Here is a 144,179-nt window from a genome sequence, read left to right as displayed (position 1 = left end):
GTACGCACAGTACAAAGTACGCACATTATGCACAAAGTACGCACAGTACACAAAGTACACACATTATGCACAAAGTACACAAAGTAGGCACATTATACACAAAGTATGCATAGTACACAAAGTACACACGAGTATGCACATTATACACTAAGTAGGCACATTATACACGAGTATGCACATTATACACAAAGTACACCTTGTAAACACATGAATATGGACATTAAACATACATGAATATGGACATTAAACATACATGAATATGGACATTAAACACACATGAATATGGATATTAAACATACATGAATATGGACATTAAACATACATTAATATGGACATTAAACATACATGAATATGGACATTAAACACACATGAATATGGATATTAAACATACATGAATATGGATATTAAACATACATGAATATGGATATTAAACATACATGAATATGGATATTAAACATACATGAATATGGACATTAAACATACATTAATATGGACATTAAACACACATGAATATGGATATTAAACATACATTAATATGGACATTAAACATACATGAATATGGATATTAAACATACATGAATATGGACATTAAACATACATTAATATGGACATTAAACACACATGAATATGGATATTAAACACACATGCACTTACCTTTTATGTCTTCACTGCAGCTCTTCTCCTGCTCACAGCACAGAGCCCGCCGACAGTCTCCCCTCCCCCATGTCCCGACAGCTAGCAGCAGAGGAGAGATGTTTAGAGCAGGGAAGGGGGGCTGGAGGGGGAGCTTCTAAAGCAGCACAGACCACGGCTGCTAAGTAGAAGCAAAGCTCCCCTCGCCTGACAGGTGCGGTCCTGGCACCGGGGCTCCCTCCGGTGCTAGCGACGCCACTGGGCATGAGGGGGTTCGGGCGGTCATAGGCTCCCTGGGAGCCTTGGGCCCCCTGGCAGTCTTGGGCCCCGGGCGACCGCCCGAAACGCCCTAATGATAATCCGCCACTGTATGTGGATGGAATTTATTTAGCATTCCAGGGAAGGCAGGGAGGGGGCTCATATACCTAAGGAGGCAATAGAACCCGGGTCCCCACCAACCCTGGAAAGCATAATATATAATTCCCCACATATCCAAACTTCTCCAAAAATTCAGGAGACAGAGTATTAATCGACTTTCACAAGGTATTTTAATCCCTATATAAATAATGGATAATCAATGGTGTGCCTTCATACGCAAATGTATATGTGAGTCTCGGGTATAAAGGGAAGTTATTTCCTACCTCAATATAGTATTCTAACGTTGCACCGATTGCACACTTTATATTACATGTTTTTACCAAGAGACATATATGAGAAGAGCCAATAAGTATCTCATATTAAATATCAAAATATTCATGTCAGTTTTTTCAATTCATCCACGAATATAATTCTGCCACATGAGTAATTCTCAATTTTATGGCAGAAACATATGTGGATGGAATTCATTTAGTGTCCCAGGGAGGGCAGGGAAGGGGATCCTATGCCTAAGGAAGCAATAGAACCGGGGTCCCCACCAACCCTGGGAAACATGATGTATAATTCCCCACATATTCAAATTATTTATTTTTTAAAAAAATATCAGGGAACAGGATAGATAATCCATGGTATGTCTCAATAGATACTTAAGGAAAATAATATCAACTAGAAGTATTGAGATCTTTTCTCCCTCAATATTCCATATGCAATATACAGGGACTTATTTACATGAGAGGAACAAATAAAAAATCATTTACCTAACCAATTGTATGTTCTATATTTGGAAACACAGTCCACCAGTCAATTTTACCCTTTTGGTCTCAAATTAATTATTCCAAGAGATTTCTGCATTCTTATGCTACGATTGGAATTACCGGGTTTAAAACCAATTCATCATATATTCCGTAAGTTCAAGATCATCTAAATGTCCTGATCATGTGATGGGATATGGCATAAATAGAATATGGGGGGGCCCAGGTGGAGACTACTGAAGACGCTGGTAATCAGCCATCCCAGAGGAAGTCCACCTGCTCCCTCCCCGATGGGAAATCAAAGGAACATATTAAATATTATTTCATTGTTTAATCCTCTAGGATTTAGGGTACCCAATGTATAAATCCACATAGTCTCCTTCTGTAGAAGTATACGATTGCGATCACCTCCTCTTCTATCCCCGAACAGTTGGTAGATCCCCATGAATTTCAGACCCGCAGGTGATTGCTCGTGATGCGTTTTAAAAGACATAGGAACTCCTTCCCTGCCCTCCCTGGGACACTAAATGAATTCCATCCACATATGTTTCTGCCATAAAATTGAGAATTACTCATGTGGCAGAATTATATTCGTGGATGAATTGAAAAAACTGACATTAATATTTTGATATTTAATATGAGATACTTATTGGCTCTTCTCATATATGTCTCTTAGTAAAAACATGTAATATAAAGTGTGCAATCGGTGCAACGTTATAATACTATATTGAGGTAGGAAATAACTTCCCTTTATACCCGAGACTCACATATACATTTGCGTATGAAGGCACACCATTGATTATCCATTATTTATATAGGGATTAAAATACCTTGTGAAAGTCGATTAATACTCTGTCTCCTGAATTTTTGGAGAAGTTTGGATATGTGGGGAATTATATATTATGCTTTCCAGGGTTGGTGGGGACCCGGGTTCTATTGCCTCCTTAGGTATATGAGCCCCCTCCCTGCCTTCCCTGGAACGCTAAATAAATTCCATCCACATATATTTCTGCCATAAAATTGATAATTTACTCATGTGGCAGAACTATTCTATGGAGGAATTGTAAAAAATTGGCATGAATATTTTGATGTTTGGTATGTAATACTTATTAGCTCTTCCCATATATGTTTCTTTGTAAAAATACGCAATATAAAATGTACAATTAGTGCAATATTACAAAATCATATCGAGGCATGAAATAAATTCCTTTCATGCCTGAGATGCACATATCTATTTGCGTGTGAAGGCACACCACTGACTATCCAATAAATACACAGGGATTAATAATACCTTGTGAATGTGAATTTATATTGAATGATTTAATTGTCATTTCTTTCTTAAATATTCATTTGGATGTAGAAATGAAATTATAGTTATTAAATCTTGGAAGGAACATGTTGGTAATCTTGCAATAGCATAGATTTTTTGTGTGGAATACTTTATTCTTAATTGTAGAACCAATAAATGCATGTTGGATACTATAAATACAATGAATTTGGCTGAACTTGCGAAGACAGCTCTGAGGAAATCCCGACAAGGGATGAAACGCGTCAGCTGACCTAATGAAGCGAGGCAGGTAGTGACGTCGAGACTCTGCCTTGTGAATCCCTGACCGTGCTGGGAACATCACATGAAAAAGGTTACGATGTGGTTCGGAAACGTACCCTCTTGAAAGTGTGGGCCCCTCTTTCTCTTGGATCAAATACCTCTTGACGCTTATGGTGGAGTAACCTTGTACATCGGAGAAACAAAAAGCCTTTATTGAAAACGTTATCTCAAAGGCTGGAAAGAATATACGAGCACATGGGCTGAAAATCACCTGGTGAGAGCCATTGGAGCCTAAGCTGTGCCTGCTGCTTTTCCACGTGTTTCCCCGGATGACTAAAGGTAAAAACCATGTGGACAATGGAAGTAAGATGTACCGTATAAAATCATAAGGAACGATGCTCTCTGAGATAACGATAACGTTAGGGATCAGGAGGAATATATATTGACCGTAATGGTCTAAGAACAGACTGCTGGTTACCCTTGATTCCCTAGGAAAGATCTGTTTTTGAAAGGGAGGAACGAGAGTTACACACATTGAAAATATAACCTCATTATTACAGAATGGCCTTATCCCTATAAAGGAACGATCATATATAGGAAAGTCTTCCTTATCCTATTATTAAATCTCTTTAATAGGAACTGTTTCCATCTTTCGAGGAATACATAGAGAAATGTACATAGAGAAAAACCGCAGGTGTGAATGTAACCTAGCGTTTTTTTTCGGTCTATGCTATTGACCCCAATTTTTTGGAGGAAACAAGGTGTACATGAATGTTACATTAATTAGCTATACAATCTGTGTATGGGAGGTATCTGTATCCATATGTAACCTTTTCCTGGCCAGGAGAAAAAAATGTTTTAAATTTGTGTGAATATATCTATATTTTCAAAATATTTGGAGTTTAAAGAATAAAATAAATTTTCATAATTTTTCAATGACCCAAGAGTGCCTTGTTATATTCTGATATAATCTTTCTTTTTTGTTTTGCATCTCTATGACATGTCATAAAAGGTAGACTTTAAGGCCACGTGTACAGATTCTGTACTAAAAATCTGCACTTTCCTGCACTTAAAAAGGAAAGTATAATGCAGTTTTATAACTCAAACATAACATTGGGAGAGATTGATCAGTAGTTTTGTAGGATGCATTCATTTATCAAAATGACGTATGTGGCATGATACATTTCAAGCTACTCACTAGACATCTTAGCCACTTTTCTCTTCTTCATGCCACATCATTACACTAATATTTTGCACAAAATATGGAGCACCTAATTTGTAAATTTGGTGCATCTTGTGACTTTACGTAGCCACACCCTTTTTCTAGACACTCTTCAAAACTGTCCACCCCTTTGTATATGGACTTTTTAATATATTTGGAATAAAGTTGGAATATTACTTCCTTTTAAACTCAGCGCTGGATCAATTTTTTCTTTTTCTGCCTTCATCTTCATCGTGTGCCGCCACGAAAAACCGTGCGCTGTCCGGGCTCAGACATTCCTCCACCATTTACTTCTACTATTTAAAATACCCAATAAATTTTGCTAATGTCTTGTACTCCATTGTTTTGGCACAATTTTCTAAGGTTCAGGGGCGTAACTATAATTAATTAAACTCCATAAAAAAGTTTGATATTTTTATTATTGTTATCGCATTGAGTTTTTTCTGTAACCTCTAGGCACCATAGATGCTATGGCTGCAACGACTATAGTTATGCCCATGTGTTACGTCTATGGCTGGGTGTCGTCGTTCAGACTTACCCCTTGACAATCCCGGCCATGGACGTCTCTCTTCTCGGCATCCGCTCCCTCCAGGGAGACGCCGACACTCCCTTCCGTGTCCTCAGACTGTTTCCCGAAGGGCGCGCGCGCCCGCGCGTGCACAGCCTTAAAGGGCCAGTACGCGTCCAGCTGTCTAACATCAATTATCAGTCCAAATGGCTGCTGGACTATAATAAAGGGCCCTGCCCACTGGTTCCTTGCCTGAGCGTTGTTGTATACCCTAGTTTGTCTTGCAAAAGGTCTCCCAGTGTTTTCCAGTTCGCAGTGTTACCCTTTCCTGCTGCCTGTACCCTGTATCCCGTGCTATTGCATCTACAAGTGAAAGTCAAGTCGTGCCTTCCTGCTGCATCCGCGGCGTCACCTGCTGTGAAAGTCAAGTTGTGCCTTCCCGCTGCATCCGCGGCGTCACCTGCTTTGAAAGTCAAGTCGTGCTCCCGCTACTGTCTACATTGCCTCAGATACCCGTTCTGAACTATAGACTGTAAAGGATCGGCCAGGCACAGCTTCTGTGTCAACACCCATAGGTAATCAGTCTGCACCTGCTTCTATGTCTGTGAGACTGACTCCATCTTCCACCACTCAGGATGGCAGGCTTAGGAGTGGGAGAGCCTATCACAGCCTGGCCAGACGGAGCTAGCTCCCGCCCTCTGTCTATTTATACCTGCCTTTCCTGTTCCTCCTTGCTTGTGATTCTTCTCGTTTGGTTTCCTGGCCCTGCTGCAGCTTCTGAACTATTTGACCCTGCTTCATACTGACCCTGGCTTGTTGACTACTCTCCTGCTCTGCGTTTGGTACCTCGTACACTCCTGGTTTGACTCGGCTTGTTCACTACTCTCCTGCTCTGCGTTTGGTACCTCGTACACTCCTGGTTTGACTCGGCTCGTTCACCACTCTTGTTGCTCACGGTGTTGCCGTGGGCAACTGCCCCATTTCCCTTAGCTTTGTGTACCCTTGTCTGTTTGTCTGTCGTGCACTTACTGAGCGTAGGGACCGTCGCCCAGTTGTACCCCGTCGCCTAGGGCGGGTCGTTGCAAGTAGGCAGGGACTGAGTGGCGCGTAGATTAGGGCTCACTTGTCTGTTTCCCTACCCCCATCATTACATAGACATTGTTTTGTACCTTGTTGGCCAGCTGCTACCCCGCTACGCGGTATGGCCCAGTGGGTCCACACCCCACGCCGTGACACCATGCTTAGGTGGAATGCAAAATAAGTTTTTAGAGATGGGTAAAATATTTATTTGTCTGTGGCAATTGGGTATATGGCCTAAAATATATCGGGTTTACGGCCCCAAATGTAATTTTTCTATTCTGTCTACACAGCTTTCATAACTTTCATCTTTGATTTGTGCAGAGCACATAATAAATCATTGGTGTCAGTCCAATGCGCTATACCCATGCAATTAAAGTATTTGGCCACAATAAAAAAATAGACGCAAGGTTTTAACCCCTTCTCTCTTTGGCCACTTTTGACCTTCCTGACCGAGCCTCATTTTTCAAATCTGACATGTTTCACTTTATGTGGTAATAACTCCGGAATGCTTTCACCTATACAAGCGATTCTGAGAGTGTTTTCTCGTGACATATTGGACTTTAAGTTACTGGCAAAATTTGCTCGATATGTTCAGTATTTAATTGTGAAAAACACCAAAATTTAGTGAAAAATTGCAAAAATTTGCATTTTTCTCAATTTAAATGTATCTGCTTGTAAGACAGGCAGTTATAACACACAAAATTGATCCTAATTAATATCCCCCCTATGTCTACTTTAGATTGGCATACTTTTTTGAACATCCTTTTATTTTTCTAGAACGTTACAAGGCTCTGAACTTTAGCAGCAATTTCTCACATTTTCAAGAAAATTTCAAAAGGCTATTTTTACAGGGGCCAGTTCACGTGTGAAGTGGCTTTGAGGGCCTTATATATTAGAAACGTCCAAAAAGTCACCCCATTTTAAAAACTTCACCCCTCAAAGTATTCAAAACAGCATTTAGAAAATGTCTTAACCCTTTAGACATTTTACAGGATTTAAAGCAAAGTAGAGGTGAAATTTACAAATTTCATATTTTTTTGCAGAAATAAATTTTGAATAAATTTTTTTTTATAACACAGAAGGTTTTACCAGAGAAATGCAACTCAATATTTATTGCCCAGGTTCTGCAGTTTTAGGAAATATCCCACATGTGGCCGTAGCATGCTACTGGAATGAAGCACCGGCCTCAGAAGCAAAGGAGCACCTAGAGGATTTTGGGGCCTTATTTTTATTAAAATATATTTTAGGCACCATGTCAGGTTTGAAGGGCTCTTGCGGTGCCAAAACAGTTAAAATCCCCCAAAAGTGACCCCATTTGGGAAACTACACACCTCAAGGAAATTATCTAGCGGTATAGTGAACATTTTGACAGCACAGGTTTTTTACAGAAATTATTGTAAGTAGGCCGTGAAAATTAAAATCTACATTTTTTCAAAGAAAATGTAGGTTTAGCGATTTTTTTTCTCATTTCCACAAGGACTAAAGGAGAAAACGCACCGCAACATTTGCAAAGCAATTTCTCCTGAGTAAAACAATACCCCACATGTGGTAATAAACGGCTGTTTGGACACACGGCAGGGCTTAGAGGTGAAAGAGCGCCATTTGGCTTTTGGAGATCACATTTAGCAGGAATGGTTTGCGGAGGCCAGGTCGCATTTGCAAAGCCCCTGAGGGGACAAAACAAAGAAAATGCCCAAAAATTTATTCCATTTAGGAAACTACACCTCTTGAGGAATTCATCTAGGGGTGTAGTAAGCATTTTGACCCCACAGATGTTTCATAGAATTTATTAGAATTGGGCAGTGAAAATCAAAACAATCCTTTTTCTTCAATAAGACGTAGCTTTAGCGCAAAATTTTTCATTTTCTCAACAAATAAAGGAAAAAAAGAACCCAACATTTGTAAAGCAATTTCTCCCGAGTACGGCAATACCCCATATGTGGTCATAAACTGCTGTTTGGGCACAGGGCAGGGCTCAGAATGGAAGGAGCGCCATTTGGAGTGCAGATGTTGCTGTATTGGTTTCTGAGCGCCTGTGGGCCCAAAACAGTGGAAATCCCCCAGAAGTGACCCTATTTTGGAAACTACACCCCTCAATCATTTACCTAGGGGTGTAGGAAGCATGTTAACCATGCAGATGTTTTGTAGAAATTAGTGTGCACTCAATGTTGCAGAGTGAAAATGGGATTTTTTTCCATAGATATGCCAATATGTGGTGCCCAGCTTGTGCCACTATAACAAGACAGCTCTCTAATTATTATGCATATTTCCCGGTTTTAGAAACACCCTACATGGGGCACTAATCTTTTGCCTGGACATTCGACCAGGCTCAGGGGTGAAAGCGTACCATGTAAAATTGAGGCCTTGGCGATTTACAAAGTATTGGTTCACAACTGCAGAGGCTCAGATGTGAAATAATAAAAAGAAACCCCTGAGAAGTGACCCCATTTGGAAACTACACCCCTCAAGGCATTTATTAAGGGGTGTAGTGAGCATTTTCACCCCACAGGTCTTTTCCATAAATGATTGCACTGCGGATGGTGCAAATTAAAAAAATATATTTTTCGCTAGATGTGCCATTTCAGTGACAAATATGTTATGCCCAGCTTATGCCATTGGAGACACACACCCCAAAAATTGTTAAAAGGGTTCTCCCGGGTATGACGATGCCATGTATGTGGAAGGAAACTGCTGTTTGGGCACATTGTAGGGTTCAGAGCGGAGGGAGCGCCATTTGGCTTTTGGATAGCGGATTTTGCTTGGTAGTAGATGTTTTTGATTATTGCTGGTGTTTCCATTTATAATGTGGGGGTACATGTAAGCTGGGCAGAGTACATCAGGGGCATAGTCAGGTGGCATAATAATGGGGTAAAAAACCAATAAAATAATCCATAGATGTGTGTTACGCTGTGAAGCAATCCTTTCTGCACAGGCCGGTGTTGCACTGATAAATGTCCTTTCTTATCCCCCTTTTGGTCCACACTCCGCACCTTTGCAGTTTGGGGAATTTTGCTGGGAAAGTGTTGTCCTGGTATAATACGGGCACCCTCGCTTCCAGCGGATATGTTTGGGCCCTCCCCTTCCTGTTTCCCTAATTTTAGGTCCTTGATAAATCGCCTCTTGAAACAGAAGAAATGTTTCCCTCGGGCCGGCACAACTGCATATTTTTTATATCCTGACTTATTGGAGCCTTAACTCATTTTATTTTTTCATAGACGTAGTGGTATGAGGGTTTTTTTTTGCAGGACGAGCTGTAGTTATTATTGGTACCATTTTGGGGTACATGCGACTTTTTGATCACCTTTTTTCACCTATTTTTTGGGAGGCCAGGTAAACAAAAAACCGCAATTCTGCCATAGTTTTTTTAGTTTTTTTTATACAGTGTTCACCATGCGTTATAAACTACATGTTCACGTTATTCTGCGGGTCAGTACGATTCCGGCGATACCTAATTTATAGCACTTTTTTATGTTTTACAACTTTTTGCACACTAAAATAACTTTTGTTAAAAGTCGCCAAGTTGTGAGAACCATAACTTTTCAATTTTTTTGTCGACGGAGCTGTATGAGGGCTTGTTTTTTGCGAGACAAGCTATAGGTTTTATAGGTACCATTTTTGGATACGTGCGACTTTTTGATCACTTTTTATTCCAATATTTGTAGGGCAAAGTGACCAAAAAACAGAAATTCTGGAATAGTTTTTTACATTTTTTTTTACGCTGTTTACCGCGTGCAATAAATAATATAATATTTTGATACCTCAGGTCGTTACGGTCGCGGCAATACCAAATATGTATGGTTTATTATTTTTTTCAATAATAAAGGACTTGATAAGGGAAAAAGGACGATTGTGTTTTATTTTATTACTTGAAACTTTTATTGTTTTCAAACTTTTATTTTTTTCACTTTTTTTTACACTTATTTTTCAAGTCCCACTAGGGGACTTGAAGTTCCAACTGTCTGATGTTTTTTTTCTAATACATTGCACTACCTACGTAGTGCAATGTATTAGATCTGTCAGTTATTCACTGACAGCAAGCCGATTAGGCTTCGCCTCCCGGCGGGGCCTAATCGGCTTCCGTAATGGCAGAGCAGGAGGCCATTGTGTCTCCTGTTGCCATAGCAGCAGTCTCCAGTCCTGATTGCCTGTCAGGGCTGGCGATCTACTAGTAACCGCTACGATGCAGCAATCGCTTTCGATTGCTGCATCGAAGGGGTTAATGGCAGGGATCGGAGCTAGCTCCGGTTCCTGCCATTACAGGTGTATGTCAGCTGTAACATACAGCTGACTTCCACCGCTGATGACGCCGGATCAGCTCCTGAGCCGGCACCATCTTGCCGGCAGCTACGGGAGCCGATCAGGCTCTGCTGCCGGGCGGATCTTGACCGGCTTCCATGCTAGGCAGACCGGGAGGCCAGTATTAGGCCTCCGGTTGCCATTGCAGCCACCGGAACCCCGGCAATTTCATTGCTGGGGTTCCGATGAGCTGCAAACAGCTTAAATGTAGCGATCACGTTTGAACGCTGCATTGAAGAGGTTAATGGCGGGGATCCAAGCTAATTTCGGACCCCGCCATTACAGCCGGATGTCAACTGTAAGATACAGCTGAGATCCGGCGATGATGGTACCGGCACAGCTTCTGAGCCGGTGCCAAACATTTGGCGTAAGTATACGACATTTTGCGGGAAGCACTGGCTTTCCATGTCGTATACTTACGACAAATGTCGGGAATGGGTTAAAGGATACCAAACTTTTTTTTTATTGCATAAATGCATTAATTGAAATCTACAAATGATAAAAAATAGGCATCTTCAGAATGTACTGTATACACGTCTTATTAATTTTAGGTGATTCAACAAGCAGGACTGTCCTACAAAACTCAGGATTGTTAAAAGGCACGCTTAAATGCACGCTTAAATGTGGTCTGACTAATGCTGTGCATTGTTATGAAATTACTAAATGTTTAAAGCCGTGTCATTAGCATTGTGTGCCAGGGAGATCATGGGTTGAGCTAAAATTCCTAGATAATAAATACCACACATTAAAATAAAATAAAAAAATCTGTCCAGTGAATATAAATTTGTCTTGAAGATGTCTAACACTGAGAAAAAGCCAGCAACTATTATTAGGAAGAAGAAAGGAAAGACCGCACTGAGTTTGTGACAAGTTCAACTTTTAAGCTGCATCCATTCCAAGTAAACTGTGTGCCAGAGATGAAACAGTGACTATAGTGTTTTCTTAATTTGACATGCGTGGGAATCTTCATTACCCATTCATAAGGCCTAGAGTGACAGACACTGCCGAGATAATGTTAGTGAAAGCTGCTATTCATTATAAATCTAAGTGAAGCCCTTCGGGACAAATTAGGAAAACATTCATATCAAACAAAAGAATCTGTCTGCTTCCTTAGGACAAGAGGAACAACTTTCTTTATATGGACAGGATACTCTAAGGGTATGTGCACACGAGAACTGTCTTTTACATCTGAAAAGACAGACTGTTTTCAGGAGAAAACAGCTGCGTCGTTTCTGATGTAAAAGCTCCTCCTCGCATTATGCGAGGCGTCTTTGACGCTCGTAAATCTTGAGCTGTTCTTCATTGACTTCAATGAAGAACGGCTCAAATTACGTTGCAAAGAAGTGCCCTGCACTTCTTTGCCGAGGCAGTCATTTTACGCGTCGTCGTTTGACAGCTGTCAAACGACGACGCGTAAATGACAGGTCGTCTGCACAGTACGTCGGCAAACCCATTCAAATGAATGGGCAGATGTTTGCCAACGTATTTTAGCCCTATTTTCAGACGTAAAATGAGGCATAATACGCCTCGTTTACGTCTGAAAATAGGTCGTGTGAACCCAGCCTAAGGGAATATACTCTGTCTCATATGTAAAAATTTCTTAATATAGCAACTTATTTTGATTTTGGAAGATGAGCTTTTATGCATTCTTCATTGTTGATCATTGATGTACTATTTATTTATTTTATTAATTAATTAATACTAACCCCTTCCACATTGGTGGTTACAATAATAATTCCACGCAATGTAATACATTATCATATATAATATTGTACGGAATGAAATTTAAAGTGTTCGTCCTATCTGGAGCAGCTCTGGTGATAAATTGATCGCCATGTGTCTAGGCTTCATGTACATGACCGTGCTCGTAATTACGACTCGTAATTACGAGCACGGCCGGGCACGGGCGGCCACGGGCAGCCGGCCGCTTTTGCGAGCCGTGCTGCCATTATAAAGTATAGCAGCACGGCCCGTAAAATGAAAAAATAGAACATGTTCTATTTTTATAACGCCACGGGCACCTTCCCGTGAGAAAACGGGAAGGTGCCCGTGACTAACAGAAGTCTATGGGCCCGTTATTGCGGGTCGTAATTACGACCCGCAATAACGGGTGTTTTTACGGTCGTGTGCATGAGGCCTTAACTCTATTAAATCTGGACAGGGGCTGTCTGGCAAATATTAGCCTGGGTGGCAAGCAACCAGCACTGGCCCAAGAGTAGCAGTCCATTCTTAACCGGAAGACTTCCACCTACCGTAAAAAGGTGGTAAAGGTAACTGGGCTTTAAACTGAAAAAGTGTCCCTCCAGTTACACTCTCTCGCTCGAAGTAACATCGGGGGTGGAGAGATCCTCCTGCATGCTGAATGGTACCGTTGCCATGGAAACCGTATGACGCTAGGAGATTATCGTGCACAGGTCCAGTTCTAATTAATTGAACCCATGCACGATACACTTTGGGCATCGTACGGTTGCCACGCAACAGTACCGCCCGGTGTGCAGGAACATCTCTTCACACTCGATGTTACTTTGGGCAAGAGAGTATAACTGGAGGAACACTTTAAAAGACGGCAGCTGGTTGTGTTTTCATGTTGGGATCACACACGCAAATTAGTACCGCTTAGGGCCTGTTCACACGTACGTCGGTGTTTACATTTTCCTGCTCCATTAGAGGTGCAGGCCAACGAAATACCGTAAGCAATGGTTCCATTGCATGACGGACACCATCCACGCCCGATGAAACCAATTGACTTTATTGGGTTCCATCTAGTTTCCGTCATGGTGTCCGTGGCCATACCAAAAACAATACCGATATTGTTTCTGGTATTTTCGCCCAGATCTGTGACGGAGACCCCTAAAGGAGCTTCCAGCGCAGATGTGAACAGGTCCATACTTGCATACTGTCACTGAACAAAACTCACTATATAAAGACCAATACTTGGAGGCTCCCTGCAGTCTTTCATTTGAGCTTTTCTACTTCAGTTTAGTAGTATCTTGCCCCTGTGTACGAATCCAGGTAGGCTCAGGGAAATGAACTAGAGAGTAACATATACAAGACTGGTTGACATGAAGAAAGGAAGATGGAAGATGGAATATCGATTGAAGAACAGTGAAATTGTATGCATCTTCTGTGACTGGTTGACAAAATAGCTTCCAGAATGAATGCAAATGGTTGCAATTTCCTGTTCCCAGTTATAGAAGGAAGAGCAACTCTGGAGGACAAAGTGACATACTATGCAGACTTGAGGGACATACAAATACATATATATTTTTACTTTTTAAATCAAATAGTTTTTATTAACTTTTTCCCCCAAAAAAAGGACCCAGAGACAAAACAAAACACAAAAAGAAGGTATAGAAGCACATACATAAAAGTACATCATACATGCATGGCACTACAATATACTGTAACAGAGTTATATAGTTATAAATGACAAAATCATCACATACTACTCCCCCCCTTTTTAACCCTCCCTCCCTAACCCTCAACATCCCAATATACCTAAGAGCACCATGCAAACTAATCCTGCGAATAATCAATTAGTGGAGATGGTTATGTCTACACTTGTATGCATGCAAAATAAGACTAGTAAGACTAGTAAGCTTATATTCAAACAGACCCCTGCATCAAAGGAGAGAAGTCTCGAAGAAGATCTGCAGCAGGCAAATTAGGCGTTTCCAACCACACCGCACATTGGCTTTCATATTCTTTTCTCGCCCACTTCTTTAGATAGATATGCTTTTCTATTCAAATAATTCCATTAATCCCATTAAGAAGTTCCCTATAACTTGGTGCTCCAGCATCCAACCAGTGTACAGCCAAAAACTTGCTTGTTTGATACAATATCTTTTGGACAGTCAATTTCAGTGGTGCAGGTAAGGGTAGCTCATCAACATAACCCAGCACTCCTACTAAAGGGGTCCGGGGTATCGTGACAGATAGTAATGTAGCAGAAAAAGAGAAACTTGATCCAGCGCTGGGTTGGCAACACGCCTTGAGTAAGGACAAGTGATTTGTCTGCAATGCGTAGGCCCGCTATCTGATGCATCCACCCCTTTGTATATGGACTTTCTAATATATTTGTAATAAAGTTGGAATATTACTTCCTTTTAAACCCAGCGCTGGATCAAGATTTTATTTTTCTGCTTTGATCTTCATTGTGTGCCGCCACGAGGATCCGTGCGCTGTCTGGTCTCGGACATAGGATCTGTAAGCTGGAGGATTCCTCCCCAATTTACCTCAATATAGTAATGTAGTTAGGAGACTAAACACCTGTTCCCAGTATGGTTGAATAACCGAGCAACTCCATAACATGTGCATCAATTCTGCACAACCATTTGAGCACCTTGGACAGAACGGTATACCCTATGAATAACAAACAGCTGTGAGAGAAGATGAGCTAGATTAAGTGAAATTGTAGGAGTCACTGCCAAAATGGTACACCACATTTCAACTGTAATGTCCCCTACATCTTGTGACCACCTTTCCCTCAAATGATCCAATGAAGGGGAAATCAAATATCCTAATAGTTGACCATATAAAAAGGAAATTAGTCCCCTCGTGGAACCTGCATCCTCCAGTATATTTAGGATAACCGAAGATTGAATCTCCAAGGAGGATTCCTGAGCCTGAGCTCCTAAAGCATCTCTGGTAAATACTGGTAAAAACACAAATTTGGTAGGGTAAATTCATCTTGTATTTGCTGGAAAGTTTTAAGGATCGAATTGTGGTAAAGGTGAGTCACAAGTATAATACCACTACGTTCCCAGAGCTCAAACCCCTGTAATTGATGAATCTCCCATAAACGGGTGTGTCACGGTGTGGACCCACTGGGCCGTACCGCGTAGCGGATAGGAAGCTGGCCAACCAGGTACAATACAATGTCTATAGTCCAGAAAGGGTACCTGTGGCAATGTAGACAGTAGCGGTGATTCAGACTTAAGATAAGGCTACGGAAGCAGACATACACCCGGTGGGTGTAACACAGCAGATGCAGCGGAAGACACAGCTCGATTTCAACTCTAGACGGCACAGGATACAGGGTACAGGCAGCAGGAATGGGTAACACTGGGAACTGGAAAACACTGGGAGACCATTTGCAAGACAAACTTTAGGTATACAACAATGCTCAGGCAATGATCAAGAGGGCAGAGCCCTTTTTATAGTCCATCAGCATTCTGGACTGATTGCAGATTACCTGCAATTGTGCGCGCACTGGCCCTTTAAGGTCGTGCACGCGTGGGCGCGCGCGCCCTGCGGGAAACAGTCTCTGAGGGTGTCAGAACGATGGGCCGCGGCCATAGACGTTACAGGGTGTTATGCCACAGTGGCTTCAACTTAGTGACACCAGTAATACCTTGCAAGCCTCGAAATTTCCACCATATCTTAAGTAGGATCATGGGTACAGAATTAGGTGAAAATCTAAATTGATGTGATTCCAACAGGGAGAACAAAGGTCCCTCATCAAGTAAATGTATCAGTAATTTACCATTTGAATCTCCTGGTTGTCTTGTCCCCCATCCTTTGAAATGCTGTAGCTGTGAGGCCAGGAAGTATGCTCTAGGATTGGGAACTGCCAGGCCACCCTCATCCGTTGGAAGTTGTAAGGTTTCCAATTTGATTCTGGGCACACTCCCCCCCCCCCAATGAACCCCCGAAATATTTGATCCAGTCTTTGGAATAACAAATTTGCTATTCACACTGGTGAGTTATGCAAGATATACAGTAATTGGGGCATTTTAATTAAACTGACCTTCCATACTACCCCTAAGGCCAGTCTGCGCCATGCCTCAATCTTCATTTTAAATTTGCCAAGTAGTGCCAATAAATTCAAGGGGATAAAGTCCATAACCCAATGAGTAATCTGTATAACCAGATAACGGAATTGCGTAGTGACCTGCACCACTTCTGCTCCCATCGGTAGGGGCGACACTAGGGGTCTATAGGAAGAAGCACTGATTTATCCCAGTTAATGGAAAAACCGGAGTATTCCCCAAATTCTGAAATAGTACGGATAGCACTCAATAACGACGGTCCCGTATCTCCCAAGAATAATAAAATATCATCGGCGTATAACGCCACCTTCTCCTCCGATACGCCATACCACAAGCCCACTATTCCAGGATCAGTTCTTAACTTTGTTGCCAATGGTTCCACAGCTATAGCAAAGAGAAGGGTAGACAGGGGACAACCCTGCCGTGTGCCCCTTCCCAATACTATATGGTCGGATAACATATTATTAACTCCTAAGCGAGCAGTTTGAGCCCTATACATAAGCTTGATCCATCCAATAAACCGTGGTCCAAATCCCATTTTTTTCCAGGACGGCCCACAAATAAATCCATTCTACGCTGTCAAATGCTTTGGCCGCGTCTAATGAAAAGACAGCCCGAGTGCCCGGTTTATCTGGGACCGCCTGGAGATTGAGAAATAAGCGACGTATGTTAACAGCCATCGATTTGGAGGGCATAAAGCCAACCTTGTCAGGGTGAATCACTGTGTCAATGACGGAACCCAAACGGATCGCTAATTTTTTTGCCAATATTTTTACGTCTGTGGGGAGCAAAAATATAGGATGATACGCATCTGGAGATTCCGAATTATTATCAGTTTTCCACAGAACTATTATTAAAGCCTCCATCATAGAAGGTAGAAGTCTCCCCTCCTCCTTAGCCGCCTGTAATGTACACAATAGTTTAGACAATAAAATCTTTCCATATAACTTAAACATTTCCCACGGGAGTCCATCCGTACCCGGCCCTTTCTCATTTTCCAGCTGTTGCACCGCTAATTGCATTTTCTCTAATGTGATGGGGGACTCCAAACTAGAGCATTGATCAAGTGTCAATCGCGGAAGAGTATTACCTGCCAGGTAAGTTCCCAAAGCCTCTTCAGAGGCCAGAAAACGAGAGGAGTACAGTGAACAATAATAAAATTTAAAAATTCTCAAAATATCATAAGAATCAGCTACAAGGCTGCCTCTATCATCACTCAATCCCGCCAAGAATTGTGAGAGAATCCTGTGCCTCCTGCCAATACTTTAAATGTAAAGGTGAAGGGTGAGCTATATATCTACATTCAGTGTCCTGTACTCTCGATCGATCTTTTCTATGCCCAATTCCGCACTTTTCTTCTTTATTCTACAGACTTCTTGTAAAAGAATTCTTCTCAAAAACACCTTCATTGCATCCCATTCGACAACAACAGACATAGAGCCACTGTTGAGGCGAAAAAATTCCTCCAGACGGCTTTGAATAGAACCACCAATTAACTTCAGCCAAAAAGGGTTTAGTTTCCAAGTGGCACGTCTGCTTATGTCTATGGGTTGCAGCAAGAAAGTTAATAAAACTGGAGAATGATCCGACAACGCGTGCGTCAAATAACTAACCCTGGACAAATATGGTACTATATTAGTGGAGCCTAGGCAGAGATCTATCTGCGATAAAGTCCGATGAGAGGCAGAGGAACAGGAGTAGTGACGCAAATTAGGAGCACGTATCCTCCACAGATCCACTAATGCAAATAACTCCCAAATCTAGCATGTCTCGTATCGGAAGAACTATCAGAGGAAGGAAATTTGTCCATCAAAGGATCAATATAGTTGTTGAAATCCCCCATAATAACCACGGGGACCCCTGGCACGTAATCTAAAAATTCCATAGCTTTTTTAAGTACTGCACATGAGAAGGGAGGCAGCATATACAATGCGATAATTATACTTGTCACACCGTAGAGCTTACAATGAATGCATATATATTGACCCTCCACATCTAAAGTCGACCTGATGCACTCAAATGGTAAACTTCGGTGCACTAAAACACTCCACGAGAGTAGGAGGAAAAAGTAGAATGGTACACCCAACCTATCCAAGCTCTGTTAAGGTGATGAACAGAGTCCACCATAAGGTGCATCTCTTGAAGGCAAATGATAGCCGGTTAATGCTCCCGGATAGACAAGAACACTGCGCAACGTTTCGTGGCGTCGTTCAGTACATTCCATGTCAGGAAGTTAACCTTTGAGAGTAAATGAGTAATATGTAAGTTGTTGGGACTATTAACACTGCTGAATATACTATACAGGTTTCATGATATTTTAAACCTCATGTTATGTGATCTGATCTGGCTGGGATAAAACTTTATTACCCTCTTCCTCCTTTTTGGGGGAAGGAAATTTTATTTTTCTGTTCTATGTATATGTTTTATTTTATTTGTGGGAAGGGGTGCTCCCCACCCCTTCCTACAAATAAGATGTATTTCTTATTTCTACGAGTCATACAGAAGTACCAACTTGGTAATGCGGGCTACTCCTCAGACAGGGCAAATGTGAGTTTCGGGTTCTAGGGCCCTGGGACAGTCTAGGCAGCATGCATTTACCTCACCCCATCGGGGTGAGTAGTGAAGTTCCGGGTATACAGGAGCACCAGATTCAAAGCCAAGCAGGTAAGTGTGAATAACAAACAGTCTCAGACAAGGACGCAGCCTAGTCCTTCCTCACTGATGTGAATAGAGGTTTTGAATCAAGTGCAGCAATGTCCAGCAGCAGATCTCAGTGCAGAGTGGTAGGCAAGATTGCGCCCGGGAGTACACAGCGTGTCTCAGGCAGAGCCAAAATCTGGCACCTGGAGCAAAAAAAACAGCTTGTGATCGCCACAGAACACCTCCCGTTCCCTTTCCGGACCGAAGGCAACAGTCCAGAGGTTTGCAAGGTAAGTATATTAAAAGATATTCCAGGATGAAGCAGGATCTATGGCGGGAGCTCAGCACTACACGTCCTCTTACATCTCTGGCTAGGCCACCTACATGAGCATATTTAAGTACAGAATAAAACTAATGTGGGCCAAGGTGGTGCTGGTGACAGACAGAGAGTAACCGAGCGAGGACAAAGTCTTGGTCCTCTATACAAGCAATGGCTAGTCATTTAAACAAAATGAATGCATGACATTCTATTGTAAATTAATACACTATTTTAATAAATGGTTGGACTAGATGGTGAAGGTCCCCCGGCAACTGTTCCATTTGCCCTCCTAATAATCAGGCAATGAGGCAAGGTAAAAATCTTGTCTGTCACATACTGTTTATCAGGTACCCACCTGAAATCATTTATAAGTGTCATTTACAGCAACATAATTTTGGCCTCTATCAGGGTATGTTCACACGGCCAAATTTCAGACGTATACGAGGCGTATTATGCCTCGTTTTACGTCTGAAAATATGGCTCCAATACGTCGGCAAACATCTGCCCATTCATTTGAATGGGTTTGCCGACGTACTGTGCAGACGACCTGTTATTTACGCGTCGTCGTTTGACAGCTGTCAAACGACGACGCGTAAAAATACAGCCTCGTCAAAAGAAGTGCAGGACACTTCTTTGGACGTTTTAGGAGCTGTTTTCTCATAGACTCCAATGAAAACAGCTCCAAAAACGGACGTAAAAAACGCCGCGAAAAATGCGAGTTGGTAAAAAAACGTCTGAAAAGCAGGGTCTGTTTTCCCTTGAAAACAGCTCTGGATTTTCAGACGTTTTTGTTGACTACGTGTGAACATACCCTCAGGGTATGTTCACACGAGGGCGTCCGTTACGGCTGAAATTACGGGGATGTTTCAGCCTGAAAACATCCACGTAATTTCTGCCGTACCGGCATGTGCAGGCGCTTGAACGCCGCGTCAATTACGGCCGTAATTAGCGCTGCTATTCATTGGAGTCAATGAATAACGGCTCCAATTATGGCCAAAGAAGTGACAGGTCACTTCTTTGACGCGGGCGTCTATTTACGCGCCGTCATTTGACAGCGGCGCGTAAATATACGCCTCGTGTGAACAGACAAACGTCTGCCCATTGCTTTCAATGGGCAGATGTTTGTCAGCGCTATTGAGGCGCTATTTTCAGACGTAATTCGGGGCAAAAACGCCCGAATTACGTCCGTAAATAGGCCGTGTGAACATACCCTCACTCTTATTTCTCCAGAGCAATCATGTTATGGGCCATTATGCCACTTTGGGTGGCCCCTCACAGTTCATGGTTATCTCTAAAATCTCACTAACTAATACACAATTTCTATGGGTGTTCTTATCAGTAGTATGACCGATGCATTATGTTGTTGGTTACGTTAGTCCATGTGCAGTGGACGGATTCACCTCTGTACTTCTTTTTACACAGGATCTGATTCTGAATCTGCAATCTTCTATAACACATTTATCGCAGTTCCTGACTCTTGTTATGCTCATCTTGGAAGAATAGAATTCATTATCTAGGCAAGAGCATAGTATGATTGAAGGTGAACTGCTGTGCTTAGGTCGATAACTTAGGTTATCCAGATTCCAGAAATAGGAAGAGTGCATACATTATCATTGGGTTCTATTACTCTATTTCACTCTAGTAATGTCTGTGGGATGTATGACTAAGGGTATGTTCACACGGCTTATTTTCAGCCCTTTTTCGGGCTGTAAATTCCTCGCAAAAACAGAAGCTGAACGCCTCCAAACATTGATTTCAATGGAAAAAAAACTGCGTTTTGTTTTTGAGTAAAAAAAACGCCCCCGCAAAAAGACGTGCATGTCACTTCTTTCATTTTTGGAGCCGTTTTTCATTGGGTCAATAGAAAAACAGCTCCAAAAACGGGTGCAAAAAAATGCATCAAAAAACGCTTGATGCTTCAAAAGTGTCTGAAAATCAAAGGCTGTTTTCCCTTTGAAATCAGCTCTGCATTTTACAGCCGTTTTTAATTTTGCGTGTGAACATACCCCCTAAGGCTTGGTTCACACGAGCATGTTACGTCCGTAATGGATGGAACGTATTTCGGCCGCAAGTCCCGGACCGAACAGACTGCAGGGAGCCGGGCTCCTAGCATCATAGTTATGTACGATGCTAGGAGTCCCTGCCTCTCCGTGGAACTTCTGTCCTGTACTGAAAACATGATTACAGTACGGGACAGTTGTCCTGCAGCGAGGCAGGGACTCCTAGCATCGTACATAACTATGATGCTAGGAGCCCGGCTCCCTGCAGTGTGTTCAGTCCGGGACTTGCGGCCGAAATACGTTCCGTCCATTACGGACGTAACATGCTCGTGTGAACCCAGACTAATAGTAAATCTGTTTCTTTTACTGCATTCCATGAAGGTTTCCAGATGTGAAAATGTATTATGTATTCAGCCATCATCTATCAAAATACAAGTCATATGATTTGTCATATTGTCAAGCGAGTCATTATTTCAATATTTGTGCTTATTTTTATGGACGTAGATTATTTACAGAACATTGTGTGCCTAAGGGGTATATTAAACATGTGATACATATGTGACTTGTATATTGCTACATCTAAGTATATCCTCTGGTGACAGCTCTTTAGTAAATCCACAAGGCAGATGTAAATAGATTTTTGTGTTTATTGAAATTCATGCAATACATTAATGGTCTTTAAAGAGAACCTTTTACCCTCCTCCATTATTTAGATATCAGTGTCGTTATATTTGGCGCCCGATATTTAAATAACCCCCTGAGCTGTCAATGGGGCGTGTAATGGCAAGGGGACGTGTTACTATCGCTGTGACACTGTCCAATAAGCTACGGACAGTGACACAGCAAGAGCTGGACAGAGGAGAGCGTGTGAGTGAGAGCCACTCACTCTTCAGCTCTCGGCAGACATGTACAAGACCGTCTTGTACTTGTCTGCCGAGAGCTGAAGCGTGAGAGCGCGTGCATGCGCGCACACCTCCGAGCTCTTTAAAGAGACTCTGTCACCACATTATAAGTGCCCTATCACCTACATAAGGAGATGGGTGCTATAATGTAGGTGACATCAGTGCTTTTTATTTAGAAAAACGATCTATTTTCACCACGTTAGGAGCGATTTTAGCTTTATGCTAATGACTTTCTTAATGCCCAACTGGGCGTGTTTTTACTTTAGACCAAGTGGGTGTTGTGGAGAGAAGTGTATGAAGCTGACCAATCAGTGACCAATCAGCGTCATGCACTTCTCCCCATTCATTTAGTCAGCGCATAGTGACACTGCGTTATTCACTATGTGCTGTCTTATACTGACACATTAACGTTACTGAAGTGTTTAGACAGTGAATAGACATTCCTTCCAGTCAGGACGGGATGGTTATTCACAATCCCGGCACTTCACTAACGTTTCTGTGGTACGTACAGCAGAGCAAGCATAATCTCGAGAGATCATGCTGTAAATGACAGGTTACAGCGAGATTACGCTTTGCTCTGCTGTAAGTACCAAACAAACATTAGTGAAGTGTCAGGATTGTGAATAGACATCCCGTTCCGACTGGAAGGAATGTCTAGTCACTGTCTAAACACTTCAGTAACATTAATGTGTCAGTATAAAACAGCACATAGTGAACAAGGCAGTGTCACTATGCCCTGACTAAATGAATGGGGAGAAGTGTATGGCGCTAATTGGTCCGCGTCATACACTTCTCTCCACAACGCCCACTTGGTCTAAAGTAAAAACACGCCCAGTTGGGCATTAAGAAAGTCATTAGCATAAAGCTAAAATCGCTCCTAACGTGGTAAAAATAGATCGTTTTTCTAAATAAAAAGCACTGCTGTCACCTATATTACAGCGCCCATCTCCTTATGTAGGAGATAGGACACTTATAATGTGGTGACAGAGCCTCTTTAAAGCAACCTTGTCTCTTCCCCGTATATAAGCCTATACAATTATGGTGTCAGTTTTCCCCCCTTATTATTCCATTCTATACCTATATCTTGAAACCAATCTATCCCATTATACCTATTATTATTATACTGTATGGGGGCACTAAAGGGGCATTATACTGTGTGGGGGCACTATATAGTGCATTATACTATGGGGACGCCTTATACTTTTTTATGGGGCATTTTTTATGGTGGGTGGGGCGCCGAAAGTTAATTTCGCACGGGGTGCTATCTATCCTAAGGCCGGCCCTGTCCGCAATTACGGACCCATTCACTTCTATTGTCAACGGACACCTTCCCGTTTATTTACAGGAAGGTGTCTGGGCTGTAGAAAGCTGCCGCAAAAGATAGGACATCTCCTATCTTTTTTCTTTTCACGGACCGTGCTCCCATAATTTATATGGGAGCACGACCCACAAATCTGGGTGGCTGTCCACGGGCGGCTGTGCCCGCAATTGCAGGCCGTGATTTCGGGCACGGCTGTGTGCATGGGGCCTAAAAGCTTTACTTTTAGGGTATGTTCACACAGCTGAAGGATCGAAAACAGAACGCCTAGAAACATCTGCCTATTTCAATGGGAAATACGGCGTTCTGTTCCGACGGGACGTTCTTTTACGCCTCATTTTCCAAAAACGACACGTAAAAAAATCGCCCGCAAAAAAGAAGTGCATGTCACTTCTTGGGACGTTTTTGGAGCCGTTTTTCATTGACTCTATAGAAAAACAGCTCCAAAAATGGTCGTAAAAAACACAGCAAAAAACGCGAGTTGCTAAAAATGGCTGAAAATCAGGAGCTGTTTTCCCTTGAAAACAGCTCCGTATTTTCAGACGTTTTTTAGCAAATGTGGGAACATACCCTAACGTTTCTCTGTTTTAATTTGTAGAAGATGCAACAATGTTTTAGGTATTTTGTAGTTTATATTATATATACAGTAAATATTTTATTTCTAGTTTACCCCTTCCCGCCCAATCACGTCGTCAGCGCTAATGTGTTAGCGTCGTCTCACGTAACTGTACGTGATGGTGATGGAGCGGGCTCAGAGACTGAGCCCGCGCCATCACCAGCGGGTGTCAGCTGTATATTACAGCTGACATCCTGCTGTAACTGCCAGGACCGGAGTTAGGCTCTGATCCTGCCGATTAACCCCTTAGATGCAGCGATCGCTGCATCTAGGTGGTTTCTAGCCTGTCGGTATACCTGCGCCGCTGTTGCTGGGATGGCGGTGCTTGCAATGGCAACCGGAGGCCTAACAATGGCCTATGGTATGCCAAGCCCAAGCACGGAAGTCTTTTAGGCCCCACCCAGAGGCGTGGCCTAAAAGCCTTACTATCAGGGCCAAGAAAATGTTGCACGCTCAGAAGCTGAGCCTGCGCCATCATCCACAGATGTCAACTTTTTGTTATAGCTGACATCCTAATGTAATGGCCAGGGCCGGAGCTAGCCTCCGATCCGGCTAATTAACCCCTTAGATGCAGCGAACAAAAGCGATCGCTGCATCTAGGTGATTAGATCGCAGCCGATGGTTCCTATGGCAACCGGAGGACTAACAATGGCCTCCTGGTCTGCCTAGTACGGAAGCCTATTAGGACCCGCCCGCAGGTGAAGCCTAATAGGCTTGCTGTCAGTGAATAACTGCCATTTCTAATACACTGCACTATGTAGGTTTGTGCAGTGTATTAGAATAGCGATCAGGGCTTCATGCCTTCAAGTCTCATAGTGGGACAAAAAAAAAAGTTAAAAGAAAGTTAAAAAATGTAAAAGAGAAAAAAAAATTCAAGTTAAAAAAACAAACATTGCCTTTTTCCCATAATAAATCTTTTATTATAGGAAAAAAAAAACTGAAAACATTAAAAAAGTACACATATTTGGTATCACCGCATCCGTAACGACCCAAACTATAATAATATCATGTTATCTCCCCGCCCCACACACGGTGAACACTGAAAAAAAAAAAAATAAGAATCAATTTCAGAATCGTTTTTTTGGTCAACACCCCTCCCAAAACAGAATAAAAAAATGATCAAAATGTTGCATGTACCCCAAAATTGTACCAATAAAATCTACAACCCGTCCCGCAAAAAGCAAGCCCTCCCACAGCTTTTTGACAGAAAAAAAACAAAAACGTATGGCTCTCAGAATATGGTGATACAAAAAATATATGATTTTTTTAAAAAATTTGATTTTATTGTGCAGACGCTGTAAAATATAAAAAAAACTATATACATATGGTATCGTTGTAATCGTATCGAACCACAGAATAAAGTGAATATGTCATTTATGGTGCACGGTGAACGGCGTAAAAAAAAAGAATAAAAAACATTGTCAGAATTGGTTGTTTTTGGTCATCTCACTTGTCAAAAAAATGGAATAAAAAGTGATAAAAAAAAATTGCATGTACCCCAAAATGGTACCAATGAAAACTACAGATCGTGCCGCAACAAATAAGCCCTCACACAGCTCCGGTGGAGAAACAATAAAAAAGTTCTAGCTCTCAGAATATGGCGATGCAAAATGTGCAGAGCGTTCCAAAAGCGGATAAGATTGGGCACACATCAGTGTGACGCCGGGCACACATCTGCGGATTATTATTTATTTATGGAATTATTATACCCTCTTATTATACCCTGATGTACTCCGCACAGATTACATATGCCCCCACAATATAAACTGAAATACCAGCGAAAACCAAAACAGAACAACTATCAAGCAAAATCTGCGCTCCAAATGCCAAATGGCGCTCCCTTCCTTCTGAACCCTACAGTGTGCCTAAACAGCAGTTTACCTCCACATATATGGCATTGCAATACCCGGGAGAACCCGCTTAACAGTTTATGAGATATTTGTCTGCAGTGGCACAAACTGGACACCACATATAGGGCACTAAAATGGCCTATCAGTGGAAAATTGCAATTTTCACTTTGCACCATCCGCTGAGCGTTCATTTCCAATAAATAAAATAAAACCCTGTGGGGTCAAAATTCTCACTACACCCCTTAAAAATGCCTTAAAGAGGCTCTGTCACCACATTATAAGTGTCCTATCTCCTACATAAGGAGATCGGCGCTGTAATGTAGGTGACAGTAATGCTTTTTATTTAAAAAAACGATCTTTTTTCACAACGTTAGGAGCGATTTTGGTTTATGCTAATGAGCTTTCTTAATGCCCAAGTGGGCGTACTTTTACTTTCGACCAAGTGGGCGTTGTACAGAGGAGTGCATGACGCTGACCAATCGGCATCATGCACTCCTCTCCATTCATTTACACTGCACTAGCGATATAGTTATATCACTATGTGCAGCTACATACACAAACCCTAACATTACTACAGTGTCCTGATAATGAATACACATGACCATCCAGCCTGGACGTCATGTGTACTCAGAATCCTGACACTTCTGAATCTTTTTTTGTGAGATTCCGGCAAGTGAAACCAAATCTCGCGAGATCACGGAGCTAAACGAGATTTGGTTTCACTTGCCGGAATCTCACAAAAAAGATTCAGAAGTGTCAGGATTCTGAGTACACATGACGTCCAGGCTGGATGGTCATGTCGTGTATTCATTATCAGGACACTGCAGTAATGTTAGGGTTTGTGTATGTAGCTGCACATAGTGATATAACTATATCGCTAGTGCAGTGTAAATGAATGGAGAGGAGTGCATGATGCCGATTGGTCAGCGTCATGCACTCCTCTGTACAACGCCCACTTGGTCGAAAGTAAAAGTACGCCCACTTGGGCATTAAGAAAGCTCATTAGCATAAACCAAAATTGCTCCTAACGCTGTGAAAAAAGATCGTCTTTTTAAATAAAAAGCATTACTGTCACCTACATTACAGCGCCGATCTCCTTATGTAGGAGATAGGACACTTATAATGTGGTGACAGAGCCTCTTTAAGAGGTGCAGTATCCAAAATAGAGGTCACTACTTGGGGTTATGTTTTACTATTTTACCTCAGAGCCCTGCCATTGGGGGCCAATTCTGCGAAAATCACCAAAATAGGCCTCAAATGCGCATTGTGCTCTTTCACTCCTGTGCCCTGTCAGAAGTCCAGGCAAATGATAAATGCCTTAAGGGGTATTTTTTCCAAAATGCGGTCACTTCTCTGGGGTTTCTACTGTACTCTCGTACCTCAGGGGCTCTGCAAATGCGACATGGCACAAATCCAGCAAAATCTGCGCTCTAAAAGTCAAATAGTGCTCCTTCTATTTTGAGCTCTGCCATGTGCAAAACAGCAGTTCATGGCCACACATTGAGTATCGTCGTACTCGGGAGAAATGGACTAACAACTTGTGTGGTGTTTTTTTCTCCTATTAGCCCTCGTGAAAATAAAAATTTGGGAGCTAAATCGACATATTTTTGGAATTTTTTTTTTAATTTTCACTGCCTAAATCTAATAAAAATTATGAAACACCTGTTGGGTCAAAATGCTCACTACACTAAATTAATGCCCTGCGAGGTGTAGTTTCCGAAATGGAGTCACTTCTCAGGGGTTTCTACTGTAATGGTACCTCAGGAGCCCTGCAAAAGCGACATGGCGCCTAAAAACCAATCAAGCTAAGTCTACATGCCAAGTTGCCAAGTAGCGCTCCTGCCATTCTAAGCCCTGCCGTGTGTCCAAACAGAAGTTTATGACCACATATGAGGTATTACTGTACTAAGGAGAAATTGCTTTACAAATGTTGGGTTGTTTTTTCTCCTTTATTCCTTGTAAAATTTAGAAAAGTCTATGTTTTTTAAGAGAAAAAGTAGATTTTCATCCTCACAGACTAATTCCAATAAATTCAGCAAAAAACCTGTGGGTTAAAAATGATAACTATACCCCTAGAAAAATTCCTTGAGGGGTGTAGTTTCCAAAATTAGTTCACTTTTGGGGGATTTCCACTGTTTTGGTCCCTCCAGTGCGTTGCAAAAGCAACATGGCACCGAAAACCATTCCAGCAAAATATGCGCTTCAAAATCCAAATGGTTCCCCTACCCTTCTGAGCCCTGCCGTGGGTCTAAACGGCAGTTTATGTCCATATATGGAGTATTGCTGTAATCAGGAGAAATTGCTTTATAAATGTTGTTGTTTTTTTCCCTTATTCCTTGTAAAAACTAGAAAATTCTATGTTTTTTCCAAATTATTGTTTTTCATTTTTACAGACTAATTCAAATAAATTTAACAAAGAAACTGTGGGGTAAAAATGCTAACTATGGCCCTAGATACATTCCTTGAGGGGTGTCGTTTCCAAAATGGGGTCACTTTTTGGGGGATTCCACTGTTTTGGCACCACAAGACTTCTTCAAACCTGACATGGTGCCTAAGATATATTCTAAAAAAAGGAGGCCCCAAAATCCACTAGGAGCTCCATTGCTTCTGAGGCCGGTGCTTAAGTCCAGTAGCACACTAGAGCCACACGTGGGATATTTCGAAAAACTGCAGATTCTGGGCAATACATATGGAGTTGCATTTCTTTGATAAAACCTTCTGTGTTACAGAAAAAAATATATTACAAATGAATATCAGCAAAAAAAAAATAATTTGTACATTTCCCCTCTACTTTGCTTTAATTCCTGTTAAACACCTAAATGGTTAAAACACATTCTGAATGCTGTTTTCAATACTTTGAGGGGTGCAGTTTTTAAAATGGGGTGGTTAAGGTTTTCAAGTATATGGGCCCCTCAAAGCTACTTCAGAACTGAACTGGTCCCTACAAAAAAGCCTTTTGAATTTTTTTTGAAAATGTGAGAAATTGCTGCTATAGTTCTAAGCTAAAGTTCTTGTAACGTCCTATAAAAAATAAAAGGACGTTCAAAAAAACTATGAAAACATAAAGTAGACATATGGGAAATGTTAATAATCTCTATATCCATTCCTTATAGAAATCAACTATAACTACAAGAGAAAGTAGGGCAGAAAAACGATTCGCACATCCAAAGATATATCAATACAGTATGAAAAGTTTTATTGACAAAAAAAAAAATAGACAAGTGTTGTATACAAAAGTACAAAGAATGATCCACAATAAGATAAAGCAGTAAAGTGTGCATGAACCCAAGACTAGATCAGACATGCCGGGCTATATGAGAAACCCCAATAAGGATCCCACTTCAATGCATATAACAATTCCTAAAATAGGATAGAACCATCAAGAAATGTAACATACAATGAAACAATGCACATACCTAAAACATCATAAGTATCAAGCAATATGTTTAGGCACTTGTAAATCATAAACTAAATAACAGCATGCAGTGTCAATCAGCTGCTTCAAAGGCCAGCAAAATATTGTCGTGTATCAAAAGAGGCATGGACTCGCGAGACAGGGATGTAATATTACCACTTTACAAAGCATTAGTGAGGCTTCATCTAGAATATGCAGTCCAGTTCTGGGCTCCAGTTCATAGAAAGGATGCCCTGGAGTTGGAAAAAATACAAAGAAGAGCAACGAAGCTAATAAGGGGCATGGAGAATCTAAGTTATGAGGAAAGATTAAAATAACTAAACCTATTTAGCCTTGAGAAAAGACGACTAAGGGGGGACATGATTAACTTATATAAATATATGAATGGCACATTCAAAAAATATGGTGAAATCCTGTTCCATGTAAAACCCCCTAAAAAAACAAGGGGGCACTCCCTCCGTCTGGAAAAAGAAAGGTTAAACCTGCAGAGGCGACAAGCCTTCTTTAGGCTTTATTCAGACGAACGGGAAATACGCGCGTGCAACGCGCGTGATTTTCACGCGCGTTGCACGGATTTATATTAGTCTATGGGGCCGTGCAGACATTTGCGTGAGTTTTGCGCTGCGTTGGTCCGTTGCAAAAAACTCACGACATGTCCGTTGATTCAACGTTTTCAACGCATCACGCACCCATTGAAGTCAATGGGTGCGTGAAAACCACGCATGCCGCACGGAAGCACTTCCGTGCGAACTGCGTGATTCGCGCAACAGCTGTCAAAAGGATGAATGTAAACAGAAAAGCACCACGTGCTTTTCTGTTTACAAACATCCAAACGGAGTGTCTTTGAGAAGAGCGAACGCGGACAACCGAACCGAACTTCACCGGGTTCGGCCGAACTCGTTTTGGCCGAACCCGGCAAAAAAATATCCGGTACGCGACGTCAGGAGATAGTCACTGTCCAGGGTGCTGAAAGAGTTAAACTGTTTCAGCACCCTGGACAGTGACTTCCGATCACAATATACATGAACGTGTTAAAAAAAAAAAGTTCTAACTTACCGATAACTCCCGACTTCTTCCTCCAGTCTGACCTCCCGGGATGACAATTCAGTCCAAGTGACAGCTGCAGCCAATCACAGGCCAAGCACAGGCTGCAGCGGTCACATGGACTGCCGCGTCATCCAGGGAGGTGGGGCCAGATGTCAAGAGAGGCGCGTCACCAAGGACGCGTCACCAAGGCAACGGCCGGGAAGTTCTCGGTAAGTACGAACCTCTTTTTTTTAACAGGTTGCTAAATATGGTGATCGGAATTCACTGTCGAGGGTGCTGAAAGAGTTACTGCCGATCAGTTAGCTCTTTCAGCACCGTGGACAGTGAAGGGCGTTGGCTAGCCTCATCTCTATGATGGCGGCTGCGCGAAAATCACGCAGCCGCGCATCATACACGGATGACACACGGAGCTGGCAAGTGATTTTTGTGCGCGCAAAACGCCGCGTTTTTGCGTCCGCAAAAATGCCACGTTCGTGTGAATCCAGCCTTACTGTGAGAACGGTGAATTTATGGAATATAGCAGAAAGGAAAACGAAAAAACTAATGTACCAACCAGCACACTTTGGGTAAAATAAATACAAGATAAGACTGTATTAAACAATTTATACAAAATGTATTTATTATTAAGATTTTTTTATATATAAAAAACTTGGATATAAATTACATTATCCATGCACAATTGTCAGATTGGTGGAAATTCATTGTGCATAGAAATGGATTACTAACATTCATAGAAATGAATTACTAACAAAGTTGCAAGAGCTATTGCGATATACCGACAAATTATTGCATGCATATAAACATTGTTTTACAAAATGATACAATAACATTGTGTGGTTTAAGGAGAAATGACATACAAGAGAATATAAGCAGGTTATTCCCTCCCAAAGCCGGCTATATGCTGTTCACATTGTGCGTTTAAACAGGAGATAAGGCAGACACTCCCAAGATCTGTGCTGTGCTGTTCACATTGTGCGTTAAAACAGGAGATAAGGCAGACACTCCCAAGATCTGTGCTGTGCTGTTCACATTGTGCGTTTAAACAGGAGATAAGGCAGACACTCCCAAGATCTGTTTGGAGAAATTTTGTCTAGCTACTGTCACAGCAGGGACAGTAGATGGCTTTAAAAAAGGCTTAGATAATTTCCTATTACAAAAAAATATTAGCTCCTATGTGTAGACATTTTTTTACTTCCCCTTTCCCATCCCACTTCCCTTTTCCCATCCCTTGGTTGAACTTGATGGACATGTGTCTTTTTTCAACCGTACAAACTATGTAACTATCTATGTAATTATGTAGCCCCGCATGTATCGCCAAGGAAAACCTAGCTTCCTTAGGGGTATGAAATGGACTGGTATGGTGTCCTCTTTATATATATATATATATGCATATATTCAGGTGTGTTTAATACAATTATTACCCTTCAAACTTGGTAGCACAACAAATTTTATATTTTGGGTGGATTCCTGAAGGGTATATAAAGGCAACCATAAGCCTATACTATATTTCTATTGAAGTATTCTAAAATACATTTGCATTAGGACAAATGCATTTATAATATGTTCATCCTAAGACCAGGGCTCTACAATGTATACAGTGAAGGAAATAAGTATTTGATCCCTTGCTGATTTTGTAAGTTTGCCCACTGTCAAAGACATGAACAGTCTAGAATTTTTAGGCTATGTTAATTTTACCAGTGAGAGATAGATTATATATAAAAAAAAAAAAAAAGAAAATCACATTGTCAAAATTATATATATTTATTTGCATTGTGCACAGAGAAATAAGTATTTGATCCCCTACCAACCATTAAGAGTTCAGCCTCCTCCAGACCAGTTACACGCTCCAAATCAACTTGGTGCCTGCATTAAAGACAGCTGTCTTACATGGTTACCTGTATAAAAGACTCCTGTCCACAGACTCAATTAATCAGTCTGACTCTAAGGGGAGATTCACACGAGCGTTGCGTTTTTGCGCGCGCAAACAACGCGGCGTTTTGCGAGCGCAAAAACCATTTGACAGCTGCGTGTGTCATGCGTGTCTGATGCGCGGCTGCGTGATTTTCGCGCAGCCGGCATCATAGAGATGAGGCTTGTCGACGCCCGTCACTGTCCAAGGTGCTGAAAGAGCTAACTCTTTCAGCACCCTCGACAGTGAATGCCGAACACAACAGCGAAAAACCTGTAAAAAAAAAAGATAAAGTTCCTACTTACCGAGAACTTCCCGGCCGTTGCCTTGGTGACGCGTCCTTGGTGACGCGTCCTTGGTGACGCGCCTCTCTTGACATCGGGCCCCACCTCCCTGGATGACGCGGCAGTCCAAGTGACCGCTGCAGCCTGTGATTGGCTGCAGCCTGTGCTTGGCCTGTGATTGGCTGGAGCTGTCACTTGAACTGAAGTGTCATCCCGGGAGGTCGGACTGCAGGAAGGAGACAGGAGTAATCGGTAAGTTAGAACTTCGTTTTTTTACAGGTTCATGTATTTTGGGATCGCAAGTCACTGTCCATGGTGCTGAAACAGTTTAACTCTTTCAGCACCATGCACAGTGAATCTCTCCCGACGTCGCGGACCGGAAATTTTTTTGCCGGGTTCGGCCAAAACGAGTTTGGCCGAACCCGGTGAAGTTTGCCTCGGTTGTCGGGGTTCGCTCCTCGCAAAGACACTCCATTTGGATGCTTGGAAACAGAAAAGCACGTGGTGCTTTTCTGTTTTCATTCATCCTTTTCACTGCTGTTGCGCGAATCACGCTCGTCCCACGGAAGTGCTTCCGTGTGGTGCGCGTGATTTTCACGCACCCATTGACTTCAATGGGTGCGTGATGCGCGAAATACGCAGAGTTATTGAACCTGTCGCGCTTTTTGCGCAGCAGACAAACGCTGCGCAAAAAGCACGGACTGTCTGTACTGCCCCATAGACTTGTATTGGTCCATGCGTGCCGCGTGAAAACCACGCAGCCCGCACGGACCGAATACACGCTCGTGTGAATCCCCCCTAACCTCTACAACATGGGCAAGACCAAAGAGCTTTCTAAGGATGTCAGGGACAAGATCATAGACCTGCACAAGGCTGGAATGGGCTACAAAACCATAAGTAAGACGCTGGGTGAGAAGGAGACGACTGTTGGTGCAATAGTAAGAAAATGGAAGACATACAAAATGACTGTCAATCGACATCGATCTGGGGCTCCATGCAAAATCTCACCTCGTGGGGTATTCTTGATCCTGAGGAAGGTGAGAGCTCAGCCGAACACTACACGGGGGGAACTTGTTAATGATCTCAAGGCAGCTGGGACCACAGTCACCAAGAAAACCATTGGTAACACATTACGCCGTAATGGATTAAAATCCTGCAGTGCCCGCAAGGTCCCCCTGCTCAAGAAGGCACATGTACAGGCCCATCTGAAGTTTGCAAGTGAACATCTGGATGATTCTGAGAGTGATTGGGAGCAGGTGCTGTGGTCAGATGAGACTAAAATTGAGCTCTTTGGTATTAACTCAACTCGCCGTGTTTGGAGGAAGAGAAATGCTGCCTATGACCCAAAGAACACCGTCCCCACTGTCAAGCATGGAGGTGGAAATATTATGTTTTGGGGGTGTTTCTCTGCTAAGGGCACAGGACTACTTCACCGCATCAATGGGAGAATGGATGGAGCCATGTACCGTCAAATCCTGAGTGACAACCTCCTTCCCTCCACCAGGACATTAAAAATGGCTCGTGGCTGGGTCTTCCAGCACGACAATGACCCGAAACATACAGCCAAGGCAACAAAGGAGTGGCTCAAAAAGAAGCACATTAGGGTCATGGAGTGGCCTAGCCAGTCTCCAGACCTTAATCCCATCGAAAACTTATGGAGGGAGCTGAAGATCCGAGTTGCCAAGCGACAGCCTCGAAATCTTAACGATTTACAGATGATCTGCAAAGAGGAGTGGGCCAAAATTCCATCTAACATGTGTGCAAACCTCATCATCAGCTACAAAAAACGTCTGACTGCTGTGCTTGCCACCAAGTATTAAGTCTTGTTTGCCAAAGGGATCAAATATTTATTTCTCTGTGCACAATGCAAATAAATATATATAATTTTGACAATGTGATTTTCTGTTTTTTTTTTAAAATATAATCTATCTCTCACTGGTAAAATTAACCTAGCCTAAAAATTCTAGACTGTTCATGTCTTTGACAGTGGGCAAACTTACAAAATCAGCAAGGTATCAAATACTTATTTCCTTCACTGTATAGGCACGTGATCATCGCTCAGACATGCTAAATTGTATTCGATATGTCACGCAATGTAAGGCCTTGTAACAAGGGTTTTATGAATGTCTATAGGAGACCGCCCCACTTTTCGTACAGGGCAGAATTCTCCGCATTCAGAATTGCAAGCCGCCTTGCTGAAAAAAAACCAACAAGTGACATGTCACTTCTTAACGCGGTTTCCATTGTGTATTCCGCTGTGAAAAGAGCGTCGTAATCCACAAACAGATTATCCCCATAGGATGGGCATAATTTGCATGCAAAAAAAAATGCGACTATATAGTTCCAAACCATGGCAGCTTTAGATTTCTGCCGCTGAATACACTTTAGATTTTTTCACCACACCCTAAGGTTGGGTTCCCACATTGTAGATTTGCTGCAGATTTTGCATGGGTTTTTTTTTTTTATAGCCAAAACCAGGAACGGAACCTAAACAGAAGAAATATATAACAGAAGAAATATATAAATACATTTTATTTTTTCTTTATGATGACCTGTATACGTTCTTCACAACATTTATTTTATTTACCTTTCTTTTATTATCCATATTATTTTGAATCCCATTTTCTCAAAATGTTAAAACTTATAGGTTAATTATTATTTGAGACTAACTATTTACTTCTACCTGCGAGTAGAACTGTTATACACATATATTTTCTGATGTCTCAACTGTTTAACCCCTTCCCGCCGGATCACGTATATAAACGTCATTAAAATCGGTGGCTTACCGCCTTTTCACGTAAATGTACGTCATGGAGATGAAGCTGGCTCAGGAGCTGAGCCAGCGACATCACCACCGGGTGACAGCTGTATGTTACAGCTGGCACCCTAAGGTATCGGCCAGGACCGGAGCTAGCCTCCGATCCGACCGATTAACCCCTCACATGCTGCGTTCAATAGAGATCGCAGCATGTGAGGAGTTTATAGCCACCGGCACCCCAGCAACGTGATCGCTGGGTTGCCGGTGGCTGCAAAGGCGATCGGAGGGCTAATGCTTACCTCCCGATCAGCCTGTAACGGAATCCTCCTATGCCCCGTCGTCGCCGGGGCCCAGGAGGCTTCCAGTAACATCGGCAAGATGGCGCCGGCTCAGCTTCCGGCTCAGAAGCTGAGCCGGCGTCATCAGCAGTGGGTGTCCGCTGTATGTTACAGCGGACACCCCGATCTATCGCCAGGAACCGGAGCTAGCTCCGATTCCTGGCATTAACCCCTTCGATGCAGCGATCCATTGTGATCGCTGCATCCTAGAGGTTTGTAGAAAATCGGCAGCCTTGCCATGCGATGGCAAGGCTGGCGACTGCTACCATGGCAACAGGAGCCCTAACAATGGACTCCTGTCTGCCATTACGTAAGCTGATTAGGCCCCGCCCAGAGGCGGAGCCTGATCGGCTTGCTGTCAGTGAACAACTGACAGTTCCAATACATTGCACTACATAGGTAGTGCAATGTATTAGAACATCAAACAAAAAGTTGGACATTCAAGTCCCCTAGTGGGACTAAAGAAAAGTGTAAAAAAAAGTGTAAAAAAAGTAAAAATCAAAGCTGGAAAACATACAATAAAAGTTTCAAATAATAACACAAAACACAATCGCCCTTTTTCTCTTATCAAGTCATTTATTATTGAAAAAAATAATAAAGCCATACATATTTGGTATCGCAGCGACCGTAACGACCTGAACTATAAAAATATTATGTTATTTATCCAGCGCAGTGAACGCCGTAAAAAAAAAACCTCAAAAACACTGCCATAATTACTGTTTTTTTGGTCACTGTCTTCCAAAAATTGAAATAAAAAGTGATCAAAAAGTCGCATGTATCCAAAAATGGTACCGATAAAATCTATACCTCGTCTCGCAAAAAAACAAGCCCTCACACAGCTCCATCGATGAAAAAATGTAAAAGTTATGGCTCTCACAACTTGGCGACAGAAAAAATACATTCTCTTTCCAAAAGTAATTTTATTGTGCAAAAAGTTATAAAAAAGTTCTATAAATTCGGAATCGTACTGACCCGCAGAATAAAGGTAACATGTAGTTTATAACGTACGGTGAACGGTGTATATAAAAAAAAAAAGTGGCACAAGCTGGTCATGACATATTTGACACTGAATTGGCATATCTAGGGAAATATTTTAATTTGTACCTTCCGCAGCGCAATCATTTATGGAAAAGACACGTGGGGTGAAAATGCTCACTACACCTCTTAATAAATGCCTTGAGGGGTGCAGTTTCCAAAATGAGGTCACTTCTCAGGGGTTTCTTTTATTATTTCACATCAAAGCCGCTGCAATTGTGAACCAATACTTTATAAGTCGCCAAATTAGGCCTCAATTTTACATGGTACTCTTTCACTCCTGAGCCCTGTCGAATGTCCAAGCAAAAGATTAGGGCCACATGTAGGGTGATTCTAAAACAGGGAAACACAGCATAATAATTGAGAGTTGTCTTGTTAAGGTGGCACAAGCCAGGCACCACATATTGGCGTATCTAAGGAAAAATTCCCATTTTCATTCTCCCACATCGTGTGCACACGAATTTCTGCAAAACACCTGTGGGGTTAACATGCTCACTACACCCCTAGGTGAATACCTTGAGGGTGTTGTTTCCAAAATGGGGTCACTTCTGGGGGGGATACACTGTTTTGGTCCCACAGGGACTTTGCAAATGCAACATAGCGACCAGAAACCAAATGCAGCAAAATCTGTACACCAAAAGCAAATGGCGCTCCTTCCCTTCTGAGCCCTGCCGTGTGCCCAAACAGCATTTTCCGACCACGTGTGGGGTATTGCTGTACTCCAGAGAAGTTGCTTTACAAGCGTTGGGGTTCTTTTTTTCCTTTATTTGTTGAGAAAATTAAAAATTTGGAGCTAAAGCTACGTCTTATTGAAGAAAAAGGATTTTTTTTATTTTCACTGCCCAATTCTAATAAAATCTATGAAACACCTGTGGGGGCAAAATGCTCACTACACCCCTAGATGGATTCCTCAAGGGGTGTAGTTTTCTCAATGGAGTCACTTTTTTGGCGTTTTCACTGTTTTGGTACCTCAGGGGCTTTGCAAATGCGACATGGCCTGCGCAAACCATTCCTGCTAAATTTGAGCTCCAAAAGCCAAATGGCGCTCTTTCCCTTCTAAGCTCCGCCGTGTGTCCAAACATCCGTTTATAACCACATGTGGGGTATTGTTTTACTCGGGAGAAATTGCTTTACAAATGTTGTGGTGCTTTTTCTCCTTTAGTCCTCGTGGAAATTAGAAAAAATTAGCTAAACCTACATAATCTTTGAAAGAATGATGATTTTTATTTTCACGGCCTACTTCCAATAATTTCTGCAAAAAACCTGCAGGGTCAAAATGCTCACTATACCCCTAGATAATTTCCTCAAGGGGTGTAGTTTCCAAAATGGGGTCACTTTTGGTGGATTTCCACTGTTTTGGCACCGAAAGAGCCCTTGAAACCTGACATGGTGCCTAAAATATTTTCTAATAAAAAGGAGGCCCAAAATCCACTGGGTGCTCCTTTGCTTCTGAGGCCGGTGCTTCAGTCCATTACCACACTAGGGCCACATGTGGGATATTTCTAAAAACTGCAGAATCTGGGCAATAAATATTGAGTTGCTTTTCTCTGGTAAAAACTTCTGTGTTACAAAAAAAATAGAATAAAAATGAATTTCTGCAAAAAAAAAATGAAATTTGAAAATTTCACCTCTACGTTGCTTTAATTCCTGTGAAACGTTTAAAGGGTTAAGAAACGTTCTAAATGCTGTTTTGAATACTTTGAGGGGTGAATATTTTAAAATGGGGTGACTTTTTGGCGGTTTCTAATATATAAGGCCCTAAAAGCCGCTTCACAACTGAACTGGCCCCTGTAAAAATAGCCTTTTGAAATTTTCTTGAAAATGTGAGAAATTGCTGCTAAAGTTCTAAGCCTTGTAACGTCCTAGAAAAATAAAAGGATGTTCAAAAAACGATGCCAATCTAAAGTAGACATATGGGGGATATTAATTAGCAACAATTTTGTGTGGTATAACTGCCTGTCTTACAAGCAGATACATTTACATTTAGAAAAATGATAATTTTTGCAATTTTTCACCAAATTTTGGTGTTTTTCACTGGTAAATATTGAATTTATCGACCACATTTTTCCACTATCATAAAGTCCAATGTGTCACGAGAAAACAATCTCAGAATCGCTTTGATAGGTAAAAGTGTTCCGGAGTTATTACCACATAAAGTGAAATATGTCAGATTTGAAAAAATGGGTCTGGTCCTGAAGGCCAAAATGAGCTTGGTCCTGAAGGGGTTAATAAAGACATATTGAAACAGAAATATATAAAGAAAGGCCTTATGGAGTCTACTCTCCTGGATCCAATTCTGGTTTCAGTCATGGTGAAGAAAAAGCCCTTCACAACCAAGTGAAGAACAGTTTCCTGGAAGTAGGTGTATCAGTATCTAAGTCTACCATAAAGATAAGACTTCATGAGCGCAAATACAGAGGCTTCACCACAAGCTGCAAACCATCAATCAGCCTCAAAAATAGAAAGGCCAGATTAGAATTAGCCAAACAACATGTAAAGAAGCCAGCCCAGTTCTGGAACAGCATTCTTTGGACAGATGAAACTAAGGGTATGTGCACACACACTAATTACGTCCGTAATTGACGGACGTATTTCGGCCGCAAGTCCCGGACCGAACACAGTGCAGGGATATACTGTCTGCTCAGATTCAACCAAATGCAGCAAGGTTGATGGGACGTCGCTTCACAGTACAGATGGACAATGACCCAAATCATACTGCGAAAGCAACCCAGGAGTTTAAGGAAAAGAAGTGGAATATTCTGCAATGGCCAAGTCAATCACCAGATCTCAACCCGATTTGAGCATTTCACTTGCTTAACCTCTTAACGCCGAAGGACTGATATATCCGTCCTCTGCAGCTGCTAGTTCGCGCTGGAGAACGGATATATCCGTTCTCTGATCGCGTGGGTACTGCCAGTGTACCCAAGCGATCAGCAGCAGGAGCACGGCTGTTATACACAACCTGGCTCCTGCCGCAACTGCCGGAATCGAAGCTCGCTCCGATTCCGGCAGTTTAACCCATTAAATGCCGCTGTCAATAGCGACAGCGACATCTAATGTGTTTGACAGAGGGAGGGAACTCCCTCTGTCACCACATCGGCGCTCCCTCAAAGAAATCGCGAGGCGCCGTCGGGTTTCCATGGCAGCCGGGGGCCTAACAAAGGCCCCCAGGTCTGTCTTCAGCAAACGCCTGTTAGGCCATGTTTACACTGACAGGCAATAATGCTTTGGTATACTTAGTATACCAAAGCATTATATATGCGATCAGCAGATCGCATAGTGAAGTCCCCTGGTGATACAAAAAAATAAAAAATATAAGGCAGTTAAATAAAGTTTGTGATTTTTAAAAAAAAATATTTACAGTCAAAATAAAATAAAACTTTTGCCAAAAAAGTGGTTTTATTTTGTAAAAGTGTCAAAACAAATAACACATATATATGGTATCCCCGCGATCGTAACGACTTGAACAATAAAATGAACACATTAACTAAACTGCCAGATGAACGGCGTCCAAAAAAACTACAAAAAACAACAGCAAAATTCTCTTTTTTCTCCCATTCCCCCCATAAAAAATTTAATAAAAGTTAATCTTTAAGTCCTATGTACCCCAAAATAGTACTAATGAAAACTATACATTGTCCCGCATACGGCCACATTGACGGAAAAATAAAAAAGTTACGGCTCTTGGAACGCGGCGATGGAAAAACAAGTAATTTTTTTCTAAAGGCTTTTTATTGTGCAAACGTAGGAAAACATATAAAACCTTTACATATTTGGTATCCCCGTAATCGTGCCGACCCATAGAATAAAGTTAACATGTTATGTACGCTGCATAGTAAACGGCGTATATTTATAACGTGAAAATCAATGCTGCAATAGCTGCTTATTTTCAATTCTCTACTAAAATAAAGTTAATAAAAGTTAATCGATATATTATAAGCGCCTAAAAATGGTACAATTACAAAATACAACTCGTGCCGCAAAAAACAAGCCCTTATACGGCTATGTCGTCGCAATAAAAAAAAAGTTACGACTCTTGGAATTCGACCGTGAAAAAACAAAAAATAATCCTTGGTCATTAACGCGCAAAATGGCCTGGTCATTAAGGGGTTAAGACAAAACTTACAGCAGAAAGACCCACAAACAAGCAACAATTGAAGACCGCTGCAGTAAAGGCCTGGCAAAACATCACAAAGGAGGAAACCCAGCGTTTGGTGATGTCCATGGGTTCCAGACTTTAAGCAGAAGATTGTACAAAACATGTAAAAAACATCATAATATCTTGTGGATATGTCATAAACGTCCCTGATGGGAAGACCCCTTTAATAGCTGTATGAGTGGATTCACACGCAGCAGATTTTGTTGCAGAAATATCTGGACTCAAAATCAGTTACATTCATGTGAATGAAACTTGCAGAAATCTATCTGCTTGCTGCAGAAACAATCCCATTCAGATGAATGGAACTATAAATGAAACGTTCTACAACTCTCAAATATTCTTTATGTTTCAATTACTCACCATTTTCAAGATATTTGTTTGTTGTCAGTGAATGAGGACATTCTTGATTTCATTGAGGGGCAGCAAACCTTGTAAATACCTAGTCCTGCTCCCAGCTGAGAAGTAAATACAATTGTGTCCAGTCTAGGCATTGCTCTGTATGCTAAATACATCAGGACTACTGCACAAATCTCTCTGGTAGTTTGCTACAATGTGTCAGTCCAGACTGTTTAGCTCAGAGAGCATTGCCTAGACCAGATATAATCGTATCCACTTCTCAGGTGAGAGCAGGATTAAGTATGTACAGGATTTGCAGCCTCAATCGCTGACCGCAAACAAATCTCTTGAAAATGATAAGGAATTAAGGCACAAAGTATATTAGTAAGTGGTGGAACTTTTTATCAATACAGTGATTAAGATATATTTATATAAAACTGGAAAACCCTTTTAATTTTTCTTCTGCCATGTTTTACTCTCAGTATGCACTAGGTGGCACTGTTGCACTCCAGAACATCTGCAATCCTACAAGATCGTCATGAATTACATTGTTAATGTTCGAAAAATTCCATTTGTACTTTAGATGTAGAAGAGATTTATGTTTAATCCAGGATCTGAGCTATCTCAGCAGGATATGATAGTCAATGAACTGTAAGTAAAATTAATATATATTGAGATGCTAGCCTGGACAATTATTTAATGTTAATGGAGTCAGGAAGGGGCCAGAAATATTCATACTACTGTTCACATGGCAAATAACCTCAAGCAATAGCACAGTAAGAAGTATAACACAAGAGGTTATTCTAAGTGTGCTATAGAAAATGTATATACATGTAAATGCAAACAAAATAATATATTCTACAGAGGAAAGAGCCCGCAGCAAGTAAACATAATACTTTCTTTTGAATTGCTGCTTTATTTCTCCCCATTGGTCTGGCTGGCAGGTGTATGGCTTGGGTCTTCAAAGTGAAGCAATCTGGAAATACTGCCCTTGCTTCATGAGACGTTCAGGTTCGGTCTCCTGTTCCCTTTGTCTATAGACTCCTTAGTTGAGTGTATGGCAGGCTTCAGTCTCTGATGTTTGCAAAAGTGACAATAGGAAGTGCAACCACATTAGTTGTCACCTTGGTTTAGTATCTGCGTAACTAATGGTGAACAGTTATTTTTTGTCAGCACGTTCTATTCATAACATATTGACCGTTTTACCAATTGTTTCTCAGAATCGAATTCAAAGTGAAATCCAATATGGCTGCACTTCCTGTTGTCTCCTCTGCAAAAATGGATGGCATACCAATACAGCAAAATGTCAATACCTCTGTAGATATATACTGTACTATATGTACACTCCTCAACAATGAAATTGCAACACCAAGAAGGACAAGCCGTCAGTTTATGCAAATCGATGAAGTAGCAGATGTTGCTAAGATCTGCAAATGATCACAAGCACCGAGCTCCAATCTGTGGCATGTGGGAGGGGTATAAAACCAGATTGAAAGCAAAGTTGTTTAGCCACATGAAACCTCAAAAATCAGATCATGTGGTGTTGTATGATTGCGCGATGCCTCCAGTTCGTCGACGGGCCAGTTATCGCCACTTGTCACAAGCCGAGAGGGGCAGAATCCTTGAACTGAGAGACCTTGGTGTATCACTCCGGCAGATCGCTATGCACCTAGGCCGAGATGTCAGCACTGTTCAATGTTGCGTGTTCCAGAAGTTGGTAGAAAATGGGAATGGCAGCAAGAGGTGTGCGGAGGTGAACCTCTGAGCGGACGGATCGTCTGATTGGAAGAATGGCGCGTAGTGATCCATTCTGTATTGCAAGTGAAAAAGGACATCCCCCTTTGCAGTTAAAACAGCTTCCACTACTCTGGGAAGGCTTTCTTCAACATGTTGAACTGTCTGTGGGAATTTTTTCCCATTCATTCAGAAGAGCATTGGTGAAGTCAGACACTGATGTTGAGCAGGAGGGCCAAGTTCGCAGTCTCCGTTCTAGTTACTCCCAAATTTGTTAAATGGGAATAAGGTCAGGGCTCTGTGCGGGCCAGTCAAGTTCTTTCACACCAAACTCATCCAACCATGTCTTTATGTACCTAATTTTTGTGGGCTGCGGCACAGTTATGCTGGTACATAGAGTTAGAGAAGCGTGATTCTTCACTCCACAAAACACATTTCCACTGCTCCAGAGTCCAGTGGCGCGTGCTTTACACCTCTCCATCCGACTCTAGGCATTGTTCTTGGTGATGTAAGGCATGAACAGTGGCATAGCCTCATATGGGCTGTTCGGGCGGCAGACCGGGGCCCAAGGCTCCCAGGGGGCCCATGGCCACCGAAACCGGAAATAAGTAAAAAAAAAAACTATCCAGGGCTGCTGGCTGCCGCATTCTTGCGGTCATCGGTTCCACCTGCGGATGAAGAGGAGGTGGGGGGGGGCATGTGCAGGGGGAGTCAATTGCGGCCAGGGGGCAGGCGGCACATCACATCAACTGTAGAGAGCAGACTGTCAGAGATTGTGATGGGCAGGTGCTGGAGTCACTCTCCATGACAGTCTGCTCCTCTGTGCTGCTGTGCACTGTCCCGTCTGTCTAAACCTCCAGCAGCTGCTTGATAACGGCAAGACTGCAACTACAGTAGGAGGGGAAGGACCTGTAGTGACATCACAGTCACATGATTAAGGTCCTGTAGGCTGTACCCAAGCACAAGCACCGCAGAGGAACAGGCTCTGGTAAGTGTGGTGTGTGTATATAGGGAACATAGTGTAAGTCTATATACTGTGTGCTGTGTGTATAATGTAAGCCTATATAGTGTGTGGTGTGTTTATGGTGTGTATAATGTAAGTCTATATAGTGTGTGCTGTGTCTATAGAGTTTATCGTGTGTTAAATGTGTCTATTTAGTGTATATAGTCTAAGTGTGTGTGTGTGTGTGTGTGTGTGTGTGTGTGTATATATTGTATAGTGTGTAAATAGTGTGTGCTGTGTGTATAATGTAAGTCTATATAGTGTGTGTGTATAGTGTAAGTCTATATAGTGTGTGCTGTGTATATAGAGTTTATAGTTTGTATAATGTAAGTCTATATAGTGTAAGTGTGTGTGTGTAGTGTGTGTATATAGTGTGTGTGGTTTGAATATATAGTGTGTGGTGTTAGTGAGAATTGTATATAGGGTGTTTCGTTTCTAAATTTTTGGGTGTGAAATTATTTTCCACCCATGGAGCCCTCTGCAGTAAGTCAGATGCTCAGAACCCCCCCTCGCAGTATAATCTCCCCATAGAGCCCTCAGTAGTTATTATACTGCAAGGGGGGGTCAGAGCATCTGACTGACTGCTGAGGGTTCTATGGGGGGGATAACTCCTTTCCCCCCAGAGCCATAAGAGTCAGATGCTCAGACCCTCCCATAGTGCACTCAGCAGTCAGTCAGACGCACTGGGGAGGGGTGTCTGAATGCTTAAAGGGTAACTAAACTTTTAAAAAAACAATTGATATGTCATAGTGACATATCAAAAGTTCTGATCGGTGGGGGTCCGTGCACTAAGACCTCACCACTCGCTAAAACAATGTGGCAGAAGCGCTTAGGTGAGTTATGAGCCACTTTGTTTCTGATCGTCTTTCCTCTAATAGCCGATCAAGTCTATGAGTCCGTACACCGCTCCGAGGAAAGACTATCAGAAATGAAGTGGAACAGCGCTCACACGGGCACTTCTGCAACTTTGTTTTAGTGATCGGTGGGGGTCTCAGTGCTCGGACCCCCATCGATCAAAACTTCTGACATCACTTTTGTGTTTATGTGATTCATATATGTGAGGTTAGTGACTGCCTCCATTTTTTGTTCTTGCACTCCTCCCATTCTGCCGTGGGTGATTTTAATTGGTTTAATGCTGGTTCCTACCATCCCCAAGTATATGTGGGCTTAGTTCTGGGTGTATGTGCAGCGTAGGTTCCCACCTCATAGGACTAGGACTAAACCTACATACTCTTGAGGATGGTAGGAACCAGCATTAAACTAATTAAAATCACCCTGGGAAGAATGGGAGGAGTGCAAGATCAAAAAATAGAGGCAGTCACTAACCCCACATATATTAATCACATAAACACAAAAGTTTGACCAGCACATTCCAACAAAATGTGTATGCAGGTGCAAGAACGCCGGTGACTGCAAATGCACAGCATCCAACAAAATGCGACACCAATACCACCTAAACCACAAAATATAAATAAATATCCATTACTGCTAATACTAATATGCATCTACTTGCAATAGATAGATAGATAGATAGATAGATAGATAGATAGATAGATAGATAGATAGATAGATAGATAGATAGATAGATAGATAGATAGATAGAGAATAGATGATCTGAAGAAAGCTGCTGAATGCTCCCTGCCCATGCCGATTTCCAAACACTGTGACATGAAACATTTTGCTCCTATCTTTCACATGTTGCTACCCAATAGGATGCTGCAACATATTAGCTGGTAGAACTCATAAAAATGAACAGCCCCATACAGTAGGTCAGATATGTAAGGGAGCTCAGCAACCAAGATCCCCCTCTCCTTTAGGGCCATTGTGCGGCTACAAATGCTGCACAAGCGGTATGTCCGCCCCTGAAATAAGTAGGTGAGTTTAGAAGCTGCATGGTCGTGCAGCTTAAAGTGAACAATGCCTGCAGGAAACCCCCTTTAAGTGTTTTCCTGCTAGAGATGCTGTCATCAATGAAGACTAACTGGGCACTTCTGCTAGTGGTAGTGGAGCTCACACCCTGTGATCTGCTTATCATCGGAGAACATTCATATGATGACCTCTTTAAAATAATAGTAAAATGAACAATGAATATACATGAATATTAAATATTTGAAGATGTAAGTTTGTGTAATTTTGCTGATAACCCTGTAGAGAGGTGGCCCACCCACTGTTCTTTCCCAGTGACCCTCAAACGCCTCTTTCTTCCCACGTCTGGGGCAGAGAAGGGGTGCAATTGCCTGATCATGGAGAGAGTTGTGTGGCTGTTCAATGCCAGCTACACAGTCTCTCTGTCCCTGAATGTATTGATTTGTATGACCAGTGCAGAGAGAGACCAGATACACAAGACAGAGGCATAGCTAGGTTCTCCAGCACCCGGGGCAAAGATTCAGTTTGGCGCCCCCCCCCAACCTCTTTCCCGACATCTCCTTCCCCATCGCCATGTTTGTTTTCTCTACCAATCAATGATGTGTCATTTCTTTTCCACATTTGTTTTAAGTTCATTGCATAGATACAGCATCAGAACAAAGCTCAGTACATAAATACAGCTCCAGAACCAAGCTCAGTACATAAATAAAGCCCCAGAAGCAAGCTCAGTAAATAAATACAGCCACAGAACGAAGCTCAGTACATATATACAACACCAGCACAAATACAGCTCAATTTAGTGCGACCCCTGCCGTATAGGTTTGCACTAAATTGTTTCCAGATCCCAGCATGGCCCGAACAATGGTAAGGATATGCTGGGAGTTGCTGTTTCACAAAAAAAAAATCATATCATAATCATACCACCCATCATCTCGCTGCAGATCATACAGTGACTACAGTACTGATTAGAGGCAGAATAAACATTTACATTAAGTGACTCACCGGTGACGTCTCAGATTCTAGTTATTTTTCTCCTTCTGGTCCAGACCCCTATGATGACTTCTCCCGGTCACAGCCCATTTCTACAGTTTGCCCCTCATTTCTACACCTATAAACAAAGATAAAGTTCTCATTATACCACATACTATGCCCCTCAAAATAAGAGCGCCATACACTGCACCTCTAATTATAATAGCACCATACACTGTGTCCCACACACACCGTGCCCCCTGTAGATAGTGCCTGCCATAGAGCCCCCTGTAGATAGTGCCCCCATAGAGCCCCCTGCAGATAGTGCCCCCCATATAGCCCACCCCTGTATATAGTGCTCCACATATAGCCCACCCCTGTATATAGCACACCTGTAGATATAGCCCACCACTGTATATAGTGCTCCAAATATAGCCCACCCCTGTATATAGTGCTCCACATATAGCCCACCCCAGTATATAGCCCCCCTGTAGATAGAGCCCCCTGTAGATAAAGCCCCCCTCCCCGTAGATAAAGCCCCCCTGTAGATAAAGCCACCCCCTGTAGATAAAACCACCCCCCGTAGATAATGCCACACACTTTTTTATTAGGATAAAAAAACAAACTATACAAACTCACTTTAATCACGTTCCCCTGCCGTCCGGCGGCAATGGAGACCGGTTCTCTTCTGCGCTGGTCTCCTGGGGTTGAACGACGCAAGCAGCGCGATGACGTGATCGCGCCGCTTGCGTCTATGAAAGGTGCTGATTGGCAGAATGATTTTCCCTGTCAATCAGCGCCTTTCAACGACGCAAGCTGCGCAAAGTATCGCACCGCTTCACTCGTAGAAAGGCGCTGAATGGCCGGGCACGGAACGTACCCGGCCATTCATTGCTTCTAATTGTACCTGTGTCCTATAGACGCAGGTGCAATTATAGTGCAGGAGGGGGTGGCGGCGGCTGGTTTTAGTGGCGCCGCTGACCCCTCAGATAGGCAGCAGGCTGCCGTCAATGACGGTGCGGCCTTGGCGCCCTCTCTAAGTTGCGCCCGGGGCCCCGCCTGCCCCCCCTAGCTATGCCCATGCACGAGACTCCGCTGGAGCCTAGTGAGGTGATGAAACCATTGGTCACCAGGTATTTACCCATTTACTTCCCTAGACCACCAAGTATGCAGGCATAACCCCTCAATGATCCTAGACCACTAGGGATGCTGACATTAACCCCCTCATTACCTTAGAGTCCAGACCACCAGGGAAACTGACATTAAACCCTTTACTGCCCTTGACCACCAGGGATGTTGATTTTAACCACTTTACTACTTTAGGCCACCAGGAATTTTGGCATTAACCCATTCACTTCCTTACACTAGTAGGGAATCGGATATTGGCATTAACCCCTGCACTATCCTAGACCACTAGGGACGTTGGTATTTACTAACCTAGATCACCAGAGTTGATACCAATAACCACTTAACTTTATGGTAGTTTTATTTTGACACTTAGGGATCGTTTCCATTCACCCTTATGCTAGGTCTGTCCCTACTGTTGTATGAGAGAGTGGATCTCCTTTTATCATGGAATGAAAGAAGCCTCATTTAGTCACTATAGCGTGGTAATATTCATGACTCATATGTATGAGTATGATGGCATTGTTGGTAAATGAAGATAAGAATAATTAACTAGTTAAGAAAAATTATTTATGAGCATGGAGGAGGGGATTTGGAATGCCCACTCTGTTAGCTAAATTCATTAGATACAGCCCTGCGTCTGCCCCCAATATATCTGTCTGTGTGCATGTGCATAGATCTTTATGGGAACCCATTCCCTTGACACAAATCCTGCTAATACTAGAGTTCCCCTTTAAACAGGAGCTACATTTTAATTGAAGTGGGTATCATATGTAAACTTCATTGAAAATAAAATGAAATACTTTTGAAATATCTACTGTAGTAAACCAGGTGATGGCCAGTATCAGAAGTAGCAGTATAAAGTTTTACTGATCTTAGTGAGTAATGCATCAGAACACATTAGCATTTAGTGTCATCTGCACCATCATAAGACATGCTGTGTCCAAAATCTGTAGGTCATTCACTCTTAACTCTTGTGTATATTGACAAAGCATTGCTCATAGGGGTTAGTGACATTTCAGAGTCACCACTTCCTTTGAACTATATGCTGAAACCACAAGCTACTATTGTAATAGTATGAGCAACTGCAAAGAAACATACTACAAGAGATTTGTACTGTAATTCCACATTTTTATTAATATTTTGTACTGTGTAGGCACGCAATGTGAGAACCACTTGCATTCTTTTTTAGAAAGAGCATAACTCCTAATAAAAAAAAAGCCTATAAAAAGTTTTTACCTTCTGGCAGTAATTAAAACAATAAGGGTATGTGCACACACACTAATTACGTCCGTAATTGACGGACGTATTTCGGCCGCAAGTCCCGGACCGAACACAGTGCAGGGAGCCGGACTCCTAGCATCATACTTATGTACGACGCTAGGAGTCCCTGCCTTGCTGCAGGACAACTGTCCCGTAGTATAATCATGTTTACAGTACGGGACAGTTGTCCTGCAGCGAGGCAGGGACTTCTAGCGTCGTACATAACTATGATGCTAGGAGCCCGGCCCCCTGCAGTGTGTTCGGTCCGGGACTTGCGGCCGAAATACGTCCGTCAATTACGGACGTAATTAGTGTGTGTGCACATACCCTTAGTCTGTCTATATAGGTTTCTGTGCAAGGCAATTTTCTGTCCAAGCTTTATCAAGTTGCATGGGGCCTGGAAGTGAACAGTTATTTTTGAGTCAACCACTAAATGTTCAATTGGGCCTTGACTTTGAATTGGCTCCTCAAGGATATGAACATGATGACTATAGATGAACTGGTCTGTGTGACAACGCGTCGAATAGTGAAGTAACCCCTTGCTTCTGTGAGTGAACTTTTGATCTTGTCCTTTAAACCAACCTTGTTCAGGGAATAAGCTGGGCAAAACCATCTTATAGTAGAAAAGAGGTCTAAGTGTTAAGATGACCTTATGGTTCATAACTACACCTACTAGGCGTTTTCTTGGCACTTATTTTGGCACTGATTTTGACACGGAATCAGCTATACGAAACACCTCAAATCGCCCAAAATTGATTTGAATGCAAGGCAGAGGAGTCTTTTTTTCTTGGGCGGCTCGTGGAAAAAAAGCAGCATGCTCTTTCTTTGAGCAGTTTCTGCCTCTGACCTCCCATTGAAATCAATAGGAGGCAAAAAAAAATCCTGCAGTGATCGTTTGGAGTGTTTTTTGTGGTGTTTTTTGCCTGCGTTTTTTGCATTAGCTTCAATTACTTCAAAAAATTTGGGTAAAAAAACACTGCAAAGAACGTGAAGAAAAAAAAAAGGGTCCAACAACGTTGGCAATTCAATATCTGCTTCAGAATTCTTGATGAAATTTTGTGGCAGATTTTTTCTGCCTGTCAAAAAACTCTGTGTAAAGTAGGCCTAACATCACATTGCTACCACCTGGCTTATGCCAAACTTAGCATTGCTATTGATGGTCAAAAAATTTAAAGGCTATAGCCACCTTTGCAACAATATTTATTATAGTTCCAATGAATCTAAAATAATAAATCGAGCAACTATGCAAATAGTCTTGATAAAAAAACATCCGATCATTTTGTGTCTACAGCTCCTATACAGCCCTTTGCATCTCCATAAGTAGTCTTATCTTTTTTTTTATTTTTCCCTTTTCTATTTTTTTTTTGTAGGTTCTCTAAAATGATTTTTCCAAACTGTATGAAGTTATATATGTTTTTTTTTTTAGCAGTGGTTTTCTTTTTACCATAAAGCTGTAACTTGTGACGCAAGAAAGTTTGTTTATGCTTTCAGAGGTCTCTTGGTGTCATTCTTGTATGCTCACATAGTTATTCAGGAAACCTGTACTCTGAGGAATAATCAGTGCCTTGGAAATATTCTGGTATCTATCACCTGACTGGTATTTTTCGATAAGCTTGTTAATAATATGCTTGTAAGGAATGGTTAACACCTGCATTGGGGGATTCCGTTCGGCTCCGTCAGAGGAGCAGAACAACGGAAAACTGGAAATGACGGTTCTGTTGTCGACGGAACCTATTGACTTTAGAGGGTTCCAGCGGATTTCGTGGGTGTCCCTGGTTTTACTGGAAAAGATAGTGCAACATGCTGCGCTATTGTTTCTGGTAATCTCGGCCAGGTCTGAGAAGGAGGCCCCTAACAGACCCTCCAACGCAGATGTGAACGAGGCCTAATGTTCATATGTCTTTATGGTGATATTTTTTGCCAAGAAACAGATTTATCAGTAGTTAGACATTGCAAGACCTTCGGTGTTCATGAACTTAGATGTGATCATAGCTGGATCCTGCATGTCAGAGACATGCAGGACCAGATTTCCGTCGAGCTGTCAGTCCAGCTGACCTGACGGAATCGGCTTTGACAACAAGATACAGCTTCTTTGTATACAAAATACATAGAAGCTATATCTAAAAAACTATGAAACTATTTTTTAATAAAATTAATTCAAAAGTTGCTTGCAATCAAATAAAACATTGACGTATTTAAAAAAAAAAAAAAATTGGCTACAAAAATGTACATAGCCTTTAAATGATTGACAATAGGTGCTCATAATGTGCAAAATTGAAACATAATTGAAAAAGAAAATGCTCAAATACTAGAGAATAATGGATAACAAGTGTTAAAAATAAAATAGAGCACAGTACAAATAATAACAATAATAATAATAAACTATGTTAGGGCTTGTGCACTCTTTTCCAACAGGCTGATGTTGCTGTTTTATGGTCAGAATAACCTAGCATACTGCACTATTACATCCAGTAAAATGAGAAAAATAAAAAACCTGACCATCCATCATGGGTCCAGTGAAAATAGAAGCCTTTCCACCAGTGCGAAAGGAGATTTAAAAAAAAAAAAAAAAAGTATATTAGTTAGACATAGGTGAAACAAGGTTTTGAAGGAAAAAAACATCCCAATCAATTAAACTTAAACAGTTATAGGAGAAGGAAAAATGACAAGCTCTAAATTGTAAAATCTTACTGTCGCGATCTGTGGGTATGTGGACCCACTGGGCCGTACCGCCGTAGCAGGATATCAGCTGCAGAAACAGTGTACCAAGTAAAGTCTATAGTCCGAGCAAGGGTTCCTGTGGTAGTACAGACAGTAGCGGTGGCTATGCTCAAATGGGACCTTGGCAGCAGACACCAGGCGTGGTGTAACACATCACAACTCCGACTCTTTTAAGGCACAGGAACAAGGTAGCACGGGATACAGGTAGCAGGAACGAGAACACTGGAACAGGAAAACACTAAGGGACCATTTGCTAGACTGACACGGGAAAACACAACAATGCTCAGGCAATAAGTGAAGGGGCAGGGCCCTTCTTATAGTCCAGGGTGATTAGACAATTCTAAACATGTTTGCACGCTGGCCCTTTAAGGCCAGGACTGAGCTCGTGCGCGCACCCTAGTGGTCGCTGCAGGCCAGGACGGCCACATGTACTGGCATCTCCGGGAACGCGCCGGCAGGATGAGAGGAGTCAGTAGTGTGCGGCCACGGACGTTACAGTTACTAGTAGCTATGGGCTTAAAAGAGTTAGTAAGAATATAAGGTAAATTTATGGGCCAAGATACATAAAGAGCATGACAAGAAAATAAAAGATGAAGACAAGGAAGTAATATGGAACATTCTCTATATACAGATGGATCTAAGACAAAATTAGTTTACTAGATTCTCTCTAAATTGGAAGAAAGAATAATGAAAGAAAGAAAGAGAGAAAGCTAAGGGAAGCAAAATATAATTAGGGTCAAACTGGAAATAAGCAGTCCTTCATTGCTAAAGACATGATATAATGTAAAGTAATTCTAGGCTGCTCTCTATTATATAGTGTGCTCTCAAGGGCAAATATGTTAGACACTCTAAGACTATATTGTCTGTAAAAAAATCTACTTATACCTCTATACTTCAGTTAGATATATATATATATATATTTATATATATACACAGTGTGTATATATATATATATATATATATATATATATATATACAGGGGTGGGATCCGGCTGGTTTTCCCCGGTTCTCCCGAACCAGTTGTTAAAATTACAACCGGTTCGCAGAACCTGGGTGAATCGGGAAACAGGAATCAGTCCCCTGCACTCAATTGTATTTGCATCCTTAGGACGCGAATACAATTAAGTTGACTAGCGTTGCCCTCGGCACTTTAGTGATGAAGCAGTCGGCGCGATGACGTAATCGCACCGCTGCATTGTTCCGCTGGAGGAGGACTAGCGTTGCTAGAGGATGGCGCGGCAACGGGACAGGTAAGCATATGTTCGTTTTTTTCCTTTTACTGTGGGCAGTGTTGAGGCCTTAACTATAGGGGACAATAACTACAGGGGAGAACTATATAGGGGACAATAACTACAGGGGAGGACTGTATAGGGGATAATAACTACAAGGGAGGACTATATAGGGGGCACTAACTAAAGGGAAGGACTATATAGGGGGCACTAACTACAGTGGAGGACTATATAGGGAACAATAACTACAGGGGAGGACTATATAGGGGACAATAACTACAGGGGAGGACTATATAGGGGACAATAACTACAAGGGAGAACTATATAGGGGAAATAACTACAGGGATGACTATATAGGGGCACTAACTACAGGGGAGGACTATATAGGTGGGCACTAACTACAGGGGAGGACTATATAGAGGCACTAACTACAGGGGAAGATTATATAGGGGGCACTAACTACAGTGGAGGACTATAGGTGGCACTAACTACAGGGGAGGACTATATAGGGGGCACTTACTACAGGGGAGGACTATATAGGGGGCAATAACTACAGGGGATTACTATATAGGGGCACTAACTACAGGGGAGGACTATATAGGGGGCACTAACTACAGGGAGGACCATATAGGGGGCACTAACTAAAGGGGAGGACTATATAGGGGGCACTAACTACAAGGGAGGACTATATAGGGGCACTAACTACAATGGATGGCTATATAGGGGGGGCTAACTACAAGGGAGAACTATAAGGGGGGCACTAACTACAGGGGAGTACTATATAGGGGCACTAACTACAGGGGAGGATTATAGGGGCACTAACTACAAGGGAGGACTATATAGGGGGCACTAACTATAGGGGAAGACTATATAGGGGGCACTAATTACAGGGGAGAACTATATAGGCGCCTTAGCTACAGGTGAGGACTATATAGGGGGCACTAACTACAGGGGAGGACTATATAGGGGCCCCTATCTACAGGGAACGCCTCAGGGGGCACTATCTACAGGGAATGCCACATATAGGGGGCACTAACTACATGGGAGGACTTTATAGTGGCACTATATAGGGGGTACTAACTACAGGGGAGGACTATATAGGGGCACTAACTACAGGGGAGGATTATAGGGGCACTAACTACAGTGGAGGACTATATAGGGGGCACTAACTACAAGGGAGCACTATATAAGGGGCATTAACTACAGGGAGGACTATATAGGGGCACTAACTACAAGGGAGGACTATATAGGGGGCACTAACTACAGGGGAGGACTATATAGGGGCACTAACGACAGGGGAGGATTATAGGGGCACTAACTACAGGGGAGGATTATAGGGGCACTAACTACAGGGGAGGACTATATAGGGGGCACTAACTTCAATGGAGGACTATATAGGGGCACTAACTACAGGGGATGACTATATAGGGGGCACTAACTACAAGGAAGGACTATATAGGGGGCACTAACTACAGGGGATGACTATATAGAGGGCACTAACTACAGGGGAGGACTAAATAGGGGGCACTAACTACAGGGGAGGACTATGTAGGGGCACTAACTACAGGGGAGGATTATGTAGGGGCACTAACTACAGGGGAGGATTATAGGGGCCCTATCTACAGGGGAGGACTATATAGGGGGCACTAACTACGAGGGAGGACTATATAGGGGGCACTAACTACAGGGGGAGACTATATAGGGGACACTAATTACAGGGGAGGACTATATAGGGGCACTAACTACAAGTGAGGACTATATAGGGGGCACTAACTACAGGGGAGGACTATATAGGGGCCCCTATATACAGGGAACACCTCAGGGGGCACTATCTACAGGGAGCGCCACAGGGGGCACTATCTACAGGGGATGCCACAGGCGGCACTATCTATGGGGAACAATAATAATAACACCACAGGGGTCCCTATCTACAGGGAACGCAACTATCTACAGAGGGCACTACGGGGAGCACTATCTACAAAGGGCTCTATGGGGAGCACAATCTACAGAGGACACTATGGGGAGCACTATCTACAGAGGGCTCAATAAGAGGCACTATAGGGGGTTTTACACTGGGTGACTATCGTGCAGACCAGCATTCATAGAACGCTTGTTGCCGATAATTGCGATCATCGATCATCTGCTGGTCGTATTGTTTTAAAAAAGTAAAAGATTATAGTTGTCGGTTGCACATCTCCCTGTGTAAACAAGGAAACGTGCTGCCGACATGATAATAATGTATGGGGACGAGCAATTGGCGTAACGACCGCTCATCCCCATCGATAGCTTCGTGTGACAGGAGCAAACGAGCGCCGATCAACGATATCGTTGATCGGCGCTCGCTGCACCGGCCGAATATTGGCAGTTGTAAAAGGCCCTTATCTACAGGGGGCTCTATGAGGGGCACTATCTACAAGGTCACTGTGTATGGTGCATTACTTTACAGTGGTTGACACAATTTTATTCATGGACACAGTGTATGGTACTATTATATTCAAGAGCGCAGTGTATAGTACTATTATATTCAGGAGCACAGTTTATAGTACTATTATAGTCGACACAGTGTGTAGCACTATTATGTTCGGGGGCACAATTTTATTCATGGATACAGTGCATGGTACTATTATATTCAGGAGCGCAGTGTATAGTACTATTATATTCAGGAGCGCAGTGTATAGTACTATTATATTCAGGAGCACAGTGTATAGTATTATTATATTCGACACAGTGTGTAGCACTATTATGTTCGGGGGCACAGTGTATAGTCCTATTATATTCAGCACAGAGTGTAGCGCTATTATGTTCAGGGGCACAGAGTATGGTACTATTATATTCTGGGGCACAGTGTACGATACTATTATATTTGGGGGCACAGTGTATGATAGTATTATATTTAGGAACATAGTGTGTGTGGCACCTTGAGAATTTTATCTTCGTTTATAGGTGTGGAAATGTTGGAAAAATTATGAGCTGAAGACATCTGGGTGGCAAACTCTGCAGAAATGGGTCATGGCCGGGAGAAGTCATCAAAGAGAACCAAAGAAAAGAGATAAAGAATGACTCCAATCTGAGAAGTCATCACCAGTAAATCACTAAATGTAAATGTTTATTCTCCCTGTGACTGATCATTACTGTAGTCACTGTATGATGTGCAGATTATGGGTGTATCATTATTTTTTTGTAAAGCAACAACTTCCAGCATATCCTTACCATCGTTCTGGCTATACAGGGAGCTGTAGATTTATGCTGTACAAACTTATATGGCAGGGGTGAAACTGAATTAGCAAATGATCTCTGTACTGAGATGCATTTGTGCTGGTGCTGTATATATGTACTGAGCTTGGTTCTGGAGTTGTACACATCCTAACAACCAAGCTCAGTACATATATACAGCACCAGAACAAAGCTCAGTACATATATATACAGCACCAGAACAAAGCTCAGTACATATATATATAGAGCACCAGAGCAAAGCTCAGTACATATATATACAGCACCAGAACAATGCTCAGTACATATATATACAACACCAGAACAATGCTCAGCACATATATATATATATATATATATATATATATATATACACACACACACACACACACACACACACACACACACACACACACACACAGCACCAGAACATTGCTCAGCACATATATATACAGCACCAGAACAATGCTCAGTACACACACACACACATATATATATATATATATATCCCAAAAGTAAATCCAGCAGCACTCCGATGTTCAAAGTGAAGAAAAGTGGTTTATTATTATTATGTATGTACTGGGCTTCGTTCTGGTGCTGTATGTATGTACTGAGCTTTTGTTCTGGTGCTGTATGTATGCACTGGGCTTTGTTCTGGTGCTGTACGTATGTACTGGGCTTGCTTGAAAAAGGTCCCAAGGTGGGACGGAAACGTTGCATTGTACCCGCTATGTTGGCATAATAAACCACTTTTCTTCACTTTGAACATCGGAGTGCTGCTGGATTTACTTTTGGGATATCTATATGGTCTTTGATCAGGACTATCAGCTGGCATCCGTCTATTACTGGATAACTTCTGTTTGGAACCTGAGTGCTGCTGTTCCTTTCTGCTGGTATATATATATATATAATGTGTATATATACATACAGCACCAGAACAAAGCTCAGTACATACATACAGCACCAGAACAAAGTTCAGTACATATATACAGCACCTGAACAAAGTTCAGCACATATATACAGCACCAGAGCAAAGCTCAGTACATACATACAGCACTAGAACATAGCTCAGTACATACATACAGCACCAAAGCCAAGCACATACATACAGCACCAGAACAAAGACTAGTACAAACAAGCAGCACCAGAACAAATCCCAGTACATACGTACAGCACCAGAACAAAGCCCAGTACATACATACAGCACCAAACAAAGCTCAGTACATACAAACAGCACCAGAACAAAGCTCAGTACATACATACAGCACCAGCACAAAGCTCAGTACATACATACAGCACCGGAACAAAGCTCAATACATACAGCACTAGAACAAAGCTCAGTACATACATACATACAGCACCAGAACAAAGCTCAGTACATAGATACAGCACCAGAACAAAGCTCAGTACATACATACAGCACCAGAACAAAGCTCAGTACATACATACAGCACCAGAACAAAGCTCAGTACATACATACAGCACCAAAGCACAGTACATACATACAGCACTAGAACCAAGCCCAGTACATACATACAGCACCAGAACAAAGCCCAGTACATATATACAGCACCAGAACAAAACCCAGTACATAAACACAGCACCAGAACAAAGCCCAGTACATATATACAGCACCAGAACCAAGCTCAGTACATATATACAGCATCAGAACCAAGCTCAGTACATATATACAGCATCAGAACCAAGCTCACTACATATATACAGCACCAGAACCAAACTCAATACATGTATACATATATATGTACTGAGCTTGGTTCTGATGCTGTATATATGGATGAGCTTTGTTCTGGTGTTGTATATATGTATTGAGCTTAATTCTGGTGTTGTATATAGATGTACTGAACTTGGTTTTGGTGTTGTATATATGTACTGAGCTTTGTTGTGGTGCTGTATTTATGTACTGAGCTTAGTTCTGGTGCTGAGTTTATATGTGGAGCTTGGTTCTGGTGCACTATATATGTACTGAGCTTTGTTCTGGTGTTGTATATATGTACTGAGCTTGGTTATGGAGATTATATATGTACTGAGCTTGGTTCTGGTGCTGTATTTATATATTGAGCTATGTTCTGGTGTTGTATATATGTATGAGGTTGGTTCTAGTGTTGTATTTATGTACTGAGCTTGTTTCTGGGGCTGTTACATGTGCTGAGCTTGGTTTTGGGGCTGTATAGATGTACTGAGCTTGGTTCTGATGCTGTATTTATGTACTGAGCTTTGTTCTAGTGCTGTATTTATGTTCTGAGCTTTGTTCTGGTGCTGTATTTATGTACTGAGCTTGGTTCTGGTGCTGTATTTACGTACTGAGCTTGGTTCTGGTGCTGTATATATGTACTGAGCTTTGTTCTGGTGCTGTATGTATATATACACAGTATATATATATATATATATATATATATATATATATATATATATATATATATACCAGCAGAAAGGAGCAGCAGCACTCAGGTTCCAAACAGAAGTTATTCAGTAATAGACGGATGCCAGCTGATAGTCCTGATCAAAGACCATATAGATATCCCAAAAGTAAATCCAGCAGCACTCCGATGTTCAAAGTGAAGAAAAGTGGTTTATTATGCCAACATAGCAGGTACAATGCAACGTTTCCGTCCCACCTTGGGACCTTTTTCAAGCAAGCCCAGTACATACGTACAGCACCAGAACAAAGCCCAGTGCATACATACAGCACCAGAACTAAAGCTCAGTACATACATACAGCACCAGAACAAAGCCCAGTACATACATAATAATAATAAACCACTTTTCTTCACTTTGAACATCGGAGTGCTGCTGGATTTACTTTTGGGATATATATATATATATATATATATATATATATATATGTGTGTGTGTGTACTGAGCATTGTTCTGGTGCTGTATATATATGTGATGAGCAATGTTCTGGTGCTGTGTGTGTGTGTGTGTGTGTATATATATATATATATATATATATATATATATATATGCTGAGCATTGTTCTGGTGTTGTATATATATGTACTGAGCATTGTTCTGGTGCTGTATATATATGTACTGAGCTTTGCTCTGGTGCTCTATATATATATGTACTGAGCTTTGTTCTGGTGCTGTATATATATGTACTGAGCTTTGTTCTGGTGCTGTATATATGTACTGAACTTGGTTGTTAGGATGTGTACAACTCCAGAACCAAGCTCAGTACATATATACAGCACCAGAACAAAACCCAGTACATAAACACAGCACCAGAACAAAGCCCAGCACATATATACAGCACCAGAACCAAGCTCAGTACATATATACAGCATCAGAACCAAGCTCAGTACATATATACAGCATCAGAACCAAGCTCACTACATATATACAGCACCAGAACCAAACTCAATACATGTATACATATATATGTACTGAGCTTGGTTCTGATGCTGTATATATGGATGAGCTTTGTTCTGGTGTTGTATATATGTATTGAGCTTAATTCTGGTGTTGTATATAGATGTACTGAACTTGGTTTTGGTGTTGTATATATGTACTGAGCTTTGTTGTGGTGCTGTATTTATGTACTGAGCTTAGTTCTGGTGCTGTATTTATATGTGAAGCTTGGTTCTGGTGCACTATATATGTACTGAGCTTTGTTCTGGTGTTGTATATATGTACTGAGCTTGGTTATGGAGAGTATATATGTACTGAGCTTGGTTCTGGTGCTGTATTTATATATTGAGCTATGTTCTGGTGTTGTATATATGTATGAGTTTGGTTCTAGTGTTGTATTTATGTACTGAGCTTGTTTCTGGGGCTGTTACATGTGCTGAGCTTGGTTTTGGGGCTGTATAGATGTACTGAGCTTGGTTCTGATGCTGTATTTATGTACGGAGCTTTGTTCTAGTGCTGTATTTATGTACTGAGCTTTGTTCTGGTGCTGTATTTATGTACTGAGCTTGGTTCTGGTGCTGTATTTACGTACTGAGCTTGGTTCTGGTGCTGTATATATGTACTGAGCTTGATTCTGGTGATGTATTTATGTACTGAGCTTGGTTCTGGTCAGTATACAGTTTGTGGTCACCCAGACAATTTTGTGTTTTCCATGAAAACTCACACTTATATTTATCAAATGAGTTGCAAAATGACTAGAAAATATAGTCAAGACATTGACAAGGTTAGAAATAATGATTTTTATATGAAATAATAATTTTCTCCTTCAAACTTTGCTTTCGTCAAAGAATGCTCCAATTGCAGCAATTACAGCATTGCAGACCTTTGGCATTCTAGCTGTTAATTTGCTGAGGTAATCGGGAGAAATTTCACCCCATGCTTCCTGAAGCCCCTCCCACAAGTTGGATTGGCTTGATGGGCACTTCTTGCGTACCATACGGTCAAGCTGCTCCCACAACAGCTCTATGGGGTTGACATCTGGTGACTGCGCTGGCCACTCCATTACAGATGGAATACCAGCTGCCTGCTTCTTCCCTAAATAGTTCTTGCATAATTTGGAGGTGTGCTTTGGGTCATTGTCCTGTTGTAGGATGAAATTTGCTCCAATCAAGCGCTGTCCACAGGGTATTGCATGGCGTTGCAAAATGGAGTGATAGCCTTCCTTATTCAAAATCCCTTTTACCTTGTACAAATCTCCCACTTTACCAGTACCAAAGCAACCCCAGACCATCACATTACCTCCACCATGCTTGACAGATGGTGTCAGGCACTCTTTCAGCATCTTTTCAATTGTTCTGCGTCTCACAAATGTTCTTCTGTGTGATCCAAACACCTCAAACTTCGATTCGTCTGTCCATAACACTTTTTTCCAATCTTCCTCTGTCCAATGTCTGTGTGCTTTTGCCCATATTAATCTTTTCCTTTTATTAGCCAGTCTCAGATATGGCTTTTTCTTTGCCACTCTGCCCTGAAGGCCAGCATCCCGGAGTCGCCTCTCCACTGTAGACGTTGACACTGGCGTTTTGCGGGTACTATTTAATGAAGCTGCCAGTTGAGGACCTGTGAGGCGTCTATTTCTCAAACTAGAGACTCTAATGTACTTGTCTTGTTGCTCAGTTGTGCAGCGGGGCCTCCCACTTCTCTTTCTACTCTGGTTAGAGCCTGTTTGTGCTATCCTCTGAAGGGAGTAGTACACACCATTGTAGGAAATCTCCAGTTTCTTGGCAATTTCTCGCATGGAATAGCCTTCATTTCTAAGAACAAGAATAGACTGTCGAGTTTCACATGAAAGCTCTCTTTTTCTAGCCATTTGGAGAGTTTAATGGAACCCACAAATGTAATGCTCCAGATTCTCAAATAGCTCAAAGGAAGGTCAGTTTTATAGCTCCTCTAAACAGCAAAAGTGTTTACAGCGGTGCTAACATAATTGCACAAGGGTTTTCAAGTGTTTTCTAATCATCCATTAGCCTTCTAACACAGTTAGCAAACACAATGTACCATTAGAACACTGGAGTGATGGTTGCTGGAAATGGGCCTCTATACACCTATGTAGATATTGCATTAAAAACCAGACGTTTGCAGCTAGAATAGTCATTTAGCACATTAACAATGTATAGAGTGTATTTCTGATTAATTTAATGTTATCTTCATTGAAAAAAACTGTGCTTTTCTTTCAAAAATAAGGAAATTTCGAAGTGACCCTAAACTTTTGAACGGTAGTGTATATGTACTGAGGTTGGTTCTGGTGCTGTATATATGTACTGAGCTTTGTTCTGGTGCTGTATATATGTACTGAGCTTTTTTGTGGTGCTGTATATATGTATGAGCTTGGTTCTGGCACCGTATCTGTGTATTAGCCGGGAGAGTTGTCGTGGCTTACTGCGCACGCCGCACTGTCTTCCCCCCTTCTCACAGTCCACAGCCTAACAAAATGGGCTGAGCATGCTTAGGATATTGAATGTGCGCATATAGGTCTATACGCAATGGGTGATTTTAATATAATGAGCGTTGGTAGGTATGTACGCTTATGTAATTATATACATAGTGTGGAAATCCACACTAAAACATTCTGGACAGGTAATTACTTTATTTAGAGTCCACTTTAATACAGGGCGTATTTGGAATATTGTAATTGTTTTATTTTAGTATTATAATAATTTTCCATGGCGCGATACACCATCAAACACTGTGACCCCCCCATGCCTATGTCTTTATCCGCAAAACAGGGAACCTGTTAAAAATTTTAGGCCCACCCCATATATATATATATATATATATATATATATATATATATATATATATATATATATATATATATATATATATAATATACATACAAGTAGAAATGATTGCCTGAACATGGACTGAAATATTATTAAAGTTTCCATTATACCTATAACAATTCTTCTGTAAGTGATTGGGAAAGATATACTGCTGTAGTATGCAAAACTTTAGGTACCCTTTGTTTAATGAAATACTACACCTATTAACACAGCCTTTATGTTTATATTTTTCCTTAACATCTTAATAGGGTTTTCTGGGAGTAAAAGATTGCGGGCATATCCTTAGGATATTTGGTGCATTTTCACATAGCAATGAGGAAATGAAATCTTCACCTTCTATGAGCTCTGGTGCTAGAAGCAGGCATAAATTTGCATAAAAATTTGTGCCATTCCCACTTATTCTAGTTAATAAATCTGGCCTAAGCTACATCTCCTTTGGAACCCATGTGCACTTCTCTTGTCACTTTCCAAGTTTGACAAGCAAAGTGAAAAGTCGCAGTGTGCCAATATCTTTCCCCTGTGCAGTGTGTAATAGATTGGAGTGCATTCCCTGTTGATGAATCTGACAGGCTAAAAACGCCAGGTCTGACCTTTTTTGACTCTTTTCTAAGAAGAAAAGTGAAGGAACTTTTTAATAAACAATTGGTGCTTCACAAAACTCTGACACCTCGTCAAGTTTATTCGAAGATAAAACAGGTACTTTATAAATATTGTGCTCAGTCAGAACACCATTTTTTTTTAAATGTATTTACACTAGACAACGGCATAAATACATTGATAAATCTTCCCCATACAGTTCTAAATCCACTGCTTTTCTTCACACAGTACATGCTAAAGGTGGCTTTCTGCAGCCACCATTAGGGGAGCTAAGTACATATTGAACTGTAAAAACCTCAATGCATTGAGCTACTCCTAGTGGTGGCTGAAGGAAAATGCTATGGTACGGATCTATGTCAGAAGCAGGTGGAGTTCAGAGCCCGCTTCTCACAATGGGCTCCATAGCAGTGGCGTGGTCTGCTTCTGTGGTGAGTATGCCACTGTCAATGTTTCTATCCTTGCGTTATTAATTTTATAAATAATGTTTTCTTGTCTAAATTCTCTTGTGAAATATTCTTCATGCACAGTTATATCAGAGATTGACCTTTAACTTCTAAATGTTACCTTGACTTTAAGATTTATCCCAAAAAGATATCTGTCCCCAGAAAGGCCCTAAGATGCCATACCTAAAATTATCTTCTGCTTTACACGTTTTTTTGCCTACCTATGGATAAACATTGCAGGAGACTAGGTTGAACTGGATGGATTACAGCCTCCATATCCTCTCATGGGAGTCCAATCTATTTTAACTAATTAGAAGTGCCAAGAAGGCACACTGAGGGTATGTTCACACGGCCAAATTTCAGACGTATACGAGGCGTATTATGCCTCGTTTTACGTCTGAAAATACGGCTACAATACGTCGGCAAACATCTGCCCATTCATTTGAATGGGTTTGCCGACGTACTGTGCAGACGACCTGTTATTTACGCGTCGTCGTTTGACAGCTGTCAAACGACGACGCGTAAAAATACAGCCTCGTCAAAAGAAGTGCAGGACACTTCTTTGGACGTTTTTGGAGCTGTTTTCTCATAGACTCCAATGAAAACAGCTCCAAAAACGGACGTAAAAAACGCAGCGAAAACGGCGCGAAAACGGCGCGAAAAATGCAATTTGGTAAAAAAACGTCTGAAAAGCAGGGTCTGTTTTCCCTTGAAAACAGCTCTGGATTTTCAGACGTTTTTGTTGACTACGTGTGAACATACCCTGATTGGCCATTCCTGTTGCATATATCCAATTTGAGGACTAATTAGTGTATCAGATGTACTTGCTACCATTTCGTTGTTAGGAGATCTTAAAGGGTTAATCAATCAGCTTTCCACACTCAGTCTTAGGCCAGATTCAGACGAACGTGTGCAAACGCGGACATGAAAAACTGCAGTTTTTCACATCTGAGTTGCACCTGTGCGGGTCCCGTTCACACGGATCCCCATAGACTTGAGTCTATTGAGGGATTCGTGAAAACGGACAAAAGTAGGACATGTTCTACCTCTCATCTGACTCTTCACACGATCCGTTAAAACAACGGCCCCATTGAAATACATGCATCCGTGTGACGGCTGTTTTAACGGCCATCACACGGACGAGATGTACGCTCGTCTGAATTCGGCCTTACACTCAACTATTGTACTAGACTAAAAACGATTAAAGCGCACCTCAAAACAAGTCTACACATCCACACAAATTCTCCACTTGTCGTATTAGGGTATGTTCACACGGCAGCGTCCGTAACGGCCGAAATTACGGGGCTGTATCCTGGAGAAAACAGCCCCGTCATTTCAGCCGTAACGGTATGTGCAGGCGCTTGAACGCCGTGTCCATTACGGACGTAACTGGAGCTGGTTTTCCATGGAGTCCATGGAAAACGGCTCCATTTACGTCTGAAGAAGTGACATGACACTTCTTTGACGCGGGCGTCTATTTACGCGCCGTCTTTTGACAGCGACGCGCAAAATTTACGCCTCGTGTGAACAGACAAATGTCAGCCAATTGCTTTCAATGGGCAGATGTTTGTCAACGCTTTCAAGCCGTATTTTCGGACGTAATTCGAGGCGTAAAACGCCCGAATTACATCCGTAAATAAGCCGTGTGAACATACCCTAAGACTGACAAGATGCCTTAATCTTGGTAACGCACAAGTACACACAGAAACACACACTGCTCTCTCTAGCATCAATCAGGTTATCGTCTAGCACACAAGCATTAATAGGGTTAATATAACATCTACGTTATACTTTTCCTCTTCAAGATTGTGAGTAGATTTAGAGCAGCAAGGAACAAACTTATTCATTTTAAGATTTAAAAACTATGTAAATCTTTGAAAGGCAAATATTTTTTTTTAATAAAAAAAAGGTGTATCAGTGTGTTTTGTATAACTTTATTAATACTTTTTATAAAAAATTATTTCTTTTTTTTAGATACAGCTGCTCTGTATTCTCTATACAGCACAGCTGTATCTAGCGCTATTCACTAAATCCGTCAGTCCCTCTGTATACAATATGCAAAGCAGCTATATCTCAAAAACTAATTTTTAAAAAACATAAAAATGAATTATGAGGTTGCACAAAATACACTGGTTGACCTTTTCATAAAAAAACCCCAAAAAAACATCACTTTCGAAGGTGTACATAGCCTGTAATATACAAGAATACAGTGCCTACAAAGGTTACAAAACGTGGTGTACCAAACGGACCTCCAAATAAAGGCAAAACAGTTCTAAGTACTAAGTGCTGACTTTTTATCTGGCTAAGGGTATGTTCACACGGCGGGGGTCCGTAACGGCTGAAATTACGGGGATGTTTCAGCCTGAAAACATCCCCGTAATTTCAGCCGTACCGGCATGTGCAGGCGCTTGAACGCCGCGTCAATTACGGCCGTAATTAGCGCTGCTATTCATTGGAGTCAATGAATAGCGGCTCCAATTACGGCCAAAGAAGTGACAGGTCACTTCTTCTACGCGGGCGTCTATTTACGCGCCGTCTTTTGAAAGCGGCGCGTAAATATACGCCTCGTGTGAACAGACAAACGTCTGCCCATTGCTTTCAATGGGCAGATGTTTGTCAGCGCTATTGAGGCGCTATTTTCGGGCGTAATTCGGGGCAAAAACGCCCGATTTACGTCCGTAAATAGGCCGTGTGAACATACCCTAATTGTATAAAACTACTACACTATTAAGAGCAGGTCTTTCCCCCTTTTTTTATATTTCTTTTTATACCCAGGACTGTAACAATAAGGTGATAAGGCGACATCTTAGGCCTGATTCACACGAACGTGTTAAACGGCCGTGGGACGGCCGTTGAAATAGTGGCCGTCCCACGGACCTATGTAATTCAATGTGGCCGTTCACACAGCCGTTGTTTCACCGGACCATGTGAAGGGTCCAAGGGAAAAAAGGACATGTCCTATCTTTTCACGCATCAGCATCCTTCCATAGACTCTCATCTATGGTGGATGCGTGACATCGCGTCCCGCAACGCTGAGCACGGATGCACCTCGGACGTGAAAAACTGCAGTTTTTCACGTCCGAGATGCGCAGCGTTCGTGTGAATCAGGCATTACTATGTCGAGAGGAAAAAAAGCTTTCTACACCAACATAGAAGGGGATTGCTTAGGCTGGGTTCACACGACCTATTTTCAGACGTAAACGAGGCGTACTATGCCTCGTTTTACGTCTGAAAATAGGGCTACAATACGTCGGCAAACATCTGCCCATTCATTTGAATGGGTTTGCCGACGTACTGTGCAGACGACCTGTTATTTACGCATCGTCGTTTGACAGCTGTCAAACGACGACGCGTAAAAATACAGCCTCGGCAAAAGAAGTGCAGGACACTTCTTTGGACGTTTTTGGAGCTGTTTTCTCATAGACTCCAATGAAAACAGCTCCAAAAACGGACGTAAAAAGCGCCGCGAAAAATGCGAGTTGGTAAAAAAACGTCTGAAAAGCAGGGTCTGTTTTCCCTTGAAAACAGCTCTGGATTTTCAGACGTTTTTAGTCTCTACGTGTGCACATACCCTAACTGTTAGGGTATGTGCACACACACTAATTACGTCCGTAATTTACGGACGTATTTCGGCCGCAAGTACCGGACCGAACACAGTGCAGGGAGCCGGGCTCCTAGCATCATAGTTACATACGATGCTAGGAGTCCCTGCCTCTCTGCAGGACAACTGTCCCGTACTGTAATCATGTTTTCAGTACGGGACAGTAGTTCCACGGAGAGGCAGGGACTCCTAGCATCGTACATATGTATGATGCTAGGAGCCCGGCTCCCTGCACTGAGTTCGGTCCACTACTTGCGGCCGAAATACGTCCGTCAATTACGGACGTAATTAGTGTGTGTGCACATACCCTAAGGGGAGATTCACACGAACGTTGCGTTTTTGCGCGCGCAAACAACGCAGCGTTTTGCGAGCGCAAAAACCATTTGACAGCTGCGTGTGTCATGCGTGTCTGATGCGCGGCTGCGTGATTTTCGCGCAGCCGGCATCATAGAGATGAGGCTTGTCAACGCCCGTCACTGTCCAAGGTGCTGAAAGAGCTAAATCTTTCAGCACCCTCGACAGTGAATGCCGAACACAACAGCGAAAAACCTGTAAAAAAAAAAGATAAAGTTCCTACTTACCGAGAACTTCCCGGCCGTTGCCTTGGTGACGCGTCCTTGGTGACGCGTCCTTGGTGACGCGCCTCTCTTGACATCGGGCCCCACCTCCCTGGATGACGCAGCAGTCCAAGTGACCGCTGCAGCCTGTGATTGGCTGCAGCCTGTGCTTGGCCTGTGATTGGCTGGAGCTGTCACTTGAACTGAAGTGTCATCCCGGGAGGTCGGACTGCAGGAAGGAGACAGGAGTAATCGGTAAGTTAGAACTTCGGTTTTTTTTACAGGTTAATGTATTTTGGGATCGCAAGTCACTGTCCATGGTGCTGAAACAGTTTAACTCTTTCAGCACCATGGACAGTGACTATCTCCTGACGTCGCGTACCGATAATTTTTTTGCCGGGATCGGCCAAAACGAGTTTGGCCGAACCCGGTGAAATTCGGTACGCTTGTCCCGCTTCGCTCATCGCAAAGACACTCCGTTTGGATGTTCGGAAACAGAAAAGCACGTGGTGCTTTTCGGTTTTCATTCATCCTTTTCACTGCTGTTGCGCGAATCACGCTCGTCCCACGGAAGTGCTTCCGTGTGGTGCGCGTGATTTTCACGCACCCATTGACTTCAATGGGTGCGTGATGCGCGAAATACGCAGAGTTTTTGAACCTGTCGCGCTTTTTGCGCAGCAGACAAACGCTGCGCAAAAAGCACGGACTGTCTGTACTGCCCCATAGACTTGTATTGTCCATGCGTGCCGCGTGAAAACCACGCGGCCCGCACGGACCGAATACACGCTCGTGTGAATCCCCCCTAAGAGCAATGAGACTATGGAACTCTCTGCCAAAGGAAGTTGTTCTGGTAGGCTCAACTGAAAGAGTTCAAAAGGGGCCTGGATGCCTTTCTTGAGTGTAATATTATTACTTAATTTATGGTTATTAGATTACTTGAGATGGTTCGTTAATCCAGGGATTTATTCTGATTGCCATATTTAGAGTCAAGAAGGAATTTCCCCTGTAATTAGGAAAATTGGCTTTTGCCTATTGTTTTTTTTTCTTCCTATGAATCAACGTTTGCAGGAGAATAGGCTGAACTGGATAGACATAGGTCTCTTTTCAGCCTTAGAAACTTTATTACTACACTCCCCAACATTGAAATTCCAACACCAAGAAGGGCAAGCCATAAGGTTATGCAAATCGAGGTAGTAGCTCGATCTGCAAATGATCACATTTTCATTCACCTAGCACAAATTTTTTTTTAGCCACATGAAAGCTCAAAAATCGGATGTGTGTGGGATGATTGTACGATGCCTCCTGTTCGTCGATGTGCCAGTTATCGCCACGTGTTGCAAACTGAGAGGGACAGAAGCCTTAAAACACTAGGGGTGCACCTATTGGAACCTCTGCACGGACAGATCATCTGATTGGAAGAATGGCGCGTAGTGATCCACTGTGTCCTGCAAGTGAAATTGGACATCACATCCCAAGCCAAGGGTGGCAACCAGTGTCGACACAAACAATTAGTGTATGTTCACATGCTAGACTAAAAACGGCTGTAAAACACGGAGCTGTTTTCAAGGGAAAACAGCCTCTGATTTTCAGCCGTTAAAGCATCAAGCGTTTTGTGATGCGTTTTTTACGGACGTTTTTGGAGCTGTTTTTCTATTGAAACAATGAAAAACGGCTCCAAAAACAGCTCAAGAATTGACATGCACTTCTTTTTTATGGGACGTTTTTTAAGCACAATTTTTACAAACAGCGGGAACGAAACGCCGTTTTTCTCTTTGAAGTCAATGGGCATATGTTTGGAGGCGCTCAGCCTCCGTATTTTGAGACGTTTTTCAGGGTGGTGTTTACCCTTAGAATGCGTTTACACGACATTGGGCTACGTGCCAAATGTTCAGCTACAGGTGTTCCATTGACCACACTCCACTGCTCTTAAAGGCTATCCTGGTGCACAACAAGATGGCAATGGAGGCTGGAATGGAGGTCTTCAGCGATGAGTCCCGCTTTTGTCTCAGATGCAACGATAGCTGGAGATTGGTCAATGAAGAGGCCTTCACAAGGGAACGGCAGACTGGTCCTACTCCCGGGATTATGGTGTGTGGTGGCATAATGTATGGTAGCTGGACTCTAGTCTTCATTTCAGGTACACTAACAGCTCAGCGTTACATCAATATAGTCCCTGAATCAGTGGTACGGCCATTTCTCCAAAGTGTTCCAGAAGCCGTTTTTCAACAGGACAACGCCAGGCCGCATATTGCTCATGCTCTCAGTCGCTCCCAGACGGCTTTGCAGATCAGACGTATTATTTAAAAAATGGTGGATCACCACAGCAAAAACTCAAAATGTTGCCAGGAATCTGTTAAAAAAAAGTAAAACATTAAATTAGCGCTAGCGGTACGATGGTGACATGGCAGCAATGGGCACAGGGGACAACTAACGTTTTACTATCAGTAGCAGGGTGACATGGCGGCAATGGGCAGAGGGGACAACTACGGTTTTACTACCTGTAGCGGGTTGACATGGCAGCAATGGGCACAGGGGACAACTACGGTTATACTACCTGTAGCAGGGTGACATGGCGGCAATGGGCATAGGGGACAACTACGGTTATACTACCTGTAGCAGGGTGACATGGTGGGAATGGGCACAGGGGACAGATGTTCTTACCTGAGTGTGAACATAAGCTGTTCATCGGGAGAGATGCACCGTCACATCGTGGTGTCCGACAGAAGACGTAGGTCGAACAGCAGATGGTCAAAACTTACAAGTAGTGAACTTCTCCAGGTGCTGCCGCAGGTGTGGAAATGGCCCTTCGGGAGACAATGGGGTGAACCCAGTACCTCATCCTCTTCCTCAACGGTTCTTCATCCAACATAGCTTGCTGTCCGAATCGCCGATAGATGAGCCAGTCTGGAACAGCATGATCCTCACGTCTGAGGGGCATCCTTGCAGTGGAAGAAATGCCAGAAATCAAAGCTATATTGTAAAGGATCTGCCAGGCACAGCTTCGGAGTTAAGTCCCATAATTAATCAGTCAGCACCTGAATCTACATCCCTGAGACTGACTCCAGCTTCCACCACTCAGGCTGGCAGGCTTAGGAGTGGGAGAGCCTATCGCAACCTGGCCAGACTCAGCTAGCTCCCGCCCTCGGTCTATTTAAGCCTGCCCTTCCTGTCCCTCGGTGCTTGTGATTCTTTTCGTGTGGTTTCCTGGCCCAGCTACAGCTCCTTCTATTTTGATCCTGCTCCATACAGACCCTGGCTTACTGACTACTCTTCTGCTCTTCGTTTGGTACCTCGCACACTCCTGGCTTGACTCGGCTCGTTCACCACTCTGGTTGCTCACGGTGTTGCCGTGGGCAACTGCCCCTTTCCCTTGCTTGTATTCCCTTGTATGTTTGTCGTGTTTGTCGTGCACTTACTGAGCGCAGGGACCGCCGCCCAGTTGTACACGACAAACACAACAAACATACAAGGGAATACAAGCAAGGGAAAGGGGCAGTTGCCCACGGCAACACCGTGAGCAACCAGAGTGGTGAACGAGCCGAGGCAAGCCAGGAGTGTGCGAGGTACCAAACGAAGAGCAGAAGAGTAGTCAGTAAGCCAGGGTCTGTATGGAGCAGGATCAAAATAGAAGGAGCTGTAGCTGGGCCAGGAAACCACACGAAAAGAATCACAAGCACCGAGGGACAGGAAGGGCAGGCTTAAATAGACCGAGGGCGGGAGCTAGCTGAGTCTGGCCAGGTTGCGATAGGCTCTCCCACTCCTAAGCCTGCAAGCCTGAGTGGTGGAAGCTGGAGTCAGTCTCAGGGATGTAGATTCAGGTGCTGACTGATTAATTATGGGAGTTAACCCCGAAGCTGTGCCTGGCAGATCCTTTACATATATCAGTCGAGAAATCCAACAGAGCTCTCACAAAGCACAAATGCCAGAGCGATCATGTGACCTTTTTAAGGGGTTGGGACATGTTTGTGACATCATTTTCAGCCTCTCTCTTTTTTGCAGGTCCCTACATAGATGCATTACGGATGCACTATGAACCGTATTTGCGGACAATGTACCATATATGCGGATAATTTGCTGATGACTAGGGATGACTACGGATCCATATCAGTAAAAACCATTACGATCGTGTGCATGAGACCTAAGGCCCCATGCACACGACAGTAGAATTTGTCCATTCATTACGGACCCATTCATTTCTATTGACCACGGACACCTTAATTTATGGGAATAAGCAAAGTATAGGAGCTGCACCGTAGCATGCAAGCTTGAAAATTCCTTCAATGGGAATGTGAAACGTTGCCTCTATGTTGGGTGAATAAAAATTTTGGATCTTTATAATATTGGAGTGCTGCCTTTTTTCCTCTGGATTGCGATTGTGTTAATTTATGGGAAGGTGTCCGGGCTGTAGAAATCCTTCGCAAAAGATAGGACGTGACCTATCTTTTGTTTTTTATGGACAGTGCTCCCATACTTTATATGGGAGCATGGGCCAAAAATGTGGGTGGCTGTCCGTGCCTGTAATCGCGGATCGTGATTACGGGCACGGCCGTGTCCTTGAGGCCAAAGGAAAATCCCTTTAAATTATATAATAATATTAAAGCACCACTCCCCTCAAGACTAGTGGCTATTATTATTTAAAGCACCTGCTCACTCTCCTTCATCAGCGTTTCTGACCTGGCTGTGTCCATTTGTAAGTATGGCCTTTTTCGGTGTTTTTGTATATATGTCCCCTTGTTTTTATCTGTTTTGTCTGTGCATCAGGAACATTCAGTTCCAGTTAAGGAGTTAGGGACTCGCAAGTCTGGGGATCCTTTTCGTGGATTGCGAGCCTGCGTCCTTTTGGGCAAAATGCTCACTAATACCCCAGGTATTTTTCATTATTACTTATATTTGCTTCTTTTGGACACAGCCGGGTCTTTGATGCCGGGAGAGCATGGTGTGTTGTTGTTTGGCTTAGCAAGCAGGGTAGTCCGCTCTATGAACTATCAAGGCGTCACAAATAGACTTCTACTTGGCTATACACGTTGTGCCTCATGACGTACACACTATCCATCCATGTTTCACACACTTGCACCCCATTATCCATTTATTTCTATTGAGGCACTTCACTCATTACTGCCCCCTATATTTCACTTATAGTATTACACGTGCACACACACTATTCATTTATTATTTCTTACTACACATCCCATACACCACACACACCACTCCCCTCAAGACTAGTGGGAGTGGCTATTATTATTTAAAGCTCCTGCTCACTCTCATTCTTCAGCGTTTCTGACCTGGCTGTGTCCATTTGTAAGTATGGCCTTTTTCGGTGTTTTTGTATATGTCCCCTTGTTTTTATCTGTTTTATAGATACATTACGGATGCACTATGAACCGTATTTGCGGACAATGTACCATATATGCGGATAATTTGCTGATGACTAGGGATGACTACGGATCCATTTCAGTAAAAACCATTACGATCGTGTGCATGAGGCCTAAGGCCCCATGCACACGACAGTAGAATTTGTCCATAAATACGGTCCGCAATTACGGACCCATTCATTTCTATTGACCACGGACACCTTAATTTACGGGAAGGTGTCCGGGCTGTAGAAATCCTCCGCAAAAGATAGGACGTGTCCTATCTTTTGCTTTTTACGGACAGTGCTCCCATACTTTATATGGGAGCACGGGCCAAAAATGCGGGAGGCTGTCCGTGCCTGTAATCGCGGATCGTGATTACGGGCACGGCCGTGTGCATGAGGCCAAAGGAAAATCCCTTTAAATTATATAATAATATTAAAGCACTATTAGCTCTTTAAGCAACTCAAGTTTTATTTGGGCCCCTTCAAGTAGCCCATAATGACAATACGACCCTTCATAACAAAAAATTTTGTGCACACTTGAGATAAAGCAGATAAAATGGATTCTTATATTGTATTAATTTTTATCTCAGTAAGTATGAACAAGCTGCTGTGCCATATGATGTCCATCAAAGCCCGTACATAGCACATGAAAAGATACAAAAGATCAAGGCACTGTAGATACATAGAACATGAAATACAAGGGCGTCCTGGGCTAATATATTTAACTTTTCCTGTACTAATGTAACATCCTCACAGTTATCAATTTCCTAAAGTATAAAGGACAAAACAGACATAAATGTGCAACATATATGGAGAGAATAAAAAAAATATATGTACACGCGCTCTAATCAAGAAGACGTAATTAAATATACTGTAAATACTGTATATTGGTGAATAGTAATCAGATGGTAATCTTAAGTAAATTCACATGGTAAGAGGGGGAGATGGTTAGCACAACACACTCACCCCCTTCATCCAGAACATCTCGTAACTCATTCCTGCATTCGGATAGATATCGATTTATTATTATAAGCCACTTAGGAGACAAGGTCTGGAGAGATTTCTGCTAGCAAGACCTGAAGAATCTACCTAAGCTACCCATTAGCAATCAAATGTACGATGTGGAATACCCCTTTTTTTCAATCGTATCAAGTGATTGACTTTTTACTTTAGTTCAGTAAAATGACTTTAGCGTATGACTGTATAAAAAAAAGTCTCAGCTTTGAAAGTCATTGTACGGATGGAGGAAATTTACATAAGCATTCTGTTCTAGGAGAGAAACAAATAAATTAGCGAGTTGGTGCATTTCACTTTACATGCCTTGCATAATTTTCAATGGGGTGTAATAAAAATTTACTTATTTAATTTTATGCTGAATATTTGTACTGGCCGTTGTAAATAATAACACTACAGGAATAGAGGCCAAGAAAAAAAAAGGGTTAGTGGAAGAATAAATTATAATGTTAATTCCTTAAAAAAGTGAGAATTTTGAAATCTGAGTAAATCATTTTTGCATAATATGTATTACAATTGCAATTTAGTATGATGGCTATGACATCATCCTTGTTATACTAGGCCCCATGCACATGACCGCAGTTTTCATCCGTAATTACCTGATCCGTAATCCCAAATTAAATTGCGGACCCATTCATTTCTATAGGCCACGGACACCATTCTGTATATTTATGGATGTGCATCCGGGCCATAGAAACAATCCACAAAATATAAAATGTGTCCTATTCTTGTCCGCAATTGTGGCACAGACTCGCCCATTGAAGTTTATGGGCGCTTCCACAATTGCGGATGGCTACGGGTGTGTATCTGTATTTGCGGATCTGCATTTGCGGACAGTGAAAACCCTTAGGGCATGCCCCCACGTGGCGGATTTCCTCCGCAACTGTTCGCATCAATGCCGCACAGAATCTGCGTTGCAGATTCTGCGGCGGATCTGCCCAAAATGTGCAGTAAATTGATGCGGACTAGCTGCTGCGGACTGCGGGAAAAGTGCTTCCCTTCTCTCTATCAGTGCAGGATAGAGAGAAGGGACAGCACTTTCCCTAGTGAAAGTAAACGAATTTCATACTTACCGGCCGTTGTCTTGGTGACGCGTCCCTCTTTCGGCATCCAGCCCGACCTCCCTGGATGACGAGGCAGTCCATGTGACCGCTGCAGCCTGTGATTGGCTGCAGCCGTCACTTAGACTGAAACGTCATCTTGGGAAGCCGGACTGGAGACAGAAGCAGGGAGTTCTCGGTAAGTATGAACTTCTATTTTTTTTTACAGGTTGCTGTATATTGGGATCGGTAGTCACTGTCCAGGGGGCAGAAACAGTTACTGCCGATCGCTTAACTCTTTCAGCACCCTGGACAGTGACTATTTACTGACGTCTCCTAGCAACGCTCCCGTAATTACGGGAGCCCCATTGACTTCCTCAGTCTGGCTGTAGACCTAGAAATACATAGGTCCAGCCAGAATGAAGAAATGTCATGTCAAAAAAGCAAGACGCATCCGCACCACACATAACATGTGCATGACAGCTGCGGACTTCATTGCGGAATTTAGAATCTCCATTGAAGTCAATGGAGAAATTCCGCCATGAGTCTGCAACCAGTCCGCCACTGGTCCGCAACAGACAGAGCATGCTGCGGACACCAAATTCTGCTCCGCAGCCTATGCTCCGCAGCGGAATTTTACGCATCGTCTAAACGAACACTGCTAAATAGAAGTGGAAGTCAATGGAGAAACGGCTCCGCTGCGGGTTAACGCTGCGGAGTGTCCGCAGCGGAATTCAAGTGCAATTCCGCTACGTGGGGCTTTAGCCTTACGGTCGTGTGCATGAGGCCTTAGCGTCAGTAACACGCGGCAGATTATGTTGCAGAAATTTCTGCAACTGAAAATCTATTTCATTCATCTGAATGGAATTTGCAGAAATCCATACACCTGCTGCAGAAACAACCCTAATCTGAAAATCAGTTCCATTCTTCTGTCACAGAAATTTCTGCAACAAAATCTGACGCGTTTGACTGCAATCTTAGGCTTTGTTCACATAGTGCAGATTCTGCATGCATTTTTTAAGCCAACACCAGAATGTATATATTTCTTCTGTTTAGGTTCTGTAACTGTTCCTGGTTTTGACTTAAAAAATACATGCAAAATCTGCACCAAATCTGCACCATGTGAACAAGGCCTTGCAGTCCTGTGACGTTTGTATCCTCTACATGTGTTTTCGTAGGCTTCCTATGTTATTGGCCCTAGTATGTATGAGATAGGTCAGTAAGGCCTAATTCACACGAGCGTGTCCATTTTGCAACTGTTGACTTCAATGGGTGATTGATGCACAAAAACACACAAGTATAAGATATGCAGTGAGTTTCACGCAGCGGACACACACTGCATGGAAAACACTGAATGTCTGAATGGCCCCATTGAATTGCATAGGTTAGTGTGACGCCCGTTGTTTTAACGCACGTAACACGGACGTAAAATACGCTTGTGTGAATAAGCCCTAAGATTGTGATCTTGTGTGGTGTCAGGCACCATTGAGAATAAATCCTATTCAAATACAGGACTTCAGAATATGTTGACGCTATATAAATAACAAGCAATAAATAAATCTATGAATACAGCACGGTATCCAGAATAGGAAAGCCTATAAACATTTGGAATCTGGAGAAAGGTTGTAATGTTTAATTAGTAATATAATAAAAAGAAGAAATATTTTTGCACCGTGTTGGCCAGTAGATAGAAAAGATGAAAATTGAGAGTCTGTAGAGTCACAAAGGGACATAGAATTAGTGTGGTAAATGAGACACGTGATATAAAGCAGAACCATCACTACGAGGAGGAGAGTAAACAGTTGTAAATAGTTGGCGCAGTTCATAGATAAGGAGTATGAAAGTTTTATTGTCCTCTGATTGAGATCTTGTCCATGGTTGTGATGCTTCCACGAAGTCTGAGGAGCACATTCCTTGGAAATACATAAATCCACGCCACATATTCATTCCTGTTCTGAGGGTGTCGGCAGTTTTTACGAGTTTGTACTTGCAGACTCTCCTGTCTCTCTGAGATTTAAAGTTTCCTTTTAATACTAATATTTTCATATCAAAGTTGCAGTGGTCAGGGCTGCAAAAATATTTTGCCACAAGTAGATCTTTTCTTTTTCTTCAGTCAGTGGTGTAACGATCACGGTTGAAGGGTTTGCAACCACGACCAGGCCCGGAGGGAAAGGTCGTGGCCCCAGATCCCCGGAGAAGCACCCTATCAACAGAATTTACATCTTCAACTCTCCACACACCTCTGTGCGCCTCTTGCTTTGCTCACAGGCCTCCCTGCTACATCAGGCCTAAGCACACAAGGTCTGTGCCGCGGTGCAAGCAAGTTCCTGACACCAGTGTGGCATGGGTCCCAGCAGATTTTAGTTAAACCCCTGATGAGCATTCATTCTTGTCACAACCATGGACCATATCATTTAGAGGACAACAAAACGTTTACTGTTTACTGTTTTAAGCTCCTCATCCTCGAACTGCGCCAACTATTTACTGCGACAATTGTTTATTCCCCTCCTCATATTAATGGTTCTGCTTTATATAATGTGTTTTATTTACTACACTAGTTTTTTCTCCGTTTTTCGTGACCTTCAGAGATTGTGTTAAGCCTTGCCTGATGAAGAGACTCAAGTATTCTCTAAAGCTTGCTAGTTGTCACCTTGTTAATTAGTCATTGAAAGGTATTAACTACTGAACTAGATGCAGAGGTTGTTCTTTTTTTAAACTGAGAAGTGAATAACTAATGCCGGCCATAACAATTTTTCTCACAATAAAATCTATACAATTGAACAATACATTACTGGCAAAAAATATGAACAGCTGGTCATTTCCAACTAACTTGATCCATTATTAATAATGATTACTCTAATAACAAATTACTGTTCCCGTTTTGTGGCGGCAAAATGAATAGAAAACAGCTATTCTGGTAATGTTTTTTTTTATTTTTTATGGTGTTTACCATTTATAGGGTCATTACGTATGTGGCAATACCAGTTATGTCTATTTTTTTATTGTTTTTCTTTTCCTAATGAAAAGGAAAAAAGGAAAAAAAAGGTTAATTTTATTTTTTCTGTAAAACCCACTTACTGTAGGTGCCGCAGTCAGCATGATCTATGGGTTAAATGGCCAGATATAATGAATAAAAACCCATGTTACCACTTCCCCTGGGGTAATCTGAATCAATACAAAAGGAGGATCACAGATTGTCCATGTTACCACTATCTGCATGCTGTCAGTACGTTCTCAGCTCTGGGACCCGCACCTATCTCCAGATCGGGGGTCACCTGCCTCAACCAGGTGGAGAATGAATGGAGAGGTGGCCGTGCATGTGCACATCTTTCTCCATGCTGTTCTATGGGAGTTACAGAAACAGCCGAGAATATGTGCTCTCTATTCATTCTTGGCCTGGATGCGTCGGCCACCTCGCTAGGAAGGATAGGGGTTGGATGACTCCCGTTTTGGATAACTGGGACTCGCAATATTAGGCATTTATGGCATATCCCACATCTAAGGTGGGAATAACCTTTTAAAATGTAGAACTGTTGTAATTGCTCCTTATCCTTTTTTCTTTTTGCACAAATTAGTAAAACGTAAGGAAAAATTTAAGTAACTGCAAAGCGGTTGATTTAGGACATGGCCCCACGTGGCGGATTTCTTCCGCAATTGTCCGCATCAATGCCGCACAAAATCGGCGTTGCAGATTCTGTGGCGGATCTGCCCAAAATGTGCAGTAAATTGATGCGGACTAGCCGCTGCGTATTGAGGTGAAAGTACTTCCCTTCTCTCTATCAGTGCAGGATAGAGAGAAGGGACAGCACTTTCCCTAGTGAAAGTCAAAGAATTTCATTCTTACCGGCCGTTGTCTTGGTGACGCGTCCCTCTTTCGGCATCCAGCCCGACCTCCCTGGATGACGCGGCAGTCCATGTGACTGCTGCAGCCTGTGATTGGCTGCAGCCGTCACTTAGACTGAAATGTCATCCTGGGAAACCGGACTGGAGGAAGAAGCAGGGAGTTCTCTGTAAGTATGAACTTCTATTTTTTTTACAGGTTGCTGTATATTGGGATCGGTAGTCACTGTCCAGGGTGCAGAAACAGTTACTGCCGATCGCTTAACTCTTTCAGCACCCTGGACAGTGACTATTTACTGACGTCGCCTAGCAACGCTCCCGTAATTACGGGTGCACACACGTAGTAACCCGTAATTATGGGTGCACACACGTAGTCACCCGTAATTACGGGAGCCCCATTGACCTCCTCAGTCTGGCTGTAGACCTAGAAATACATAGGTCAAGCCAGAATGAAGAAATGTGAAGTTAAAAAACCAATATGCTCCGCAGCACACATAACATCTACATTAAATCTGCGGACTTCATTGCGGAACTTAGAATCTCCATTGAAGTCAATGGAGAACTTCCGCAATGAGTCCGCAACCAGTCCGCCACAGGTCCACAACATCCATTGTATGCTGCGGACACCAAATTTCGCACCGGAGCCTATGCTCCGCAGCGGAATTTTCTGCATCGTCTAAACGAACACTACTAAAAAGCAGTGGAAGGCAATGGAGAAACGGGTCCGCTGCGGATTAACGCTGCGGAGTGTCAGCAGCGGAATTCCATAGCAATTCCGCTACGTGGGGCTTTTGCCCTTACATTGTCCAATTGATTATATGTTTAAGGGCTTATTTAGACGAACGTGTAATACGTCTGTGCAACGCGCGTGATTTTCACACGCCTCGTACGGACCTATGTTAGTCTATGGGACTGTGCAGACTGTCCGTGAGTTTCACGCAGCGCGTGTCCGCTGCGTAAAACTATCTATCTATCTATCTATCTATCCATAATTAAAAATAATTAATTTAATAATTTATAAAACTATTAAAAAACAACTTTTGCTCACTGAAACCTTCCTGCCAAATAGACAAGGTTTTTGATTAGGCGCTGAACATGCCCTAAGGGTGCAGATACAAATACGCCACAAAAACCGCAACAGTAATTCTGCAACTAATTCTGCAGCCGAATTACAGTTAGGCCGAATTACCAAAGGTCGGATACGCTGCGTAAAAACCACGCAGCGTATCCGACCTGGAGTCCGCAGCACACTCGGTCTGAAAAAAACGTTTTTTTGGCCGGAATTTCCGCTGCAGTAAGCAGCGTAAAAATTAAAAAACCCTACTTACCTAAGCCGTTGTCATGGTGACGTGTCCCTCCTTTGCCGTCCGGTCCAGCCTCCCTGGATGACGCTACAGCTAATCACAGGCTGCAGCAGTCACATGGGATAAAACGTCATCCCAGGAGGCCGGACTGGATGAAGAAGCAGGGAGTTCTGGGTAAGTATGATTTTTTTTTTCTGAGTTGCGCAACACTTCTATTTATTGCGGGCGGGTTTTACATTCCCAACAGAAAAGCATAGAAAACGCAGCATAAATTGACATGCTGCAGTTTTAAATACACTTCAGGTCAATTTATTAACTTTTTCACAGCGGTTTTTATCCGCAGTGTTTTAAAATCTCATCCACTTTGCTGGTACTGTAAATGCTGCGGAATATCTGCAACGAATTTAGTTGCAGAAATTCTGCAGCGTTTACGCTACGTGGGAACCTGGCCTTAAAGATGTGCCGTATGTGTTCTGTATTGTGTAGCGTAACTCGGTGCAAAAATTCTGCATGCAAAATCTGCAACAGATACAGAAAACACTGAAGAAAGTATTCCAGCAGCGGAAAATGCCACATAGAAATTTAAACCATGCATGTGCTGCTGATTTAGTCTCCCGCTATAGGAATACATGGTGTAAATTTCTGCAGCGTACTTTTCCACTACTAAAATTACACCACATGTAACTGTAACCTAAAAGTGATACTCCTGACAAAAAATTCAGCTTTCAAACAATCGTATGGAGCTCTACATCTTCCTATTTTAGAGATTTCACATGGTTTTCTAATAGGTTGCAGCTGAAGTCTGCGCTATCCGAGCAACACTGATATGAGCAACCTGACAGGCAGCATAGAAAATACTACAACTCAATTGCAATGATTGCCAGTTGTAATATTTCTTATGCTGGCTGCCAGGTTGCTCATGCCAGGGCTGCTTGGTTATTCATTTTGTAATGGTTAGCAGAAGGACTTGTCCACACGTAACGGAATTGCTGCGTATTTTCCATCCGGAATTGTGTCCGGAAAATATGCAGCAGAATACAGTAGCAGCTGTCACGATCTAGGGTTTTTTGGACCCACTAGGCAGCTCCGCCATAGCGGATAGGCAGCTGGTCACACCACAGTCATTGCACAAATCGATACAATGATTTCGTAGCACGAAAGTACCCAAGATAGTCGAAACAATGTCAGAGGCTTTAGCACGGATGGGACTGGATGTGGCAGGTTGCGCCAGACGTGGTGGATGACAGTAAGTTGCGCCAGACAGCAGGTGCAGCAGGTTGCCCCAGACGACAGTAGGTGCAGCAGGACACGACTCCAACACTTGATAGGCCTCGGGAACCAACACAGGATACAGGAACAGGTAACAGGACACCAGAACAGGATAACACTGCGGGACCATTTGCAAAGACTAACATGGAAATTACAAACAACACTCAGGCAAGGAGTGAATAGGCAGGGCCGTTTTTATAGTCCAGGGTGATCTGGGAGTAATTAGTAAATTCTTTACATGTGTGCATGCTGGCCCTTTAAGGCCGGGAATGAGCTTGTGCGCGTACCCTAGTGGTCACTGCAGGACAGGAGGGGTGCTTGTGCTGGCATCCTCAGGGAGGAAGATGTCAGCAGGATTAAAGGGGTCTGCAAACATGGCCGTTACAGCAGCAAAGTGGGTGAGATTTAACAAATCTCATCCACACTCTGCGTAAAATTTCCGAGCAGAAATTCACCTGTGTTTCATATTTTTCATACCATAGCATGTAAATTCCTGCTGCGGACTGAATTGTTGCGTTTTTCAGAGGATCTAGAGAGGAGAATAAAAAACACGGTGCCACATGGTGCAGGTCACACGGTGTATAGAGAAAGCAGAATAGGTGGAATGAACTCACCTATGACAGTTGTGCTATAGCAGACACAACACTGGTACAGGCAATGGTTATGTGATGCAGCTGCAGCTAGGTTCAAAAGCTAATCCGCTGGAAAGGGGATCGCTTAAAGTAACAGATAAGGGAATAGAAAAAATTGGAACCACAATAAAGCACTGCGAACATCAGGATAGAGTAGTGGAGAATTTATGTTTAAAAATCCATTTATTGATAAGGACTACGCGTTTCAACGCCGCACCGGCGTCTTCATCAGGTCAGAAACAGTAACGAAACAGACACTGGTTTAAATAATGATTGAAACCAGTGTTACGACATGAAAAAACGCCAAAATGGGGTCAGACAGCCTCCATGACATCATCACAGGTCAGATAAAAAAAACGAAAAAAAAAACACACATAGCAAAAACAGTAAAAGACATTTGGTTTTTAAGATGTATGTATATATATATATATATATATATATATATATATATATATATATACACGTGCATCTATCTTTCAAAATTACTACTAAAAATATTTTGAAAAAAATACATCAGTGGGAGGAATAATCTGATTGTTAAAATTGAATGAAAAGAAATAAACTGCGGAACGGTAATCCAAACAAGCAACGAAAAAACATCATGGGAATAAAGAGTACTAATTAAACACTAATATATGGCATATATATTAAACCAAAAGCAAAACCAAAAGAAGTGGTTAATACTAACCGCTAGTGTCAGGCAACAGTTCGCAGGCAGCTACGGAGATACACAGGCAGACGCTCAATTGTCAGCCGAACTACGGTGGCTCATGAGGAAGGAGATGCAGAAACAGAAGGAGTGAATCCCTATCAGCATCGGAAACAAAGCAACATCAGGTAAGTAAACACACTAAGATGTAGCAGAGGGCAGAGTAGTCGTAAGGAGTGGGTAATACAACCACAATAGTAAAACATGACCGATGCATTAATTGATTATTACTAATTATTACAACTGGAATCAAAAGACATTTGGATTCACACATAGCAAATGCAATTTACGGATCAAAAATTAAAAAGATGATAAGAAGTATTAAAAGTAATCAAACCATAGTTAAAAGAGTGTCAGCCAAGGGCAGTTTCAGCAAGATCATTAAGTCCCCCTGGGATTAAAGTGGCCATTTTAAAGATCCAATAATTTTCTCTTTGTTTTAGTCTTACGAATTTATCCGGTATATCAATACTAATCTGTTCGATCGGAGTGATAGAGATGAAATTAGAATTGCAATTATGTGCTCCCGTAAGGTGTCTTGAGACACTTTGTTTAAGAAAACCAATGCGTGTATTAAAATAATGCTTATTAATTCTGCATCGTAGAGTCTGTACCGTCCTCCCTATATATTGTAATTTGCAGGGGCATTCCAGTAGATATATAATAAAATCACTGCCACAATTTAAGAAGGTTTTAATAGGAAAACTCTCACCAGTCACCTTCGTGGTGTATGTTTTGGTTTGGTGGCTAATATTAGCACAGCATAAACCAGAGGCGTAGCTAGGTTCTCCTGCACCCGGGGCAAAGATTCAGATTGGCGCCCCCCACCCAACTTAGTTCCCGACATCTCTTTTCCCCTCGCCATGTTTTCTTTCCCTACCAATCAATGAGATGTCATTTTTTTTTCACAATTTTTTTAATGTAACTCGAGTATAAAAGCATTTCTACATTTTACAAGCGATATAGTTCTATAATGTAATTAACATAAAAATAAATTAAAAGAAAATAAATGAAAGAGGCCACACACAGCCCCCCTTGTAGATAGCGCCACACTCCTCCCCTTGTAGATAGTGCCACACTCCCCCCCTTGTAGATAGTGCCACACACAGCCCGCTGCTCCTTTGTAAATAGCGCCACACTCCCCCCCCTTGTAAATAGTGCCACATTCCCCATTTTAAATAACGCCATACTCTCCCCTTGTACTTAGCGCCACACTGTGAACAGACCAGTGCCTACCACTACCACTCTCCGCTCTGCCTAGTGTGACTTAGGGCATGACCACACATGGCGGAATTCCTCCGCAACTGTCCGCATCGATGCCGCACAGAATCTGCGTTGCAGATTCTGCAGCGGATCTGCACAAAATGTGCAGTACATTGATGCGGACTAGCTGCTGCAGACTGCGGGAAAAGTGCTTCCCTTCTCCCTATCAGTGCAGGATAGAGAGAAGGGACAGCACTTTCCCTAGTGAAAGGAAACGATTTTCATACTTACCGGCCGTTGTCTTGGTGACGCGTCCCTCTTTCGGCATCCAGCCCGACCTCCCTGGATGACGCGCCAGTCCATGTGACCGCTGCAGCCTGTGCTTTGCCTGTGATTGGCTGCAGCCGTCACTTACACTGAAACGTCATCCTGGGAGGCCGGACTGGAGACAGACGCAGGGAGTTCTCGGTAAGTATGAACTTATATGTTTTTTTACAGATACATGTATATTGGGATCGGTAGTCACTGTCCCGGGTGCAGAAACAGTTACTGCCGATCGCTTAACTCTTTCAGCACCCTGGACAGTGACTATTTACAGACGTCTCCTAGCAACGCTCCCGTCATTACGGGAGCCCCATTGACTTCCTCAGTCTGGCTGTAGACCTAGAAATACATAGGTCCAGCCAGAATGAAGAAATGTCAAGTTAAAAAAGCAAGACGTATCCGCAGCACACATGACATGTGCATGACAGCTGCGGACTTCATTGCGGAACTTTGAATCTCCATTGAAGTCAATGGAGAAATTCCGCCATGAGTCCGCCACTGCTCCGCAACAGACAGAGCATGCTGCGGACACCAAATTCCGCTCCGCAGCCTATGCTCCGCAGCGGAATTGTACGCATCGTGTAAACGAACACTGCTAATTTAAAGTGAAAGTCAATGGAGAAACGGCTCCGCTGCGGATTAACGCTGCGGAGTGTCCGCAGCGGAATTTAAGTGAAATTCCGCTATGTGTGAACCCGCCCTTACCGGAGAAGCCGAGGAGGTAATGCGGAGCAGGCAGCGGCGGAGTTCCTTCTGACTAGGCCGGCCTTAGCTTGGATGGCGCCCTGTGCGGGACTCTCTATTGCCACCCCTACACAAATTAACCACATATATGGACACGCTGGAACATATATACTGTACATATATAAAGACAGATATTTAGACATACAGGTAAATATACATACACACATTCTGGAATACATACAAACAGGTAAATATATAGACGTACAGACACATATACACACACCGGCAGATAAATACACAGACAGGAACATATACAAATACATAAAAGGCACAAATATACAAGCACAAAGACACATTCACAAACAGACCCATATATACGCACACAGGCACATATGTACACAGCACAGATAATGTAGTAGATGTTACCTGCAGTCCTGTGTAACACCACAGATAATACAGTGATAACTCTCTGAGTACAGATAATGCAGTAACTGCTGCCTGCAGTCCTATGTAGCACCACAGATAACACATTGTTCTAAATTACAATCTCAGCTCTGCTACACAGTACAGATAATGTAGTAGATGTTGCCTGTAGTCCTATGTAACACTACAGATAGCACACTGATAACGCTCTGAGTACAGATAATGTAGTAGATGTTGCCTGCAGTCCTATGTAACACTACAGATAGCACACTGATAACGCTCTGAGTACAGATAATGTAGTAGATATAAGAGACAAACACATGCAGAGACACAGACAGACAGAGAGAGACACACACACACACACACACACACAGAGACACACACTGTATTCACACTACACAAACATATACACACAGACACTCACCATGTCTCCTTGCTGACAGGTCAGGACTGGCTGTGGGCGGAGCTTCCTCTCTGCTTCTCGGTGTGTGTAACTTCAGATGCTGGAAGGCTGCAGCACGGGAGTGGACCTGTCCCCTGACCTGAGTCATCTGACCTCATGTCACTGACGTGAGGTCAGGTGACAAGTCAGGTGACTGGACTGGTCCACTCCCTGGCCTCACAGACCCCAGTCAGAACGCCCTAATTTCCTGGCTCTTCCTAAGCTGCTGCAGGTGTCCGACATACAGGGCGCCTGTCAGCAGCGATCAGCTGCTCTTCGGCGCCCCCCCTTCCCTTGCACCCGGGGCACATGCCCCGCCTGCCCCCCTAGCTACGCCCCTGCCATAAACATCTACTATTATTACAACGGTAGGATCCTTCAAGTAATGGAAACATACTCGTACTTTTAGTATTTATTGAGCGCAATCTGCTGGGAGCTATTACGTTTCTTTTTTTTTTTTTTCTGGATTTCTTTTTTTTTTTTAATTCAATACAATATAAAATTCCATACAAGTAAGGAATAAAGAAAATACAATTATGCACATTTTTACATTTTCCCCCTACTCCCACCCCCCACCCTCTCAAGACCGATCTTGGTAAAAGAAAAAAGAAAAAACAAAGAGAACAAAAATTCTTACCACTCCCCCCAATAGGTTTTACGGTGTTTGCCTTGATTATAGATTTTCTCATATTTCATTATAATTTTTACATTATTTACCCAAGCATTAAACTCCGGTGGGGAGCTAGATATCCACTTTCTAACTATTAGTAATTTTGCAATAAATAATAGTTTTATTAATCCACATTTTTTTTCCTTAGAAATTTTTAATTTGGAATCATCACCCAGCAATACCAGTTGAGGTTGAAACACTATATCTGGATCTATTTTTTCCAAAATGTTTTTAAAAATTCTATCCCAGTAATCAGCAATCTTAATACAATTCCATAACATGTGCAAATAGTTTGCTTCCGCTGCACCACATCTGGGGCAGTTAGAAGCTTTATTAATCGAGAACTTACTCAAAAGGACTGGCGTATAGTAAAGCCTATGTATCAAATTGAACTGAATAAGCTGATGGTTCATGCTTATCGATACTTTAGAAATATTTTGAAATATTATGTTCCAATCAAGAACACAATCGTTATTCAATTCCTTCTCCCATTTTATAACACAATTACATTTTATTTTCCTTGACTTTATTTCCATCAGGGATTTATACAACCTGGAGAGAGGTTTTTTTTCACATTTGTATTTTCTCAGTTTTTTGTAAAAGTCATCCATATGGTCTTTATTGAGAGGGTTGCCATCTTTAAATTTATCAAATGCGTGCTTTAATTGGATATAGGAGAATCTTTCCTTCTCCATCAAGTCAAAATCAACTGATAATTTTTCCCATGTTTTGATTTTTCCTTCTTCCATTATATCTAGTACATATCTAATCCCTTTAAGTTTTAACAGTGGTAACTCTGGGATAGCCTTACATTCTTCTATATTAAGATTGTGCCATAACGGGGAAAAGGATAAAAAACCATTTCGACCAGTCATATTTCTTAAACTGTTCCAGCATTCATGCAGGAGTTGTGCTGTCAACACGTTTTCCATAACTCCAGATTTTAATTGACCAGATTCTAACACCTCATAAATATCTGAAAAACGGCCTTTAATGTTAGTGATCAACCATTGTTAGGGTATGTGCACACACACTAATTACGTCCGTAATTGACGGACGTATTTCGGCCGCAAGTCCCGGACCGAACACAGTGCAAGGAGCCGGGCTCCTAGCATCATACTTATGTACGATGCTAGGAGTCCCTGCCTCGCTGCAGGACAACTGTCCCGTAGTGTAATCATGTTTACAGTACGGGACAGTTGTCCTGCAGCGAGGCAGGGACTTCTAGCATCGTACATAAGTATGATGCTAGGAGCCCGGCTCCTTGCACTGTGTTCGGTCCGGGACTTGCGGCCGAAATACGTCCGTCAATTACGGACGTAATTAGTGTGTGTGCACATACCCTAAGAACTCGGCCTTATCCCATTCTTGTATGTATTGTAATTGTGCTGCTAAGTAATATACTCGAATATCTGGAAATGCTAGTCCTCCTTGTTCTCTTGAAGGACATAAGTAGTCTAGCTTAATCCGAACTCTCTTCCTTCCCCAAATCAGGTTATTAAAGATAGTTATGATTTTCTTAAAATATTTATCTTGTATCCACACCGGGGTAACCCCAAAAACACATAAAAGTTTGGGGATTAGAACTGTTTTAATCAAGACAATTTTATCGGCTTTTGATATTGGCAATTCGTTCCATATTCTTATTTTTTTTTCCATTTCGTTTATAAGGGGGAGCAAATTATAATCCAAAAATTCTTTTATATTATCTGAAATTTCTATACCCAAATATCTAAAACTTTCTCCTGGATATATGATTCGAATTTTTGTTTGTAGTACTAAATCGCTTTTATCTAGTGGCATTAATATGGATTTTTCCCAATTGATCTTTAGACCAGAATAGAATCCAAATCTTTGAATAGTAGATATAACATAATCCAATTTTTCTTCCGGGTTCGTCAAAAAAAATAAAAGGTCGTCAGCATATAAGATAATTTTATCCTCTTCCCCCCTAGCTCCAAAACCCACAATATTTCCATCCTCTCTGATCAAACAGGCGAGAGGTTCCATTGCCAATGCAAAGAGTAGGGGAGAAAGAGGACAACCCTGTCTTGTACCCCTACTTAAATTGAAAAATTCTGAGTTCTCACCATTTATGTTAATGTTTGCTCTAGGACCATTATATAATAATTTAACCATTCCTATAAAAAATTCTCCAAAACCTTGCTTTCTCATGACTGCCCATAAATAGCCCCACTCCACTCTGTCAAGTGCTTTGACTGCATCGAGAGACAGAATGGAGCGGGGGGCCTCTCCTGGTGTAACTTGAATATTCCCAAATACCCGACGAACACACTGGTTGACCGTTCTACCAGAAATAAATCCCTGCTGATCACTATGTACTACAGTAGAGATTACTTTAGCCAACCTTCCCGCCAACACTTTGGAAAAGTTTAGCATCCGTGTTCAACAGGGAAATAGGTCTGTAAGATTCCATCCTTTCCGGGCATTTACCTGGTTTCAATATCAAAGCTATATTAGCTTCTACCATTGAGCTTGGCAATTTGCCCTCTACCACTGCCGAACCCAATGTTTTTAACAGGGCTAGTAATAGTTCTTCCCCAAATGTTCTATACAGTTCAAATGGGAAACCATCCAAACCTGGAGCTGTATTTCCTTTAACACTAGCTATTACGTTTCTTAATGTCTGGGACCTTCTAAAGGTAATCAGTGGAGCGTCAGGGAGCACATCTTTCAAATAAGTGTCGCTTTTGAGTATATGCCAGTGTTTATTAAGCGTGGTTCTTATGATTTTATAACCACTATTGAAAGCTGTTACAAAATTATGTGAAGGGGGGTGAATGAATACATGAATCCTGGGAAAGTATCGCTGCTCTTTTTTGAGCTCCTTTAATTGGAAAACTTTTTTCTTTGAATCTTTTGGACAGTATTTTACATTCCTGAAAGAAATGCTCATTACTGGAGCAATTCTTACGGATACGTCTTACTGTCCAAAGGGAATATTTTATAGCCAGGCAGGGAGATGAGCACTCTTAAAATCCAGATAACTGTTGACATCCGTAGTTTTGAAGTATGTATGTGTAACTAATGATCCGTTAACATCTTTGCTAATGGCAAGATCTAGGAAATTAATATGAGTGGGAGAAAAAGAATGTGTAAAAGAAAGGTCACGGTCATTATTATTTAAAAATTGGATAAAATTATCAGCTTCAGCAGAGGTACCATTCCATATAAAAAATAAATAGTCTATATAACGTTTATAAAATAAAATATTGTTTGTAAACATAGGGTTAGCTAAAATGTATCGCTCTTCAAATTCACCCATATAGAGGTTAGCGTACAATGGTTGAAGCGAGAGCCCATGGCTACGCCTCTGATCTGTTTGTATATGGAACTATGGAATGTGAATACATTGTGATGGAGAATAAATTTAATACAGTCAGACAAAAATGTTATTTGGTTATTGGGTATCGAGGGATTGGAGATAAAAAATGATTCGATAGTGGCAATTCGATTATTCCTCCCACTGATGTATTTTTTATAGGTATTTTTAGTAGTAATTTTTAAAGATATATGCATGTATATATACAGTGAAGGAAATAAGTATTTGATCCCTTGCTGAGTTTGTAAGTTTGCCCACTGTCAAAGACATAAACAGTCTATAATTTTTAGGCTAGGTTAATTTTACCAGTGAGAGATAGATTATATAAAAAACAAAACAGAACATCACATTGTCAAAATTATATATATTTATTTGCATTGTGCACAGAGAAATAAGTATTTGATCCCTTTGGCAAACAAGACTTAATACTTGGTGGCAAAACCCTTGTTGGCAAGCACAGCAGTCAGACGTTTTTTGTAGTTGATGATGAGGTTTGCACACATGTTAGATGGAATTTTGGCCCACTCCTCTTTGCAGATCATCTGTAAATCATTAAGATTTCGAGGCTGTCGCTTGGCAACTCGGATCTTCAGCTCCCTCCATAAGTTTTCGATGGGATTAAGGTCTGGAGACTGGCTAGGCCACTCCATGACCTTAATGTGCTTCTTTTTGAGCCACTCCTTTGTTGCCTCGGCTGTATGTTTCAGGTCATTGTCGTGCTGGAAGACCCAGCCACGAGCCATTTTTAATGTCCTGGTGGAGGGACGGAGGTTGTCACTCAGGATTTGACGGTACATGGCTCCATCCATTCTCCCATTGATGCAGTGAAGTAGTCCTGTGCCCTTAGCAGAGAAACACCCCCAAAACATAATGTTTCCACCTCCATGCTTGACAGTGGGGACGGTGTTCTTTGGGTCATAGGCAGCATTTCTCTTTCTCCAAACACGGCGAGTTGAGTTAGTGCCAAAGAGCTCAATTTTAGTCTCATCTGACCACAGCACCTTCTCCCAATCACTCTCAGAATCATCCAGATGTTCATTTGCAAACTTCAGACGGGCCTGTACATGTGCCTTCTTGAGCAGGGGGACCTTGCAGGCACTGCAGGATTTTAATCCATTACGGCGTAATGTGTTACCAATGGTTTTCTTGGTGACTGTGGTCCCAGCTGCCTTGAGATCATTAACAAGTTCCCACCGTGTAGTTTTCGGCTGAGCTCTCACCTTCCTCAGGATCAAGGATACCCCACGAGGTGAGATTTTTCATGGAGCCCCAGATCGATGTCGATTGACAGTCATTTTGTATGTCTTCCATTTTCTTACTATTGCACCAACAGTTGTCTCCTTCTCACCCAGCGTCTTACTTATGGTTTTGTAGCCCATTCCATCCTTGTGCAGGTCTATGATCTTGTCCTTGACATCCTTAGAAAGCTCTTTGGTCTTGCCCATGTTGTAGAGGTTGGAGTCAGACTGATTAATTGAGTCTGTGGAGAGGAGTCTTTTATACAGGTGACCATTTAAGAGCTGTCTTTAATGCAGGCACCAAGTTGATTTGGAGCGTGTAACTGGTCTGGAGGAGGCTGAACTCTTAATGGTTGGTAGGGGATCAAATACATATTTCTCTGTGCACAATGCAAATAAATATATATAATTTTGACTATGTGATTTTCTGTTTTTTTTTTTTAATATAATCTATCTCTCACTGGTAAAATTAACCTAGCCTAAAAATTCTAGACTGTTCATGACTTTGACAGTGGGCAAACTTACAAAATCAGCAAGTGATCAAATACTTATTTCCTTCACTGTATATATACAACTTAAAAACCAAATGTCTTTTACTATTTTTGCTTTGTGTTTTTTTTTTGTTTGTTTTTTTATCTCATCTGTGATGATGTCATGGAGGCTGTTTGACCCCATTTTGGCGGTTTTTTCATGCCCTAACACTGCTGTCAATCATTATTTAAACCAGTGTCTTTTTCTTCACTGTTTCTGACCTGATGAAGACGCCGGTGCATTGAAACGCGTAGTCCTTATCAATAAATTTATTTTTAAACATAAATTCTCCCCTACTCCATCCTGATGTTAGCAGCGATTTATTGTGGTTCCAATTTTTTCTATTCCCTTATCTATTTTTCAGAGGAGATATCACCAGGATATGGTGCAGTTTTTTCACATCGGAAAGTCTGCTAGTTTTAACGGAAATGCTGCAGAAATTTTCTGCAGCAATTCCATTACATGTGGACCAGCCCTTAGATAGCAACAGATCTCTGAAATGACACCATTCAGGTGAGTAAAACTGTTCGGTAAATGTTGAAGTACGTGGGTGTGACCTAAAGTGGAGTTACACAAAGCTCCTTTACAGGAGCGGCTTTTGGCATAATACAAACAACCCACAACGTGTCTTCCGCTGTCACTTTTAGTCCGGGTTCCCACGGGATGGATACGCTGCGTAAAAACCACGCAGCGTATCTGACCTGATACCTACAGGACTCTCCGTCTGTAAAATCGCACCACATTGTGCATATACTTACCCACTCCCTCCTCTGACATCCGCTCCGGCCTCCCTGGATGACGTTTCAGGCCATGTGACGCTGCAGCCTGTGGTTGGCTGCAGCGGTCACATGGGATACAACGTACTCTCAGGAGGCCGGACTGCACGAAGTCGGAGGGCGTTCTGGGTATGTTTTATTTTTTCCGGCAGTGCGATTTTTCTGGCGTAAATGCTGCGAATACTCCGCAAAAGTCACAACACTTGGCTTTCTGTTGCGGGTTTTGCATCCCCATTGCATTCAATGGGGAATACCGGCAGCAGAAAATCTATTAAAATGCAGCATAAATTGACATACTGCAGAATTAAATTCCACACCGCGGAATTAAATTCCACAGCGCAGGTCAATTTATTAACGTTTCCGCTGCATTTTTTTTCTGCAGCGTGGGCATAAATTTTGTTTACGCTACGTGGGAACCAGGCCTCAGGGTAAGAAAACACTAGGCATAAATACTGCGGATTTCATTGCGAAAAATCTGCATGGTATTTTAGTAGCAGCAGTGTGGGTGACATTTGAATAAATCTCATACACACGCAGCTGAAAAAAACGCACATAAATTGTCCTGCGTTGCGTTTTTTTGAGCTTCATCATGTCAATTAATGCAGCGGAATCGCTGCTCTTGTGTTGTGGGTTTTCCCCATTGAATTCAATGGGATGCTTAAACCCACAACAAAGTGGTGTGTGTTGTGACAATTGCGGCGTATTCACAGCGGTTTTGCCACAAAAAACGAAAGTAAGAAAAAAAAAGTTATACTTACCCAGAGTTCACTGCCTTCTTCTCCATTCTGGCCTCCTGGGATGACATTTCATCCCATGTGACTGCTGCAGACAATCACAGGCTGCAGCGGTCCCATGGCCTGCAACGTCATCCCAGGAGGCCGGACTACACACAGAAGAGAGGGAGGGGGTAAGTATGAGCGATTTTTTATGCCGCTGCTTTACGCAGAGGAAATTCCGTCCGAAACACATTGTGGTGCGGTTTTTCAAATGGCATTTCCTGCGGTGTTTAGGGCGGATACGCTGTGCAACTTGATGCAGCATATCCGCCCTGAACACGCTTAGTTAAACATCTGGCTGGAGATGTGGTCCGCAGCATAAATGGAGGGGTTGTCCAGTGATAAGAAATTGATGGCCTATGCTCAGGATAGACTATCAACATCTTGGTGGTCTGACACCCGGTACCCCTGCCGATCAGCTGTTTTGAAGGGGCCGGTCTTCTGACTGGTCAACCCCTTTAATACTCTGTAATAGAAAGGGTCCCTTTATAAGCAAGTTTACATTTTATCTGCGAATACTTATATGACATTAAAGCTTTATGGAAGATTGCAGATAACACATAGAGAGAGGTGGAAAATAAGTGAGAAAAGACAATATATATGAGATACAGTACCAAGAAATCAAAAGTAAATGTACCCATTGCCAAATAAATCGTTTCCTTTCCTCCTGTGTGATAAGCTGTATTTTTCTTGGAGAGGCTTCAATTGTTTATTCAGACCGCAATATTTCTTAAGTCAGTCAATCTGATTAAACCTTTTTTATGTGTTGCTTTGCATCACTGCTTTAAATGCTAGCTTGATTTTATGGTATGTTTCATTGAAAAGCCAATATCCTTTCAGTTGTGCTGTTCACTTACATAAAAAAGGTAAGGCTAGAAATATAATTGTAACAGAAAAGATATAGTAAAATAAAAAAATATAGAACGTCTCACACTTGGCGCATTTTGTAATGGGTGACACATGCAAAAAAAAAATGAAGCTTGAGAGCCATAGTGGAGCAGTTCAGGCATTATATTACTTTACATTTTATTTCATGTAAACACTGTTATTCAATAATATGATGTTTGTATTATATTAGACCCACACAAGTAATTTCACAACTGGGAATTTTCATGGTCTGATGCACCTGATCTGGTTTATATTCCATAGAAATTTTTAAAATAGCTCCTCATCAAGCTATAAAGACATGCTCTGAAATAGTTAGGCCACGTTCAGACGTGGCAGAATTTTCTGTTGAATTCCGCTGTGGACAGTCCGCAGTGGAATTCTGCAGCAGCCGTTTTTTACATTTGTTCCTATACATTTTTAGGAAACTTGAGACGTTGCGGAAAATAACTGTGCGGAAATTAGGCTGCGGTGCAGATTTTTCCCTCTGCAGCATGCACATTACATTTCGGAGAAGAAGTGGAATTTCACTGCAGATTTCAGCCTTTGCAATACAAAAACTGAAATCTATGGCAAGTCCGCTGTGATATCTGCAACGTCTGAATTACCTGTCAAATATGCAAATGTTGGTGCAGATTCGTTGCGTAATTGCCCCGAATCTGCACCAACATTTGCAGCGGAAAAATTCTACCACGTCTGAGACCATGTTCACACTGCATATTTTCAGGCTTTTTATGCAGTGTAAAACGCTCATATTACTCTGAAATACACTTGAAATACTCGTAAAAACGGCTTTCCATTTAATTCAATGGGAATCACGCTGTGTAGTTAATATGAGGCTTATTTTAAGGGTATGTTTACACGGCAGCGTCCGTAACGACTGAAATTACGGTGCTGTTTTCAGGAGAAAACAGCTCCGTAATTTCAGCCGTCATGGTATGTTGAGGCGCTTTGCGCTGCATCCATTACGGACGTAAATGGAGCTGTTTTTCCATGGAGTCCATGGAAAACGGCTCCATTTACGTCTGAAGAAGTGACAGGCACTTCTTTGACGCGGGCGTCTTTTTTACGCCCCGCCTTTTGACAGCGGGGCGTAAAAAAAATGACCGTCTGCACAGAACATCGTAAGACCCATTCTAATGAATGGGCACATGTTTGCCGACGCTATTGAGCCGCTATTTCAGACGTAATTCGGGGCAAAAACGCCCGAATTACGTCCGTAATTAGTGTGTGTGAACATACCCTCACACTGCTGAATTAAGAAACTCGTAAAAATAGAATTTGTATAAAAGAAGTGACATGTCACTTGAAGCATTTTACGAGCTGGATTTCCCAATGACACTTCAAAAAACACTTAGAAAATACGCCTCAAGATACGCTTCAAAAACGCTTGTAAGGGTATGTGCACACATAGTGTTTTCAGCTGTTTTTCGGGCCGTAAACGTCCTGAAAAACGGCTGAACGATCGGAAGCAGAACACCTACAAACATGATTTCAAATATTGATTTCAATAGGAAATACGGCGTTCTGTTGGAGCAATTTTTCATTGACTATAGAAAAGCAGCTCCAAAAACGGCTGTAAAAAAACGCTGCGAATCCATTGACTCCATTGAAAACAGCTCCAATTACGTCCGTAATGGGCGCCGCGAAAAACGCGAGTACCAGCAATTACATCTGAAATTCAGGAGCTGTTTTCGCCTGAAAACAGCTCCAAAATTTCAGACGTATTTTACGTCTGCGTGTGAACATACCCTAAGGGTATGTTCACACAAACTAATTACGGACGTAATTCGGGCGTTTCTGCCCCGAATTACGTCTGAAAATAGCACCTCAATAGCGCTGACAAACATCTGCCCATTGAAAGCAATGGGCAGACGTTTGTCTGTTCACACGAGGCGTAATTTAAGCGCCACTGTCAAATAACGGCGCGTAAATAGATGCCCGCATCAAAGAAGTGACCTGTCACTTCTTTGGCCGTAATTGGAGCCGTTATTCATTGACTCCAATGAATAGCAGCGCCAATTACGTCCGTAATGGACGCAGCGTTCAAGCGCCTGCACATGCCGTTACGGCTGAAATTACGGGGATGTTTCCTCCTGAAAACATCCCCGTAATTTCAGCCATTACGGACGCTGTCGTGTGAACATACCCTGAGGGTATGTGCACACACACTAATTACGTCCGTAATTGACGGACGTATTTCGGCCGCAAGTCCCGGACCGAACACAGTGCAGGGAGCCGGGCTCCTAGCATCATAGTTATGTACGATACTAGGAGTCCCTGCCTCTCCGTGGAACTACTGTCCCGTACTGAAAACATGATTACAGTATGGGACAGTTGTCCTGCAGCGAGGCAGGGACTCCTAGCGTCGTACATAAGTATGGTGCTAGGAGCCCGGCTCCCTGCACTGAGTTCGGTCCGGTACTTGCGGCCGAAATACGTCCGTCAACTACGGACGTAATTAGTGTGTGTGCACATACCCTAATATTGATTTCAAAGAAATGTAGTACTAAACCACCAGAATCGGTACACTTGGAGGGTACGTGATTAGAGCCTGATTAGCATTGGTTGACAGAAAAGCAGTAAGGCCATGTTCAGACGTGGCAGAATTTTTCTGCTGCAAATGTTGGTGCAGATTCGGCGCAATTACGCAACGAATCTGCAGCAACATTTGCATATTTGACAGGTAATTCAGACGTGGCAGATATCACAGCGGACTTGCCACAGATTTCAGTTTTTGCATTGCAAAGGCTGAAATCTGCAGTGAAATTCCACTTCTTCTCCGCAATGTAATGAGCATGCTGCGGAGGGAAATTCTGCACCGCAGCCTAATTTCCGTACAGTTATTTTCTGCAACGTTTGAACTAAGTTTCCTAAAAATGTATAGAAACAAATGTAAAAAACGACTGCGCAGAATTCCACTGCGGACTGTCCGCAGCGGAATTCAACAGCAATTCCGCCACATCTGAATGTGCCCTAAGGGTATGTGCACACACAAAATAAAAAATGTCTCAAAATACGTAGCTGTTTTCAAGGGAAAGCAGCTCCTCATTTTCAGACGTTTTTTAATCAAAGTCGCATTTTTCCCGGCGTTTTTAACGGCTGTTTTTGGAGCTGTTTTTCTATAGAGTCTAAGAAAAACGGCTCCAAAAACGGCTGAAGAAGTGACATGCACTTCTCTTTCGCGGGCGTTTTTTTACGCGGCCGTTTTTCAAAACAAAACGCCCCGTCGGAACAGAACGCCGTTTTTGCCATTGAAAAGAATGGGCAGATGTTTGGAGGCATTCTGCTTCCGTTTTTTCAGGCGTTTTTTGAGGCGTAAATGCGCCGAAATACGCCTGAAAACACTCCATGTGAACATACCCTAAGGACGAGAACACACAAAGCGCGATCTGCATGTGACAAGTAACCTCACCTACGTGTGCTGGGCATGGATTCCAAATTTATAGTCAATGGCCGCATAATTTTTCAGATAGCACTGTAATTTCACCCGCAAAACTCTGCGTCCATTAACATTGATAGTTAATGGTCACGCCATTTTGCAGGTGAAACTGCAGCAGTACCTGCAAAATCGTGCTACCATTAAAGGGGTTATCCAGGATTTTAAAATTGATGGCATATGCTTAGTATAGGCCATCTGTAAAGGATTTGCCAGACACAGCTTCTGTGTCAACGCCCGTGGGCAATCAGTCTGCACCTGCTCATATGTCTGTGAGACTGACTCCATCTTCCACCACTCAGGATGGCAGGCTTAGGAGTGGGAGAGCCTATCACAGCCTGGCCAGACGGAGCTAGTTCCCGCCCACTGTCTATTTATACCTGTCTTTCCTGTTCCTCCTTTGCCTGTGATTCTTCTATGCTTGTTTCCTGGCTTGCTGCTGCTGCTTGTACTACTCAGCCTCTGCTCGTTATTGACCTTGGCTTTCTGACCACTCTTCTGCTCAGCGTTTTGTACCTCGCTCTCTCCTGGTTTGACTCGGCTCGTTCACTACTCTTGTTGCTCACGGAGTCTCCGGGGGCAGCTGCCCCGTTTCCCTAGCTTCTGTGTACCCTCGTCTGTTTTGTCTGTCTAGCACTTACTGAGCGTAGGGACCGTCGCCCAGTTGTACCCCGTCGCTTAGGACGGGTCATTGCAAGTAGGCAGGGACTGAGTGGCGGGTAGATTAGGGCTCTCCTGTCTGTCTCCCTACCCTGTCATTACATAATCACAGGCCCATATACCTAGTCTACCCTGGTCCCTGACACTTCTATGGACCCCCTTGAGACCCTGGCTCAGCAGATGCCGGGCCTCTCCCTACAGGTCCAGGCCCTGGCTCAGAGGGACAATCTGCGTGATGCTTCCCTGGTAGTGCCCCCCCACCTCACCTCTTGAACCCCACCTCAAGTTGCCTGACCGGTTCTCAGGGGACCGGAAGACTTTTTTCTCCTTTCGGGAGAGTTGTAGGCTCTATTTTCGCTTAAAGCCCCACTCCTCAGGTTCTGAGAGCCAGCGGGTGGGTATAATTATGTCCCGGCTCCAGGACGGGCCCCAAGAATGGGCCTTCTCCTTGGCTCCTGACGCCCCTGAACTTTCCTCCGTTGATCTTTTCTTTTCTACTCTCGGGCTCATTTATGACGAGACTGACAAGACTGCCTTTGCCGAGAGTCAGCTTGTGACCTTACGTCAGGGTAAGAGACCTGTAGAGGAGTATTGTTCTGACTTTAGGAAGTGGTGTATAGCTTCTCGGTGGAATGACCCTGCCTTGAGGTGCCAGTTTAGATTGGGTCTGTCGAACGCCCTGAGAGACCTGCTAGTTAGCTATCCCTCTGCTGACACCCTAGATCAGGTTATGGCTTTAGCGGTACGACTTGACCGACGTCTCAGGGAACGACGACTTGAACATTTTTGTGCTTTCTCCTCTGACTCCCCCATGATGGCTCCCGAGGTTCCGTTGCTTCATTCTTCCACTGAAAACTCGGATGAACCTATGCAACTCGGGGCCTCCGTGTCCCCCCAACAACGTAGAGAGTTCCGCAGGAAGAATGGTCTCTGCTTCTACTGTGGGGATGACAAGCATCAAGTGAACAACTGTCCTGGGCATAAGAATAAGCAGCCGGAAGAACTTCCGCGCCTAAGTGATCATCGGGGAGGTCACTTGGGCGCACAGGTATTTCCCGTAAAGATGAAACCTAATAAAATCTTGCTTCCCTTTCAGGTCTCTTTTGGTGGTAGGTCTGCTACCGGCAGTGCCTTTGTGGATTCAGGGTCTTCTGCTAATATTATGTCTGTGGAATTTGCTATGTCTCTAGCTATGCCATTGATTGATTTGCCTAAACCTGTCCCGGTAGTGGGTATCGACTCCACTCCTCTTGCTAATGGTTATTTTACACAGCATACCCCTGTTTTTGAACTCCTTGTTGGCTCCATGCATTTGGAGCAGTGCTCTGTACTGGTGATGCAGGGATTATCGTCCGATTTGGTTTTAGGCCTTCCTTGGTTGCAGTTGCATAGTCCCACGTTTAACTGGAATACTGGGGATCTTACCAAATGGGGTAATGACGTCATGTTTTTCTGTTAATTCTATTTCTCTCACTGAGGAGGTAAACACTCTACCTGAGTTTGTTCAGGACTTCGCTGATGTTTTCTCTAAAGAGGCCTCCGAAGTGTTACCTCCTCATAGAGAATACGATTGCTTACCAGGTTTGGTACCAGGAGCTAAGCTCCCTAAGGGTAGGATATTCAATCTCTCTTGTCCCGAACGTGAAGCCATGAGAGAGTATATCCAGGAATGCCTTGCCAAGGGTTACATTCGCCCCTCTACTTCTCCGGTAGGTGCTGGCTTCTTCTTCGTAGGGAAGAAGGATGGTGGTCTTAGGCCGTGCATCGACTACCGGAACTTGAATAAGGTCATTGTAAGGAACCATTACCCCCTTCCTTTGATTCCTGATCTCTTCAATCAGGTTCAGGGGGCCCAATGGTTCTCTAAGTTTGATCTACGGGGGGCTTATAACCTTATCCGCATCAAAGAGGGGGATGAATGGAAGACTGCGTTTAACACGCCCGAAGGTCATTTCGAATACCTCGTCATGCCCTTTGGGTTGTGTAATGCTCCCGCGGTCTTCCAGAATTTCATAAATTAGATTTTAAGAGACTATCTGGGGGTATTTCTTGTAGTGTACCTTGATGACATACTTGTGTTTTCCAAGGACTGGTCCTCCCACATTGAGCATGTCAGGAAGGTGCTCCAGGTCCTTCGGGAAAACAAACTGTTTGCTAAGACCGAAAAATGTGTGTTTGGGGTGCAAGAGATACCATTTTTGGGTCAAATCCTCACTCCTCATGAATTCCGCATGGACCCCGCCAAGGTCCAGGCTGTGGCGGAATGGGTCCAACCTGCCTCCCTGAAGGCGTTACAGTGCTTCCTGGGATTCGCTAATTATTACAGGAGATTTATTGCTAACTTCTCGGTCATCGCTAAGCCTCTTACGGATCTCACTCGCAAAGGTGCTGATCTCCTCCACTGGCCTCCTGAGGCTGTCCAGGCTTTTAAGGTCCTTAAGAGGTGCTTTATCTCGGCTTCTTTATCTTTCGTCTCCCTCCAGGCCGATGAGAAGTCCCAGTCGTCGGATCGGTAGTAGCAGCAGCAGCAGCCTGGAGGGAGACGAAAGATGTTGTCTTCAGACGCAGGGATGAAGGACCTGTGGGCGGAAGTGACGACACAGCGCGGTCTCGCGAGATCACGCTGCTCAGTGAATCTAGCTTGGGTGTAAGGCAGAGAGGTGTATTATGCGAATTGGCCAGCGTCATACACCTCCTTGTCATACGCCCACTTGGTTGAAAATTAAAAAACGCCCAGTTGGGCATTAAGGACCCCATTTGCATAAATGTTCTAAATGCCATAACTTTGTTAAAAAACATTGTTTTTAAAATAAAAACACATTGCTAGTAACTACATTCCAGCGCCGATAAACTGATGTAGGAGATAGAGCATTTTTATTCTGGTGACAGAGGCTCTTTAAAGTTATGATTCAAAAGTATTAAGCCAAACACATTTCTGTCAACCTACATTTTCCCTTTTAAGCTAAAGATTACTATATTAAAATTCCTTTAATCTGACATTTGATAATACAGAATATTTGATAATCCATCACCTGCTTGGTTCCATTGTTGGATTATAGGACTTTTATAATACTAGATAATAGTTATATTTTGCTATACCCATGTAAAGCAAGGCTTTTTGCAGTTTCATGAGCTCCGCTATACTGAATTTGGATGAATCACTCAAGTCATTTAGAGCATTTTTTATGATTTTCAAGGTATAGTTCTAATGACAGGAGGACACTCATATGGGTTGTATTCAAATTATATTAATTGACGACATAATCCCCGGAAAAGAAGTACAGAAAATCCTTTTGTAAAGCCACTCCTGGCTACCCTGGGAGTAGGAGGGATAATATATATGTAACAAGGGCTTTGAGTACTTGGCTGTAATATTAGTAATTTTAATAGCCATTGTCTGGACTTGTCTGTAGATTGAGGGATGAAAGGTTTTCTGCCACACAATGGTTGTTCTTTATTAAGTAACAATGTTCTTTTATTCAACAATGCTTTTTGAGTATTTCACAAGGCTGTGTTCCTATTTTCATATGTGCAAAATGTTGTCTTTTAATTTGTAAATACAATATATAAGGATAAGTTAGGCTACATTCACACGAACGTAGCCCATTTTCCACATCTAAAGTGGACCCGTGCGGCACGTGCTGTCACCGATCCCCCACAGACTACAGTCTATGGAGGGATGTGCGACACGCAGGAAAATAGGACATCTCCTATTTTTCAACAGACTGTTCACACGCTCCGTTGTAACAACGGTCGTGTGAACGGCCCCATAGAAATACATGGGTCCGTGTGACAGCCGTTGTTTTAACGGCCGTTACACGGACTAGATTCACGCTGGTGTAAATGGGCCCTTATAGAATACAATCTGTGTAAAATGAAGTGAACAATTAACTTTCAACTTTTAGTAACGTAGGTATAAATCCAATTGGGGCATTAATACAAAATCAAATATTCAAACAATTAAATAGAAAATGAAGAATGAGAAAGTTTTAATAATAAAAAATATTAAATTCAGATATTATGACTCAATTTTAATGAAAATGCATCACCTATATCGTAAAACACATATTCTTTTTTTTCTAATCTCTTTTTTTTTTCAAGATTATGGGGGCAGTCAACTTGCCTGAGATTTAAACAGCATTTGCAGAAATTTACTTTACAGCAGGAACCTGGAGATAAGAAAAATACGATTTGACACATAATTCGAGTTTTCTGCGCATACCTCAAAATAGTAACATGGAGAATTAACATGCTTTTCTTGAAAAATACAATATTACAGGTTATGGAGATGGAACGTTGATCCAGGGATTTATTCTGATTTCCATATTTGGAGTCAAGGAGGAATTTTTATCCTAATGAGGCAATTGGCATCAACCTCATGGGGGCTTTGCCTTTCTCTGCATTAACACGGTAGGATTATAGGTTGGACTTGATGGACCTGTGTCTTTTTCAAACCTTATCAACTATGTAACCTCTAAAAGACCTGGCAAGTTTTGACCTTAACCACTTGCTGACCCCTCATAAACTATGTGGGCCATCCGCAATTAAGTCTGCAGAGACGTTCAAAACTGTCCTGCAGATGTACACTGTTTGCAGCTCTATAGTGGCATTTTGCTCCGTGATACAGCTGTCTCCAGACAGCTGACATCATGGAGCTCTGCCCAGAGACCAGTTCATCGTGGTCTCTAGACATGTCATCATTGTGACAACCTGTGAGAATAATCACAATACTTTCCCCGTCGTGGGCACCTCCCTCCATGGCGCCCTCCGCACCCCTCGTGGCTTCCTCCGCCCCCCTCATTGCACCCCCCACACCTCCTCCTGGGAACCCACATCCCCTCCTCGTGGCAACCCCCGCCCCCTTTGCAGTAATACCCCCGCCCCCCGTTGCGGCACACCCATGCCACCCCTCGCAGCAATTGCCCAGTGGCATGCAGCAGATGTGAGCAAAGGTCACCTGAATTCAGATATTTGGAAAAAAAAATGCCAGTTTTAATTTTTTCCACCCTAGTCAATGAATTGTCTGGAAAAAAGAGACAAAATCTTTTATATGTCACTAAACAAAAACTTTGGGGGTGTAATGTCCTAAAAAGAGTCACTTTGGGGGTGTTGACAGTGTTTTGACACATCACAACATCTGTAATCGTCGTATGGTGTCAGCAAACCAGCTTGCTCTCCAAAAGCCAGTTTGTGCACCATTCATTGTAAGCTCCGCCTTGCGCCCAGCATGTAAGAAATGCGCGCATATTCAGTATCGTTGAAGTAGGCAGAAGTTGCCAAATATGTATTCAGGTTTGTTTACCCAATGGCATGCACCAGATGTAAAAAAAAAAATCACCTAAAATAACATATTCACATTTAAAAAAAAGTAAACTATATCACTTATTTATTTACACAATATGGAAGCCCAACATGTTCTTAGCGATTGATTTATACAAATTAATATTTTGAGGGAAATGCAGGTGAAAATAATTGTAACTTTTTTTTTTTTTTTATCCCATATGGGATTTTTATTAATTATTAATATTTGTACATTATAATGTACTTGCATAATTAATATACAACATGTGTCACTACATTAACCTGTATACTAAGTACACAGGAAGTTGTTGGGGCATACCTGTTCAAGAAGCATCACCACGAATATGTATAACATAAAATCTTGATTAAAACAATAGATCATTTTCCAACAATAGATTCTCTTAATGAGGGTATGTGCACACAACAACGCCAAATACGTCTGAAATTACGGAGCTGTTTTCAGGAGAAAACAGCTCCTGAATTTCACACGTTTTTACAAGTGCACATGTTTTTCGCGGCGGCTTTTACGGACGTAATTGGAGCTAGTTTTCATTGGAGTCAATGAAAAACGGCTCCAATTATGTCCCAAGAAGTGTCCTGCCCCATTAATCTGGCCTCTCGATGTCTGCTTTTGCAGGTAAATTGGCTCAGTATGTTTGTTTTTTAACATGCCTGATCCTTTTTTCTAAATGAGTACATTCTCCAACACTATCGATAAATCTCCCCCATATTTTTTAAATCAATATCAAAGCTTTTTGGATATCCAAAAGCTCTATGTTTACCCAACCAGATCCTCTAACTTTAACCCCTTCCCGCACCTTGGCGTAAATGCACGTCCAGGTGAGCAGTAACTTCGCGCACCCGGGCGTGCAGTTACGTCCGTGCTTTAAAAGTTAACCGCCGCGCGGCGCTACACTGCAGCGGCGGTTAACTTCTCAGGCAGTCTAGCCTGATGTCCGGGCACACAACAAGGGACCAATTGAAGCTGTCCCTTGTTGTAGATCGCTCTGATTGGTAAGTCTGTGCAGACTTACCAATCGGAGCTCACTTCTGAGTAGGAAATACGTCACAGGCTCTGATCTCCTCTGTTGGAGTCAGGAAGTCGAGGAGATCAGAGCCTGTAGCGTCGTCGTCGTGTGAAGAGATCTGTTACATTCAGAAAACCCCATAATATCCCGATTAACCCCTTGATCACAGTGTGTAACTGTGATCCCCCCCCCTTCCTCTCCCAGTCTATAAGGGAGCTTTTTTTTGTGCTTTTTAAAAAACAAACAAACATAAAACTCAAAAAAAAGTCCATTTAGTCAGCGTTAGTCAGTGTTAATCAGCGTTAGTCAGTGTTAGTTAGCGTCAGCGTTACTCAGTGTTAGTCAGCGTCAGTGTTAGTCAGCGTCAGTGTTAGTCAGTGTTAGTCAGTGTTAGTCAGCATCAGCGTTAGTCAGCGTCAGCGTTAGTCAGCGTCAGTGTTCGCGCCAGTGTCCATTTAGTCAGCGTTAGCGTCAATTTATTCAGTGTCAATCAGTGTCAGCGTCACTTAGTTTCAGACCATCTGTTAGCGTCAGATCGTTCCATTTGTCAATCAGTCAGCGTCCGTCATCGTCTTTTTGTCAGTGTAGTTTAGTCAGTGTTAGTTTTAGCGTCATAAAATAAAAAAAAAAATAAAAAAAAATATTAGTGTACGTTAGTGTTAGGTCAGTCCGTCTGTTAGTCAGTGTCAGACCGTCTGTTTATAAAATCAGTCAGCGTCAGTTAGTCATCGTCTTTTTGTCAGTGTAGTTTAGTCATCGTCAATTTAGTCTGCGTCAATTTATTTAGTGTCAGTCAGCGTCAGACCGTCAGTTAGCGTCAATTAGTGTGTGATTGTCAGTTAGTTATTGGTTTTTTTGTCAGTATAGTTTAGTCAGTGTTAGTGTCATAAAATAAAAAATAAAAAAAACATTAGTGTACATTAGTATTTAGTGTTTTACGTAAAAAAAAAAAAAAGAACAAAATAAATATTTTTTGTATACATATACATTCAATAATAATGGCCCGCAAAACCTTCACTGCAGAGGAGGCATATGAGATGCTCGCATCAGACACCGATACTGCGAGTGATGCTGGGTCCGCATTTGCTCTGTCCTCAAGCGACACCGAGGAACCCCCTCGCAGTCACAGGAGGGTTAGTGTTCAGGTAACACCTGCACCTGAACCCAATTGGTTGCCCCCAACCTCCTACACCCCCCAAGTACAGGACTTTACTGCTGCTGCAGGGGTCCAAGTCCAGACAGCAGGGCTGTCCGAGATTGAGTTTTTCCAGCTCTTTTTTTCGGATAGCCTTGTGGAAAATATTGTTGAGCAAACTAATCTATGTGCTCAACAATTTATTGCTGTCAACCCCGAAAGTTTTTATGCCAGGCCATACAGGTGGCATCCCACTGACAAAGCAGAAATGCTGCAGTACTGGGGATTGGTACTAAATATGGGCCTAACGAAAAAGCCATCGGTGAGGTCTTATTGGTCCACCGATATTCTGTACCACTGCCCCTTATACCACACCAGAATGCCCAGGGCTTGTTTTGAGGCAATACAGAAATTTTTACATTTCAATGACAATTCCCAGTGCCCCCCCCCAGGATGACCCCAATTTTGATAGACTCTACAAAATTAGACCCCTTATTTCCCATTTGGCCCCAAAATTTTCAGCATCTTATACCCCTGGCAGAGAAATTGCCATTGACGAGTCCCTGGTGCATTTCAAGGGAAGGGTGAAGTTCAGGCAGTATTTGCCCAACAAACGTGCCAGGTATGGCATAAAAATTTACAAGTTGTGTGAGTCGGAGTCGGGCTACACACACACGTTTAAAATATACTAGGGAAGGGACAGTCAAATTGAGCCCTCAAACTGTCCACCCGTCCTGACCACAACTGGGAAGATTGTCTGGGACCTCCTGCACCCACTGTTTAATAAGGGGTACCACTTGCATATAGACAACTGGTATACAAGTGTACCCCTGTTCAAATGCCTGGTGGAGCAAAAAACAGTGGCGTGTGGGACGGTCCGCAAAAAGCCTTCTCGGCCAACCCCTGCAGCGTGGGGAGAGCAGGCACTCCTTAGCGAAGGGGTCCTCTTTTTGAAGTTCAGGGACAAGAAGGATGTCCTAATGCTGACATCAATCCATGATGCCACCTGCTCTCTTGTCCCTGTGCGTGGTGCAACACCCACCACCACGTCACGGCCTGTCTGCATCCAGGCCTATAATAAGTTCATGGGGGGAGTGGACCTTTCTGACCAGATGCTTAAGCCGTACAATGCCATGCGGAAATCAAAAATTTGGTATAAAAAACTTGCAGTGTACTTTATCCAAATGGCATTGTACAACTCCTTTATCATCTACAGGAGCACTGGTCAGGAGGGGACATACCTGGAGTACCAGGAGAAGGTGATCAAATCCCTTCTCTTTGGGAATGTGGCAGAGGTAATGGAAAGTTCTGCCTCAGCAAGTACGGATGTCCCCAGGATAGTTCTAGGCCAGCACTTTCCTGGTGAAGTGCCGCCCACAGAAAAAAAAGGCGCCCCCAGAAAAAAAGTGTTGTGTCTGTGCCAGAAGAGGCATAAGAAAAGACACGACATATCAGTGTAACACCTGTCCCACCCACCCTGGACTGTGTATCAAGGAGTGCTTCCAAATATATCACACCTCTCTGGAGTTCTAAATTTTATTTTCACCCGTCCCTTTCATTTATAATTATAGTCCCTTCCATTTACAATTACCGTCCCTTTGATTTACCATAACCATTTCACCATTTAAAAATTGAAGATCCCCCATAACAAAACCAAAAATTCCCATTATACCCCTAGATGAATACCTAGGATTTGTAATACCGTGTAGTATCTGCAATTTTTTAGGCCTTTGCAAACATGACATGTGCCCAAAAATCATCCAAGTAAAATAAGGCCTCAAAATCCTTGTGGTGTTCCAATACTTTCTGGCCCTGTCATACGTCCAGCAACAGCAGATTAGAGCCAATTTGAGGGTATTTCTAAACTCAGAAGAAATGGGCCAATAAGTGTTGAGGTGCTTTTCTTCACTTGCATGATCAGTGTCTGAAAAATCGGTCCTATAAGTGAAGAATTTGTGAAAAAATTTGAAAATGTCCTTTTTCACTCCACATTTCCACAAGATTCTTCAAAGAAACTGTGCCGTCAAAAAAGTGATGACACCCCTAGATAAATTCCTTGAGGGTGTAGTATTCAAAATGGGGTAATTTATGGGTGTTTTCCATCGTTATGGGGGCTCAGAGTCTCTTCAAAGATCAAATGGGGCTGTTGAACCAATCATGCAAAACTTGGGCCCTGAAAATCTAAGGCTGCTCCTTCACTTCCAGGCACTGCCATGTGTCCACACAACATATTTGGATCACTTTGGGGGTATCTTTGAACTCGGTACAAATGGGCCAATAAGTATTGAGGTGCTTTTTTTCACTTGCATGCTCTGTATCTGAAAAATCGGTCCTATAAGTGAAGCATTTGTGAAAAAATATGAAAATGTCCTTTTTCACTCCACATTTCCACAAGATTCTGCAAAGAAACTGTGCCGTCAAAAAAGTGATGACACCCCTAGATAAATTCCTTGAGGGGTGTAGTATTCAAAATGGGGTAATTTCTGGGTGTTTTCCATCGTTATGGGGGCTCAGAGTCTCTTCAAAGATCAAATGGGGCTGTTGAACCAATCATGCAAAACTTGGGCCCTGAAAATCTAAGGCTGCTCCTTCACTTCCAGGCACTGCCATGTGTCCACACAACATATTTGGATCACTTTGGGGGTATCTTTGAACTCGGTACAAATGGGCCAATAAGTATTGAGGTGCTTTTTTTCACTTGCATGCTCTGTATCTGAAAAATCGGTCCTATAAATGAAGCATTTGTTAAAAAATTGGAAAATTTCCTTTTTCACTCCACATTTCCACAAGATTCTGCAAAGAAACTGTGCCGTCAAAAAAGTGATGACACCCCTAGATAAATTCCTTGAGGGGTGTAGTATTCAAAATGGGGTAATTTCTGGGTGTTTTCCATCGTTATGGGGGCTCAGAGTCTCTTCAAAGATCAAATGGGGCTGTTGAACCAATCATGCAAAACTTGGGCCCTGAAAATCTAAGGCTGCTCCTTCACTTCCAGGCACTGCCATGTGCCCACACAACATATTTGTATCACTTTGGGGGTATCTCCGAACTTGGTACAAATGAGCCAATAAATGTTGAGATGTTTTTCTTCACTTGCATGCTCTGAACAATCTGTCTTATAAATGAAACATTGGTGAAAAAATTGAAAATAGCTTTTTTCACGCCAGATTTCGACAAGATTCTGCAAAAAAAACGTGTGGTCAAAAATGTGATCGCACACCGAGAAAAATTCTTAGAGGGGTGTAATTATCAAAATGGGGCCATTTCTGAGAGTTTCCCATCATTATGGGGGCTCAGAGTCTCATGCAAAACTTGAGTCCTGAAAACCTAAGGCTTCTCCTTCACTTCCATGCACTGCCATGTGCCCACACAACATATTTGGACCACTTTGGGGGTATCTCTGAACTCGGTACAAATGGGCCAATAATGCTTATCTTCACTTGCATGCTCTGTGTCTGAAAAATCTGTCCTATGAATGAAGCAGTTGTGAAAAAATTTTACATTTTCTTTTTCACGCCAGATATCCACAAGATTCTGCAAAAAAATTATGGGGTTAAAAAAATTGATCACACCCCTAGAATTTTTTTTTAACATTTCTATGTTTTTTCAGAAAAAAAGTAGCTTTTCATCTTCACACACAAATTCAAATAGATTTCGCAAAACAACTGTGGTGTCAAAATGCTAACCATACCCCTAGAAAGATTCCTTGAGGGGTCCAGTTTCCAAAATGGGGTCACTTTTGGGTGTTTTCCACTGTTTTGGTCCCTCCAGGGCATTGCAAACGCGACATGGCACTGAAAACTATTCCAGCAAAATCTGTTCTCCAAAATCCAAATGACACTCCTTCTCTTCTGAGCCCTGCTGTGGGTCCAAACAGTAGTGTATTACCACATATGTGGTATTGCCATAATCGGGAGAAATTGCTTTACAAATGTAGTGGTGCTTTTTCTCCTTTATTCCTTGTAAAAATTTAAAATTTCTATGTTTTTTCAGGAAAAAAGTAGATTTTCATCTTCACACACAAATTCAAATAGATTTGGCAAAACAACTGTGGGGTCAAAATGTTAACCATACCCCTAGAAAGATTCCTTGAGGGGTCCAGTTTCCAAAATGGGGTCACTTTTGGGGGTTTTGCACTGTTTTGGTCCCTCCAGGGCATTGCAAACGCGACATGGCACTGAAAACTATTCCAGCAAAATCTGTTCTCCAAAATCCAAATGATGCTCCTTCTCTTCTGAGCCCTGCTGTGGGTCCAAACAGTAGTGTATTACCACATATGTGGTATTGCCGTAATCGGGAGAAATTACTTTACAAATGTAGTGGTGCTTTTTCTCTTTTATTCCTTGTAAAAATTTACAATTTCTATGTTTTTTCAGAAAAAAAGTAGATTTTCATCTTCACACACAAATTTAAATAGATTTCGCAAAACAACTGTGGCGTCAGAATGCTAACCATACCCCTAGAAAGATTCCTTGAGGGGTCCAGTTTACAAAATGGGGTCACTTTTGGGTGTTTTCCACTGTTTTGGTCCCTCCAGGTCATTGCAAACGCGACATGGCACTGAAAACTATTCCAGCAAAATCTGTTCTCCAAAATCAAAATGACGCTCCTTCTCTTCTGAGCCCTGCTGTGGGTCCAAACAGTAGTGTATTACCACATATGTGGTATTGCCGTAATCGGGAGAAATTACTTTACAAATGTAGTGGTGCTTTTTCTCTTTTATTCCTTGTAAAAATTTAAAATTTCTATGTTTTTTCAGAAAAAAAGTAGATTTTCATCTTCACACACAAATTCAAATAGATTTTGCAAAACAACTGTGGGGTAAAAATGTTAACCATACCCCTAGAAAGATTCCTTGAGGGGTCCAGTTTCCAAAATGGGGTCACTTTTGGGGGTTTTCCACTGTTTTGGTCCCTCCAGGGCATTGCAAACGTGACATGGCACTGAAAACTATTCCAGCAAAATCTGTTCTCCAAAATCCAAATGACGCTCCTTCTCTTCTGAGCCCTGCTGTGGGTCCAAACAGTAGTGTATTACCACATATGTGGTATTGCCGTAATCGGGAGAAATTACTTTACAAATGTAGTGGTGCTTTTTCTCTTTTATTCCTTGTAAAAATTAAAAATGTCTATGTTTTTTCAGAAAAAAAGTAGATTTTCATCTTCACACACAAATTCAAATAGATTTCGCAAAACAACTGTGGCGTCAGAATGCTAACCATACCCCTAGAAAGATTCCTTGAGGGGTCCAGTTTCCAAAATGGGGTCACTTTTGGGGGTTTTCCACTGTTTTGGTCCCTCCAGGGCATTGCAAACGTGACATGGCACTGAAAACTATTCCAGCAAAATCTGTTCTCCAAAATCCAAATGACGCTCCTTCTCTTCTAAGCCCTGCTGTGGGTCCAAACAGCAGTGTACATATGTGGTATTTCCATAATCAGGAGAAATTGCTTTACAAATGTAGTGGTGCTTTTTCTCCTTTATTCCTTGTAAAATTTTAACATTTCTATGTTTTTTCAGAAAAAAAGTAGATTTTCATCTTCACACACAAATTCAAATAGATTTTGCAAAACAACTGTGGGGTCAAAATGCTAACCATACCCCTAGAAAGATTCCTTGAGGGGTCCAGTTTCCAAAATGGGGTCACTTTTGGGGGTTTTTCACTGTTTTGGTCCCTCCAGAGCATTGCAAATGCGACATGGCACTGAAAACTATTCCAGCAAAATCAGTGCTCCAAAATCCAAATGACTCTCCTTCTCTTCTGAGCCATGCTGTGGGTCGAAACAGCAGTGTATTACCACACATGTGGTATTGCCGTCATCGGGAGAACTTGCTTTAGAAATATAGTGGTGCTTTTTCTCCTTTATTCCTTGTAAAAATTTAACATTTCTATGTTTTTTTCAGAAAAAAAGTAGATTTTCATCTTCACACACAAATTCAAATAGATTTCGCAAAACAACTGTGGGGTCAAAATGCTAACTATACCCCTAGAAAGATTCCTTGAGGTGTGTAGATTCTAAAATGGGGTAACTTTTTCTCTGTTTTTACTGTATCGGCAGCACAAGAACTCTTCAAACCTGACATGGTGCCTAAAATATATTCTAAAAAAAGGAGGCCCCAAGATCCCCTAGGTGTTCCTTTGCTTCTGAGGTCTGTGCTTCAGTCCGTTAGCACACTACGGCCACATGTGGGATATTTCTAAAAAGTGCAGAATCTGGGCAATAAATATTCAGTTGCATTTCTTGGAAAAAACTTTCTGTGTTACAGAAAAAAATGGATTACATATGAATTTTGGCAAAAAAAATGAAATTTGTAAATTTCACCTGTAGTTTGCTTTAATTCCTCTGAAATGCCTAAAGGGTTAAAACACTTTCTGAATGCTGTTTTGAATACTCTGTTGGGTGCAGTTTTCAAAATGGCTTGATTTATGGGGACTTTCTAATATATAAGGCCCACAAACTAACTTCAGAACTGACCTGGTCCCTGAAAAAATGGCCTTTTGAAATTTACTTGAAAATATGAGAAATTGCTGCTAAAGTTCTAAGCCTTGTAACGTCCTAGAAAAATAAAAGAATGTTCCAAAAATGATGCAAATATAAAGTAGACATATGGGAAATATAAACTAGTAAGTATTTTGTTTGGTAATACTATCTGTCTTCCAAGCAGATAGATTTAAATTTTGAAAAATGGTAATTTTTGCAAATTTTCTATAAATTTTGATGTTTTTCACAAATAAATATTGAATTTATCGACCAAATTTTTTCACTAATATAAAGTACAATATGTCACGAGAAAACAATCTCAGAATCGCTCGGATAGATAAAAGCATTCCAGAGTTATTACCACATAAAGTGACACATGTCAGATTTGAAAAATCGGCTTCTTCCTGAAGGCCAAAACAGGCTCAGTCCTGAAGGGGTTAAGGGTATGTGCACACACAGAATCAAAAACGTCTGAAAATACGGAGCTGTTTTCAAGAGAAAACAGCTCCTGATTTTCAGAATTTTTTAAGCCACTCGTTTTTTTTCGTGGCGTTTTTAACGGACGTTTTTGGAGCTGGTTTTCTATGGCGTCAATAAAAACGTCTCAAGAAGTGACATGCACTTCTTTTTCGCGGCCGTTTTTTTATGCGGCCGTTTTCAAAATGGCCACGTAAAAAAACGGCCCGTTGGAACAGAATGCTGTCTTTCCCATTGAAATGTATGGGCAGATGTTTGGAGGCGTTCTGCTTCCGATTTTCAGCCGTTTTTCGGGCGTTTACGGCTCTAAAAACGTCCGAAAATAGGTTGTGTGAACATATCCTAATGTTAAATGTTAGTTTGAAATATTAATGGATTCTGGTTGCAGAGGGACAGATTAAAAGAGCATTGGATCTCAGTTTTTCGGAAACAGAGTTCTAAATCCGCTGTAGAGACATAGATATAACCCCTTCCTGACATCTTCTGTACATGTACATTGGAAGTCATATGGTGTGGGCTCCATACGCAGCAAATGTCAGCTGTATATTACAGCTTACACCCTGCTCTAATGGCCGGGATCGGAGATAACTCTGATTTTGGTCATTTAACCACTTAGATGCCACGGTCAAAACGTTAGACAGATAAGGGGGCCCTCTCAGTCACCCCATGGGCATCCATAACGATCCAAACGAATAAAATATTATGTTATTTATCCCGCACAGTGAATGTCATACAAATAACAAATGCTTTTTGGTCACCACGCCTCCCTAAAATGTTTTCTATAAAAAGTGATCAAAAAGTCGCCCTGCACAAAATGTATATATAGCACAAAATGGTAGCACTAAATATTACAACGCCCTGCAAAAAGAAAGCCCTCAGACAGCTCCATTGATGAAAAAATTAAAGTTATGAGTCTCAAAACATGAAGCACAAAACTATTTTTTTAAATGTTTTAAAAGTGTTTTTCCTTGTACATTATATATCACATTTAATGGTGCCATTAAAAAATACAACTCATCCCGCAAAAAAATGTAAATAAAAAAGTTATGGCTCTTGGATAGTAGAGTAGAACAAATTAAAATGGAAAAATAAAAACTGGCCATGCTGGGAAGTGTAACAAACACATAGCTGCCTGCAACCACCAATACATATCTCACAGAAAGGGGAAATGAAACCTTCTTCATATGGTTGAAGGAATTTTCTCACATTTAAACAGCAGACTACAAACACATCTGTATGTCAGCATCATGCACTCCTCTGCATTCATTTATACAGCAGCATCACGTTCTTACTAGAACGATGTGCAGCCACATACACAAGTGTCCTGATAATGAATACACATGACCTCCAGCCTGGACGTCATGTGTATTCAGAATCCTGACACTTCTGAATCTGTGAGATTTCCAGCAAGGGAAACGAAATCTCGTTTACCTCGTAATCTCGCGAGATTACGCGTGGCTTGCTGGAATCTCACAGAAAAGATTCAGAAGTGTCAGGATTCTGAATACACATGACGTCCAGGCTGGAGGTCATGTGTATTCATTATCAGGACACTTGTGTATGTGGCTGCAGATCGTTCTAGTAAGAACGTGATGCTGCTGTATAAATGAATGGAGAGGAGTGCATGATGCTGACTGGTCACTGATTCGTCAGCATCATACACTTCTATTCACAACGCCCAGTTAGTAAAACAAGTAAACACGCCCAGATGTTACAAACACAATACACGCCCAGTTGGACATACAAAAAAAAACACGCCCAGTTGTCAATGCATATATATAAAATTGCTCATAACTTGGCCAAAATTGAACGTCTTTTTAAAAAAAACAAAACACGTTACTGTTATCTACATTGCAGCGCTGATCACATGCAATAGGAGATAGGGATTTGAGAATCTGGTGACAGAGCCTCTTTAAGCGTGATCATCGTACTGTGAAAATATTTGTGGCTGATTCAGAGCACAGACGGGTTCGTTCAGATAAAGGCATAATGAGGAAGGTTTCTGCCAGACAAATTAATAGGATTAGGAGAGCAGCTGCTAAAATGCCATTGCAAAGCAGCAAACAGGTATTTGAAGCCGTTGGTGCCTCTAGAGTCCCGTGAACCTCAAGGTGTAGGATCCTCCAGAGGTTTGCAAGTGTGCATAAAGCTATTATTCGGCCACCCCTAAACAATGCTCACAAGCAGAAACGGTTGCAGTGGGCTCAGAAATACATGAAGACTAATTTTCAAACCGTGTTGTTTAGTGATGAGTGCCGTGCAACCCTGGATGGTCCAGATGGATGGAGTAGTGGATGGTTGGTGAATGGCCACCATGTCCCAACAAGGCTGCGACGTCAGCAAGGAGGAGGCGGAATCATGTTTTGGGCTGAAATCATGGGGAGAGAGCTGGTAGGCCCCTTTAGGGTCCCTGACGGTGTGAAATTTACCTCTGCAAAGTATGAAGAGTTTATGACTGACCACTTTCTTCCGTGGTACAAAAAGAAAAACCGTGCCTTCCGTAGCTAAATTATCTTCATACATGACAATGCACCATCTCATTCTGCAAAGAATACCCCTGTGTCATTGGCTGCTATGGGCATAAAAGGAGAGCAACCCATGGTGTGGCCCCCATGTTACCCTGACCTCAACCCTATTGAGAACCTTTGGAACATCCTCAAGCAAAATATCTATGAGGGTGGGAGGCAGTTCACATCAAAACAGAAGCTCTGGGAGGCTATTCTGACATTCTGCGAAGATATTCAAGCAGAAACTGCCCAAATACTCACAAATTCAATGGATGCAAGAATTGTGAAGGTGATATCAAAGAAGGGGTCCTATGTTAACATGTAACTTGGCCTGTTAAGTTTTTTTTGATTGAAAGAGCTTTTGATTTCTGTAAATATGACCTCCTGATGCTGCAAATTAAACAAATTACCATTTTAGTTCTCTTTACAACCTTTAAAATGTTTTGATCTCTGTTGTGCATAATAATTTGAAACAGTGCATTTTGAGTTTTTTACTTCTAAAAAAAAAATCTGTCATCATTAGATTTGTTCAATAAAATTTGCATTATACTCTAACGGTTGATGGCTTGAAGATTACACTGACTGTCAATTGCATCGACTATTTAGGAAAATCAGCGAAAAATAACATTTGCATAATAATTTGGAATGCGGTGTATATTTTCCCCCCTGAAAAATAAATACATTTTTACATACATATCGGAGATCGCATATCTATAAGACTAAGGCTCCTATAGCTACACCACTGGGTAGAATTGGATGCATTGTCTCAGCAGACAGTATCATACACGATAGGCTTAGATACATGGCCCAAGCAGACAGTATCACACATGAAAGGCTTATATATAAGGCCCAGCACGCTGACATTGAGACTCCAGTGCTGGACCCAGGAAAGGTAAGAACAATAATTGTTTTGCTTTTTTATGTGTTACTAATTTTTTTGGGTGTATTTGTGTTTTTTTACAGGTTCGGTCATTGGACTATGTCAGATTCGAGGGCTACTTCGATTACTGCTTTTTTTATTTTCAATAAAATGGTTAATGAGGGTTGTGTGTTTTTTTTATTTCAATAAATATTTTTTTTTATGTCCTTGTATTTTTTTTTAAACTTTATTACTAACGCCTTATTAATAGCTGCTGGCTGATTGACAGTGTCCATTACTAAGGCTGGGCTTGGTGTTAGCCGGCGCAGAGGCTAACAATAACCCCCCCATTATTACCCCGGTACCCACCGCCACCAGGGGTATCGGGAAGAGCTGCGTACGATCCAGTAACTGACCATCTGTAGCAGGAAGTAATTACCCCAGCAGGAAGTAATGATGTTACACTTACCCAGCTCTTCGGTGCAGCGGATATCCAGACACCATCCAGCGTCGTGACATCATGCGCGGCGCACAGCGTCATGACGCGAGAAGACATCAGGACTTCCGCTGCGCTCGGGAAGGAGTGTAAGTATGTGTTGTTACTATAGTAACGGGCCCGTGTATTTTCTGACATAGGCCCCAGTTACTATAGTAAATTTCTATAGCGGTGTGGGGGCCGCGGCCCGGTCGCAATCGCGACTGCTGCGACCCCTGTAGCGGCAGTTGCCCGGGGATCTGGGGCACTGGGCCAAAGATCCGGGCTTAGGCCCTGAAGGTCCGGTGCTAGCGACACTCCTGACACCAATTGAATACAATATCATGACATGCTAGCAAAAACCTTGACAGACTGCTATGCATATCACAACCACTTTGTGGCCATACCTAGACACATATAGCAAAGACATCTCATCAGGATTGCGAACCTCCACTTCAGAAATTTCTGGACAACTGAACTAAAAATCACAGACAGACCAAAATTTTTACAGACAAATTACAAAATAATTTCCTGTGGACTGTACAGTGTGCTAGGAGTGACTCACCAATCACAGCTCTGCTTGTAGCTTTCCCCCGCTAACTCAGGTGATGTTTCCTCTGATTAGAGACGTTTACTTTCCCTTTTTTTCTCCATCTGGCCCAGACCACTGTGACGATTTATTCCAGCCACGACTCGTATCTGCAGAATTTGACACAGACATGTTGTTTTCTCGCTTTTTCAGCACCCTCCCCACCTATACCCCATTCCAGTCTAAAACTCATAACCCACAGTGCTCGACAAAATAAAAGTGATCCCTCAGTAACCGTGCCCCCTTGCAGATTGTAGATAGCACCACACAGCCCCCTTGTAAATAGTGCCACACAGCTCCCCCTTGTAAAGAGCGCCACACAGCCCCCCTTGTAAAGAGTGCCACACAGCCCCCCCTTGTAAAGAGCGCCACACAGCCCGCATTGTTGATAGTGCCACACAGCCCGCCTTGTTGATAGCGCCACACAGTCCCCTTGTAAATAGCACCAAACAGCCCCCCTTGTAAATAGCGCCACACTGCCCCCTTTTGAATAGCGCCACACTGTCCCCTTGTAAATAGCGCCACAATGCCCCCCTTGTAAATAGCGCCACACAGCTTCTCCTTGTAAATAGCACCACACAGCCCCCCTTTTAAAGAGCGCCACACAGCTTCCCCTTGTAAAGTGCGCTACACAGCCCCCCTTGTAAAGAGTTCCACATAGCCCCCCTTGTAAAGAGCGCCACACAGCCCGCTTTGTAGATAGCGTCACACAGCTCCACTTGTAAATAGCGCCACACAGCCCTCCTTGTAAATAGCACCACACTGCTCCCCTTGTAAATAGCGTCACACAGCTCCCCCTTGTAAAGAGCACCACACAGCTCCCCCTTGTAAAGAGCGCCACACAGCTCCCCCTTATAAAGAGCGCCACACAGACCCCCTTGTAAAGAGCTCCACACATCCCGCCTTGTAGATAGCGCCACACAGCCCCCTTGTAAATAGCGCCACACTGCCCCCCTTGTAAATAGTGCCACACTGCCCCCCTTGTAAATAGCGCCCCACTGCCCCCCTTGTAAATAGCGCCACACAGCCCCCCTTGTAAAGAGCGCCACACAGCCCCCCTTTTAAAGAGCGCCGCACACAGCCACCCCTTGAAACTAGCACCAAAACCCCCCCTTGAAAATAGCACCACACAGCCCCCCTTGAAAATAGCACCAAAACCCCCCCTTGAAAATAGCACCACACAGACCCCCTTTTAAAATAGCACCACACAGCGCCCCCCCTTGAAAATAGCACCACTGCCCCCTCATGAAAATAGCACCACTGCCCCCTTGAAAATAGCCCCACTGCCCCCCCCTTGAAAATAGCACCACACAGGAGCGGAGAGCATATGTGGTAGCCTACCGCTCTCCCTGACATGATTTACCGTTAGGAGGAGCCGAGGAGGTCAGGTCATGCAGCGGCGGCGTTCCACTTCTGACTGGGGTCAGTGACGGCCCAGCGGTGGACCAGTCCAGTCACCTGACCTGAGTCACCTGACCTCATGTCGCTGACGTGAGGTCAGGTGACAGGTCAGATGACAGGCTTGGTCCACTCCCAGCACCGACCTCACTTGCCTGCAGCCGGCCTGCATAATTTCAGATTCTGCAGAAGTCAAGCGGAATCTGAAAATATTCCCGGCCACAGCCACTCTTCCACAGCTCCAAAAACGTCTCAAGAAGTGCCATGCTTCCGATTTTGTTTACGGCCCGAAAAATGGCAGAAAATAAGCCGTATGAACATACCCTCACACTTGCTGCTGATAGCACGGGCAGATTTACCGTTGGGTGTGGTGAGTACTTCCTGCCTGAACTGAAAATGTATAGTAAAGTGTGGGAAGGTGTCACGGTGCGAGGTGTGAACCCACTGGTCCGTACCGCGTAGTGGGATGGCAGCTGGCCAAACCGGTGAATACACAGTTCAATGGTTCAGCGAGAGTACCTGAGGCAAACGTAGGCAGTGGCGAGGCGGACACGTCCAGGACCAGGCGGCGGGAAGTCATTCGGTGAGGCGTAGCAGGGCAGCGTAGGCTGTAGCACAGCACGGCAGGTAGCACCGAGACAGGATACGGGATACAGGAGCAAGGTACACTGGGAGGCTGGAAGACACTGGGAGACCATAAGCAAGACGAACAACGGAAAACTAACAATGCTCTGGCAAAGGGCAAGAGGGCAGAGCCCTTTTTATAGCCCAGGGCATCCTGGGCCAGATTGCAGTTTTACTGCAAAAACGCGTGCACTGGCCCTTTAAGGCCGTGCACGCGCGGGCGCGCGCACTCGCCGGAGAAACTCGGAATCCGGAAGTGAGTGCCGGCGACTGACTGGGGGACGATGCTGCAGGGAGATAAGCTGTCCATGGTCACGGCCGTCGGGGTTAACGACTGATCGACGGGCCGTGGCCATAGACGTTACAGTATCCCCCCTCTTACGCCCCCTCTTCTTGGGACCAGAGCGAGAGAGAAACTTCCTCACGAGGACAGGGGCATCGATGTTCTCCTCTGGCTCCCAAGACCTCTCTTCTGGACCGAACCCCCTCCAGTCCACCAAATAAAATGTCCTTCCTCCCACCTTCTTGTTAGCCAGAATCTCCTTTACCTCGAAAGTCCCTGATGGGCCGCCAGGGACCACTGTGGAACTAGGAGTCCTGGAGTAGCGGTTCAGAACCACCGGTTTTAGCAGGGAGACGTGAAAGGAGTTAGGAATCCTGAGGATGGGGGGGGGGGAGCCGCAGCTTGTAGGATACCAGGTTAATTTTTAGCAGGACTTCGAAGGGACCAAGGAACCTCGGGGCAAATTTGCATGACGGCACCTTCAGCCGGATATTCCTAGAAGACAGCCAGACTTTAGTCCCTGGAAGGAACTGCGGAGGCACCCGTCTTCTTGTATCTGCCTTTCTCTTCATGCGGTCCACCGCCAAGAGGATAGAAAATTGGGTCTGTTGCCATATCTGTAGAAAGTCCCTGAAGGTGGAATCGGCTGCAGGCACCTGGGACATTGTAGAAGCAGGAAGAGATATACGAGAATGTTGGCGATAGACGATGAAAAATGGACTGGATGTGGTCGACTCACTGGTGTGGTTGTTATAGTAGAACTCTGCCCACGGGAGCAACTGCACCCAATCATCATGGCGCCTGGACACAAAGTGACGTAGGTAGTTCTCCATAATCTGGTTAACTCTCTCGACTTGCCCGTTGGACTGGGGATGATAGGCCGAAGAGAAGTCCAATTTCACACCAAAGAGCCCGCAGAGTGCTCTCCAAAACTTCGAGGTGAACTGGACACCTCTGTCCGAGACAATATGCAGGGGCAAGCCGTGCAGACGGAAGATGTGCTGTATGAAGAGGTCAGCCAATCGCGTAGCAGACGGCAAAGCGGTCAACGGAATGAAGTGAGCCATCTTGGAAAATCGATCCACCACCACCCAGATCACACTGCAACTCGCAGAAGAAGGAAGATCCGTAACAAAGTCCATAGCGACATGTTGCCACGGGGCAACGGGTACAGGCAGTGGTTGGAGCAGGCCAGCAGGTCTGGAGTGAGCAACTTTATTTGCTGCACAGACTGTGCAAGAAGAGACAAAGTCCATGACATCTTTGGGCAGCGTGGGCCACCAGAACTGACGGGTGATTAGATCTTGGGTCTTACGAGCACCCGCGTGACCTGCCAGCTTAGGACTGTGACCCCAGCGAAGAATTCTTCCTCGGTCAACCAGACGCACAAAAGTCCTACCCGGAGGAATGTCTCTGACTTGCAGGGGATTCACAGAGAAGATGCAGGATGGGTCAATGATATTCTGTGGAGATTCCATGGCGTCTTCGGTTTCAAAAGATCTAGACAAGGCATCGGCCCTCACATTCTTGTCGGCGGGACGGTAGTGGAGTTCGAACCGGAACCGAGCAAAGAACAACGACCACCTGGCTTGACGAGGATTCAACCGCTGGGCCGTCTGTAGGTAGGTCAAATTCTTGTGATCCGTGAAGATCAGGATAGGATGAACCGCGCCTTCCAGTAGGTGTCTCCACTCCTGCAGAGCCAGTTTGATAGCCAGTAACTCCCGGTCCCCAATCGAGTAGTTACGCTCTGCGGAAGAAAACAGCTTGGAATAGTAGCCACATACCACAGCCTTGCCTTTCGGTCTTTTCTGGAACAACAGTGCACCAGCACCCACCGAGGAAGCGTCCACCTCTAACGAAAACTGTAAGGATACATCCGGATGGTGCAGAATGGAGGCAGATGTGAAGGCTTTCTTTAAGGATTCAAATGCGGCTTCAGCCTCCGGGGTCCACATCTTGGCATTCATACCTTTCTTAGTGAGGGTGGAGATAGGGGCTGTCAAAGATGAGAATTTGGGCATGAAGAGTCGGTAGAAGTTGGCGAATCCTAGGAAGCGTTAGATGGCCCTTAAGCCTTGGGGGCGTGGCCACTCCAGGACGGCCTTTACCTTCTGGGGGTCCATCTTGAGGCCCGGATCGGAGATAATATAGCCCAGGAAGGATAGAGACTTCTTCTCAAACACACACTTCTCCAACTTGGCGTAAAGTCGATTCTCTCTTAGACGGAGCAACACCTGGCAGACATGACTTTGATGAGTTACTGGATCTGGGGAAAAAATCTGAATGTCATCGAGATACACCACAACACAAACATAAAGGAGATCACAAAAAATGTGATTGACAAATTCTTGAAATACTGCGGGGGCGTTACACAGGCCGAAGGGCATGACTAAGTATTCGTAGTGCCCATCACGAGTATTAAAGGCAGTCTTCCATTCGTCACCTCGACGAATCCGAATCAGATTATAGGCCCCCCGCAGGTCCAGTTTAGAAAAAACCCCTCTCCAGGTTCTTCTTGATGTAAGCCGACATGACTGGGTCTCTGGCAAGGAGAGAGGGTACACTCTACCACGAGGAGGAGACGATTCCGGAACCAGGTCGATCGGGCAGTCATATGCCCGGTGTGGCGGCAAGGTCTCGGCCTCCTTTTTATTGAAGATATCGCCGAACATGGAGAAACAGGGGGGCAAACCTGCCAACGACTGAAGAGGAGTGGGCTGTGGTGACTGGATGTGACTCAGACAGCGGTCAAGACACTTCAGGCCCCACTGGAGAACCTCTCCAGAGTTCCAATCCAGGACGGGGGCGTGCAGACGAAGCCAAGGCAGCACGGGGTTGACGGCCTTGGACAGGACGAACAGAGAGATGAATTCAGCATGAAGGGCTCCCACTTGGAGTCTCAACGGCTTGGTTACGGACGCAACTGGGTCCGGTAATGGCAGTCCATCCACCGAGGCAACGATCAGCGGCCTTTCAAGCGGGATAGTGGGCAACTGTAGGAGATCCACAAGATCCAGGCAGATGAAGTTGGCTGCAGAGCCGGAGTCCAGATATGTGGAGACCTGATGGGACCTCTCGCCAGCAATGATGGTTACAGGGATGAATAGTTTGGAGGAGAGTTCTTGCTTCAATGTGTTGACACCCAGGGTTGTCTCTCCAACCAAGCCTAGGCGCTGGGGTTTTTTGGCTTGTGAGGACACAGACGCACGACGTGGCCAGCGAGGCCGCAATACAAGCAAAGTCCAGAGGTGCGCCTGCGCTGTTTCTCCTGGGCCGATAATTTTAGTCGGTCAACTTGCATCAGAACCTCGGGCAAAGCGATAGAAGCAGGCAAGAGGGGTTGCTGAAAGTTGGGCGCCAGTCTAGGGCGCCGACGTTCCTGACAAACCTCATGGGATCTCTCCCTCAGCCTTATGTCAACCCGAGTGGCAAGCAGAATCAAGTCGTCCAACTCGGAAGGCAGGTCTCGAGCAGCCAGTTCATCCTTGATCTCGGGCGACAGGCCATGCCAATAGGATGCCACGAATGCCTCATTGTTCCAGGATAGCTCTCCTGCCAGAGTCCGGAACTGAATAGTATATTCGCCCACGGAGCTGTCCTCTTGGCGAAGGTTGAAGATGGCGGTGGCAGCTGATGAGACTCGCCCCGGCTCCTCAAAAATGGTTCGGAATATTCGTGCGAACTCCAGGAAGTCTCGGGTCCCTGACGTTCCCAGATAGGGTTAGCCCATGCCAGGGCCTTGCCGGTCAGGAGGGAGATGATGAATGCGATCTTGGCTCCATCTGACGGAAATGCCCGAGAGTGCAGGTTAAAATTAATGTGCCATTGGTTCAGAAACCCCCGACAAGCACTGGCGTCTCCATCGAACCGAGAGGGCAATGGCAGCGAGAACCGAGGGTCCGTACAGGAACTGCCAGGAGGAGCAACAGGGGGGTCGGCTTGAGGAACTTGCATAGAAGCAGGAATGGAGGCAAGTCCCTAGCTGCTGCGCCATAGAGTCCACGGCCACGAGGAGCTGGTCCTGCCTAACTCGGAGATCTAGCAGATCCGCCTGCATGGCTTGGGAGGGTGTCAAGCCCTTGAATTGGCCAGCGGGGTCCATGGCCAGAGCGTACTGTCACGGTGCGAGGTGTGAACCCACTGGGCCGTACTGCGTAGCGGGATGGCAGCTGGCCAAACCAGTGAATACACAGTTCAATGGTTCAGCGAGAGTACCTGAGGCAAACGTAGGCAGTGGCAAGGCGGACACGTCCAGGACCAGGCGGCGGGAAGTCGTTCGGTGAGGTGTAGCAGGGCAGCGTAGGCTGTAGCACAGCATGGCAGGTAGCACAGCACGGCAATAGCACTAGGTAGTACGGAGACATGATACGGGATACGGGATACAGGAGCAAGGTACACTGGGAGGCTGGAAGACACTGTGAGACCATAAGCAAGATGAACAACGGAAAACTAACAACGCTCTGGCAAAGGGCAAGAGGGCAGAGCCCTTTTTATAGCCCAGGGCATCCTGGGCCAGATTGCAGTTTTACTGCAAAAACGCGCACACTGGCCCTTTAAGGCCGTTCACGTGCAGTCGCCGGAGACACTCGGAATCCGGAAGTTAGTGCTGGCGTCTGACTGGGGGACGATGCTGCAGGGAGGTAAGCTGTCCATGGCCACGGCCGTCGCTGTTAACGACCGATCGATGGGCCGTGGCCATAGACGTTACAGAAGGCTTTTAGGTAGTGATAAATATGTACTTCGTTTTTCCACAGAAGGAAATGGCATTTCTGTGAATTTTTTGTTAAATAAATTATTTGAAAGTCAAGTTGTTAGTGTTTTGAGAAGACTCGCTGTAGTTCATGGGGAGGAGCTACATGATTTCGGATGAAAACGTATTTTCAGGAAACAAAAGACAAATATTTTCTTTTACCTGAACTACGGACAGTGAGACAGACTGGCCGTGATCCGCGATGGGGAACAGATGAAAATTCTAAAATTTAACATATGGTATAGTTTATTATTTTTGCATGGGGAGCGGCTTTTGGGTTAGGAGGGGCTGAGCAGAAAGGTTAAAATATTAAACTTGCAACTACCACTATAAGAAGATAAAATTCAGGATGAACCCAATGTATGTATGATAAATATATTTATTATATAATTCAAATAGCCTTAAATATTGTGCTTTCCATTGGAAATAAGTCAAGCATGGCTATTTTAGCTGGTGCTGTCTTAATAAGTGCTCTGTTCTGACTTGCTTTTCCCTGGAGTATTTTTACCTCTAAGTGTTTACCTGGATTGTTCTTGTGTCACATTTGACAGTCTTTATGAACCTTTCCAATTACTGTTTATTTTGCCAAGATAAAACCCAGAGTGTTTAGAACAAGCTTCAGGTCACATTTATTTTCCATTATAAGGTCTATCCCCAGAGGCTATCTAGACCTTTGATCTAACAAACCCTATTGTGTACCGTTAAGCGGTCTATACATGTTAAATTATTCTATCAAGGGAACAACAGAATGTACATTTTTGTCACGTTTCTGCAATGCTGTTATATGAAGGAAGGAATAACAATTCTGTCATTGGAGATTTGTCATAGTAGAATATGTGAGACTAGAACATTTTGTTTTATCAATAACATAAGTGTTTATATACTGTATACGGTGCTCTTTCACCAGTGCCTAAAATATCACTATAGAGTGCATGCTCAAGCTAACATTTATAGGTTTGGATTCACAAAAAGTCTTGCATTTACCTTTTTTTATATTAAAGAAAACTCCAGTAATAAACAGAGTTTACTTTGGCAATTATTTATCAAAGTGGTTGTCTCATTTAGAAAACCCTAGACCCTATGCACTATTTAGGTATATAGATGTTATAGAATGGGTTTTCCTGTTAGGCACCCCCAATCAACTCAATACTGGGCTGGCTGTATTCTAAAAAGGGGTTGCCCAATTGGGACACTTAAAGTGGTTATCTGGAACTAAAAATCAGCAGCAGGGTAGGGAATGATATAAAATAATAAACTAGCAGATACTCACCCCCTAAATTGTCCCCCACTCCAGCAGTGAGGTACCGTTCTCCGCGATTTCCGTCCCGGAAGCTCCTTCAGCAGTCGCGTGCTGTTTATCGATTAAATGCCGGTGCAGCTAATAGTTGGCCTCAGCGGTCACATGCCGTTCAGGGCAGCATCACCGCTGAGGTCAGCGATTGTCCAGAGCGTGACGTGACTGATGGACGGCACTTGACTACTGCAGGAGTTTACGGGACTGGTGCGGTGTAGAACAGGGCATCAGTGTTGGAGCGGGGGTCACTTAAAGAATCTGCTGGTTTCTTATTTTATACTTGAATAGCGCTGCCTCCCTGATTATACGCTGTTTTTATTTTTTCCTGGACCCCCTCGTTCCAGATATATGGCCCACTGTTGTGTTGCCTCTGTATATGCTAATTTGCTGTAGTTAGCCAACGGGGCTAGCTTCCCTGCCTATCTGCAATAGAATCATTAACAGCAAATTTAGAGTAAAGGATCTGCCAGACACAGCTTCTGTGTCGACGCCTGTGGTTAGTCAGTCTGCACCTGCTCCTAAGTCTGATCGAGTGACCCCTCCTTCTACCAATCAGGCTGGGAGGCTGAGGAGTGGGAGAGCCTATCACAGCCTGGCCAGACGGAGCTAGCTCCCGCCCTCTGTCTATTTATACCTTTACTTCCTGCTCCTCCTTTGCCTGTGATTCTGTCTGTTTCCTGGCTCTGCTGCTGCTGCTTGTACTTTTGTCCTCTGCTCCATAAAGACCCTGGCTTACTGACTACTCTCCTGCTCTGCGTTTGGTACCTCGTACACTCCTGGTTTGACTCGGCTCGTTCACTACTCTCCTGTTCTGCGTTTGGTACCTCGTACACTCCTGGTTTGACTCGGCTCGTTCACTACTCTTGTTGCTCACGGTGTTGCTGTAGGCAACTGCTCCGTTCGCCCAGCTTCTGTGTACCCTTGTCTGTTTGTCTGTTGTGCACTTAGTGAGCGTAGGGACCGTCGGCCAGTTGTACGCCTTCGCCTAGGACGGGCCGTTGCAAGTAGGCAGGGACTGAGTGGCGGGTAGATTAGGGCTCACCTGTCTGTCTCCTTAACTCGGCATTACATTTAGGGCCTTATATAGACAGATACTTACAAAAGTATGTCAGAAAAATGCCTTATTATGTGAGAGACTCATCTGACTTACTGATGAAACTGGGGGGAACAAATTGATTGGACGAACTCTATGTGCGGCCAATGTTTCATCTTTGTACAACATCATCTTGCACACGTGAGGTATGGAAGAAATAAAAGGAGGTCCTGGAAAGTAATAAGGACATGCCAGTGGCATAGAAGGAATTTATATTACAGTGCATTAAATACACTTTAGAACACAACTATTATTAGTGGAATGGGGCTTATTACCTACGGACGACGGGCACAGCAATGGGGGTAAAATCCGCCCAAAGCTATGCAAACATTGTAATGATGTAGGAGGAGTCAATTATTTATAGAAACCCCGTCCAAAAAATCTCTAAGTAGTGGAGGTATATGTTTGACTGACTGAGGAGGGAGGTCAATGTAGAAAATAAAGCGGTAGTCAGGTTAGAGAGGGGTCAGACTATATTGGTGGGGGGAGAAACAGACTGTGGGGAGAGGACTAGGCAACAAGATAAGGAGATCCTTTCATTACAAAACAGCAGTGAAAATAAGAATACCGAAATGTCAAATAATCACATTTCTGATACTGAAAGTTAAACATTTAAAGGCAAGTTAAAGTGTATGTTCACAAATGCCAGATGTCTAGCAAGCAAAACGGGGGAGCTGGAGGCCTTGGTACTGGAAGAAAATATAGATATAGTTGGTGTTGCTGAAACATGACTAGACTCTTCACATGACTGGGCTGTAAATCTACAGGGTTTTACACTTTTTCGGAAAGACAGGACAAATAGGAAAGGTGGTGGCGTATGTTTGTATGTGAGAAGCGATATGAAGGCGAGTGTGAATGAGACATTAGAGGGTGAAGCTTGTGAGGAGGTTGAAACCTTGTGGGTGGAATTACAAAGGGAGGTAAACACTGAAAAAATTACTTTTGGTGTAATCTATATAACTGAGGAGATGGAAGGTGAGCTATATAAACAGATGGAGCGGGCTGCGCAGGCTGGTACTGTAGTAATAATGGGAGATTTTAATTAACAGAACATTAATTGGTGTCATGGTTCGGCTTCAACTGCAAAGTGGAGACATTTCCTCAACCTGTTGCAGGAAAATTGTATGGGCCAGTTTGTGGAAAACCCGACTAGAGGTGAAGCTCTGTTGGATCTGGTCATTTCTAATAATACAGAGCTTGTTGGGAATGTCAATGTTCGTGAAAACCTTGCTAAGGCTGGGTTCACACGACCTATTTTCAGACGTAAACGAGGCGTATTATGCCTCGTTTTACGTCTGAAAATAGGGCTACAATACGTCGGCAAACATCTGCCCATTCATTTGAATGGGTTTGCCGACGTACTGTGCAGACAACCTGTCATTTACGTGTCGTCGTTTGACAGCTGTCAAACGACGACGCGTAAAAATTCAGCCTCGTCAAAAGAAGTGCAGGACACTTCTTTCAGACGTAATTTGAGCCGTACTTCATTGAACTTAATGAAGCACAGCTCAAAATTTACGGCTGTCAGAGAAGCCTCGCAATATGCGAGGAGGAGCAATTACGGCTGAAACGAGGCAGCTGTTTTCTCCTGAAAACTGTCTGTCATTTCAGCCGTAAAAGCCTGCTACCGTGTGCACATACCCTAAGGGTATGTGCACACACACTAATTACGTCCGTAATATACGGACGTATTTCGGCCCCAAGTTCCGGACCGAACTCAGTGCAGGGAGCCGGGCTCCTAGCATCATAGTTATGTACGATGCTAGGAGTCCCTGCCTCTCTGCAGGACAACTGTCCCGTTCTGTAATCATGTTTTCAGTACGGGACAGTTGTCCTGCAGCGAGGCAGGGACTCCTAGCATCGTACATAACTATGATGCTAGGAGCCCGGCTCCCTGCACTGAGTTCGGTCCGGAACTTGCTGCCGAAATACGTCCGTATATTACGGACGTAATTAATGTGTGTGCACATACCCTAACAGTGATCATAATATAGTTATATTTTACGTATACTGTAAAAAACAAACACAGGCTGGGAGGGCAAAAACCCTTAATTTTAAGAAGGCCAATTTCCACAAAATGAGGGCTGCAATTCAGGAGATAGACTGGGAAGAACTAATGTCAAATAATGGTACAAATGATAAATGGGAGATCTTAAAATCTACTTTGGGTAATTATACTGCCTAATGTATTTCTATAGGTAACAAGTATAAACGACTAAAATTAAACCCCACATAGCTTACACCTTCTGTAAAAAGGGCAATACATGACAAAAAAAGGGCATTTGAAAAATACAAATCTGAGGGTACAGCTGTAGCCTTTGTAAAATATAAAGAGCTTAATAAAATCTGTAAAAAAGGTAATAAAATCAGCAAAAATACAAAATGAAAGGCAGGTGGCAAAGGATAGTAAAACAAATCCCCAAAAATTCTTCAAGCATATAAATGCAAAACACCAAGGTCTGAACATGTAGGACCCCTAGATAGTGGTAATGGGGAGTTGGTCACAGGGGATCAAGAGAAGGCAGAGTTACTAAATGGGTTCTTCCGCTCTGTATATGCAACAGAAGAAAGAGCAGCTGATGTAGCCGCTGCCAGTGCTGTTAATATATCAGTTGATATACTGAATTGGATAAATGTAGATATGGTCCAAGCTAAATTAAATAAAATAAACGTACACAAGGCCCCGGGACAAGATGGGTTAGACCCTAGAGTTCTTAAGCAGCTTAGTTCAGTTATTTCTGTCCTCCTCTTCATAATATTTAGAGATTCTCTTGTGACTGGTATGGTGCCAAGGGACTGGCGCAGCGCAAATGTGGTGCCTATTTTCAAAAAGGCCAGGTAATTATAGACCAGTAAGCTTAACATCCATTGTGGGGAAAATGTTTGAGGGGCTATTGAGGGACTATATACAGAATTATGTGACAATAAATAGTATTATTAGTGACAGCCAACACGGTTTTACTAAGGACAGAAGCCGTAAAACCAACCTAATTTGTTTTTATGAAGAGGTGAGCAGAAGCCTAGATAGAGGGGCCGCTGTGGCTATAGTGTTTTTGGACTTTGCAAAGGCATTTGACACTGTCCCTCCTAGACGCCTAATGGGTAAATTAATGACTATAGGTTTAGAAAATATAGTTTGTAATTGGATTGAGAATTGGCTCAAGGACCGTATCCAGAGAGTTGTGGTCAATGATTCCTACTCTGAATGGTCCCCGGTAATAAGTGGTGTACCCCAGGGTTCAGTGCTGGGACCAGTATTATTCAACTTATTTATTAATGATATAGAGGATGGGATTAATAGCACTATTTCTATTTTTGCAGATGACACCAAGCTATGTAATATAGTTCAGACTATGGAAGATGTTCGTGAATTGCAAGCGGATTTAAACAAACTGAGTGTTTGGGCGTCCACTTGGCAGATGAAGTTTAATGTATTTAAATGTAAAGTTATGCACCTGGGTACGAACAACCTGCAGGCATCATATGTCCTAGGGGGCGCTACACTCGGGGAGTCACTTGTTGAGAAGGATCTGGGTGTACTTATAAATCATAAACTAAATAACAACATGCAATGTCAATCAGCTGCTTCAAGGGCCAGCAAGATATTGTCGTATATTACAAGAGGCATGGACTCGCGGGACAAGGATGTAATATTACCACTTTACAAAGCATTAGTGAGGCCTCATCTAGAATATGCAGTCCAGTTCTGGGCTCCAGTTCATAGAAAGGATGCCCTGGAGTTGGAAAAAATACAAAGAAGAGCAATGAAGCTAATAAGGGGCATGGAGAATCTAAGTTATGAGGAAAGTGTTAAGGATCGGCCAGACACAGCTTCTGTGTCGACGCCCGTGGTTACTCACTCTGCACCTGCTCCTAAGTCTGGTCGAGTGACCCCTTCTTCCACCAATAAGCCTGGGAGGCTGAGGAGTGGGAGAGCCTATCACAGCCTGGCCAGACGGAGCTAGCTCCCGCCCTCTGTCTATTTATACCCTCACTTCCTGCTCCTCCTTTGCCTGTGATTCTTTCAGTCTGTTTCCTGGCCTTGCTGCTGCTGCTTACTACTTGTCTTCTGCTTCATATTGACCCTGGCTTGACTGACTATTCTCCTGCTCTGTGTTTTGTACCTCGTCCTCTCCTGGTTTGACTCGGCTCGTTCACTATTCTCCTGCTCTGCGTTTTGTACCTCGTCCACTCCTGGTTTGACTCGGCTCATTCACTGTTCTTGTTGCTCACGGGGTTGCCGTGGGCAACAGCCCCATTCCCCTTAGCTTCTGTGTACCCTTGTCTGTTTGTCTGTCGTGCACTTAGTGAGCGTAGGGACCGTCGCCCAGTTGTACGCCATCGCTTAGGATGGGTCGTTGCAAGTAGGCAGGGACTGAGTGGCGGGTAGATTAGGGCTCACCTGTCTGTCTCCTTACCCCGCCATTACATAATCACAGGCCATATACCTTTTCTACCCTGGTCCCTGTCACAACTATGGACCCCCTTGAGACCCTGGCTAGGCAAATGCAGGGCCTCTCCCTACAGGTCCAAGCCCTGGCTCAGAGCGGCAACCAGCAAGATGCTACCCTGGTAGTGCCCCCCCACCTCACCTCTTGAACCCCACCTCAAGTTGTCTGACCGGTTCTCAGGGGATCGGAAGACTTTTTTCTCCTTTTCTCAGGTTCCGAGAGCCAGCGAGTGGGTATAATTATGTCCCGGCTCCAGGACGGGCGCCAAGAATGGGCCTTCTCCTTGGCTCCTGATGCCCCTGAACTTTCCTCTGTTGACCTTTTTTTTCTGCTCTCGGGCTCATATATGACGAGACTGACAAGACTGCCTTTGCCGAGAGTCATCTGGTGATCTTATGTCAGGGTAAGAGACCCGTTGAGGAGTACTGTTCGGACTTTAGGAAGTGGTGTGTATCTTCTCGGTGGAATGACCCTGCCTTGAGGTGCCAGTTTAGAATGGGTCTGTCGAACGCCCTGAAGGACCTGTTAGTTAGCTACCCCTCTTCTGACTCTCTAGATCAGGTTATGGCTTTAGCGGTACGACTTGACCGACGTCTCAGGGAACGACGACTTGAACGTTTTTGTGCCTTCTCCTCTGGCTCCCCCATGATGGCTCCCGAAGTTAAGTTGCTTCGTTCTTCCACGGAAAACTCGGATGAACCTATGCAACTCGGGGCCTCCGTGTCTCCCCAACAACGTAGAGACTTCCGCAGGAAGAATGGTCTCTGCTTCTACTGTGGGGAGGACAAGCATCAAGTGAACAACTGTCCTAGGCGTAAGAATAAGCAGCCAGAAGAACTTCCGCGCCTAAGTGATCATCGGGGAGGTCACTTGGGCGCACAGGTATTTCCCGTAAATATGAAACCTAATAAGATCTTGCTTCCCTTTCAGGTCTCTTTTGGTGGTAGGTCTGCTACCGGCAGTGCCTTCGTGGATTCAGGGTCTTCTGCTAATATTATGTCTGTGGACTTTGCTATGTCTCTAGCTATGCCATTGATTGATTTGCCTAAACCTGTCCTGGTAGTGGGTATCGACTCCACTCCTCTTACTAATGGTTATTTTACACAGCATGCCCCTGTTTTTGAACTCCTTGTTGGCTCCATGCATTTGGAGCAGTGCTCTGTACTGGTTATGCAGGGTTTATCGTCCGATTTGGTTTTAGGCCTTACCTGGTTTCAGTTGCATAATCCCACGTTTAACTGGAATACTGGGGATCTTACCAAATGTGGTAATGAATGCATGACGTTATGTTTTTCTGTTAATTTTATTTCTCTCCCTGAGGAGGTGAACACTCTATCTGAGTTTATTCAGGACTTCGCTGATGTTTTTTTCTTAAAAGGCCTCTGAAGCGTTACCTCCTCATAGAGAATACGATTGCGCAATCTATTTGGTGCCAGGAGCTAAGCTCCCTAAGGGTAGGATATTTAATCTCTCTTGTCCCGAACATGAAGCCATGAGAGAGTATATCCAGGAATGCCTGGCCAAGGGTTACATTCGCCCCTCTACTTCGCCGGTAGGTGTTGGCTTCTTCTTCGTAGGGAAGAAGGATGGTGGTCTTAGGCCATGCATTGATTACCGAAACTTGAATAAGGTCACTGTAAGGAACCAGTATCCCCTTCCTTTGATTCCTGATCTCTTCAATCAGGTTCAGGGGGCCCAATGGTTCTCTAAGTTTGATCTACGGGGGGCTTATAACCTTATCCGCATCAAAGAGGGGGATGAGTGGAAGACTGCGTTTAACACGCCCGAAGGTCATTTAGAATACCTCGTCATGCCCTTTGGGTTGTGTAATGCTCCCGCGGTCTTCCAGAATTTCATAAATTAGATTTTAAGAGACTACCTGGGGGTATTTCTTGTAGTTTACCTTGATGACATACTTGTCTTTTTCAAGGACTAGTCCTCCCACATTGAGCATGTCAGGAAGGTGCTCCAGGCCCTTTGGGAAAACAAACTGTTTGCTAAAACCGAAAAATGTGTGTTTGGGGTGCAGGAGATACAATTTTTGGGTCAGATCCTCACTCCTCATGAATTCCGCATGGACCCTGCCAAGGTTCAGGCTGTGGCGGAATGGGTCCAACCTGCCTCCCTGAAGGCGTTACAGTTCTTCCTGGAGTTTGCTAATTATTAAAGGAGATTTATTGCTAACTTCTCGGTCATCGCTAAGCCTCTTATGGATCTCATTCGCAAAGGTGCTGATCTCCTCCATTGGCCTCCAGAGGCGGTCCAGGCTTTTGAGATCCTTAAGAAGTGCTTTATCTCGGCCCCAGTGCTGATTCAGCCTAACCAAATGGAGCCATTTATCATGGAGGTTGACGCCTACGAAGTGGGAGTGGGTGCTGTCTTGTCCCAGGGTACCAGGTCCATCATCCTTCTCCGTCCCTGTGCCTACTTCTCCAGGAAGTTCTCACCCACTGAGATTAACTACGACATTGGCAACCGCGAACTCTTAGCCATTAAATGGGCATTTGAACAGTGGCGCCACTTCCTGGAGGGGGCTAGGCACCAGGTTACGGTCCTTACCGACCACAAGAATCTGGTTTTCCTAGAATCTGCCCGGAGGCTAAACCCGAGACAAGCTCGATGGGCGATATTTTTTACTAGATTCAACTTTTTGGTCACCTATAGGGCTGGGTCTAAAAATATTAAGGCTGATGCACTGTCGCGTAGCTTCATGGCCAGCCCTACTTCGGAGGAAGATCCTGCTTGTGTTTTTCCCCCAGGTATAATAATTTCCTCTGTTGATTCTGACTTAGTCTCCGAAATTGCGGCTGATCAAGGTTCAACTCCCGGGAACCTTCCTGAGAACAAGCAGTTTGTTCCCCTGCAATTCCGGCTAAGGGTACTCAGGAAAAATCATGACTCTGCACTATCTGGCCATCCAGGCATCCTGGGCACCAAGCACCTCATTGCCATAGACTATTGGTGGCCTGGGTTGCTTAAAGACGTTAAGGCCTACGTCGGCGCTTGTGAAATTTGTGCTAGGTCCAAGACTCCCAGGTCCCGACCAGCAGGCTTACTATGTTCTTTGCCCATTCCCCAGAGACCTTGGACCCATATCTCCATGGATTTTATCACAGATCTGCCTCCATCTCAAGGCAAGTCGGTGGTATGGGTGGTAGTGGACCGCTTCAGTAAGATGTGCAACTTTGTGCCCCTCAAGAAACTACCCAATGCTAAGACGTTAGCTACCTTGTTTATCAAACACATCCTGCGTCTTCATGGGGTTCCTGTCAATATTGTTTCTGACAGAGGGGTACAATTTGTTTCATTGTTTTGGAGAGCCTTCTGTAAAAAGTTGGAGATTGATCTGTCCTTCTCCTCGGCCTTCCATCCTGAAACTAATGGCCAAACTGAGAAGACTAATCAGTCTCTAGAACAATATTTAAGGTGTTTTATCTCTGACTGTCAATATGATTGGGTCTCCTTCATTTCCCTCACTGAATTTTCCCTTAATAACCAGGTCAGTAACTCGTCAGGGGTCTCTCCCTTTTTCTGTAATTTTGGGTTCAATCCACGGTTCTCCTCCGTTTCACCCGGTGGTTCCAACAATCCTGAGGTAGATGTCGTTTATCGGGAACTGTGCACAGTCTGGGCCCAGGTTCAGAAGAACCTAGAGGTGTCCCAGAGCATACAAAAGACCCCGGCAGATAGAAGACGTTCTGCTAACCCCTTGTTTGCGGTCGGGGATCTGGTGTGGCTGTCTTCAAGAAATTTGCGCCTTAAAGTCCTGTCCAAAAAACTTGCTCCCAGGTATATAGGGCCGTACAAGGTCATTGAAGTCCTTAACCCTGTCTCCTTCCGACTGGAGTTACCCCCGTCTTTTCAAATACACGACGTCTTTCATGCCTCCCTCCTGAAACGCTGCTCCCCATCCTTGGCTCCCTTGAGGAAACCTCCGGTCCCTGTTCTCACCCCTGAAGGGGTAGAATTCGAGGTGGCCAAGATTGTGGACAGCAGGATGGTCCAAGGCTCTCTCCAGTACCTGGTCCATTGGAGAGGATACGGGCCTGAGGAGATGACTTGGGTACCCGCCCGGGATGTTCACGCTGCAGTATTGCTCAGGAGGTTCCATCTTCGGTTCCCCTATAAGCCAGGTCCACCTAGAAAGGGTCCAGTGGCCCCTCATAAAAGGGGGGGGTACTGTTAAGGATCGGCCAGACACAGCTTCTGTGTCGACGCCCGTGGTTACTCACTCTGCACCTGCTCCTAAGTCTGGTCGAGTGACCCCTTCTTCCACCAATCAGCCTGGGAGGCTGAGGAGTGGGAGAGCCTATCACAGCCTGGCCAGACGGAGCTAGCTCCCGCCCTCTGTCTATTTATACCCTCACTTCTTGCTCCTCCTTTGCCTGTGATTCTTTCAGTCTGTTTCCTGGCCTTGCTGCTGCTTACTACTTGTCTTCTGCTTCATATTGACCCTGGCTTGACTGACTATTCTCCTGCTCTGCGTTTTGTAGCTCGTCCTCTCCTGGTTTGACTCGGCTCGTTCACTATTCTCCTGCTCTGCGTTTTGTACCTCGTCCACTCCTGGTTTGACTCGGCTTGTTCACTATTCTTGTTGCTCATGGGGTTGCCGTGGGCAACAGCCCCATTCCCCTTAGCTTCTGTGTACCCTTGTCTGTTTGTCTGTCGTGCACATAGTGAGCGTAGGGACCGTCGCCCAGTTGTACGCCGTCGCTTAGGATGGGCCGTTGCAAGTAGGCAGGGACTGAGTGGCGGGTAGATTAGGGCTCACCTGTCTGTCTCCTTACCCCGCCATTACAGAAAGATTAAAAAAACTAAACCTATTTAGCCTTGAAAAAAGACGACTAAGGGGGGACATGATTAACTTCTATAAATATATGAATGGCATATACAAAAAATATGGTGAAATCCTGTTTCATGTAAAACCCCCTCAAAAAACAAGGGGGCACTCCCTCCGTCTGGAAAAAGAAAGGTTCAACCTGCAGAGGCGACAAGCCTTCTTTACTGTGAGAGCAGTGAATTTATGGAATAGTCTACCGCAGCAACTGGTCACAGCAGGGACAGTAGATGGCTTTAAAAAAGGCTTAGATAATTTCCTAGAACAAAAAAATATTAGCTCCTATGTGTAGAAATTTTTTACTTCCCCCTTCCCCATCCCTTGGTTGAACTTGATGGACATGTGTCTTTTTTCAACCGTACAAACTATGTAACTATGACTGTTCCTTTGGCAAGGGGACAGTAGTTAATTTACATGTACTTTAAATAAAACTGGGGAGTGTTCCTAACATGTGAAAAGAGTACAACTGAAACTTTCTGGACCTCAAAGTATTCAAGAAAATTAGAAAATGTGCACTTAGACCTACTTTAAGGAAGCTGACTGAAATAGTTATATAGAATGGAGTAGTTGCCACTACTACCCATGGCTGATAAATATCCCTAAAAATAAAATGGAATGTGCTTAAAATTGACCCAATAGGCTCCATATTATAAATTTAAAAAAACAGAATAGTCTTTAAGAAAGCTAGAACACTATAAGAACAAGCAGTCTAAAGATGAGGGGACACTAAGCAACGGTTTCTTGCTGTGTAAGAAAGGCAAGACATGCAAAAAAACAGGAGTAGGCAAATGATCTAATTTTAGGTCTAATAATAGTGGTAATATTCTAGAAATTGGGAACATGTTTACCCGCGATATTACTCATGTAATATACTTATTAGAATGCTCTTGTGGAAAACAATACGTAGGACGAAAAGCTGAAGACTAGGGTTAATGAACATGTTAAAAACATAAGGAATGGTCTGACAACACATTGCATTTTCTTACATTTCTTGAAACATCATGGAAGAGATCCAAGGGGATTACATTTTATTATGATAGCTACATTGCTGAACGTGGGGATATTATCCAACAACTGTCACAGTTGGAGACAGAATACATATACAGATTGGATACGCTGACTTCGGGTATTTAAACATTCAGCTGGATTTGAACTGTTTCATAAGAACATGATCACTATGTACATTTATTTCAGATTTTTTTTAGTTGTGTTTTTATATATTTGGTTTTATTTATGTGCTAGTATAGATTTCTATACCGATTTCTATATCAAGTTGCTTTTTGACCCAGAAGGAGGGAGGGATTGTAAAGGTTTATATTTGTCACGGTTGATGTGTGGACCCACTGGGCCATACCGCCGTAGCGGTATAGCAGCAGGCCAAACAGGATACCAAGGCAAAGTCAATAGTTCAAATAAGAGTACCAGTGGCAATACAGACAGTAGCAAAGGCAGGCTCGGATGGGACCTTGGCAGCAGGCAGACACCAGGCGTGGTGAAATATAGCAGGCGTAGTATTCGACACAACACGAGTCCAACTCCCTACGGCACAGGAAAAAGGTAGCACGGAATACAGGATACAGGTAGTAGGAACGGGAATACTGGGAACTGGAAAACACTAAGGGACTATTTGCAAAGACTAACATAGGAAACACAACAAAGCTCAGGCAATGAAGGAAGGGGCAGGGCCCTACTTATAGTCCAGGATGATCATGGGAGCAATCAGTCAATCTAAAATATGTGTGTGCTCTGGCTCATTAAGGCCGGGAATGAGCTCGAGTGCGCACCCTAGAGGTCACTGCAGGACAGGACGGCTGCATGTGCTGGCATCTCTGGGGAGGAAGACGTCTGCAGGATGATAGGAGTCTGCGGTCTGCGACTGCGGATGTTACAATATTGCACATTGTAATTCTGTGAATGAACCGCCTGAGGATGCTGGAAAGGCGAAACCGGTTTGAACATAACAGATTTTAATTGTCGAGTAAGGATTCTGAATGTGCTGTCGGTCATGTAGGTTTGTTTATCTTGTAAGAAGGTTAATAAATTGTGTGAATACTATTCCAAAAGGTGGGGTACAGTGTTTCTGCTCTCCTTTTTTACGCAGGTGTGATGACACTGGTTGCACTGCGGTGTACGGAGGATCTGGAAAAGCAGCGGGAAAAGTTTTGAAGGAGAAATACGCTATTGTCAGAGTCTGGCTAACTATCGGCATCTGTAGAATACAAGTAAAGGAAAAATACCAGAGTGGTACGACAGCCAAGATCACTGCTTAAATTGAGCTGCAGGTTATACACACAAACTGGCTCGAATGGTAAGGTAGAAGTCAGATTTACATCAATGTTTGGTGAAAGTAGCTCCAGGAAAATCTATACAAACACTCTTCATTGTGACTAGTAGATGAGGGTTTTGAATTGAAAATGGTGTAACACGTTTGCAATAAGATGGGATATCTGGAAGGGGGTAAATAAGTCTTAATATCATTGTGTGTTATACATTGTATATACATTGTATGCACTTTATAGTTTCTAGTAATTTTCCATAATATGTACGATACAGTATATGAACAAGTGCCAATGCTAATGACAAAAGACCAAAAAAAAATAATGATTAATATTATAGCAGTAAAACAATATTCTATCGAGTATAAATAATACAATATTACAAAATATAGTTTGCCATAAGACAAGACAATCGGGGAAAATTTATTATTACTGTCTTAAACTTAGGCATCTTAAAACTAGACCAGACTGGCAGAAGATGCACCAAATTTATCGCAATGGTACATGCTGTATGATAAATTTGCCGCATCTGGCTAGACACTTTTTTCTTCTTTACCTAACCTCTTATTTGGCTTAGTTAGACCAATACTTTGCGCCACGTACTTTGGAACACTTCGGAGCATTGTAAGCTACGCTCCTTTTTGCTAAGACATACTAATTTTCAAAATTGACTAGTCTGACGAGTGAGGCACAAAAAGTGTCTAAAACACATGATAAATGTAGCACATGTATGCCATTTCTTAAGCGCAAATTGAGTTTGAATTCTGGCACATTTAGCTAAAAAAAAACTCACCAAAATGACTATGAAGAAGAGCTTGTTTCTTGTATACAGTTTTGCACAATAAAAAATATTTTAGGAGAAATGTTATTCCTCTGCACCACATGGTTTCAGCACTCTTCCACTTTTTAGATCCGTGCTTCACTTGGTGCAATATTCTACCTCTTATCGCTAGGCAATCACATAGAAGAATATGGTTTCCAAGACACCGGATAACGTATGATAATTAAAAGGCAACATTTTGGCCTCGCAGGGCTTTTTTTTAAGCCAATATCATATTATATAATATCACAATGGCTTGAAAAGGGCCCTGCAGGACCAAAATGTGGCTTTTAATTATGATGCCTTAAAGGGGTTTTCCACCTTCTGACAACTGATGACCTATCCACCGGATAGGTCATCAGTACATGATCTGTGGGGGTCCGACACCCGGTCCCTGCACAGATCAGCTGGTCCAGTGCCTCCATGCACCGGACGTACATGCCGGAAGCATTTGGCTCCGGCCACGGAATAGCGGCCGAGCTGCAGTACTGCAGCTCTGCTCCTATTCAAGTACTGCAGTTCTGCAGCACGGCCGCTATGCTATGTACAGAGCCACTTCTCCTGGGCTCCGTACATAGCATTATGTGCCATAATATCCGGCGCCCGCAGGCCACCGGAGCAGCTTATCAGACCCGCACCGATTATATACTGATGACTTATCCGGTGGATAGGTCATCAGTTGTCAGAAGGTGGACAACCCCTTTAATAAAGGTTAAGTCTTAATCCATAATCGGGGACTTGGAAACTCATTTCTTCACTGTAAAAATAATTACACAACTGGAAGTATTTACGGATACAGACATTCCCTTCTACTTGGAATATGCTTTAGATAAGCATATATGTAGGTCTCAGGTCTGATACTTTATTGCTGTGAATGGCAGTGCATTTCCTACAGACTGTAATAGCAGGATAGGTTTATTATTATCTTCTTGCAGCCTAATATTTTCCTTTGCCTTGCATTTGTATGGCATAAATCCAATGAACGTTTTGCCTATCACAGTCTTTTTAGAGATAATGTCTGACCAACATATCCCTTTCCTTTCTATACATATTATAATCTGTATGCTTCTAACTAATGTAAATGCAGTTGGAATTAATTGAGGAAGCTTGAATATCTATTGGTACTGAGGTAGTTTCTATTCTTAACCAGTTTTTCATAATTAAATTACCATAAATTGATCACTACAAAGAAATATTTTTATGTAATTTAATTCTAAAAATGGTAGCCTGTAAAAATGAATTGGTGCCCCTTTATCCCGTTTTACATTTATTCCGTTTACATAATCTCATCATAATCCATCATTCATGGATACAGTTCAATAATTGCATGGTATTCTTATCAATGCTAGTGTATCTGAAGAAATACAAAACTTAGATACTTTATTGTACATGTTAGAAATTGAAAACAAAAGGGTTTGTCCAATTTAGAAAATCACCAATTTATAAGTCATAATAGGGTAAACAGAAGCAAATGAGGGGGCACTGTTTTCGGACCTTTCTCTGTTAAGGCTCTACTGTACCATCATATGCCTTCGATTTCATACAGAGGTTTTTTCTGTCGGATTATATATGAATCTGAATGTCGTGCTCCATCAGAGTGTATGTACAGAGCTAGGGGAGAATATCTCCATATGCACAGCATCTGATGGAGCTCCTGTACAGGCTGCGTGCAGAGGGTTCTGCCATGTGTATGAGCCATTAGGAAGAGCCTAGAGCTGCTAATGAACCCAGTATATCTGTGTATTACATATCCCCCAACAATCAGCTGATAGTCTTGGGAACTTTTAATTAGAATGGAGATTTTAGACTAGGCCAACCCCTTTAAAGTGTAAATGTTATTTCAAGTTACTTTTCAGAATAAGCAGCCATGTGTGTGTATATGAGGAATAACACTATTTCTGACCATTATATTACTTGTATATGACATTTCTTTTTTTTGCAGTTTCCTCCTCTGCAGTCTCTATATCTAATTTTCAGTTTTTCCTGAACTTAGCTCCGGAGAGGGCAGAGACTAGCTGCTATGATGTCTGCCATACACAGTACACATTGAGAAGAGGATAACCTGGTCCCCTATTTCTATCTATAACACACACACGGAAGCAGCAGCAGCATGAAGGACATTATACAGTAGTACTTAGCAGTGTTACTGTGAATCTAGCTCTGCGGTAAGATAGTAGGAGACTTACAGTACTAGAAGCAGCAGTGTCTGTCCTAATATCTGTCTCTCTCTCTGCAGCTGATCCCTCCTCCTTCCCCTCCCCTCTCCTTAGACTTCTATGAGCAAGAGCTGTAACCTGATGGAGAAAGAGGCATTTTTTATGTAATAAGATTTATAATTTATTTTTACTGCATGTACTATTAATTTATGGGAAAAAATTTAAATGACGGCTACACTTTAGTGAAATGTACTTTATATTTTATTTTTTTAATGGAACCATACCTCAGGCAAAAATCAATAGCTATATATTTTATCATCACATCAAATACGTCAAGACTTGAGTCTGCCTTTGATCAAGTTACGCTGTTCTGCTACAGAGTATCACATGCTTCTTGCTTAATGGTTACTGCATCTGTAATAGACCCCTGCTTACATAACTTTCTTAATTTCCAGGTATTCTTCAAAGTGAAGTTTCTGCACATTATAAAGTTCCTCACCCATCACATCTCTCATTAAGACATTCAAAATTCCTCTTGTGCTACACTCATTCTCTGGATTTCTAACAGACTTAAAGATGTTTTTCATCATCATAGGCATGGCTTGAATGTCCAATGAATAGAATCTTTAACTTGCAATATTTTTCCCAGTAGTTAAAAATGCTAAATAGATTCTTTTAACTTGTTTCTGTAAAATGTGGGTATTAACCTCTATGGTCATTGTTACAGTTTCCACAAAGATGGTGAACCAGTGTTCCTAGACTCCCGAATAGTTATTTTATGTCTCATACATAGGAAAAAAGAAAAGTGCCTTTGTGTCTAGGCTAACAGAAATAACACATTTTATTCGTGACTGTCCAATCTATTTCAGTATTATTTTCCTTTTTTTTTTTTTTTTTTAAATCACAGAAAGATATGAGTGTATTTCATCCTGTTTAACTCATACATAACAATGAGGTTCTATGTCACCATGTAATTTCAAGTGATCCATTGAAGAATATTCACTGGATAGTGTACACTTCACATAAACTATGGCTTCAGCAAGATGAACAAGTGTTGCATATTGAGTGATGAAAAAATATAATGACAAGAACTGAACTCATCGCTGTTGTCATCTTATGGAAAATCAAGTTATCATACTGTCAAGAAATGTTGATATTTCACATTTAAATCTTAATTATTTCTGACAAGAATACTTGGTTAAAAAACAGTTGAGCCATGGAGGATGAGGAAGGCAATACTGCATTCAGATTTACAGATGTCAAAGCCCAGTCAGTCTAATTTAAAGCACATATTCAAGACATTTAAGTCAGAAGTTTATACAGAGGGGACCCCATGAGCGAGAATTACAATTTAGGTCCACTCTGTGTTATTCAAGTCACAAACAGTGCAGAATTGGTCTACCATGTACTTAAAGGGAACCTGTCACCAGCATTTCACCTATTAAATCAGCAATACCTGGTGGTAATGGGTGAAAAATAATTTCTATATAACCTATAATTGTCTTCTTAGTCGGCTCTGAAGCTTTACTATTCAGATTTTTAGTGTTCCCACACTGTATGCAAATGAGCAGAAAAGAGTCAGATCTTCGTTTGAAAAGAGTCAAATCTTCGTTTGAAAAGAGTAAAATCTTCATTCCTAAAGTCTTTCCGAGTTTACCCCGCCTCCTTACTTTTGATTGGCAGCTCCTCGCCTTCCCCCAGCATACAAAATCCTGTGCTTGTACATTGATGTCCTCTTCTGGTGTGTGCGCACAAAGGGACACCGGATTATTACGATAAAAGGTGCAAAATGTTTTCAGACCGTTATTTACAGTCGGAGGAGGAGTTTAGGAGCGGGGATAACGGAAATGAACTTTTGATAGCAGCGGCCAGTGAGGGATAGGTAAAGTTCAATAGGTGAAATGCTGGTGACAGGTTCCCTTTAAGTAGCTATACAGAGGGCTACATCTACGGTTAGGCGAGATGATCATTTTGCCTTAAATGGCAGCATCACAAGGTTTAAGAGGGGGTGTCGCTGCAACTAGCCACTGGCAGTCTTCCCCACCGCTCATCAGCACTGCTCCTTTTATATTACACTACAGGTAGCGCTAGTCCTGCAGCTGCCTGCCCATCTGTCTCTCCTATAGTGGATTCAGGCTCAGAAAGAGACAGTTGGCCGGGCGGCAGTCGAAGGTTCCCTACACACCGCTCTGCATGTTCCATCAGCCAATCGGACTGCCCTGTGTAATCTCAGGGTGGGCAGGACCAAGTCTGTGGGGATCATATAGCAGACAGCTAGGCTAAATTCAAACATTCTGCAGTCCTTCTCTACTGCTGTGCTGGGATGGGGCAGGGGAGTAATTGACCTGCTGCTTGATGGGGCTACCTAACAAAGATCCTGAACGAAAAGCAAGTATATGTGTGTGTATGTGTATAATATGTATATAATGTGTGTGTTTGTGTGTGTGTGTGTGTGTGTGTGTGTGTTTGTGTGTGGTGTGTGTGTGTGTGTGTGTGTGTGTGTGTGTGTTTGTGTGTGTGTGTGTGTGTGTATAATGTGTGTATATATCTGTGTAATATGTGTATAATATATGTGTAAATATATATATGTATGTGTGTGTTTTATATATGTAGGTTGCAGCATTTCGCATTAACACAATTATTTACTGTACATGGTATTATTGTTTATATATACACAGTAAATGGCACAATTTCCTAAAATGTAATCCTAGTACTCATTCCCTCTCTTAGGTCACTTAGGATCACCACTATATTTCAAGAATGTGAAATGTCAGAATAATACTAGGGACAATTATTTATCTCAGCTTTTATTTGTTTCATCACATTCCAAATGGCTCAGAAGTTCACATACACCAAGTTGACTTTAATAGCTTGGAGAATTCCAGAAAATGATGACATGACTTTAGAAGCTCCTGATATGATAATTTAAACTATTTTAATTAACTGGTGGTGTACCTGCAGTATTTTAAGGCCTACCTTCAAGGCCTACATACCTCTTTGCTTGAAATCATAGAAAAATCTATCATTTTTGCTGAAAAATCAGCAAAACATAAGACATGAAACAAAAGACAGAGCAAAAAAATTGTGGACCTCTACAAGTCTGGTACATACTTTGGAACAATTTCCAAATGCCTGAAGAT

Source organism: Rhinoderma darwinii, chromosome 1, assembly GCF_050947455.1.
Source record: "Rhinoderma darwinii isolate aRhiDar2 chromosome 1, aRhiDar2.hap1, whole genome shotgun sequence".
NCBI lineage: Eukaryota > Metazoa > Chordata > Amphibia > Anura > Rhinodermatidae > Rhinoderma > Rhinoderma darwinii.
The sequence above is the reverse complement of the archived record's forward strand: the minus strand, read 5'-3'. Positions refer to the sequence as shown.